At 40.8% G+C, this 144179-nt stretch overlaps 2 protein-coding genes across 3 annotated transcripts; one reads left to right on the top strand and one right to left on the bottom strand.

The window, feature by feature from the left end:
* Positions 1-54665: 54665 nt before the first annotated feature.
* On the bottom strand, positions 54666-71301 carry LOC124795242 (zinc finger HIT domain-containing protein 3). The gene is made up of 3 exons (XM_047259171.1): positions 71144-71301; positions 70407-70567; positions 54666-55738 (listed from the first exon to the last, which is right to left on the bottom strand). Exons 1-3 carry the CDS (start codon positions 71212-71214, stop codon positions 55566-55568), a joined length of 405 nt encoding a protein of 134 aa, XP_047115127.1. The 5' UTR covers positions 71215-71301; the 3' UTR covers positions 54666-55565.
* A 60-nt stretch (positions 71302-71361) lies between these two features.
* On the top strand, positions 71362-139244 carry LOC124795241 (ubiquitin-related modifier 1). 2 transcript variants are annotated; one of them, XM_047259170.1, is made up of 5 exons: positions 71362-71569; positions 107517-107587; positions 121777-121858; positions 126484-126532; positions 138066-139244. In XM_047259170.1, the coding sequence occupies exons 1-5, from the start codon at positions 71526-71528 to the stop codon at positions 138132-138134; spliced, it is 315 nt and encodes a 104-aa protein (XP_047115126.1). In that variant the 5' UTR covers positions 71362-71525; the 3' UTR covers positions 138135-139244. The 2 variants fall into 2 exon arrangements, with proteins under 2 accessions (XP_047115126.1, XP_047115125.1); XM_047259169.1 differs by lacking the exon at positions 71362-71569 and adding an exon at positions 71732-71927.
* Positions 139245-144179: the final 4935 nt, after the last annotated feature.

Here is a 144179-nt window from a genome sequence, read left to right as displayed (position 1 = left end):
TTGTCTATCAGTACGTGACCTATTTGGTTTCTTGTGTTTCCATCTGGTGATACCCAAGTACATTTCTTAATATCTTTCCTTGGGTGATAGGTGCCTTTTATTATCATGTTCTTCCCACTGGCGAAGTCTATCAGTCTGAGTCCATTATCACTGCTGTCATTGTGTAGGCTTTCCTTTCCTATTATACTTCTATATACCTCTTCTTTCCCTATTTTTGCATTTAGGTCTCCTAGTATTATTTTCACATTATGCCTTTGAATTTTACCAATTTCTTCTTCCAGTTTGGCATAAAATATATCCTTTGTATCTTCATCTGCCTCCTCCGTAGGGGCATAGACATTCATATTGTAACGTTAAAAAATTTTGCCCCTATCATTAGAGAACACATTCTGTCACTTATTGCTGTAAAACCAATTATGTTAGCCTTTGTAGACCTATGTAGAAGGAAATCAGTGCCATAAAGGCCTGTATCTCCACCGCTATACATCATTAAATGTTCCCCTGATGCTATCATTCTTTGCCCTTTCCATCTAGTTTCTTGTATTGCCGCTATTTTCACTTGATACTTACCTAGATCATTCCCAGTTTCTTGTAGCTTGCCAGGCCTCTTGAGTGTCCTCACATTCCAGGTGGCTATCCAAATATCCTTGTTCCTTTTCTTTAACCGTTTTTCCCACCAGGTCGTCAACAGGCAATCCTTTCTGTTCTGAGGCATGTGTATAGTATCTGCAACAGCACTTTTTTTCGGTGTAGGTTTGTTAGCCTCACGCCCAAACCCCGACTTGGAGGACCTGGATTTTTTTAGGGTTTACTCTCCTAGGAGGGTTGGCTTCCCTACACCTATAGAGCCCACCCTGCCCTACGTTGTGGGACACACTTTGTCTGACTCCTCCATCAAGACCAGTCTGGGTTAGGTGACCATGCCAGTAGCAGCGCTACTGCCGGCACAGCTCTCAACTTCGTAAGAGAGCGCAAACCCTCCTGCCTGGCACTGAAGGTGCTTACAATAAGGTGGTGCCCCCTGGGAGGGTTATTGTTGATGTAAGGGAATGTAATTGAGTATAAAAGTTCATAAACAAGAAACAAATTGAAAATGGAACTATGACTATCTGAGGTTACACTACGGTAACAGATGCGGTCATCTGCTTGAGCTCGTCTCAGCCTAGACAGCCTGTGAGCTGCGCATCGCATCATGTGTCCGTCACATAACAAACTGAAGCAGACGCTCACAACAGAAAAACAGTGTCAAGTGGATCACTTCTGCTAATTAAATCAGATAAATAGAGCCTCTGACAGAACACAGCATTGTGGGTTTAGAAAAATGATAGACACAAAAATATAAGAAATGGCATTTTGCACAGGGGTGGCAGAAGAACAACAGAGAAAGTTCGGCTTCTAGTGTGCTTACAATTTACTTGAAAGGGGCGTGCTATTCGTGTAAAAAGTAGTGTTTCTGTAAATGTGTTGCCACATGAATCAATATTGTTAATAATCTACTGCCATCAGGGAGCCAAAGCATAGGGCATAACCATGATTACTGAAGCAATATCAGATACCTTATTGCAATAAACAGACATGGGCTGTAGTTCATATCTCATCAGGATATCTAGGCCTACAAAATGATAACAGATGTAAGCAGAAGAGGTATAACAAGGGAATACCCTAACAACCCACACAACATCAGTAACTTCTCTGAATACAACAGCATTTCTAATGTGGTTCAAACCTCACAAATAAAATATGGGAGAAAAACTACAGGAAATAGAGTACTTCTAACTACAAATTGCACAACTAACCTGACTTGGATTGGCTGCTCAATTATATTCCAATTAGCTTTAACTACCCTCAAGTGGCCCCAAAGGAGGGAAACTGTCATGGACTTACAGACTAGCACAAAGTTGGTACACCATTAACAGATTAGTAAGACACAGCAAAATAAGTGGTCCAGCAAATGCACAATAAATCAGTATCAGAATAATACAAGAAATGAAACTTAAACATAACGTAAGGACTTCGACTGTGAAGTGACTTGAGCAAGAAATGAAACGTAAACATAATATAAGAACTTAGACAGTGAAATGAATTGAGTAGTAGACTCTCCACTGTGCAGTTACATTAATTAAATTTGCTTTTTCATATAAATTGACCTTATTCTGACACAGTTATCTCTTGCTTGTCATCTAAAGTGAGCAAATTACAGATGCCTCCCTGACTTATGTCACTTACTGTGAGTCAGCAGCTAGGGTGTTTCTTATCCCTCTATAGCCACGTTACTGATGCTTAGTGCTTGTGTCTGGTGTCATAGTCCACAGGCATAGTCACTGGAACTAGTTTCATTGACTTGCCTGTGGTTAAATACTGATTTGCATAAAGCAGATTGAAGATCATGGCATGCAGTGATGATCAACGATGAATGACTTACCTTTGTTGACATTGCATGGTTATGTAGTACCTTCTTACAGATGGAATGAAGAGTCTATCAATGCTGTAAATGTTTTTATGTGTTCTCTTTTATGTGTAATTTTATTTTCCCTTTTTTTACCCCTTAATCTCTGTGATACCTTTCATTCTACCTTGTGCTCAAAATATTTAACCAAGCGTGGTTAACAGGCTTCAAAATTGATATTAAATATTTACTAGGATGGTGTGCATGCAGCAAACATATTCACTAGTCATAGTTGTACTCAAGCATACATATGGTGAATAGTTAATTTCTCTGCATATCCTACATATGTTACAGTGCTGGATCCATGCAAAGTGGTAGCGGGCACAGTACTTCCTGCAGAGTGCATGTGAATTCTGCTGAGACAGGGACACACGGTACATGCGGCACTGCCTGGTGTCTGCGCAGCAGCAGATGGTATTTGGACTGGTCACATAAATTCAACTTCTGTATGCACTGAATGTAATTCTGGAGGTCTGTTTTATGGTATCTCTGGACAGAAACCTGAGTTTTAGTAATGCACTGAGCTTTTCAAGTACTGTAAATATAAGGGGCATTCAAAAAGAAATAAATCAGAGGCATGAGTACCGAAATCAGTACCTGACGTTAGAAGTACTGACACTGGCTGCTGAGACACTTGTCCCACTGTGACACAAGGTGGTGAATGGCTGTCTCATAAAATTCCTGGGAATGTGATGTTAACCAGTTCCGCACATACAGCTGGGTGTCATTGTCCAAGGTGAATCGTTTGCCCCTCAGAGCCTTTTTAAGGGGACCAAATATGGCAAAATCACAGGGAGAGAGGTCCGGAGTGTATGGAGGGTGGCCAAGAACCTCCCATTTGAATTTCTGCAGGAGTGCCACGACTGTGTTGGCCATATGAGGCTTTGCATTATCGTGGAGCAGAATGACCCCACAGGTGAGATTGCCTGGTCATTTTGATTTGATCACTTGGTGAAGTGTGGTCAAGGTTTGCGAGTAACGCTGGGCATTCACTGTCTCGCACTGCAGGAAATGCATCAGAAGGGGGCCATCTTGGTTAAAGAAGAACATCAGTAAACCTTTCCTGCACTCATATGAATGACCTTGCTTTGTTTGGTAGTTGTGACCCTGGATGCTTCCACTGGATACTTTGTCATTTTGATTCTGATTCAAAGTGATGACACCATGACTCATCTCCAGCCACCACTCGTGCCAGGAACACATTACCTTCCCAAGCATAGCGCTGCAGATGAGCAAGACAGTTGGCCATTTAACATGCTTCCTGGTGTGGTTGAAGACTGTGGGGCACCCATTGGGCACACACTTCGTGCATATGCAGTCGTTCCTTCATGATGGTGTGAACACTTCTGATGCTCAATCCGACCATGGCGGTTATGGCTTTTACTGTCACTTGGCGGTCCCGGGTAATGAGTGCATCCACCAGCTGGACAATGTTACTGGTAATGCAGTGTGGTGTTCCAGACTGTACAACATTGACTAACGACACCTGCCCTTCCCTGAAGTGCTTGTGCCATGCCTTGACCCTTACAAGGGACATGCAGTGTTTGCTGTACACTTGTGACACTCATCAATGAATGTCCATTCCTCCTACACATTCTGCTGTCAGAAAATGAACAACATCTCTTTGCTCTTCTTTGGATACCTCCATGTCACTGTTTGCAATGAAATTAGCAGTGTTGGATGATTGATGCGTGCTGCTGCTAGCTCTGTATAGTCACATGATGTGCATGTGTGCCCTCTAGCGACGGGCTGTGAACTTCATGCTCTGGTTGGAACCACACCTCATTACACATGCCACAATATTACCCTCCTGGCACCAGTTTGCACATTCCAGACTCCAGCTCGTTTCTTTTTTAACACCCGTTACATATTAGCAGACCATGGCACTAGTCTTGTGTTGGTTTAACTTTTACTTTATTCTCACAGAAGAGTTTCCAAGTATACAGTGGATGAGGTCAGGAATTGCAATAGATATATTCTAGAAAAGACCAGTTCTATAAGATTGAGCAGTGAGAGTTATTTCCAATTTGGGTAGGTAGCATTTACCAAATTTGAAATGGCATAATGAGGCAAAGTCAATGGTTGCTTGTAAACTCCAAGACAATGTAACACAACAAAAGTTGTCACTGGAGTAATTGCCACTGTGGGTAGTAGTATTCATAATTATTGCTTAGATTAGATTAGATAAATTATTCATTCCATAGACCCACAAAAGAGGGGATCCTCCTGGGTGTGGAACATGTCAGATAAACACACTGCTTCTCTTGAGTATTCCTTTGGTACTTTATCCAGTACAGTCAATGGGTATGGGTAGGTTGAGTATCATTGTTACATCATGGTTACTAGAGTAAAGTTGAAATTATGACTCACTGTGAATATAATGCCAAGATTGTTATTAAACACAACAGGTTGGCATCACTATCCAGCTGTCCTCTGCTTGATGTAGTGTGGTAACATATCAGGCTGCCCTGCAAGAGGCTTCCTTAATAGGAGGGCCAGTGTCTGTTTTGTGTCTTCAAAGGGCACATATGGCACCATAAATGTCATCCTAACAAAAAGTTCTGCTTCTCTAGGAAGGGGTGGCTGGTGAGGATGATATCTGACCAAGAACAAAAATGCAAACCTGATGTGAGTGCTGTGGTGTTACCAAAAGTGTGTGTTGAGATTTGCTTTTTTAATACTGTTGATCAATGAAAAAAGTATAGTACCCATTTGATAGAACACTGATCCCACATTGGAGTGTACAGTACTGGTCTTTATAATGACAGATCATTAGAACAGTGTGTTTGGCGGTCTCTTCAAGTGTATCTAGATCTAGTGTTGGTAGGTAGCTTCTTGCTCGTGTTTCCAGTTAGTTTCCAATACTGAATAATGACTGTCCACAGTTGACCATGGCTGAAAAAACTTTTCTTACATAGAAAATTCAAGTAGTACAGTGTAAAATTTCTTATTGGACACAGAATAAACTGACTAGCAAAACTATCTTTCCACTATTTTGTTGGTTCTACATTGAGGAAACTATTAGGTTATGCTTTACTACATTCATAATCTGATCAGATGTACTATAGCTCACTTATGTTTACTGGTCATGGACTGGCATGTTAACAGTTCAGTTTTACCAATTCACTTCACTGCACAATTGTTTATTTCATCTTCACCCTTTAAAAATTGCTTATGGAGGAGTCCCTTCTCTCTTCACTTTACTAGTCCTTATAGTAAACTAACTTAGGCGCAGCACGTTACAGCAACAAATCATTGAGAATTTCCTACCCTACATCTTGTTTCTTTGTGCAGAGCACAACAGAACATTTCCTCCAAACACCATCAGACAACATCTTGCTGAAAACCTGCTGCTCAATTTCTTTTGCAGCACAGAACATTAAAAAAATTACAGAAAAATCTCCTGCATGACAATCAATGGAACAGAATGCCTTTGCAACCTAGTCCTTTCATACTGATAACAGAACACTTGAATATGATAAATAGTTACCTGGAATTCATAAAACAACAGTTAGCAAAGATTTACACTGAAATAAGTCACAGTTAATCTCAGGATCTCAAAGCATTTAGATGTTTGTTTCTCAAAGCATAACATAGGAGGGCAGGAGGCCATTTCATCACTGTTTTTCTTTATTTTGTTTACTACAGCATCTTTTCCTTGGGATAGGCCTGGAGCTGCAACAGGGGGTGGCAGAACTTGTCTGTGGCGTAGTTTTAATCTATAGAAATAGACAATAACAGCACTGTCTAGTAGTTGAATCTTTGCATTGACAGGGTGTGTTAGACATAAGATTGGATAAGGTCTTTCTTATGGGGGTGAACATTTATTTGTTTTTCCTCTTTTTAATGACTGGATTTCAGAGCAAAAGCAAATCACCAGCTTTGTAAGGGGGATGGACAACTCATTTGTTACCACACTGCAGTTGTTTAGTGGTAGCTTTGTCATTGTTCTGTTGCACCTTTTCCCAGATACTTTTGAGGCGGCACACAACTCCTTTGACTTCGCCACACTCTACACCAGGTGGAAGCTTGTCAAGTTCGAAAGTGCTTCTAAACTGTCTTGGCACTGAGCTATTATATGTAATTGCAACTTTTTTGGAATTACCACTCTGCTGGAAATGGGGTTATATATAAACACACACACACACACACACACACACACACACACACACACACACACCCTCTCTCTCTCTCTCTCTCTCTCTCTCTCTCTCTCTCTCTCTCTCTCTCTCTCTCCTGGAAATTGAAATAAGAACACCGTGAATTCATTGTCCCAGGAAGGGGAAACTTTATTGACACATTCCTGGGGTCAGATACATCACATGATCACACTGACAGAACCACAGGCACATAGACACAGGCAACAGAGCATGCACAATGTCGGCACTAGTACAGTGTATATCCACCTTTTGCAGCAATGCAGGCTGCTATTCTCTCATGGAGATGATCGTAGAGATGCTGGATGTAGTCCTGTGGAACGGCTTGCCATGCCATTTCCACCTGGCACCTCAGTTGGACCAGCGTTCGTGCTGGACGTGCACACCGCGTGAGACGACGCTTCATCCAGTCCCAAACATGCTCAATGGGGGACAGATCCGGAGATCTTGCTGGCCAGGGTAGTTGACTTACACCTTCTAGAGCACGTTGGGTGGCACGGGATACATGCGGACATGCATTGTCCTGTTGGAACAGCAAGTTCCCTTGCCGGTCTAGGAATGGTAGAACGATGGGTTCGATGACGGTTTGAATGTACCGTGCACTATTCAGTGTCCCCTCGACGATCACCAGTGGTGTACGGCCAGTGTAGGAGATCGCTCCCCACACCATGATGCCGGGTGTTGGCCCTGTGTGCCTCGGTCGTATGCAGTCCTGATTGTGGCGCTCACCTGCACGGCGCCAAACACGCATACGACCATCATTGGCACCAAGGCAGAAGCGACTCTCATCGCTGAAGATGACACGTCTTCATTCGTCCCTCCATTCACGCCTGTCGCGACACCACTGGAGGCGGGCTGCACGATGTTGGGGCGTGAGCGGAAGACGGCCTAACGGTGTGCGGGACCGTAGCCCAGCTTCATGGAGACGGTTGCGAATGGTCCTCGCCGATACCCCAGGAGCAACAGTGTCCCTAATTTGCTGGGAAGTGGCGGTGCGGTCCCCTACGGCACTGCGTAGGATCCTACAGTCTTGGCGTGCATCCGTGCGTCGCTGCGGTCCTGTCCCAGGTCGACGGGCACGTGCACCTTCCGCCGACCACTGGCGACAACATCGATGTACTGTGGAGACCTCACGCCCCACGTGTTGAGCAATTCGGCGGTACGTCCACCCGGCCTCCCGCATGCCCACTATACGCCCTCGCTCAAAGTCCGTCAACTGCACATACGGTTCACGTCCATGCTGTCGCGGCATGCTACCAGTGTTAAAGACTGCGATGGAGCTCCGTATGCCACGGCAAACTGGCTGACACTGACGGCGGCGGTGCACAAATGCTGCGCAGCTAGCGCCATTCGACGGCCAACACCGCGGTTCCTGGTGTGTCCACTGTGCCGCGCGTGTGATCATTGCTTGTACAGCCCTCTCGCAGTGTCCGGAGCAAGTATGGTGGGTCTGACACACCGGTGTCAATGTGTTCTTTTTTCCATTTCCAGGAGTGTATAAAAAATAGAGGGAAACATTCCACGTGGGAAAAATATATCTAAAAACAAAGATGATGTGACTTACCAAACGAAAGCGCTGGCAGGTCGATAGACACACAAACAAACACAAACATACACACAAAATTCAAGCTTTCGCAACAAACTGTTGCCTCATCAGGAAAGAGGGAAGGAGAGGGAAAGACGAAAGGAAGTGGGTTTTAAGGGAGAGAGTAAGGAGTCATTCCAATCCCGGGAGCGGAAAGACTTACCTTAGGGGGAAAAAAGGACAGGTATACACTCGCACACACACACACACACACATATCCATCCACACATATACAGACACAAGCAGACATATTTAAAGACAAAGAGTTTGGGCAGAGATATCAGTAGAGGCGGAAATGCAGAGGCAAAGATGATGTTGAATGAGAGGTGAGGTATGAGTGGCGGCAACTTGAAATTAGTGGAGATTGAGGCCTGGTTGGTAACGGGAAGAGAGGATATATTGAAGAGCAAGTTCCCATCTCCGGAGTTCGGATAGGTTGGTGTCTGATCCAGTCCCGGAAAGTATCCTGTCACAAGAGGGGCACTTTTGTGGTTCTTCTGTGGAAGGTTCTGGGTTTGAGGGGATGAGGAAGTGGCTCTGGTTATTTGCTTCTGTACCAGGTCGGGAGGGTAGTTGCGGGATGCGAAAGCTGTTTTCAGGTTGTTGGTGTAATGGGTCAGGGATTCCGGACTGGAGCAGATTCATTTGCCATGAAGACCTAGGCTGTAGGGAAGGGACCGTTTGATGTGGAATGGGTGGCAGGTGTCATAATGGAGGTACTGTTGCTTGTTGGTGGGTTTGATGTGGACGGACGTGTGAAGCTGGCCATTGGACAGATGGAGGTCAACGTCAAGGAAAGTGGCATGGGATTTGGAGTAGGACCAGGTGAATCTGATGGAACCAAATGAGTTGAGGTTGGAGAGGAAATTCTGGAGTTCCTCTTCACTGTGAGTCCAAATCATGATGTCATCAATAAATCTGTACCAAACTTTGGGTTGGCAGGCTTGGGTAAGCAAGAAGGCTTCCTCTAAGCGACCCATGAATAGGTTGGCGTACGAGGGAGCCAGCCTGGTACCCATGGCTGTTCCCTTTAATTGTTGGTATGTCTGGCCTTCAAAAGTGAAGAAGTTGTGGGTCAGGATGAAGCTGGCTAAGGTAATGAGGAAAGAGGTTTTAGGTAGGGTGGCAGGTGATCGGCGTGAAAGGAAGTGCTCCATCGCAGTGAGGCCCTGGACGTGCGGAATATTTGTGTATAAGGAAGTGGCATCAATGGTTACAAGGATGGTGTCCGGGGGTAACAGATTTGATAAGGATTCCAGGCTTTCAAGAAAGTGGTTGGTGTCTTTGATGAAGGATGGGGGACTGCATGTAATGGGTTGAAGGTGTTGATCTACATAGGCAGAGATACATTCTGTGGGGGCTTGGTAACCAGCTACAATGGGGCAGCCAGGATGATTGGGTTTGTGAATTTTAGGAAGAAGGTAGGGGTGCGGGGTGTCGGTGGGGTCAGGAGGTTGATGGAGTCAGGTGAAAGGTTTTGTAGGGGGCCTAAGGTTCTGAGGATTCCTTGAAGTTCTGCCTGGACATCAGGAATGGGGTTACCTTGGCAAACTTTGCATGTGGCGTTGTCTGAAAGCTGACGCAGTCCCTCAGCCACATACTCCCGACGATCAAGTACCACAGTAGTGGAACACTTATCCGCCGGAAGAATGATGATGGATCGGTCAGCCTTCAGATCACGGATAGCCTGGGCTTCAGCAGTGGTGATGTTGGGAGTAGGATTAAGGTTTTTTAAGAATGATTGAGACGCAAGGCTGGAAGTCAGAAATTCCTGGAAGGTTTGGAGAGGGTGATTTTGAGGAAGAGGAGGTGGGTCCCGCTGTGACGGAGGACGGAACTGTTCCAGGCAGGGTTCAATTTGGATAGTGTCTTGGGAAGTTGGATTGTTAGGAGTAGGATTAGGATCATTTTTCTTCGTGGCAAAGTGATATTTCCAGCAGAGAGTACAAGTGTAGGACAGTAAATCTTTGACGAGGGCTGTTTGGTTGAATCTGGGAGTGGGGCTGAAGGTGAGGCGGTTGGATAGGACAGAGGTTTCAGATTGGGAGAGAGGTTTGGAGGAAAGGTTAACTACTGAATTAGGTTGTTGTGGTTCCAGATTGTGTTGATTGGAATGTTGAGGTTTTGGAGGGAGTGGAGCTGGAAGTGGGAGATTGAGTAGATGGGAGAGACTGGGTTTGTGTGCAGTGAGAGGAGGTTCCCACAGGAGAAACACAAAAGTGCCCCTCTTGTGACAGGATACTTTCCGGGACTGGATCAGACTCTGAATGTGGCTCTCCAGCAGGGATACGACTTCCTCAAATCCTGCCCTGAAATGAGATCCATCCTTCATGAAATCCTCCCCACTCCACCAAGAGTGTCTTTCCGCTGTCCACCTAACCTTCGTAACCTCTTAGTTCATCCCTATGCAATCCCCAAACCACCTTCCCTACCCTCTGGCTCCTATCCTTGTAACCGCCCCCGGTGTAAAACCTGTCCCATGCACCCTCCCACCACCACCTACTCCAGTCCTGTAACCCGGAAGGCGTACACGATCAAAGGCAGAGCCACATGTGAAAGCACCCACATGATTTACCAACTGACCTGCCTGCACTGTGATGCATTCTATGTGGGAATGACCAGCAACAAACTGTCCATTCGCATGAATGGACACAGGCAGACAGTGTTTGTTGGTAATGAGGATCACCCTGTGGCTAAACATGCTTTGGTGCACGGCCAGCACATCTTGGCACAGTGTTACACCGTCCGGGTTATCTGGATACTTCCCACTAACACCAACTTGTCAGAACTCCGGAGATGGGAACTTGCCCTTCAGTATATCCTCTCTTCTCGTTATCCGCCAGGCCTCAACCTCCGCTAATTTCAAGTTGCCGCCGCTCATACCTCACGTGTCTTTCAACAACATCTTTGCCTCTTTACTTCCGCCTCGATTGACATCTCTGCCCAAACTCTTTGCCTTTACAAATGTCTGCTTGCGTCTGTGTATGTGTGGATGGATATGTCTGTGTGTGCGAGTGTATACCTGTCTTTTTCCCCCCTAAGGTAAGTCTTTCCGCTCCCGGGATTGGGATGACTCCTTACCCTCTCCCTTAAAACCCACATCCTTTCGTCTTTCCCTCTCCTTCCCTCTTTCCTGATGAAGCAAATGTTGGTTGTGAAAGCTAGAATTTTGTGTGTGTGTTTGTGTTTGTTTGTGTGTCTATTGACGTACCAGTGCTTTTGCTTGGTAAGTCTCATCATCTTCCTCACACACAAATAAAGAAAAGATGTTATGTGGACATGTGTCCGGAAACGCTTAATTTCCATGTTAGAGCTCATTTTAGTTTCGTCAGTATGTACTGTACTTCCTCGATTCACCACCAGTTGGCCCAATTGAATGAAGGTAATGTTGACTTCGGTGCTTATGTTGACATGCGACTCATTGCTCTACAGTACTAGCATCAAGCACATCAGTACGTAGCATCAACAGGTTAGTGTTCATCACGAACGTGGTTTTGCAGTCAGTGTAATGTTTACAAATGCGGAGTTGGCAGATGCCCATTTGATGTACGGATTAGCACGGGGCAACAGCCGTGGCGCGGTATGTTTGTATCGAGACAGATTTCCAGAACTAAGGTGTCCCGGCAGGAAGACGTTCGAAGCAATTGATCGGCGTCTTAGGGAGCACGGAACATTCCAGCCTATGACTCGCGACTGGGGAAGACCTAGAACAACGAGGACACCTGTAATGGATGAGGTAATTCTTCATGCAGTTGACGATAACCCTAATGTCAGTGTCAGAGAAGTTGCTGCTGTACAAGGTAACGTTGACCACGTCACTGTATGGAGAGTGCTATGGGAGAACCAGTTGTTTCCGTACCATGTACAGCGTGTGCAGGCACTATCAGCAGCTGATTGGCCTCCACGGGTACACTTCTGCGAATGGTTCATCCAACAATGTGTCAATCCTTATTTCAGTGCAAATGTTCTCTTTACGGATGAGGCTTCATTCCAACGTGATCAAATTGTAAATTTTCACAATCAACATGTGTGGGCTGACGAGAATACGCATGCAATTGTGCAATCACGTCATCAACACAGATTTTCTGTGAACATTTGGGCAGGCATTGTTGGTGATGTCTTGATTGGGCCCCATGTTCTTCCACCTACGCTCAATGGAGCACGTTATCATGATTTCATACAGGATACTCAACCTGTGCTGCTAGAACATGTGCCTTTACAAGTACGACACAACATGTGGTTCATGCACGATGGAGCTCCTGCACATTTCAGTCGAAGTGTTCGTACGCTTCTCACAACAGATTTGGTGACCGATGGATTGGTAGAGGTGGACCGGGGGCATTTGGAAGCTCTTGTCTGCGCTACCCCGATACCAAATGTAGAGACTCTTTGTGCTCGTATTGTGGACGGCTGTGATACAATACGCCAATCTCCAGGGCTGCATCAGCGCATCAGGGATTCCATGCAATGGAGGGTGGATGCATGTATCCTCGCTAACGGAGGACATTTTGAATATTTCCTGTAACAATGGTACGTTCTGTTGCTGTGTGTTTCCATTCCATGATTAATGTGATTTGAAGAGAAGTAATAAAATGAGCTCTAACATGGAAAGTAAGCATTTCCAGACACATGTCCACATAACATATTTTCTTTCTTTGTGTGTGAGAACTGCCTCTGGCTAGAATACATACAGTATATATACAGTTACAGAACATTCCAGTACAATGATTCTTGAAATTTGTGGATACTGCTAGAATGTACTCGAACCGAATATAGTAATTAAAATTGCACAGTCGAGGTGAGTTTTCAACTCACTACCTTCCCTGCAACAGTTTAGTATCATGACCACCACACCACAGTGCTACTCGGCTTCTTCTGCGACATTGCTCCCTCCTTAAGGGAACAGCGTCTCTAGAATTTCTTTTGCCACTACGCTCTTAATCACCTTTTCGCTGTTGCCTGTCGCTGGAGCATCAAATTTACGCTGGGTTGCAGGATCCTTGTAGGGCTTCAGTCAAAGGATGTGGACTGTATCTCTGATCATTTGTTGTCTTGTGTCGGGGTCAAAATCTTCAACTTCATTAGTAACATCAAGCAACTGTCTTACAACCTTATAATGTCCAAAGTAGCACCTGAGGAGCTTCTCAGAGAGATCAATCTTCCAAACAGGAGTGAAGATCCAGATGAGGTCACCAGGCTGGTAGACAACAGGGTGGTGGCTTGCATCATACCTTCGGTGATCATTTTCTTGAGCCTGCAGCATGCGGAGTCGAGCTAACTGCCGAGCTTCCTCAGCTCTGGTTAACACCTGGCCAATGTAGTCATCGACCATGTCATCAGGATGTAACAGAAGCACAGTGTCTATCATTGTAGTCACCGCATGCCCATGTATCAGGAAAAAGGGCATAAATCCTGTGGTGTCTTGTTTGGCAGTGTTGTAGGCAAACGTCATGAAAGATAGCACCTCATCCCAGTTGCTCTGCTCAACACTGATGAACATTGATAGCATGTTGGCCAAGGTCTTATTAAGGCATTCAGTAAGCCCGTTAGTTTCTGGATGGTAAGGCAGTCATCATGTGATGAATAATGTTGCACCAACGGTTTATCTCTGTCACAAGATTCGATTGAAAAACTTTCCCCTCAATCCATAATTAATTACCTTGGGGCACCGTGTTTTAATACAATGTCTTTCATGATGAATTTGGCTACCTCAGATGCTTTGGCTGTTTTCACCGCTTTTGTAATGGCATAGCGTGTCAGATAATCAGTGCAATCTATAAACCATCTATTGCCACTAGCAGATATTGGAAATCATCTGAGGAGGTCAATCCCATCAAGCCAGAAAGGCGTTTTGGCTGGCGGAATTGGTATGAGTTGGCCAGGTGGTTTCTGAGGATCTGCCTTTCTCCTCTGGCACTCTCAACAGTGCGACACATAGTAATGGACACTTCTAAATAAACTGGTCGGAAAAATCTCTTGTGGATTCTATCATATGTCTTAATAAATCCTACATGGCTGGCCTCAGGTGTGTCATGGAATTTCTGTAGAACATCTAAGCGCATGTGTTTAGGAATCACTGGTAGCCACCTCTTTCCAAAAAGATCAAAGTTTTTCTTGCAAAGTTATCCATTAACTACTTTAAATTGTCCTTACACATCCTCTGACTGATTTAAGGCAAGCATAATTGGAGATATCTTGGCATCCTTCTTCTGCTCAGCAGAGAGATCCTGGAGTGCAGCGAGACAGTCACTATCTTCATCAAAGTCTTGATGATCTTGCACAGGGTTTCTTGAAAGACAGTCAGCATCTTGGTGTTTTCTTTCACTTTCGTACACTATGGTACTGTCGTACTCTTGAAAACATAGTGCCCACCTGGCAAGTCGTCCTGTTGGATCCTTAAGACCTGTCAGCCAACAAAGTGAATGATGGTCTGTAACAACTGTGAATGGCCTTCCGTAGAGATACTGTCAAAATTTACACAAGGCCCAGATCACAGCAAGACATTCTCTTTCTGTAGTTGAGCAGTTTCTCTTGTGTAAGTGTCCTAGAAGCATAGGCTATAACCTTCTCATTTCCATCTGAAATTTGCACCAGAACAGCACCAATCCCATATCCAGTGGCATCTGTGTGTAGTTCTTAGATTAGATTAGATTAGTTTTTCGTTCCATAGATCCGTGCTGAGGAGATCCTCGTGGATGTGGAACATGCCCCCCCCCCCCCTTTTTTTTTTTTTGTTTTTTTTTTTTTTTTTTTTTTTTTTTTTTGAGAGAGCTGAAATAACAATACTAATAGTATGACTATATATAATACATAATTTGTTTCTATTAAAAAATTTGTCAATGGAGTATAAGGAGTTGGCCACTAGTAAGTCTTTCAGGCTCCTTTTGAACTGATCTTTATTTGTAACTAAATTTTTTATGTTTGCTGGCAAATTATTGAAGATGAGTGTTCCTGAGTAGTGGACCCCTTTATGAAATAAAGTAAGTGCTTTTAAGTCCTTGTGCAGATCATTTTTGTTCCTGGTATTGTATGTATGAACTGAGCTGTTTGTTGGAAAAAGAGATATATTACTTAGGACAAATTTCATTAAGGAGTAAATATACTGAGAGGCAGTAGTTAGTATACCCAGTTCTTTGAAGAGGTTTCTTCAGGACATCCGTGAATTTACTCCACAAATAATACACATTACACGCTTTTGGACTCTGAAAACTTTTGTTTGACTTGAAGAGTTACCCCAAAATATTAAACCATATGACATTATGGAATGAAAGTAGGCAAAGTATGCAAGCTTTTTCATTTTTATGTCACCTATGTCTGCTAACACTCGAATTGCAAACACAGATTTGTTAAGGCACTTCTGCAGTTCTGTGGTGTGGTCCTCCCAACTGAATTTATTATCAAGTTGTAATCCCAGGAATTTAAGACTGTCAACCTCTTCTATCTGCTCTTCTTCATACTTTATGCACATGCTGGGTGGAAACCTCTTACAGGTTCTGAATTGCATGTAGTGAGTCTTTTTGAAGTTTAATGTCAGTGAGTTGGCTTTAAACCATTTATTAATATCCATGAAAATATCATTAGCAGATCTTTCTAGAACTACACTTGACATACTATTTATTGCAATACTTGTGTCATCTGCAAACAAAACGAACTCTGCTTCTGGCAGTGTAACTGATGAGAGATCATTAATGTACAAAAGAAAAAGCAATGGCCCTAAGATGGATCCTTGTGGGACACCACATGTAATTTCTTCCCATTTTGATGATGACTGATGACTTAATTCACTAGTCCCTCAACCAAAAATTGAGTGTTTTGGAAAACTGCTCAAAGATATGAACTGGAAAGATGTTCATAGTGCTCATGACATGAATGAAAAATATAACACATTCATGAACAATGTCAGTACCATGTTTGAAAACTGTTTTCCTCTAAAAGTTACTCAAATCAAACAGAAGTCTATAATAAAACCATGGATTACACAAGGAATAAAGATTTCCTGTAAGACAAAAAGGAAAATGTATCTGTCGACCAAGAATAGCTCCAATGCTGATGATTTAGCTAAATACAAGGAATACTGTAAAATATTAAAAAAAGTAATTCAAACATCTTGACAAATGCACTACAAGAAGAAGATAGCAATCTCAGGGAACAAAATAAAAACAATATGGGATATAGTGAAAGAGGGAGACTGGTAGAACCAGAAAAGAACAGGGGCAAATAGCACTAAGGATAGATGACACATTAGTAGCCGATGGGCATAGTGTGGCAAATCTATTTAACAAGTACTTTATATCCATTACTGATAGAATGGGACTGTCAGGATCAGTAAATAATGCCCTTGAATATCTGAAACTAGCCTTTACAAATAGCTTCAGGTACAGGAATATGTCACTCACTTCACCGAAAGAAATAACTTCCATAATAAAATCTTTAAAAACAAAGCATTCTAGTGGTTACGATGAAATATCAACAAAGTTAACTAAGGCATGTTCTTGTGAGTTTAGTACAATTCTAAGTTACTTGTGTAACCAGTCAATTATAACTGGGACATTCCCTGACTGGCTAAAATATGCAGATGTTAAGCCTCTATTCAAGAAAGCGGATAAAGAGATACCATCAAACTACTGACCGATTTCACTTTTGCCAGCATTCTCAAAAATTTTAGAAAAAGTAATGTACAGGCAGCTGTAGGTGCTCCCTCATCATACAGACCAAGTACAGGGTCAGTCATCAGAGCTTTTCGCAGCACATCAAAAGAATCTTGTTGAGCACCACCCCAAATAAATTTAGTATCAGCTTTTAACAACTCTTGGAGTGGCCTGCCTTTGATACAAAAGCCTGTGATAAAATGACAGTAATAAGAACATAATCCGAGGAAGCTCCTCACATCTCTAATACTTTTAGGAATAGGAAATTCCGTTACAGATCTCACATTTTCTGAGTCTGACCGCACACCTTTGTTTGACACAAGGTGTCCAAGTATTTTGATTTCTTTTGCTCCAAAGAGACACTTTCTTGGATTAAGTTTCAGTCCACCTTGTTGGAGACACTTAAGAATGGCCCTCAGTCTTTTTATATGTTCATCAAAGGTCTCTGAGAACACTATAATGTCATTTAAATAACAAAGACACCTCGTCCACTTCAGGTGATATAGAAGATTGTCCATCATCTGCTCAAAAGTTGTTGGTGCATTACACAAACCAAACGGCTTCACCTTGAACTCATTCAGGCCCTCAGGGGTGATGAATGCAATTTTCTCACGATTGGCCTCATCTACTTTGATTTTCCAGTATGCCGAGTACATGTCCATGGTTGCGAAAAACTTAGCCCCCTTCAGACAGTCTAGTGTATCGTCAATTCATGGAAGAGGGTAAACGTCCTTTATAGTTATCTTATTAAAAGTTCCTGTAATCAACAAAAAAAGGGCCAACTGCCATCCTTCTTCTTGACGAGGACCACTGGTGACGACCAAAGGCTCTGCGAAGGCTGAATGATGTTATTCTTCATCATTTTCTGTACCTCGTTGCGAATTATTCGAAGTTCCGATGCTGACACACGGTATGCTCTCTGGCTTATTGGTTCATGGTCTCCAGTGCTAATCCAGTACTTCACCATCGATTTGTCTAATTTGATCTTCACCTGTGGATTGAAGCATACAGAGAACTCTAGAAGAATAGCAAGTAGCTTCTTCTGTTGTTCCTTAGTGAGATCTGGTGATAGTTGAGCTAGAAGATCTTGTCTTGTAGTGGTGGTGCTAATTTCGCCGACAGACTTGGCATGGGAGGTTTCTATGACGTTCAGCTGTTCTTCAATTAATGGCTCGGCATTTGATATGCACATGCATCTTGGAAGGATCTGCGGTGTTCGGCGACAGTTAACTATCCACAATTCACCGAATCCATTCTTAAACGAGACGACAGAGGCTGGGATGACCAGTTATTCTTCAGTGGTATGCTTCTCTTACATTCCACTACATCCATGGGTTGATGCATGGCATGACACATGATAGTTACTTTTCTAGTGCTGACTGCAGGAATGATCACCTCATCCAGCACACAGTCTCCACACACTCGGATGCACATCTTCCTGTCCACAGTATTTCATTTCATCTAGCATAATCTTTGAGCTATCACAATCTATAATTGCCTAAGAAGTTTTCAAAAAGTCCCATCCGAGAATGATGTCATGGCTACACTCTTGTAAGACAATGAATTCGAAGGGCTGTGTATGGCCACTTATACTCACACGAATGGTACATCTTCCTGTAGGTTTTACATATTTCCCATTAGCCACCTTCAGAAAATATGTTTTGCTGTCAATCAATATGGTTTTCTGCAACTGGTGATGGTACTCCTCCAAAATGACTGAATATGATGCTCCAGAGTCCACAAGAACTTGGGCTGGTCAGCCATCCCTGAGGATATCGAAGTAGTTTCCTATCATTTTTGTAGTGACTGACGGCGGACGATTTTTCTCTTCAGCAGCCTCACCTCCAAGGAAGGTCACACCCTTTAGTTTTCCAGGTTGTGGAGGCTAGGTGATCGGCTGGAGCTTCTAAACGGTGATGGAGATGGTCGTCCTGCAACCACATCTTCTAGTTCATCTTCATCATCCCGGAGTTGGTGTCAGCTAAGATCAGTCTGCTTTCTGGCACAGGCATCATCAAATATCCTCCGTGTTTCTCGACAATAGCGCACCACATGTCCCGGTCGTCCGCAGTGGAAACATACTGGTTGGTTATCCCGGGTCCTCCAGATGTCAGTCTTCCTTGGTGCCCAAACAGGTTCCTCATGCGGCATTGTAGGAATGTAACTCCACCTGGGTCTTGACTTTTTCACCGTTTTAAACGGAAATGACGGACGAGAGACTCGGTTCAACGTCTGTTCCAATTCCTCCCTAATGATCTCTTGAAGTGTCTCAGTTTTTTGCTTGCCTTGCAATCCAAGTGCCTTCTGAATTTCCTCTCTCACTATCAGATGAAGAACACTTGTGAAATCAGTTGCTTCCTCCATCACAGACATTGGTATGACATTTGGAAGCCATTCAAACCTCTTGCGTGTAATCCTTTTTTGATGCATTGTCTTGATATACTGGCACCATTTTATGACATTGTCTGCTGTCGAAACTTCCTTCAGGAGTAGGGCTTGATACATGTCCTCAGCAACACCCTTCATGAGATGTGCAACCTTGTCTTCCTCCTTCATTCTAGGATCCACTATTTTACACAGCTCCAAGATGTCTTGAATGTAGGATGCTGTAGTTTCTCCTGGACGCTGTGCCCTGCACTTTAATTTATCTTCAGCCTTGCACTTCTGTCATTGTGTGTCGCCAAAACACTTGCGCAGTTCTGCCTGGAATACTTCCCAGCTTGTGAATTTCTCCTCGTTGTTCTCATACCATTGCTTGACAGTGCCCTCCAAGTAGAAAAATATGTTAGCCAAACACATGGTGTCATCCCATTTGTTAAATTTGGCTACACGCTCATATACCTTCAGCCTCTTGTTTGGATCTTGGCGATCATCACCAGAGAACCTGGAAGGAGGTCTCATGTGGTGGCACACCTTTGCTGTCATCATAACATCTTCTTCTTCTTCTGTCTCTGGTAGATTGCGATCTGTTGGATATGGCTCGAACTCGGGTTTCTCCCCACGTAAACAGTGGCTCTGTCATGGCCTGATGGGAGCCACTGCGTCATCAATAATGTGCGCTATCACAAGTTTCAATACCTGGTGTCTCCAGCAGAATAATGTCATGTAGAAGAAGGTGTAATTAGATGAATAACAAACGCTAACTTCACTTAACGAAGGTCTATTCAGCACTTGCACATATAAGAGCACGGAGCGAACTGCCTCCGGCCCGAACACATATGCCGGCTGGGATGGCCGAGCGGTTCTAGGCACTACAGTCTTGAACCGCGCGATCGCTACGGTCGCAGGTTCGAATCCTGCCTCGGGCATGGATGTGTGTGATGTCCTTAGGTTGGTTAGGTTTAATTAGTTCTAAGTTCTAGGGGACTGATGACCTTAGAAGTTAAATCCCATAGTGCTCAGAGCCATTTGAACTGAACACATACAGTATATATACAGATACAGAACATTACAGTACAATGATTCTTGACATTTGTGGATACTGCTAGAATGCACTCAAACTGCATATAGATATTAAAATTGTACAGTCCAGGTTAGTTTTGAACTCATGACCCTCCATGCAACAGTTTAGTATTATAACCGCTGCACCACAGTGCTATTCAGCTTCTTCTGCGACTATATTATACCATTCTCTGCAACAAAATCCAGATGGGAGGCATATTGATGACATTTCACATCTCTTTCTTATGATTCTTGTATTTCTTCTATTAAAACATTGTCTGCCTGCACCACCATGACTATTCGGCTTAAAATATCTGCATTCTGCTGCAAACGACCCAGTTCGCGAAGCCCATCATAGACATATTCTGATAATCTTAATGCCCAGTGAGTTAAATGACTACTGCGATCATTTAAAATTAACATCTACAAAAGGGCAGCATTGTCAGTGACCACAGTGAATTTTCTTCCATGTGTTGTTGTTGTGGTCTTCAGTCCTGAGACTGGTTTGATGCAGCTTTCCATGCTACTCTATCCTGTGCAAGCTTCTTCATCTCCCAGTACCTACTGCAACCTACATCCTCCTGAATCTGTTTAGTGTACTCATCCCTTGGTCTCCCTCTACGATTTTTACCCTTCACGCTGCCCTCCAATACTAAATTGGTGATCCCTTGATGCCTCAGAACATGTCCTACCAACCGATCCCTTCTTCTAGTCAAGTTGTGCCACAAACTCCTCTTCTCCTTTCTTCCATATAAGAAATATTTAAAATAGCTTACCCCAAATACAAGGGCTAGTAATTCTTCTTCAGTTGTATTGTAGTTAGCTTCTACCGATTGAGCTGGCATGAACCATCTGTGTCTGTGTCTGTGTCTGCATCTGCATCTACATCCACATCTACAAGGCTACTCTGCATATCACACTTACATGCCTCGCACAGGGTTTGTCAAGCCACCTTCACACTAATTCTCTCTTATTCCACTCTCAAACAGCATGTGGATAAAAGAACACCTATATCTTTCCATGTTACTCTGATTTTCCTTATTTTATTATGATGAACATTTCACTGTATGTAGGTCAGCGTCAACAAATTATTTTTTGCATTTGGAGCAGAAATTGGTGACTGAAATTTCTTGAGAAGATACTGCCACAACAAAAAATGCCTTTGTTTTAATGATTTTCATATAAAATTCTGTATCACGCCAATGACAATCTCTGTTTCTTGATGATACCAAATTTGCTGCCCTTACTTTCTAGATGTAATCCATTAATCCTGTCTGGTAAGGATCCCACACCACGCATCAGTACTCCAAAAGAGGATGGACAAGCAATGTGTTTGGCACAAATGTCTGATGATGATATAAACATGTATTTTTGCCAAAGACAGGTATCTAGCTTCACTCCAGACAAACTTACAATAAGCCCCAGCTACTGGCTCTATGGCTTGCATAAGAACACTTCTCTATTCCAAACTTAAGTGCACACTTTGCAAACTAGACAATACAATCCTCAATCTATCCACATGTTCCCGTAACTGGTTACTGAGAAGTGGTGTCATGACAAGCACTTTCTTCATGTGTAACTGTTTCTTTTTCATACTTTTTAACTGCTTATGACACTGTAATTCTCCCTCATCTACCTCTTGTCCACATGCAAGTATGGTTCCACAGGGTGTCTCTACCTCTCGCTACCAAAAATTGTCAATACGCACAGGAACATAAAACTTCTTTTTCACAGCTTCTACTTTACTCACTCTTCTTTTCACAAGGACCTGTAACCAGCCAAGAATGTTGTTCTGGCTGACTGGATCAGCCAGCAGGACAGATGCCAGCTGCTGTCAAATTTGATGCTGATCCAGAGAATTCTTTCCTTACTACCATTAATTGCAATGAGAATGGTAGTCCACAGTTCTAGAGAAGCCTGGGAAATTGTGCTTTTTCATGGGCTCCTTGTGGCTGTGGAGTATGGGCATCACTGCTGAAACAGTGAAGTTTCCCAATGAATTGAACAGTTTGCATCCTATAATCTCTCATGCCTCTATACTGATGTAGAAAATCATTCTCCAAAATGACATCAAAATCTCTCCTCCTCTTCCTCACAACTTCCATATCCCAATGGTAATTACTGCTACTATCAATTTTAACTTTAAAGAGCATGTATGTACTGGATTAGTCCACTGATGTGACAATGTGGCTGTTTTAGTGCTCACTTATCACTGTTAGACACAAATAAGTAACTGATATGCACGCCGGTATCAATCAAAGTTTTGACAGTTTCCCCTTGGAGTTTACCTTCCAATATTACATTAGCCACCTCACTGATGTCCTTGTAATGGACTGCATTCATGGTTTTTATTGGGAGCAGGACTGGGTGGCAGGAGCTGTCTGTCTTGTCATTTTCCCACTGTGGACCCTCTTATTGTCTATAATTATTCCTTTATCGATTGTACTGTCCTTGCCTCTGGGTACAGCTATTGCTAATGTGTTCTACCTCTCAAAAATTCAGACAATAAGATGCCCTATACCAATCAGCGGAGTCTCTGGGTTTTCTGTAACACCCACAATGTCTATCGTTAGCAAACACTTGGTGCAGCTCTGTACTGTGCGGCGGCATGGATACAATTCTTCCAGCCTCTTTGGCAGCAATGCAACCCAAATGCTTCATGTAATGATTTGAGCGATACCATCTCCATCTCACTACCAGTTTATGGGGGTATATCCCTGATTAATACAGCAACTGCTGTAGCTGACATTGAGCTTTACAATGGCAGCCCTGTAGCCAGTGTGACAGTGTAGCAAGGACACTGAGAGCAGTGACTGAGTACTGATGATTCCAGCAACAGTGCACGCTGGTGGGCATGGCAGGCAGACACATTGGCCCAGCCTCACAGTTCAGCAAAGGTAGAGCTGTAACACACTATCAAGGGGCACTTCAGTTGTGGCTCAGGGGTAAATTTCAGCAGTGGAGTGGTAATTGAATCAATTCAGCTGTACTTTTATGGGGTCACTAGAGCTTTTTGTGACTAACCTCATTTGTTGCCTAAGTGTGTGCAGTGTGAAAAGAAATTTGAGAACAATGTAAGAGCCTGGAAGACTTTGCAGTTTGTGAGCTGGGAAAATGAGAAAGAATGATTTATATTTGTAGTTTAGTATGTTTTCATATAGATTCAAAGTGGTCCACATTTTAATTTTAAAACAGAGAGATAGCACTAAAATCAGAACAGAGGGTTAGAGTCAAATTTAGTATGCAAGCAAGGCTGGGATTTAACTAGGTGATCTGTCTCTTGTCAGCATCATATCTTTTTACCACATTGCAACTTTTTAGTGTGTAGTATTTGTAAACATGCTCTACATCAACCCTTTAACCTCTTGGTACAAACAGTGTCTCAGAAAACATCACACACCACACCAATGATGTACAGAATAGCAAAACACATTACTTGCTATCAGACCATAAAATGTGCAATATGCCACCTTGTTAAAGCCCAGGCTTATGTGACACTCTTGAAGAAATAAAGCAAGACCAGAGAAGATGGAAGATAGGAACCAAAAATGTGTGGTAACAAAAGAAGAGAGATAGTTATGAGTTTTTCAGAGAATTGTTAGCAAGACAGTATGCATGTACACTTAGCCTCTGAACTGACTTTTTCCACATTATTTTGATAGACATTGTTCAAATTATTTAGGGAACAAGGACTTCACTAACAATCTGAATCTTGTCAGACCAAAACTATCTGCACCTTTTTTACTAGGTGTGCCACTGGTACTGCAGTACAAATTTTCTAGTTTTGTCTGGAGAGTTTAGGGCACTGAGTTGTGCACTTGCTTGCAACAAGACTAAAATAATACAAGACAGATATGACTGAAAATTTCAGAATTTTCATATTAAAAATAAATAAAGCAAAACTACATCCTATTGTCACACACACTTAGTCTGAAAAGTTGACTTTCATGATAGTACAATATATATCCTACATCAGGAAAAATTATATTATGGGGGCTGATAGATTGCTTACAAAAGACTAGGAGTAGCCAGCTATTAAAACAGTAAGAGAAATGCCTCTGTAATATTCCAAGGCTGAGTTCAGTTGTTACTATAAACTTAACTTTACAACACACACACACACACACACACACACACACACACACAACGCAGTTAGAGATAGATCCTTAGGTAATCAAAAGGCTGGCTTTTTGTCCACAAACAAAATATTGCATGGGTTTTTCTCATTTATGGACGCTTAATGACTCAGTTATCAGCAGCCATACAAATACTAGTACAAACAAATGTGGTTAAAAGGGCACAAAAGGAGAAAGAGGAAGTCTTACACAAAAACACACATTCTGTCCCAACCTCATTCAAGGCAATCTGCACTATCACATAGCTCATACCTTCAAAACAATGTAAAAATGTTCAAACAAATTTCAGGCTTGCAGCCGGTCGTCATTCAATACTTCGCATGATATTTCAACTGCGCACCTGCCAGTCATCTTCAGGTGAGCCGTCACAGACTGGCGAAAACGTCCTCCGTTCCACAATATATAGCGTATTCTAACTATTCTGCGCATGCGTCGAAAACTTGATAGTTGAACCACACTGCCCGCCGGCAGCGCCCTCGTTGGTGGAATAGCGGAACTCAGTCGCCCTCTGCATTGCTGTTTGCCACGGCCGTCGATGCACTCTGTCGTGTTTGATTTGTGCAAATCATGGAGATGATGGGATTCGTGGCACTGTCCGGCTGGCAGTCGCTGTCACAGTTTAACAGATTTTCCGCCAGTCGTATTTCTACGGATTCGTTAATAATGGAGTCCCAGAAAGACGTTGCTATGGACAAAATCGTTATTTTTTAATACTCCATTGAATGTCCAGTAGAAATACAATGTTCAGCAATAGCGGACTTGCTTGGCTGCAAAAGGCGGGTGTAACGTTGATGTTCAGTGCAGCGTTCTTTCACGGTGTGTGTGGTTTGACCTATGTAAGCCATACCACATTGACACGGTATCTTGTAAATTCCGGCCTTTCGTAGTAACAGATTGTCCTTAACTGATCCCACAAGGTCCACAATCTTCGATGGTGGGCGGAAAACCACTTTTACCTGAAATTTTCGGAGGATTATTGCTATTTTAAACGAAGTGTTGCCAACGAAAGGAAGAAAAGCTAAAGATTGTTCCGGCATGTTCTCCTCTTTATTCACTTCCTGCTTCTTAGTTTTAACTGTTAGTGCCCTGTTAATGGAGTATGGAGTAGGAGAAAACAATGATTTTGTCCACAGCAATGTCTTTCTGGGACTCCATTATTAAAGAATCCGTAGAAATACGACTGGCGGAAAATCTGTTAAACCGTGACAGCGGCTACCAGCTGGACAGTGCATGGAATCCCATCATCTCCACGATTTGCTCAAATCGAACACGACAGAGTGCGTTGACGGCTGTGGCAAACAGCAGCGCAGAGGGCGACTGAGTTCCACTATTCCACCAGTGAGGGCGCTGCCGGTGGGCAGTGTGGTTCAACTATCAAGTTTTCGACGCATGCGCAGAATAGTTACAGTACACTATATATTGCGGAACGGAGGACGTTTTCGTCAGTCTGCGACGGCTCACCTGAAGGTGACTGGCAGGTGCCCAGTTGAAATATCGTGCGAAGTATTGAACGACAACCGGCTGCAAGCCTGAAATTTGTTTGAACAGTCAATTCGCCGGGAAAATTTTAAAATTCACAATGTAAAAATGGTCAAATCTTCTGAAACCAGCAATTAAAACACAAATAAATATGAGCAGAGCTAAAATAATTATATGAAGAAATGTGACTGACTGATCACTTACAAGAAATGTGGATGAATTAGCTATCCTGATTATAAACTTCTCCCTAAAAATTTAGAGAACAAGTTGGACATTCCACAAAACCTTAGAAGTCTTACCACATTCATCTGACTGTCAATCGAAACAGAGGGCAAATCTGTCAGCAAATGAGCTGCTGCCCTCTTGTTTGAGTATTAAATATAGTCTACTAAAATGTGGAGCACCATGATCTGTACACCACAAGCACCACACATTGAATGGTTCTCTCATTGGAGCAAGAAGTCATGCATCTGAGGACTGTATCCTATGGGAAGGCTAGTGAGAAGAACCTCTTCACATTTCTGTGGCTGGAAGGAAGTATGCCATGGCTGAGTGCATCATAAAGTTGTGTCCTTTGTGAAGGACCTCATTCCATCTGCATGGCTGGAAAGAGGTATGCCATGGCAGAAGTAGACTTCACCAGGTACAGCTTGTTGGCTGCCGATTCCATCCACTCTTCTTCCCATTGACGCATGACACTCTGCCTCAACAGTGAGGTTATAGAATGTGTGGGGATGGCAAATTGAAATATCTGAGTATTGTGACACACCTCTTTGACTATTACATGAGCCATGTCAGCTCCTTTTCCTTTCACAAATTGTCCACCTGATCCACATGCGTTCACAGCCACAGTATAGAGTGAACTGTTTATCTACAGGGTGTGGTGGTGGTGGTGTCATGATTGAGAAAGCGAGGCATTGCCTTGCAGTGGTGAGCTGGGACCAGTGGTGCTTGGGCAGCGACATCCTCCTCTGTTGGTGTCAAGGGGGTTTACATGGCTGAATATGGGGTGAGGTGCACTGACTTTGGGCATTGAAAAGCTTGTTTGTGTATAGTGACTTTCTTAGTATAAAGCTCACTCAAGTCTTCTGGAACTGATTAATATGCCATGTGGTAATCTAGTTGCACATGGTAACTGATTTGTGGCCATGAATTAAGTACCCTTGTTTGCCTAATGGGAATTCTGGCTCTGAGAAACACACTTATTGTTTGAAAGGGTACATCAAATTATACAAGTGAGCATGACTGTTCTGTCTGCGTAAGAGTCCCATTGTCCCACGTGTCTCGTTCCCGATGCCTTTGTAAATCAGAGCTGAGCTGCTAATTTCTGGGTGTTTAGGTTTCTTAGTCCATGCTCAGAAATACTTGTGGAATTATCTTCCTATTCTACCATCTTTTGCGATACCCACAGTGCTACAGTGCAATGTGTACTATAATGCTGACTCAACTTTAGCCTTCTCACTGAGGACTGTAACTGTAGCTGTGTTGAGTGTGCAATGGTTGCCTGGACTTAGACACACCTTTAGTCTGTTCTAGCATCATGGACAGTGTGCTGTGCTGCCTTATAGGACTCTTGAACCATAGTGCCTTTGCAGCTGTGCTTCTACATGCCTGTAATCTGTTAATTGTTCCAGGTAACTGCTGTTTTCCTCATTCTAAAGGCCTAAGCAGTCAGTGGAGGTTGCCACTTGCTAACTTACATAATTGTAATCTAGTAATTCTTTTATGTAACTACTGTTTTTCTCATTATAAGGGCCTGTGCAGCCAGTTATTCTATGCCAGTTTGATACCCCTCATTTTATCAGTGTAATATTTTAAAATATGGCCAATTTTTTTAATTACTATGGGAAGCCACTCCTGTTGTACATTGGTCATTCTTTTGGTTTAGGAGTGTATTTAATGTGGTACCCCCCCCCCCCCCTCCCGCCCTTCTTTTAATGTCAGGGGCTGTAACAGCACTGGCTTTGCAGACCTCACACTTGTTTTTAGTTATTCCTTATTTGATCAGGTCATTGCCCTGTTGGCTTCTGTTTGTGTTTGGTGTTAACTGTCAAATCTTGTGAGAATAAAAGCATTGCATTGCTTAAACCTAGCATTTAAGGGATTTTTCTAAGGTTAGTCACAGCACCAGAACTTGTTTCTCACTGGAGATATAGAGGCAGCAGCCTAGCCCTGACATTTCACATTTGTTGTTGTCGTTTTTTTTTAATTCTAGTATTTAGGCTGTTGTCCCTTAGTTTCATGGTTCTTTAATGTTGAGTCAGCCCCGTGGGGCAGTCTGTAGTGTTTTTGTCAAAAATAGTGAAAGTTATATTTAACTTATTTGTGCCAGTTACTGTTCGCCCAAGCTGTGCCCTTTGTTAAAATATGTACAGTCTGTGGTTTAGGTGATAACATTTGGTAATAGTTTGATATCAATATTATAAAGAGTTATAATTTGATAGAAGGCTCTATTTCATTTTAAAACTGTTGTTGGTGTCCGAGCTGTTGTTCCCTTTTCAACTGCTGTTTCATGTGATTGTTGCTGATCTCAGAAATAGTTTCTCATAGTACATATAGTGTCCTTTTAATGGTAATAAAGTTTGTCAGATGGTGAATGATGTGTACTTAGAATCCTGGCTCAGTTCTTTCATGGGTCTGATTTTGCTTAAGCCACACTCTGAAAGATGACATTTCACTACATCCGTCATTTTGTTTCACCATGTGCCCTGGCACCCATCAGAAAGACAACTCCTTCCTGACACTTTGTAGGTGGAAAAGGACATACTGGATGTCTAGGACTATTTTATCTGCTAGATACAAATGTTGTAGAGAGTGACAGCAGTCAGGGAGTCAGAACAGGTGAGGAAGTTAGTGGTCACAATTCACCTCATCTGCTCCAGTACCCTCAAGATTACATGTATTTCCACATTAAACACGGTGAATCCTTGAAGTAGCTGGATCTTGAGGACATGATCAGGTGAAACACAAGAGAAACCAATGGAGTCTCCCTGTTTAGGCCCCTTTGGCAACACAGCTATACAGTTGTGATGCCCTTTTAAAATGTCATAAAATATTATAGGAAAAATGTATGCAAGAGGGCAGCCTCTCCTGTACCGCACTAAACCTAAAATTACTCTGGGCCTCTGCAATAACCAGGATGGCAGTTAACGAAGTCCCTGGATTTGCTTTTATACATCACACCAGCTGACTCCGGTACATGCGTCACTCAGAGGAGAGGTATCGAAGTTGCCTCCCTCAACAAGTTGGGAAATTATCCTGTCTGTCATATCATATTAAAACAATCTTGGAGGACTTTCTTTGTCACCATTTACAAGTTTCACAGCATGCTGTAGTGGATTTGATCAAGATTGGGTGCAGTAGCATAAGTCTTAGACAGTTCATCTCCCATACGGAGAAGGGGCAATGTTGTGATTCACAAAAGTTGGATCCAAAGTCCAACTCCCCCCTTTCCATGGTTGTATGGTAGTGGCAGAATACTGGATCCTGGCTGGCAGTTGTCATTACAAAATGATCTGCCATTGTCTGCGCGATGTCTCTGGATGTTTGGGGACACCCCTGCTCCATCACTGCTGCTATAGGCAGTTGACTGCTTTACTTGATAGTCTCTTGATGGCTCCCCCATACATTTGTAGAACAAGTAGAGTAACTGATAGACTCCTGGAATACTTGCCTTTACCTTTTTTTGCTGCACTTGAAGATGTGTCAAGATTTGGCTCTTGATACTCGGAAGACTGTGAGTTTTTCTGCTGTTGGGTGGCATTGAAACTGTTGCAGAACTGCACACCTGACACAGATCACTGTGTGGCGTGCATCAGGTCACTGAGGTACAGTCTGCCTTCGAAGATGACCCAAGAACTTTGGGATGGATAAGTTGAGGGCATGGTGGATCACTAATGTGATGTGATCCACCCATTTCTGGGTGCTGCCTGTTTTCAAATACTGCCAGCTGGATAAACAGTGTCCAGTCAGCTTTGCCATCTAGTTAGCTCTCTTTCAGTTATTGCTCCATTTGGTAGGCAGATCCATAGTGAGAAGTAGTCACTGGAATAAAGATCAACAGCAACTTTCCACTCAGAACTATATGTGAGAGCGGAGTTGTGCATGTCAACAATGCATAGCTCCTGAGGCATTATGAAGTTCTCTAAAACTCAGTTACTGGGGCAAGTAGATGGGAGCCTCATAACATATTAAGGACACTGTAGTCTCTCAGTAGGAGAAAATATATGGAAATTGATCATTAAAATTTGTGGAAGCCTCTTTCTTGTGGAGGCAAATAAAGTAAGCATAAAGTGAACCTGTGATCCACATGAACTTAAACTGCAGTTGCTTGCAGTTCAGTAACCAAGAATAGAGCAGAGGAGTGATGTGTGTGTGTGTGTGTGTGTGTGTGGGGGGGCTTTCTCTACTCATGTCATCCTAGTGGTGGATGGTATGGTATAGCCACTTAGTACCGGGATGCCAGTCTGTTAAAATGTATCTCCTCTAAACAAAAGCACAGGAGTCATTTCCTTCACGTGTGTCCTGAAACTATTGACATCCTACTGTAGTATGGGACGAATTTTATTAGTGAAGTTTTTCTTTCACCCTGTCTCTCTGCTTAAGTGGGGATCCAGAATTATTTGGGGTCTTAATCACGGGCTAACGGTTGCTTCAGGCAGACTTCATATTCAATCACCTCCGAAGCAGAACAATTAGAACTGTCAGAATAAGGTCTACATAGTCTGATGTTTAGCATCAGTCTTTTACTGATGTTGACACTTATGTGACAGTTCATTTCTGTCACATCACTAAGCCATTTAAACACCTGCCAAACATCATACATCCTGTGCGTGCCACCAGAAAAATATACAAGTTGACTGCAACTGGTGAGGTGCTCTGGGCTTTGCTCTGTGGGGCACAGCTTTCCAAGCTTGGTCTTCCCCTTGAACCATCATCAAGGGAATATCATCTGACATCATACTGGCAGTGCATGAGTTTAGTGCCACATGCATCGATCTGGCGAGAAATTGGCATCATCTACAATATTCACTGCCAGCATATTACCTTGGGTTTGTATTAGCTCAGTTAGCTTGTACAAAATTACAATCAATTGTATCAAATGAACTGTTATATTCTTGCCTCACTAGAAACCTGTTGTGTGACTGCAGAGTTGGGTTTTGGAGATCCTGTGAACTTTGTTAAAAGGCAGTTGTAGTAAGCTGTGCTGGATGATGCATGCTGGTGTAGCTGCTGTTGTCAAGCTCAATTTTTTTTTAAATTCTACAAAAGTTTTTTTCTGTTCACTATTGACTAAAAATCATAGGCCTCATGCTAGATTACTGAATGAATGGCAGTTGTAGTTTTCATCATTGGTGTCCAATAATTGGAAGTCATCTTTATGTTTTGGGTATTGCATGTTTTGGATGGTCCCATTTAAACTAAACTGTGTTTCCTCAAACTCTGGTGATTAGTGTTTGAGGTTGAGTTTTTGGAAGGACCAGTCTTGAGTTTTAAAACTGTAATGGTATGTGTGCTGTGTACTATCAACAGTGAGTAGGTGGCTAATGTACTCACATGAATTTGTGCTATGTGATCTTTTTAAGGGAAATGTAAATGGCATCATAAACCTGACATCTCTAGGGTAGTTCTTCTCTTTGCAGCATTGGCAGCCATTTACTGTGGGGGTTAAATTTTGTAAATTGCAGTAGAAGTGATGTGGTATTGTCTTTTATTTTTTTAACGGCCATGTATTGCGGTTATTATATGTTGTGTTACTGAACTGTAAATGTGAACTGGAGCTTGATTTTGATCTGCTATTTGAGATTTTTAAGTTGTTAATAAAGATGTTACCTAAATGTTGTTGCACACCTCTCAATCTAGCACCACCAATCTTAGCTGCCCTCACACATTGGTAGAAGAGTGTTGTTACAGGAGTGGTGATTGGTGTGCAAAACGGAAAATTAGCACAGGTGACAGATGTCAATTTTCAAAATTTTAAATTCTCATAGTTTTAATAAGGACATTTTCTTTTGTCTTTGCCTAGCCTATCTGTGGATAATTGTGTTTCAGAATGTCTGAGAGGGTGTTGCCCTGTGTCCAGAGCTGTGGAAGGATGAGCTTGTGTGTGGATTATCCATTAGAGGTTGTGACATTTCCTGGAGGATGGCCAATCTGGCCTCTGGCTGAGCAAGGCAACTGACTGCATTTTGGCCCCACCAAACTTGTACCTGACTGATGTGAGTGATGCTGTCACCAGCTTTCAGTGGCTGCCAGGAGAGCTTATTTCGTAAGGGTCTTCTTTCATACTACTCAGCCATCACACTTGGAAATTAGTAGAATTATGACGTGAGTGGTGCATTATGCTAACAGTTACAGGAGCAAGCTGAGATATTGCCCAGGAGAACATACAGATTAATCAGTTGTTCCACTGAATCAGTGATGGAGGAGGCAGCTTGTATCTATGTAACCAGAGCATAGTGAGAGAACTAGCCAAGAATCGTATGTGGGTTATTCAGACATTTTACAAAATTGCCTAACCCTCGAGCAGGACTGCTGTAGGAAGGGGGACTGTAGTCTATGATGTGCAGTGAGGAGGTCAAATGGTCACTTTATATTCTCTTGGATTTACAGGATAAAGTGTTAAACCTGAGTGACAAGTAGTTTTACCAACTTTTGTGTCTGATGGCCACTTGGTGTTTTGATCAAACTATTTTTGAAGGAGGATTTTTGGAATTTAGGCGGTCAATATCTAGGGACTTTGACCACACAGATGTGCCATCAGTGCATAGAAAAGCGTTACTTTGGTGTACCGCTGCATGATGAGCCATTACAAAAATACATATGCTTACAGTTTCAGGAGCATGAGATATTTTGTAATATTTTGAAGGGGATGCTCCCCAGAAACTGATGAAGTGTCATTTTTAGTGAGCAACGTAAGAGCTTCAAGAAGATGGAAAGACTGATTTTGAAGGTGCAGGCCATATGCCATACTGAAGATACACATGTGGGGATTGAGTTAAGGAGTCAACAGCCACATGAGAGTATGGCAGCCATATGAGAGCAAGGTGTCAGATAATAGATCACACTCATCAGGTATCGGATGTTATAGGTGCCAAGTTAAGAGCCAACTGGTGAGGAATTTCAAGTAGCCAAAGAACAAGTCTGGTATAAGCCAAGAGGTGAAGGGTATTTCACCTTAAATTCCATTCTGTAAGTGGATCTTGGATATTTGTGTGTGGGAGCATCATTGAAGAACCAATGTGTGCATTTTGGTTTCTGGAAGTTCTATGAGCCTGGTCAATCATGTTTGATATCTGGCATAGAGCTGGATATGCAAATTTCCTGTGTCACTGGTGGGAGAGTGTCCTTAGGGTAGCAAATTCCAGGGAAATGTAGTTGTTGGGGGAAATTCCCATTAAAGTTCAGATCCACTTACCAAGATGATTAAAGCCAAGGTGGCTTGGAATTTGTCGGTTCCCACTACTTTGGGGGCGAATTATGTCCAATATATGGACCTAATCCCAGATCGGAGGAAAGGCAAGTTTTCCTTTGGTGTCCATAGGGTGCATGCTTAAAACTTTCGTAAACATTTGTCAGGAAGAGTTGCACAGGAATCAAATAAGAGTAGTCATGACAGATGCTGCTGAGAGAGACAATTATGATTTTAGTCATTTATCTCCTGAACAGGTTCATTGGCTCTGCCAGCTATGTGGTCATGCAGACACTAAACATGTCTGGATGAAATGAAATGGGAATAATATAGAACAAAGTTTACAGACAATATCCCCATAAGGTATCCACCATATCAAATGTTTACATTTTGGATTAAGCATCTTAAGACTGCTATAGATGAGATGCTGGAAGAGGGGATTATGAGACTGTCTAAACCACCCTATTCTTCCCCCATCTTTGTTGTACCTAAGGGGCAGGATGGATATAGACTGGAATCTTGGCCACCGTCCTTTCTGGAATTTTGGACGAAGCTTTTTCGTATCAGCAGTTTTGGTGTACTTACCCTGGCATCTTGTAACTTTTAGTGAATGTTTTGAGTAACATCTTGAGCATATTACAATGCTGGATTCACTGTTAAGTCATCAAAGATGAGCTTTGTGCAATGTGATACTTTCTTTCTGGGTCACGTAGTTTCCAGTCAGGGTGTTGGAGACACACTAAGTCCATTCAGCCATGCTCACACCTGAAAAATTCATAGGGAATAGTGCACTTTATTGGTTTGGTATCTGTGTCTGTCTATAATGCCATGACAATAAAGAACTTGGAACTAATGATGCTGGCAGCCAGCAAATTTGTTATGGTGGACAACAAAAGGGGCATCTGTGTCATGGTATTGGAAAGAGCTTCTGGTGTCAGAGACAACAAGGTACTGTGGCTGCCAACTCAATGCACTTCTATGTTTGCTAGTTTAGAAGTCAGATATGATGATATTCTGCCACACATAGACTGCTACCTGTTGTAACATCCACGAGATAAATTTTAGCTACAGTGCGACGAGAGGAAATTATGCCTCTAACAGTTATAAACATTATCTATTCAACATATGAAAAAACGGTGAAAACGATGATAAATATTAATTATTTATATAATATTCTACGATGTAATTGGACATATTGATGTGTATCATACAAAGACAATGATAATTGTAAATTCCTTTTATGATCTGCGTTTGTCTTCCTTTGTTTTTACCTTTTGTTGGTTGGCTTTCGTAGGTTGCGGACGCATATCAAACTGAGGTCAGTTAAGAAATTGTAATTATTTGTTAATTATTACCTGAGAATAGAGTTCATTATTATTATTATAAATACGAGTGAATAATTATTTGTAACTTTAATTCCTCTCTCAGTAAGCATTATCTGTGTTATTTCTTTCCGCTGCAAGGAGCACAGCCATTGATGATAGCGATTTGTATCGCGTTTTTGTCTGTGTATTCCTTAGAAACAAATCAAATGTTTGCTTGATGAAGTCTAAATAGTGCACAATACAAAAGTAGAGTTTATAGAGTTTAATAAACATTTCAAATACTTACTTATTTGGTCTAACAATAGAAAGTCTCTATCAATTGTCTGCCCCAATCTTAACAATTATCTCAGTGGCAAATTCAAATTACGCAACTCTGCAGACATAAATGCCGAACGTAATACAAATGTGTAAAAATAAATGTGCACCGGTGGTTCCAAACTCACTTTAATGAAAATAATTCGAATCAGATCGGTTCTTTAAAAACAGTGCTCGTAGCACGATCATTATAACAAACTTTTCTAGCTGATGTATGGAGCCGAAATTAATTACGCATGAGTTGCGAAGAATATTGCTTCAGGTAACATACGTCAGTGTTGTGCGCAGCTGATATTTGGTGGTTTTAATGATCATTTTGCTGAAGATAACTGTTTCCATCATAATCCATAGTTGTATAGAATCTGTTGTATGAACTGTGATTTAGTGACACTTACACAACTTACAGACAACACTTTAATACGATGTTAACTTGGAGTTCTTTAGCAACTTGACCAATTCTTTAGCCAGGAGAAAAATTATTTAGTAATTACTCAATGTAATAAAATAAGATTATCATTTTCATTTACAAATTAGTTAAATACCAAACCACAGAATAACACAGCGAACACCACACTGTTTAGAGATCTCTCTCCCAATTTGCTCTCTTGACCTACTTGCCATTTTGTACTTTTACAGTTGACGTTCCTGGCTTGTGTATGGTTTAGATTGGTTCAGTTCTTTGTATGTTATTAATATCAATGTTGACTGCTTCGTATGGCCCAGAGACTGTGTGGTGTTTTCCACCTTGTTTGCAAGTTTATACTTTTAAATCTGTACCCCAGGAATAAGTTGTAAGAACTGGCATGATCAATGTTTTTCAGAAATTTATTTCCAACTTTGCTCAGCTTGTGCACCTCTTGATGACCACAGGGAAAAAAGGAGGAAATTTGAATGTGGCTTTTCCCAGCAAACAGCATGCAAAGCCTTGAAGGTAGCTTGTGCCCCTGTGATGGCAATGCTCAATTTTAATAGGGAATTTACTGTCCAGACTGAAGCATCAATAGTAGGTGTTGTGGCTATCCTTCTACAGGAGGAAGCTAATGGGAGACTGCCTACTGCATATGCTTTGTATACCCTCTCCTCACTTGAACCAAAATATTCTGTGTATGAACTAGAGGCCCTGGCCTTTTTGTTTTGAGTTGAGAAGATGAAAAGCTATCTTGAACACTGTCCATTCTTGTTAGAAACAGATAACAGGGCCCTCAGTTAGGTGTTGGCAATGCCAAGATGTATTGCAAGATGGGCAGTGAGGATTTCTGCTTTCTAATTCTGGGTTAAGCACATCTGCAGTACCGAGGATATTATCGCTGATGGCCAAAGCAAGATGTTTGGGGAAGAATGAGATAAACTTCTGGATGAAAAGACATGTGAATCCTGTAAATTGGATGCCTCATATCATTGAATTTGCTCAGTATTAACTACATGTTCTCTTCTTTTTTAAAGATGTCAGGAAACACCAGGAATCTGTCCCACAGTTAAGCAGATTGAAGGAGAGAATTAAGAAAGGGGAAATTGTTAGGCTGTATTTCATGAAGGGGAATATTCTGTGTTGTTCTGCTCGGGTAAGCCATGGTCATAAAATAGTGTCACCCATGGATTTAGTCTTTCGTTTCTAAATACTACAATGAAACTCCTGCAGGAGGTCATTTGGGGGTTTAAGATGAAAGCTATGGAGTATTTCATACGGAAGGCTATCAATAAGCAAATTTGGCGTTTTCTATCAGATTATAAGATGCATGGCATTAGCAATCTAGCATTAAATACCTAACAATGATTCCTATCATTGAAAGTCATTAATCAGCCCATGGAAAGGATGTATGTTGATTATGTGGTGGTGTTCCCATGCTCTTGAGACTGCAATTAGTATATGTTTTGTGTATGTGAATGTATTTACACACTTTTACAAGTTGCTTCTTATTCAGGGCGCTACATCCCAGATTACGATAAACTGCCTCCAATCAATATGTGGGACCTTTGGGGCGGGCCTGGTTTTAGTAACAGATAAAGCCAGTATCTTCGTCTGGGCATCCATCCACTATTTCTGCTTTGGTATTGCTCATGCCACGACAACACCATATTACCCTAATCAGCCATTTGTGGGGGTAGGTAAACCACAGATTGTGCACTGCCATACTGACTTCCCATCACACAGACTATATCTGCTGCGATAGTTCCCTACCCTGCTTTGGGTATGCCTTCAATATGGTCATATATGAGGCTTGTAACCAAACACATTTCTCTTACGTTTGCCTTTAGTCTGAACTCCCCCTTGTCCAACCTATGCTCATTGAACGATCTGCTTTTGGAGATTTGATGCTATGCGGATTTATGCTACCTGGAAAAGTATGAAAATGACATGAAGTTTGTCCACGTGAAATTGGAATACTGCTGGAATGCTGGAAGGTGGCCAATCATATTAAAGCTGGATGACAGGATTTGGGTATCGAACTTTGGGGCAGTAAGCTGGGAGAAGGGCAGACAAGGTAATGGGAAAACATTTGCCCAGGTTTATAGATCCAGTGCAGGTTCTCCACTTGCGACGTCTGTCACCTTGCTTGTCAGAAACCCTAGGACAAGGTGAATTTTAGGGGCTATGTTTCTCCAACCAAACCATTTCAAGATGGTGAGCATAAAGTTTATTAAATTATGCACTAAATGCTACCCTTTCATTTTTTGTGGCACTTTTAAATGATAATAAAGTTAATCAAATTATGCACTACATGGTACCCTTTCCTTTCTTGTGTGTGGTAGGTCCTCCACAGGTTGCCCACTAATGATGGTTTCACTTCAATAGCCATGCATCCCATTGGCATGCAGCATACCTTGAGATTCAGTTTTTTTTTTTTTTGGGGGGGGGGGGGGGGTTTGTACCATCCTCGTAGCCCAGGCCATTAAACCAAGAACCTCATTCCCTGTGACACACCAAGTTCCACTGCTGTGATGTATGTACTGACTACTGATACAAAAACTCGTTGTCATGACTGTTTTTCATCTCAGCAAGTGGGTTAAAATAGACCCTTTACAGCAATTCAGTTTCTGCAAATGCTGGCCCCATACACAAGGTTGTTTTTACACGAAAACGGAAGAAAATATGTTAAGAAATGTTTGACTGTTACCTCAACAACAGTGTCACCATTTACGACATTGTTTTCATGAAGAATCTCCCTTTTCATTAATTAAATTATGCTTGTCATCAGGTGTAAAAAATAAAATTATGTTTTGGGAAAGGCATGCACAGCTGCTCTGTGGTGTACTGAACCCCAGCACCATATATTAGTTGGTTACATGTTCCATTAATCAATCTCATAGTAACTGTTATGATGTGCAACGTGTCAAGTGCAAAGAAATGTACACATGAATCAAGGTTTCCTTCCCCTCCCCCCCCCCCCCCCCCCCCCCCAAAAGCTTACAATTTTTATTACCTACCCCATTTCCTTAAATGGTACAAAACACACATATTATACCTATAGATTTATTTATTCCTATTAAAGAACTCATCTATTGTATAGAGGAAGCTGTCAAGGAGATATGATTTCAATTTATTCTTGAAACTATTACTGCTGTCTGTCAGTCATTTTATTTCATCTGGTAATTTATCGGAAGTTTTACAGCAGCATATTTTACCACTTTCTGTGCTAAAGATAGGTTAAGTAGAGGACAGTGTAAGTCTGTCTGTCTTCTGGTATTACAATCATGAATGTCACAGTTGTTTTTAAACTGGTCCATGTTGTTGAGAACAAATTTTATTATTGAGTAAACAAACTGTGAGGCTGTAGTAAGAATTCCTAACCTTTTAAACAGGTGCCTACAATATATGCAACTATGGACCTCACACATTATTCTCACCACTTTCTTTTGACCAGTGAATATCTTTTGCCTAAGTGTTGAGTTACTCCAAAATATTATTTTGTATGACATCTGAGACTGAAAGTATGCAAAGTATGTTTGCTTGCTAACTCCTATATCCTCAAAATTAGCAATTATTCTGACTGCTGCACCTAGTCACTTTAGGAGATCAAAAATTAGAAAATTGGATGTACTGTGTTTTTTCAAAGTTCAGAGCAAGCCCATTCATAGAAAACCAATCAGTAACTTTTCCAGAGATATTATTTGTATCATCAGCAAACAGTGTCAGTTTAGCTTCTTGTTTCAGATAAGAAGGGGACCCACGATTGTACCCTGTACAACACCTAATGTAATTTCACCCCAGTCAGGTGAAGTGGGGAAACTTCCTTAAATCACTTAAACCATATGAAGAAACCTTTTGCTTTCTGTTCTGTAGATATGACTTAAACCAATCATATGCTGTTCCATTAATACCATAGAATTGCAATTTCTGTAATATAATGTCATGGTTCAGACAATCAAATCCTTTGGATAGGTCACAGAAAATTCTTATTGGTGACATTTTACTTTTTAAGGACTGTTATGTAGACAGTGGAATTGTATATTGCTGTTTCAGTAGAACAGCATTTTTGAAATCCAAACTGTGATTTACTAAGTACTCCATTACTGTTGAGATTGCTAACCACTCGAGTACATTACTTTCTCGACAACTGTTGAAAATGCTGTAAGCAAGGATACCGGTTGGTAGTTATTGACATCTGTGGTGTCCTCCCCTGCCCCTTCTTTGAGAGGCTTGACAATCATATTTTAACCTGTCTGGGAAAAATACCTTGAGTTGGTGATGCAATACAGATGTGACTGAGAACATCAGATGTAACTGCTCAACATTGTTTTAATATCTTGTTAGAGATGTCATCTACTCAAAAAGAACACTCATTTTTTGAAGATTTAATGATCTTCCTTATTTCACAAGGGGTTGTTAGATGAAAATTAATCTGACAGGGATTTCTCAAAACTGACTCTTCCATGTACTGCTTTTTCTTTACTAATTCTTGCTGTCTCTCACAATTTTATTTTTCTTTCTGAAGATGCTTTAATACCTGTAGTAATCCACGGTTACTTTGAAAACTGGTGGTACATTTACTAATTTTGTTGGGGGCAACAATGTTCAAAAGGGGATATAAATTTATCCAGAAATATGTTGCATTTGTCATTAGCATTTGGCTCATTATATACATCTCCCCAATTAACATTTCTTAAAGTTGCTCTGGAGTGCTCTATAGATACTGAGTTGACCAGCCTTACACTTTTACTTAATGTTTTCTGAACTGTACACCCTGCTAGGTTCCGTAAGTCAATCAATTGTGCATCATGGTCTGATAATTCGTTTACCATAGGGAAAGCATGTGTTAGTTTTAAAGCCTCTTGCTGTACAAATACATTATTTGTTAGACTGCTACTGTCTTGAGCTATACGTGTAGGGAAGTTGATCACTGATTCTAAGTTGTATGTCATTAATAATACTTCTAGTTCACTTTTCCTATCAGAATTGCTTAGAAAGTTTACATTGAAATCACTACAGATTAATAACTTCTTCTTTTCTGACAGACAGCATAATAGGGAGTTACACTTCTTTATGAATATGCGAATATCAACACTACATTATCTAGCTGTAGTTCACATGCACAAACTTCAAAATGCTAATTGGCACAAAATTTGCTTACATATACAGTTTTGTACTTATGCCCTTGATTTGTGTAAATGAGGACTCCTCCTCTATCCATGCTAGATCTGCAAGTGTAAGATGCTAAATTATACCCATTTATACTGACACTTCCCATCCCCACAGTTATATAGTGTTCAGACAGACAAAGTATATCAATCTCACTATTATTTTTGATATCAATTAAACACACTAACAGCTCATCTACTTTACTCTTTATTCCCCTAATATTTTGCTGAAGTAAATTGGTACTACCCTTAGCTTTATCCCTATGTAATATCTCTTTATATTCGATGAATTATTCAGATACAATTCTACCCTTGAATGACGTTTACTAATTTTCTATCTTCATACTCGCAGAATCCATGCGAAAAGTAGGTCATACAATAGCTATGCCATGAGCGCATAAGTATTCTTTGTAGTACTCTCTCTGGTGGTTGTTAGAAAAAAGAAAGGGAGCTTCCGAGATTTTCTTCGTGCCGATTAGCCTGAGCTTGGTTTGGAAGAACTGTAATCTGATTATTGAGATTTATGACAGAAGATAACTGAGACGAAACTGTACGATTAAAAAGGAAATATATATAGATTGCTCCTTCAAATAAAAGGTGTGTATTGGAAATTTGAGAATTAATGATATTTATCGATATATTGCGTAGTTGTTAATCAGAAGGTTAAACTTCATCAAAGCCAAATATCCGCTTGATATGAGGTTTCCCGACTGATTATACAACGCTCCAAAAATTACGAGGCATTTTATTTGTACAGATTAGCAGACTGCTGCAAAGCACAAGCCTGCAGAGAAGAAGAATCATCGCCTGATTTCATTCTAACAAGTAAAATTTCAGAATCATTTTGAGTGACTGAGCTATGACTGTGTTTCCTATCATGAATGATTGATTGCTCGAACGAATTGAGAGCTACAGAATTACGTAGAAAAGAAGGAAAAAATTACAGTGGCGACCGTGACAGGACTCTCTTGGATTGTTATATAATATATGTATTTTTTTGTTTCATGAAAACCAACGAGAACGAGAGGTAACTAATCTGAAGAGAGATTTGGTGCCCATAATAAAAGATTGCTGATACCAAGAAACGATTTCAACTATTGGACAACACCGAGACTACAGAACAAGGCCAGAGAAATCTAATTTTTTTATCCTGTAGTTAAAATAGTTTGAAATCATTTTAGAATGAACTTTTTTCCAGATAGTAGTTAGATTGTAGAACTGTATATTGTGTGATTTTCGTATCTGGACATGGAACTTTATACCATCTGTGAAGTAATTTGAAAGTAAAGTGTGTCTACGACAGTAAATTTGAAACTGTATTTAGTGATTAGAACCTGATATTGACAGTTATTTAATGGTATTGACTAGAGCGGCATTTAAAATGTCATTGAATCAGCAACGAGAAGTGCAACAGCCTTCAGCTGTTTGCACAGAAGCAGAGGCCACGGATAGCAATTCTGAGACTGTTGTGGCTAGCGGTAGCAATATAAATAATCCCGCTGGCTCAGAAAACATTCATACAACAGCTGATCAGAGGGTTGTTGACACATTAGTTGTTATTATGCAACAGTTGTCTCTATTAGCCGAAGGCCAAGCGGAGGTAAAACGAGACTTATCCGTTATACAAAATGAACTCCAAAATCAATTAGCCGAAAATCAAAGAGAATTACAAAATCAGTTAAGAGCAACCTTTACCGAATTAGATCAGAGATTAAATACCCAGACACAGGAAATAAAAGAACAGGCAGAAAGGACCGAACAGAATCTTATTGTTCAAATTGAGCAGGTCTGCCAACAATGCCAAGAAAACAATAGTAAATTAAAAGCGGAACTAACCGAATATGTAGCCGTCAAAATTGACACGATACAAAAACAAGTAGAACTGTTTCCTCAAGTAATATAAGCTCAAGAGGACATACAGTGTTCCGTAGCTATGATACCAGAAATTATAGAATCCCAAGACAATCTAAAGAAGCAATTTGACAAAGTGAAGGAAAAACAGGAGACAGTGGAACATAGAATGAATGTACTTGCGGGGAAGTTTTCAGAAATGACATTAGAGCGGCAAAATTTTCCTTCGGAAACGATAGAAGAAACTGTGAAAGTAGCTTTACAGTCAATTTCGGAGAGTTCTGAGGAGAATTTTTTCATCAAAGGGTTAAAGGAAGTTCGAGAACAACTTGGCGAAGAATTCTCGCGTTGGAAAGAAAATATCGAAAGATCACTAAATCTCTGGCAGGAGGATTTTGAAACAGCGAAAACTAGGAAACAACATTCTCAATTTGCGCGTGTAATTCCGTCCATGTCAAGATCCGATGTACACAGAACTGGAACGTCACAAGTTAGATTCGATATAACGGATAGCCACAGGGAAAAGTACGAACAGGAGGATTTTTGGAATCTTAGTGCTGTTGAGGAGAAGATGATTAAACAGAGACAATTTCAAATCTTTAACCCTGACAAAAGGAATGTTCATCCTGTAGTCTTTACTCGAAGTTTCAGAGGTCTATTTCCACGATCTTGGACAGAATGGCAAAAGATTAGTTTTGTATCTGGATACATACAAGGATCAGGAGCACTGTGGGCATCCGAACAAACATCTTCTTGTAAATGTGACAAAGAATTTGAGCAGGCTTTTCTAGCAAAATATTGGTCTGCTGGAATACAAGAAAGACTTAGGCAGGAAGTATTATATCCTGAGCCTTTCTCGTTTTCTAGAGGATCTCTAAAGAGATATTTTGAGAAATACATTAATAAATCTTTGTATTGGGATGTACCGATTTCTTTGCCGGATGTACTTAGAATACTCAAGTCCAGACTACCCACCAGTATAAGGAATCAGCTGTTATATATAAATGATAAGGATATAGACTCATTTATGACTACACTTGATCATATTGATATAATTGAGGAGGACAATAAAAGGGCAAGAGAAATGTCATATCAAAGAGGAGTAACAGAAGCGAATCCGAGCTGCAACTCGAATGGGAATGGCAGTAATGGTAGCAGTAACAATAATCATAACCAACTACACTCTCCGAGGAGACTTAGAAATGGACAAAATGCAAACAATAATTATTACCATAATGGAAACTTTAGTAATGGTGCAGCGAGGGGCTATTTTAGGAACAGTAGGAATTTTAATCGATATGATCCAATGTATGGCAACACAGGACAGTTCTACCAACACCAGCAGAACAACAACAATAATTACACAAATCAAGCAAGACAATATAGACCGAATTACCACAACAACCGATAATCACTGAAGTAGCTGAAGAGATAAATACCAATTGGACCAATAATCAGTCAAACTAAACATGACCGCATCGTGCCCCAGAGGAGCGGTCAGGGGATCTGTTAGGGGTGAAACAGTAAAATTACAATTGTTAAGATATAATGATGGTGAGCTGTTGACTGAAGAGTTAACAAAGGATTTAATAACGTGTCATAATGACAGATCGAGTGTTCCGGTATCGGAAGTATTTGTTGAAATAGAGGAAGTTCCAACGAATGTGATATTGGACACCGCCGCTTCCGCCAATGTCATCTCAGGCGCTCTTTTTCGGAGAATTATTAGGAAGAAGAAGGTACCAGTTTTGCCAGTACAGAACTGCAAAATCATCGGAGCTGTTGGAGCACGCTCTCCCAATGTCAAAATACAAACACAATAAGAGATGAAAATGGGAAATGTAGCAATAAAATGCACGTTCCTTGTAGTGGAGAAGTTATTAGTGGACTGTATTCTTGGTATTGGGAGTATCCAGGAGTACGATTGTCAGATAGATTTTTTGGAAGGAATAGTTAAATTTAGATTAAATGGAGAAGAGATAGCACTGGATTTAAATAGAAAGGAAATGGTGCATGAGAAATATTGTCGCGGTGCCATAATTCAATTAATTGACACTACAAACGGTCGTTGGAAGGAGCTTTCAAAGGATTTGATACAACAGGAGGACTTTAACCAAACAACAATGATAAAAGCTAGTGAATCAAATCAGCTTACCGGAGAACAAAGGCAGCAGCTTCATTATTTGTTAGAGGCATATGAAGAGATTTTTGATGAGAAACCAGGAATTATTAAAGGGTATATTTGTCACCTACAAGTGAAGCCACATCAGACTTACTGTTACACGCACTACCCGATCCCTTGGCGTTTAAAACAATCTGTTCAAAGGGAGATAAATAGAATGTTAGAATGGAACTTGATTGAGCCATCAACTAGTCCATATTGTTCTCCGCTCTTAGTCGTTCCAAAACCTGGAGGCAACGTAAGATTAGTTCTGGATGCGAGAGAGATTAATAAAATAATAGTACCTGTAAGAACTCATCCGGAAAATATAGATGAATTAATTCAAAGTTTCCAGGATGTTTCGTACTTAACTAGTGTTGATTTGAGAAGTTCGTACTGGCAGGTCCAAATGGATGAAGAATCTAGGAAATATACCGCATTTATCTATGCTGGGAGAAGTTACCAATTTAGAGTTGTCCCGTTCGGACTTAATATTAGTGCCGGAATATTTATTTCAGTGTTGGATTATGTTCTTGGACCAGAATTGCGTAGTCGTATAACTGTGTTTGTTGACGACTTATTAATAGCCACGAAAACATGGGAAGAGCATTTGCATATTTTGGAAAGGATTTTTGCTGTTTTCAAGAAAACCGGAATTACAGTAAACTTACAAAAGCCTCAATTTGCTTTACCACAAATCAAGTTCTTAGGACATATGATAGATGCGAAAGGTATCCTGCCTACCGAAAAGAAGATAAGTGCAATTCGCAATTTTCCATCACAACGGAATAAAAGACAGCTGAAGGGATTTATAGGTATGGCATCGTTCTTCCGTCGTTTCATAAAGACTCAAGCCATGAATTCTGAGGCATTAAACCGGCTTCTACGGAAGGATGTGCCATGGCAATGGACTGAAGAATGTGAACTACCTTTTCGAGACATTAAAGACCAACTCGTTAACGCATCCTTATTATATCACCCTGATATGAATTGTGAGTTCTGTCTGTCCACGGATTCATCGGATGTTGGATTAGGTGCTTGTCTCTTCCAAATACGGAAAATAAAAGGGGTACCAACATTCTGTCCGATAGCATTTGCTAGTCGAGTGTTATCGCCCTGTGAAAGAGCTTATACGACCACAGAACTTGAAGCACTTGCGGTTATCTGGGCATTCAAGAAGTTTAACTATTATTAATATGGTTCGAAAACGATTGTGTATTGTGACCATCAATCACTAACCTTTTTGCAAACATGTAAATTATTACATCCTAGACTGTCACGTTGGACAATGACACTACAACAGTACCAATTTAAAATTATTCATGTGTCTGGCAAAGAAAATATTATTGCGGATGCGCTGTCAAGATCCCCAGAAGGTTTAACGCCGGAAATAGAATCAGTAAATACTTCGGATTTTCCAGTATTACTGTTGCAGGACAATATCTACAAGACTTATTATGTACATCTTTGTAGAGATATGGGAAATTTACAACGAAAAGACCCTCGATGGAAGAAGATAATTCAGCTAAAGGAACAACAAAATTCAAGGGCTAGTTTAGATCATTATAAATTAGTAAATGGAGTATTATTCTTCAGACGTGGGAAGGACAACAATCCACGGTGGTGTGTATGTATCCCGAAGGAATATGAGGAAAAATTAATTTGGTTTACCCACTTATCATGGGGACATTTTGGTGTAATTAAATGTGCCAATAAAATAGGAGCATACTGTTATTTTCCGAATATTCAGAGAAAAGTGCACCAAACAATACAAAACTGTTTACTCTGTCAAAAGGCAAAACCGGATAATAGAGGTAGTAAGCATGTTCTGCATTCAATTATTCCGCGAGAGCCAAGGGCATTAATTTCGTGTGATATCTGCGGCCCTCTCCCACGATCAAGAGGAGGAGTAAAATTCATTGTTGGATTCTTTGACGTGTTTACAAAATATGTAAAACTATATCCATTAAAGTGTGCTACTGCCAGAGCTGTTGTAGTGAGATTGGTGCGTGACTATCTTCCGCATGTAGGTTTACCGAAATCCATAATTACAGATAATGCCAGAATTTTTACTGGATTTAAATGGAAGCAAACACTAACACAACTTGGTATTCAACAAATTTTGACATCATGTTACCATCCACAAGGTAGTCCAATAGAACGAGTTTTTCGAAAATTAAACCGATTTATGCGTACATACTGTCACAGTAAACAAACATCATGGGCTGATTATTTGTCAGAATTTGAACAAATATTTAATAATCTGACACATACCTCAACTAACTTTACTCCAACAGAGCTTATGTTTAGTCAGACTGAAAAGAACTTCTGGATAAACCATCTGCCAAAGTATGAAGACCAGAATTTAAAATGGGAGGAAAAGATTCAGCTCGCACTTGTCAATTTAACTAAAAAGGCAATACAACGGAAATTGACATATGATAAACGGATTCACCGGATTCAGACGTTTCATCTTGGAGAAAAGGTTTTATTGAGGCGACACATCCATTCCTCGAAACTGATGAAGAACATAAAGAAATGGAATCTTATTTATACCGGACAATATGTTATTGTAAATATACCAAATCCTGGATCATACTTGTTGGCATATCCCGAATCGAAAAGGATAAAGGGATTATTCCCGCATAATGATATTAAGAAATTTAGTGAAGGATCGTAGATCTGTGATACCAAATATGGAGAAGAATTTAGTGTGGAATTTGACTATGAGTCGAATGTGTATATAAATATCAAGAAGTTTATGTTGTCTAGAGGTTAAGAGACAGTGAGACTACTCCTGTGCTAGGTTAAGAGACAGTGAGATTACTCCTGTGATAGGTTAAGAGACAGTGAGATTACTCCTGTGATAGTTTAGCACAAAATTTTTAAGATAGGTAGAAGAATTTGTTAATTACTAGTGTTTGTAAGTGTGGACTATGAGCAGAAGCCACAGTGATATGCAATGCAAGTGCATCCACATTTCCTCAAGACACGGCACTTACGTGAGAATTGCGTGTGAAACTTGAAAAGTGTGGGATATGTAGGTAAATACGCTGTGTGTATGATGTGCGCTGTTCGCGCAAGAAAACAAATGAACTGTGAAATGAAGCAACAGTCGATAATGTCACTGTTGCAAACAATTGAAGAAACTCTCTGGTTGCACGAGAGAAAATTATTATAATTTTTAGATTTTTCATTATGCCTTCATTACCAGGAGAATTAATTTAAGAATTTTAACTAACATTTTAAGAATAGCAGTTTGTGTGTTTCATATTATGGACATATGAACATACGTCATCATTAATGATATTTATTTGCAAGTGGATCTATAAATCAATTAATTATAATAATGAAAATTTTTCAAATTATTCCTTTTGTGGAGTCAGTGTCATATGCCTATGTTTAAAATTTTTCATCAGGTGTAAACTTAAATTTCATCCATAATTTCGTAATTGAAAGCAAACCTCGGACAGATTCAATGCTCTACTTCCACCTGCACTATAACAAAACGAAGATTAGATTAAAAATTTTTTTGAGAGGAATACATTCGATATGAGCTACAACAAAATTTAAATGCCCACAGTCTATTTGGCAATGTTTTGGACAATCAGCAGTTTTAATGCAAAACAACTTTGGTATTGAGGACTACAAAAAAAAAAAAAAATTCGCGATTGTCAGGAATGATGGATGTTCCAGGCTAGTACAGATGGAAGAATATAAGAATCTACTCCGATTTTGAGTTCAACGATGAAATATGGACTTCGTTGCCTTAATACACTCTCTTCCAGGGATTTATTCAGTCAGAACCTTTTCTTATTCCACTTTAAACGTGTTTCATGTTCACGTCCTTGACCATCTGTTCCTGAGATCATCTTCCTGTTTCTACGGCACGTTACCAGCTTCTATCCTGTACCATAAGCCATCGCCTGTCCTCCGTGCCGCCTCCACCAAACGCTGTACGTCGCCTACCCGGTGTCCGTACCCAGTGTTCCTGTTCCATCGACTTCACAACGAGATCGGCGGCTACATCGTCGAAAGAAGAATTTTGAAAATTTTTTGAGCAATATTGTAAAATTTTTTTGGCTATGAGGTACTTTTCCTTCGATTTAATCTATAGAGCTTCTATATATTTCAAAATTACTTGATTTAGGCTTTCCTATCTTCTTTAATACCTGAGCTGGGGTCTATTCTTCCGGGTTTTCCAGGGTTTCCCTGTGAAGGCCAGTTCCCAAATGGGTAGACCTTTTTCATAATTACACCAATCTACATCTTCCCTGGTTATGTACTCGGGATGCGGGTATACCCCGATACATGTAAAAGCTACAGCTTAGGTATTCCCGTAACTTATTGTCTTAACATGTTACCCATACTCTCTACAGTAAAATTCTACTAAATCAAAATATTCCTCTTTTGAATAAACAACCCAACAAATTTTTTATGTTAGCTCGCAAAGTGTATTATCATTAACTTTGCTCGCTGCAAGGGGCAATTGTAATATCTCTTTATATTCGATGAATTATTCAGATACAATTCTACCCTTGAATGACGTTTACTAATTTTCTATCTTCATACTCGCAGAATCCATGCGAAAAGTAGCTCATACAATAGCTATGCCATGAGCGCATAAGTATTCTTTGTAGTACTCTCTCTGGTGGTTGTTAGAAAAAAAGAAAGGGAGCTTCCGAGATTGTCTTCGTGCCGATTAGCCTGAGCTTGGTTTGGAAGAACTGTAATCTGATTATTGAGATTTACGACAGAAGATAACTGAGGCGAAACTGTACGATTAAAAAGGAAATATGTATAGATTGCTCCTTCAAATAAAAGGTGTGTATTGGAAATTTGAGAATTAATGATATTTATCGATATATTGCGTAGTTGTTAATCAGAAGGTTAAACTTCATCAAAGCCAAATATTCGCTTGATATGAGGTTTCCCGACTGATTACACAACGCTCCAAAAATTACGAGGCATTTTATTTGTACGGATTAGCAGACTGCCGCAAAGCACGAGCCTGCAGAGAAGAAGAATCATCGCCTGATTTCATTCTAACAAGTAAAATTTCAGAATCATTTTGAGTGACTGAGCTATGACTGTGTTTCCTATCATGAATGATTGATTGCTCGAACGAATTGAGAGCTACAGAATTACGTAGAAAAGAAGGAAAAAATTACACCTATTTAGTGTACATGAAGCTTCTTTTATTCTATTTTTCTTGAATGTTGTTTGTCTGAACTTTGGCTTTAACCTAAAAAACCTGTCTGCCTGGTCCCATTAACCACAGGGATCATCCTGTGTGTGACTGTGGTCCCCCTTACAGTATCAGCTAGTAGAGAAGCTAACATATTTCCCCTTCTTATTTAGGTGCAGGGCATGTGTAGTGTATCCCCACCTACCAATAGCATCAACTGGAACTCCACTTACGTGAGATTTTGCTGGTGTCTGGAGCATCCTGTTCAGCTCAGTGTAGACATGTCTTACAGCAGTATTTACCCAGGGTCGTCAGGGCACTGAAAGACCTTCACAAACCCCACATTTGTGTGCTCGGTTTCTGCTCTTATTTTGTCCAGGTTGCTCTTAATATTATATCTTGGATTCATAGCCAGGCTGTTTCCTGCTCCCCAACTATAATTACCTGATCTTCCTTCTCAAAGTCCCTGCATAGCTGACATAAGCTTCCTGTCACCTGGCTAAGGCTAGCACTTGGTTTCACAAAACTTGTGACCTGGTACCATGCACCTATTTTCTCCTGAAAATACCCCTCCCATGACTGCTACCTAGAAGTAGAATTCTTCTTTTACTGTTCTGTTTTGATCCCCACCTCTCTTTTTTCTTTAATCAAATATTCTGCTTCAATCTACATTCAACTACATCTGGACAAGGCCCTTCCTCCACTACTTCAGATAGCAAGCAAAACTGATTTACTAACTGAATTTCCGAAGTTTTATCAACAGTTTCCCTTTTTCGCCCTTTGCTTGCTACCTTTTCCCAGCACCGTCTCTTTTTCCTCCCGTTGCCTACATAATTCCAAATCTGTGTTTTCCAATTCAGCGTTAAGTGCACAAATTTTTGTCTCCTGTTAAGTGATTTTTCTGTCCTTTCTACATAACCTACATTGCCATGGAAGAGCCTCATTACCAATCTCCATTTACTCGCCGCTACATTCGCCCCAATTAAACCATAACCTACCGTTTTCACAGAAAACTTCCCCCTTTAGATTTCTAAGGCAACCACCACATTTTTCACACATAGTTTGATAGAAAAATTTACATAAAAGCACAAGAGCACTGAAGTTTCGTAGCCTGTACCAATATGTAACTAAACGCTAATGTAAACAAACTTTTAAACCTACTTTTGAAAGTTTTAATTAAATACCTAAACTGTATACGACATGAATTAATTTAACTTTGAACCGCTAAGTCTAATAATAATAATAATAATAATAATAAAAAGAGGATCTACACTCGCATGAGATTCATGACTAAAATGTAAACAAAACTAACGACTATCAGTCTTTATGAAATACTTTCTTTTTGATCCAAATACATTCAGAAAAGCAAACCCTTCAATAGATAGCCTAGATAAAAAGTAAATGCACTAGAGTGGCCGGCACAATAGTAAGAGTCCTCAAGGTCACGGCCACTGCCTGCCGCCAGGAAGGGCTGCGGATTGCGATTCGCCCGCCTCTCAGCTTAGTCTCCATGTAGGTCCCATTAAAGTGCGGTAGGTCAGAGGAGCTGAAAGCTCAGTGTTACCATGCTATATCGAGTGTTCACATCTGATCTCGGACTTTAGAAAGGTGCTTTGATGTGTGTTCGGTGGTGAATAAGAATGCAGGAGCAACGGCCTACTTGTAGTACTCCTCCGGTCGGTGTGCATAAAGGGCGGAAAGACAATCAAAAATTGCCGTATCGAATGTACTCAAGTTTTTTACTGATCTGGCCGACAATGAAGAAGCGAGGAATAACTTAAATTTTGCGCAAATTCATAAACTTACTGCTAAAGCGTGTGGTGTCTCCAAGTCAACTGTAGGTCGTATTAGCAAATCTGTGTCAGTGGCAGAATCTCCAAGTGAATGAGTGTTTCGATTCTCCAAGAAAGGGATACGAATGTGAATGGAAATCAACAGACTTTGACAATTTTACCAAAGAGCTCGTGCGTAGAACTGTACTTGGATATTATGACAGCGGAGAGTATCCAATGCCTGGGCTCAGGGACCTCTGTTCTTCATCTTCCCCACTCCCTTGGTTTCCGATTCAAGAAATGTAATGACGGACGGAAATTATTAATAGAACGCAGAGACAGTGCAGCAGCAAAAGCAAAGTTTTTGTGTATGATGCACTTCTTGTGTGCTGAAGACACCAGGCCTGTAGTGTACTTGGATGAAACTTGGATATCACAGAACCATACCAATAAGTATATATAGCACGACTCCAAAGGAAACGGTGGTTTGAAAGTGGCCATTTAATCATCACCCACGCTGGTTCATTAACCACAGGCTTCATACCGGAGGCCAAACTTGTTTTTCGTGTTGGGAAAAGTTCTTGCCAATCTGATTACCATTCAGAAATGAATGGAGAAGTTTTTAAGAATTGGTTTATTCAACTGTTGTCTGTGCTGGAAGAAGGGTCAATTACCTTGATGGATAACGCCAGCTACCACTCCAGTCAGATATAAAAGTTGCCACATTCAAATTGGTGCAAGGAGTGGTTATAGAGAAACAATGTTTCACTTTGATTCAATGAAACGGAGGCTGAAATCCTGTCTAAGGAAGAAATCATAGGTGCCAAAAAAACTGGCAAATTAGATCAACTGGCAAACGAAATGGGACGCCAACTGGTCGTCTACCACTGCATCACTGCCAGTATAATCCCATTGATTGATATACGCCCAAGTAAAGTGAGAAGTGGCGAAAAGAAATACTACTTTCAAACTTGCTGGTGTCCAGAAGCTAACACACGAAGCTCTTGACAATGTTACTCAGCAGGACTGGGAGAGGTGCTTAAAACACACAGAAGCATTGCAAGAAACTTATTTCTTGAACCAAGGTTTAAGAGACCCCATAGTGGAATCTGTGAAGATACACCTGGATGAAACAAGCAACACTAAATCTGAAGACACGGAGCCAGAAAAGAGGACATACTGCGAATGTTTTTCCCTTACAGTATACGTCTGATAAATTTATCACAAGTGGTGGTGATTGGTTTACTCGACAGTAAGTGTCAATTAAAATAAGATAGTCAATTCTGCATTAATTAACAACAGTTTTCCCTAAAAACCTGTATCGAATGTCTTTACATTTGGATATAATCTTACTGCATTCAGTTTAGTTGTGCATTCGAAATTTAACTCCTTGTTTTTGTAGAAGGATTTACTGGCTGTTTCGTAGTAAGGTGGTAATGCAGTTCATAAAATCACAAAACGTTGTGGTGCTTCTGTATCGACTCTATATATAAACAGTGCAGTAACACCAGAACAGTCTCGGCACCTATTCTGATTCTTCGAGAAGAGCATAGAAATCTATGATATTTGACAACTTTTACAAAAAGCTAGAACGTAGAATTGTATTACTTTAGTTTGACAAGAGGGTAGTATCCCACGTCTAGAGAAATACAGGGTCTAATAAAATTGATTATTCTGGCCAGTCACTTCAATGCGCTGTCTTCTCCACCAACTTTTTTTTTTAAATTCAGAACTGTAATGATGGATGAAATTTGTAACACAAGACAGGGACATTGTAGTAGTAAGAACGAGATTTTTGTGTACCAAGCAAGTATTGTGCGCGGAGAATAATAGGCTTACAGCAACTTTAGATACAACCTGGGTTTCACAAAACCTTACAAACAAATATTTTGCTAGACTTCAGTGAAAATATTGGCTTCAAATTAAATACAATTAACTTTTGCATAGCGTATGGTGGCATTTTGAGTGATGGATGCAATGACAAAGGATATGTATTAGCAGCTAGTAAAATATTTTTGGGACGTAGAACATATTCTGTCATATTAAAGCGAGCCGTTCGAACAAAACTCTTGGCGACGGCCTACAATGACTCGTGTACTGCTGCGCACGGAATATCATGGAAGTAATTTGTCTCTCTATGTGATACAATACAATAATGATCTCTAAAATGTTACCAAAAATAATTTAGTAGTTTTCTTAACAACTTTCTTATGGCAAGTTTCTTCGCAGTCCTACAGAATGAAAATACACCAGCGACTACATTTTTTGCTATGCAGTCAGCATGGTTTCACACCTCTTATAATATTTTATTTTTTATCTCGGAATACTTTTATGTTTTTGAAATAAAAGATGGAGCATATGCATCTGTAAACTTTGAGGATGTTCATATATTTTTTCAGTTAAAATACATTAGTGATTCTGTTGCTACCACAGGTTGAAGTAAAAAATTATTTTCCTCCAAAATTTCTTGTAACGGTAGTTTCATTTTTTCCTCTAGCAGCTAGTGAGAATTTGCTTTTGGAAAGTACTTCATCATATTTTAGACTAAAAACAGAATTGCCCAATACGTGACTGTAGGCTTTCCCGGCGTAAACTGTTGAAGGTTTCTCGGGTTTCCAGCCAGGTGGTAGCGTTGATATCTCACGACATTTCGGGTAGTATGAAACTTCTCAAAACAATGTGAGATATCAACGCTACCACCCGCCTGGAGACCCGAGAAACCTTCATCAAGAGTTGTTCACTATTTTTCTTAAATTTTTATGAACATTTGAAATTATCAGTGGGAAAAAAAAGCTGGCAATGCTGTAAGACGGAGAGATGACTTTGAAGTCCTTTTTTTTTCATGCCGGCCACTATAGTCCAAAATGTAATTTTAACTAAACTAGCTTCGATTTCAATATTAATCACTTAACATAGCAAGAGCTTCGTGGATGCGTGTCTGCCAGAGATCTGAGGCACATTAGGAATTAACTTTTAATGGCAACTTTGCCCTGAATAAGTTCCACACCATTTTCATGCAGCTGTTCCATTTCCAGATGACCCAGACCACTCACTTGTTAACTGGTTCAATAGTGTCTATAAATTTGTACTGCTTGCTTTTCAGCATACTGATTAAACATAATTCTTTCTTACTTTGCAGATAGTTCACACATGAATTACATTGCAATGGCATATTATTTTGGGAGAATGCACACATCTTTATTTCAACTTAAAGTGCACCAAAAATTCCATTAATTCTGAAAACATTCTTCATACATTTATCAAACAGGAACACTGAATATGACAAACAAATAGATTTTACTGTAGCGGTTCACTTATTTGCCTTAAAATACAGAGTAAAGCAAAAAAGTATTTGGGGTTGAAAGGAGCTGTTATTTTACATGAACAGTTCCAGGTGATCAAAATAATCTGCTTTGAAAGAACAGTATTGGTACTTTTGGCATATATGAATGTCTAATATTAATGGCACTGTCATTGCAGATATTTAATTGATAGTAATCATGTCTGACATAACAGATCTAAAGTATTGCAACTGAAAACAGTTAAGCACCATTTGAAACTAGCTTGCTATGCACAATGACAATCAATGAGAACTTTTTCTAATTTTACATTTTTTAGTTACAGAAATGAAACTATGCCTACCTACATTTATATATTTTTCCACATACATATATGGATAACAAAAATTATTTGGAGTGGGACAGTGGTCACATGTATGGTGCCCTATGACTAAAGACTGGCTTATTTGCACCAGAAACAACAAGTAAGTTCTTGTCATCTTATTTTGCATTCTTGATACTATTAGCTAGAAAATGTGTTTATTCATTAGAAATTTAAGCAACAGCAACATAAATATTATGCCACAGTCAATACATTTGTTCTGCTACTAAAACGAAGCATTTTTAATGTATAACAAATTTATAAAATGATGTTTGCGGGAAGATAATTACATCACAACAATCTTAAATAAATAATTTTTCACATACACAACAATATTTTCACATAAAGAACTTAATGCAGCACACACAAATGTTACATGGAAAAAAAGCATTCCGAGTATACAAATAGGTTTTTCATTCTGCTGGTGGCTCAACAATTTTCAGGCATATGTCAGCAAATTCCACAAACATAGGTTCCATCATTGCTGCCTGTATTGCTTGTGAAGGAAATTTAGACTTATCAATTGCTATTAACATCTCTCTTAATTCATGGTTTTTCAGAACATCTTTGAGTTCATCCGATTCCGCTGAAAGATAATTACAATAAGAGTATTTAATTTAGTTATATGTAATCTGTTGTTCAAACAATCATCACTGCAGTATATAAATGTAGAGAAGTATTCAGTATCATAGCAACCACAATATAAAAACCATTTAAAATTAAACTTTTTTTCCAAATATATTTGTGACTGATATAACAAAGTGACTTTTTTTGTAGTTTTCTTTCATAGAAATAAATTTTCAGGCAACTTCTTGACCCTTCATCAAAGAAAGGTGAGGGACATTCCAACAGCCAACTGCACATTTTCTGTTTAACTGTTCCACTGTCACTGAATTTTTGTCCACTAGACACTTCCTATTCCTGTAAGAGCCCCAACATACGGTATGCAAGTCAGACAGGGATAAATTACGTTCCTATGAAACACATTCAGTGGATACCCAGAGAGTTTCATAGTTAAGGCTGCTGATGCAACTGCACCTCTTCTGGAGAAGCAGAACATCAATAATTTGTTCCTAGTATTATTTCCTCAGAGGTAGCATTTACTCCACCAATAATGTACAGTAGTATGCTATATAATAAAGAAATTTAAATAGCTACACTTTCTGAATGAGGGGGGGAAAAATGCATTTCTTAACAAAGTGTCCAGGTGCCAGGGTGAGAAAAAGAAGATTTAACAGCTAAAAATAAAAAAAAATATATATATCTGATACAGAAGACACACGATGGGGTGGCATATTTGTCACCAGTCATTCAAAGGGACAACACAAGTCAATGATTAAACACAGTCCGAGAAGTTATCAGGAAGACATAGTGGGAAAGTCATGCCATAACAGGCTGAGAATCAAGTTCAGAGAGAGATAGAATGTGCCTCCCAACAGTGCGTTGGTCAAGTCTCAACAGAGAACATGTAGTTCTCTTCCCATGAATGTTATTGGTTGGCAACAGATGCCACTTGGGGAAGCTCTGCCTATCAGCAATCTTAACTAGAAGTAACTGCTTCTAGGATTACATCCTGATTGGGTTGGATTTTTTTGTTTTAGGGTGCAAAAACAACTGGGGTCATATGTGCCCAAGTCAAAACTATGGAACACGAAGAGAGGCGTTAAAAAGTGATTGCACATCAATCCCAATCGACACGAGAATACAGCTAAAAACAGGGATGTGGAGAAAGGTCTGATACAGGGTGCACAGAATTGGAGGTCCAGAACTAAAAATTAAATGGCCTGTGCCATATTGCTACGACAGATAAGAAGTAAAATGCAGTCTGCAGCCCAAGCGCCGCTCGCTAAAACGGCCAATAACTAAGATGGCAAACCCAAGCGGGAACGTAAGCAGTTAAAGAATGGGCATTCCATCGGGAAATGGCAAACAGTTAAAACTTGGGCACAATGTGCACAAAGTGGTGGGGGGAGCGCTACTTTACAAATGGTGATGGCTAGAAAGGCAGCGCCCAATGCATAGTGTAATTAAAATGACCTCCTTGTGGCGGGAGGGCCGAGAAGAGGTCGTCCAAGCCACTGATAGAGCCTTAATGATCTGGAGCTTATTCCCATGAAGGGAGGATCAATGCCGATGCCAAAGTGACACCACCACATGTCAGACAGCACAACAGAGATCGTCAGAGGGAACATAGGAACTAATGGGCTGAGGTACGAGGACTGCAGCCTTGGCAGCAGTGTCAGCAGCCTTGTTTCCTGGCAGACAGACACGACCAGGAACCCACATAAACACCATAGTGGCTCCATCAAGAGCAAGCAAGTGACAGTTTTCCTGGACCCATTGAACTAAGGGATGGGCAGTTTACAGCGCACAGAGACTTTGAACGGCGCTGAGAGTGTCTGAGCAGAGTACACAATCGGAAAGCCTGTGTCGCCGGATGTGCTCTGTGGCCTGATTCAGGGTGCTTCCATCCTGATGTCGGCCAAACAAAAGAATGGCGAGTACTGGCTTTAAATCAAATGTGAGAAATTTTTTTAAATTGTCAATAAAGTATTTCCTGCAACTCCCTAAATGGATGCTGACTTGGACAAAAGGAATGTACGTATTGGTGTTTCATCATTACAAATCGTGAAGAAATAAGTGCTACAGGGTAGAGCACACACTCCAACCTTCCGTGGTGCCCACTTAATAGCCTCAACTGCCCCACTGGTAGATTGTGATTGTTGTTGGTGTTATGACCACATTTCAAAAGCTTCTATCCTCCTTTTGTCTGTGCTTTTTATCAATCCTGTTTCACTTCTGTGTATGGTAAATACTGTCACAACAGATTTAATAACAATTACTTATATTAGATTGTAACAAGTTTCTCTTTTTCACAGATGGTTTTCTTGGTGTAGCCTGCCCGCATTTGATACCTTTTCTACTTCAGTCATCAGTTATTTTGCTTCCCAAATATAGCAAAACCTATCTACTACTTTTAGTGTCTGACTTTCTAATATTTATTTCCTCAGCATTGCCTGCTTTAATCTCATTACACTCCATTAACCCTTGTTTTTACTTTTGTTGATTCATTCTACAACCCATTTTCAGAAACTAGCCATTTCATTCATTCAAAGTATCTTCCAAATACTTTGCCACTTCTGACACAATTACAATGACATCAGCAACCCTCAAAGTTATTATTTCTTCTCCCTTTTTGAAATTTCTTGTTTCCTGTACTGCTTGCTACTTACAGTTTAATTAACATAGGCGATGTAATACATCCCTGTCTCACTTCCTTCTCAATTACTGCCTCCCTTTCGTGTTGTCCTAATCTAACTGCAATCTGTAACATGTTGTAGAGTTTATGCCATCTAACATTGTCAAACAAAACCTTTTATCTAAGCCCACAAATGCTATAAATACCGGTTTGACTTCCTTCAGTCTATTTTCTAAAATAGGTGATTCTATATTGCTCTGGAAACCAAACTTAGATATCCCCTGAGGTAAATTTCTCCCATTTGTTCCATCCTTCTCTACATAATTCATGTTACTATTTTGCAGGTATGAATTGTTACACTGATAATTTGTTGACACACACATCTCCAACTGCCTGCCTTCTTTGGTATTTGTGTTATTGCATTCTCCTGAGTGTCTGTGGGAACCCGTATATCTTACATACCACTTGGAACAGTTTTGTCATGGTGGATTCTATCAAGGATCATAATAATTCTGAGAGAAAATTAAGTACTTGAGGTACTTTGGTTCAGGTTAGGTCTTTCAGTGTTCTGTAAACTCTTTTTGCAATATCACGGCCCCATCTTACTTTCATTCACATCCTTTTTTCATAATACTGTCTTCAAGTTTTTTCCCCCTTTTTGTAATATTTCTACACACCCCTTCCCAATTTCTCTTATGATCAACTTAAAATTTTGGCTTTTTATGCTCATACGGATGCTTCTCCTACTTTCTAAGTCTTTAGTTAATTTTTGTATAGTCATGCATGCTTCTACAACACTGCACTTCTTCTCTAGCCAGCCCTGCTTTAAGTGTGCCACACTCATTTTTAGATATCGGTATTCTCTACTGTCTGCTTCATTTGCTGCACTTTGCTATTTTCTTCCTTCCTCAATTAAATTCAATATCTACCGCGTTATACAAAAATTTCTGCCTTATTCTTCTTTCCATGTACTCCTTTCATTTAATTTTTTCTTAATGTTCCCTTTGGAACACTCGACATCCTCTAGTCCTTTCAATTTATCCAGGTCTAATTTATTAACCTTTTAGTGGGTGCAATGGGGGATCGAGTACCCCATTGCAGAATTTCTTAGTGCTGTGGCGTAACACTTAGCCCTGTGACATGGCAGCTCTAGATATTTGTTCAGCTGCTGCCCCCTCCCCCCTCCTCCTTCCCTCTACTACCCTCCCTCCACGACTCAAAGAGCCCACAGTATTGTGTTGTTTCACAGGGAAAGCGGTAGTGGGCACTCCAGACCCTGCGCGCCTGCTTGTGTTAATACTTGATTTTTTTCCTGAGAATTTTGAAGGTTTGTACCATTTTCACTTTCACTTTATCTACTAACACAGAACAGGATGACGAAAGCGAGAGTGAGGAAGAAATAAGTTCAGAAATTGAGGTGCTCTTAGGAAAACACAAACTTTCAAAATGGAATAAAAAACTGGCCTCTAAAACAAAACTAACTAATCATAACACAGAAGTTTCACCCAGTCTCACAAGATATCCAAACTTTATTTATAATGAAGTTTATACATTTTTCAAGCTTTTCCAAACTGATATGACTGATAATTTAGTATCCCATAATAACAAACAAACGGACAAACTTAGAATACACTATAAACATACAAGAGATTGTTAAGTTACATAGAGATGTGAAATTATGGCACTATTTGCTACTTATTTTTGGTAGATTTAAAAAAAGGCCAACATGTAAATTTAAAACAATCATGGGAGTCAGTCAGTACTGGCATGGATATCCTGAGGGCCACAATGAGCTATAAGAGATTTTTAGATATAACTTATCATAGACACAGACAAGTGATATGGGCCACCGTCTCCTGTGCACAATCCTTTTATTCAAAACTAGCCTGTCGATTGTACTGCAACCAATTTGCCCTTTGTATCGTCCATCTTCGTGGTCTCCTGTCAGCCACCGCCCTAGTCGGCAGATGTATCCACACTGGAAAGTGGTCACTAGACTGTAAATCTGTAGCCACTTCCCACCGAATGGCGTCTGCAATAGCTGGGGAACAAAAACAAAGGCCTATGGCTGAAGAAGGCCCTATGGCTGTGGAAAAGTGTATCATCTGACCCATGTTCAGAAGGCAGATATTCTCAGAATGGATGAGTCGCTCGATCATCTGAACCTTGTAACAAGGGGTAGCTGAGCCCAACAGCACACTGTGTGCATTGAAGTCTCCCACAAGGAAGAATGTTTGGTTGGTTGATTGGTTGGTTTAAAAGAGGACAGAAGGGACCAAACTATAAGGTTATTGGTACCTTGTTGCTAACAAAACAATGCCACAAGTGTGAGAAGAAAATGGATGAAACACATAACACAAAACAGAAAGAAAGGAAAAGCCAAATGAACGAAGGGAAGGCAACCAACACTAAAAGGAACAAAAGAAGACAAGAAAACAACAGAGAGACGCTAGAAACAGAAGAGAGTAAAACATGAAAGCAGATTACAGTGGCTGGCCAATCAAGAGAATAAAAAGGGAAAGCCAGCCACTCTGCAACACATTAAAACCACCACCCTAAAAGCACTAGGGTGCAGGACACAGAGGGACAAAGACATATGCTAAAACCTACATAGAAGTATAAAACCCACTCTCACGGATAAAATGTAAAACTAAAGCTGCTATGGAGGCATTGTCACCCAACACCGAAGGTAGTGTGCTGGGACAGTTAAAAGCCTGCCGCAGAGTGGCAGAAAGTGGGCAGTCCAGCAAGAGGTGAACGACTGTCATTGAAGAGCTACAGCGACACTGAGGTGGGTCCTCGCGATGGAGTAGGTAACCATGCGTTAGCCATGTATGGCCAATGCAGAACCGGCAGAGGACAACTGATTCCCTGCGAGAGGCCTGCATCGAAGACTTCCACACATTCATAGTCTCCTTAATGACACACAGTTTGTTGTGCGTACTGTTATGCCATTCCGTCTCCCTGAGCCGGAAAACCCTGCAGTGTAAGACAGAATGCAGGTCAGCTTCGGAGATGCCTATCTCCAGAAGCAGTTTCCATGTCACCTGTTTGGCCAGCCTGTCGGCAAGTTCATTGCCGGGGATTCAGACGTGTCCTGGGGTCCACACAAACACCATGGACTGGGACTACTCCTGAATGGACACTACCAGAGGGTGGCAAGTGTAGCACTGGTCGATAGCTTGTAGGCTGTTCAATGAGTCAGTACACAGGAGAAATGACTCACCAGGGCATGAGCGGATGTACTCAAGAGCATGAGATGTGGCCGCCAGCTCAGCAGTGAAAACACTGCAGACAACTGGCAAGGAGTGCTGCTCAATATGTCCTCCATGAACATATGCAAAGCCTACGTTACCATCAGCCATTGAGCCGTCGGTGTAAACCACTTCAGAACCCTGGAACACGTCAAGAATCGAGAGGAAGTGACAGCGGAGAGTGGCAGGGTTAACAGAGTACTTAGGGCCATGCAAAAGGTCCGGACGAAGCTGCGGGCTGAGGCGTATACCATGGAGGCGTACATGAATGGACCGCAAGTAGAGGTGGTACAGGGAAGGACTCTAGTTCGGAGAGAAGAGACTGCACGCGAACCGCAATCGTTAACCCCGATGTGGGCTGCTGATGCAGGAGATGGACTGCGGCGGGTGCGAAAAGGAGAAGATAATTCGGATACTCAGGGGAACTATGAATGTGTGCTGCATAACTGGCCAGCAGTTGTGCAGTGGAGGGACGCCAGCCTCCACCAGTACACTGGTCACCAGACTTGTCCTAAAAGCTCCTGTCACTAATTGAACCCCTCAGTGGTGCACAGGGTCGAGTGAATGCAATGCTGAAGGCACTTCCGAACCATAAACCACACTCCCATAGTCAGTTTGGGATTGGACAAGGGCTCTGTAGAGCTGCAGCAGCGTACAGCGATATGCAACCCAATTGGTGTTGCTTAGGCAACGGAAGGCACTGAGGTGCTGCCAGCACTTCTGCTTAAGCTGACGAAGATGAGGGAACCAAACCAATCAAGCATCAAAAACCAGTCCTAGGAATTGCTATGTCTCCACTACAGTGAGTGGATCATCATTAAGGTGAAGTGCAGGTTCCAGATGAATGGTATGAAGCCGACAGAAGTGCATGACACATGACTTTGCGGCTGAAAACTGGAAGCCGTGAGCTAGAGCCCATGACTGTGCCTTTTGGATGGCTCCCTGGAGGAGCCGCTCAGCAACAACAGTATTGGAGCAGCAGTACGAAATACAGAAGTCGTCTGCATACAGAGAAGATGAGATGGAGGGCCCAGCAGCTGCCGCTAGACCGTTATTGGCCACTAAAAATAGACACACTCAATACAGCGCCCTGCGGGACTCCATTCTCCTGGATATGGATGGAATTATGGGAGTCACCAACTTGGGCACGGAAAGTATGGAGCGACAGGAAGTTGTGGATAGAAATCGGGAGTTGTCCTCGGAGACCCCACTCATACAATGTGGCAAGGATATGATGTCACAAAGTCATGTAGTATGCTTCATGTAAGTAAAAAAAGACGGCAATCTAGTGTTGCCGTCTGGAAAAGGCTGTTTTGATGGCAGACTTGATGGACACAAGATTATCAGTGGTAGAGCGATCCTGGCGGAAGCCGCCCTGACATGGAGCCAGCAAGCCACGTGATTCCAGGACCCAACCCAACCGCCGACATACTATACGTTCCAGCAGCTTACAAAGAACATTGGTCAGGCTGATGGGCTGATAGCTATCCACATCAAGCGGACGAGAAGATGTCACTTGCAGTCAGATGAGAGGTGTTTAATCATCTGGCTGTGGATCCCCTCTGGCTCAAGAGCTGTGTTGGGGCAATGTGCAAGGGCACTGAGGAGCTCCCACTCTGTAAATGGGGTGTTATAGGATTCACTGCAGCATGTAGTGAATGAGAGGACATTCCCTTCCAGCCGTCGTTTGAGTGTGCGAAAGACTGGGGGGTAATTTTCCAATGCAGAGGCTCGAGCAAAGTGTTCGGCAATTGCATTTGCGTCGGTACATAGCTCGCCATTTATGGTAACACTGGGGACAGCTGTTGGGGCCTGGTAGCCAAAAAGACGTTTGATCTTTGCCCAGACTTGGGAAGGTGACGTGTGGCACCCAATGGTGGAGACGTATCTCTCCCAACACTCCTTCTTCCGTTGTTTGATAAGGTAGCGAACAAGGGCATGGAGCTGTTTAAAGGCTATGAGGTGCTCCATGGAAGGGTGCCACTTATGCCGCTGTAGAGCACGCCGATGCTCCTTAACTGTTTCAGCGACTTCCAGTGACCACCAAGGGACTGCCTTAAGCCTCTGGCACCCTAAAGACCAAGGGATCACGTTTTCTGTCGCAGAAACAATTGTGCTAGTCACCTGCTCAACCTTCACCTCGATGTTACCATGTGGGGGAGATTCAGCGGTGACAGCAGAGGTGAAAGTTCCCCAGTCCGCCTTGTTCAAAGCCCATCTGGGCAGGTGTCCATGTGCCTGATGCTGGGGCAGTGACAGGAAGATGGGGAAGTGGTCACTACCACACAGGTCATCATGTGCTCTCCAGTGGATAGATAGGAGAAGTCCTGGGCTGCAAATTGATAAAGCAATGGCCGAATAACTACCATGAGCCACACTGAAATATTTGGTGGACCCAGTATTTAAGAGGCAGAGGTCGAATTGCGACAGTAAAGTTTCAACATCTCTGCCTTGGCCAGTAAGCATGGTACCACCCCAAAAGGGGTTATAGGCATTAAAATCTCCCAGAAGTAGGAAAGGTTTAGGGAGTTGATCAATCAGTGCAGCTAATACATTCAAGGGTACTGCACCATCTGAAGGAAGATATACATTGCAGACAGTTATTCCCTGCGTCATCGTCATTCTGAAAGCCACAGATTCAGGAGGGGTTTGAAGGGGTACATGTTCACTACAGGCCGAGTTTAGGACATAAATGCAAACTCCACCTGACACTCAAGATTATAATTGCTACGGTTCCTGTAATATCCCTTATAGCCGCAGAGGGCAGGGGTCCGCATTGCTGGGAACCAGGTTTTCTGGAGTGCAATGCAGATGGCAGGTGTAAAGCTTAACAGTTGCCGTAGCTCAGCCAGGCGATGGAAAAAAACTGCCTCAATTCCACTGGAGGATGACATCGTGAGACTGGGTAGGCATGGAACATTCAATGAGGTAGTTTACACCTGGTGCCACCGATTTATTGCCTGAGCAGTCTATATCCATTGTGTCTGAGCGGACACCAAAATCTCCACCCCATCCTCAGCTGCAGAGTTTGTAGGTATCGGTGGTGTAGGTGCCACAGCAATTTCCTTGGTCTTAGGGGGGTTTTCTGTTTGATTTCTCTTGCTGCTCCTTGGGTTTCCCTGGCTGGGAGGACTTCACTGGCTCAGCCTCCGGGACTGAGGATGAGCTTGAAGCCCTACAACCAGCTGCTTTTGGGCTCTTCAGCTGCTGGCAGGTGCTATCTTTACCACTAGAAGAAACCTGGGAAGGGAGTGACCCAAGGGACCCCTTCCTAGCGAGAGAAGCCGGAGAAAACTTATGCTTCTCCGGCTTAGAAGTGGGGATGGATGTTGCTGATGGTTGGGGGCAGTGTTGCTTCCGAGGTAGGTGGTGCAGGAGCAACACGGAAGGATATGCCCCCCACCATCAAGGGGGCTGGTGTTATCTTCCGGCTCTGAGAGATCACGTGGGTTGGTGGAGCTGATGATGCCAGAACTGTTGTAGCGGATGTCATATGCACAGGATGCAGGCGTTCGATTTTTCTCTTAGCCTCAGTGTAGGTTTGTCGGTCCAGGGTCTTGTACTCTACAATTTTCTTTCTTTCGAGAGAATCCTGCAGTCAGGCGAGCGAGGCAAATGGTGCTCTCCACAGTCGACACAGACGGGAGGCGGGGCACATGGAGTATTGGGATGTGATGGATATCTGCAATCTTGGCGTGTGACGCTGGAAGTACAGTGGGAAGACACAGGGCCGAACTTCCAGCACTTAAAGCACCGCATCGGGGGAGGGAGATAGGGCTTTACATCACACCAGTAGACCTTCACCTTGAGCTTCTCAGGCACTGTATCTCGCTTAAAGGCCAAGATGAAGGCACCGGTGGCAACCTGATTATCCTTCGGACCACGGTGGACATGCCAGACGAAATGTACACCTCGCCGCTCTAAAACTGGCATGCAGCTTATCGTCGGACTGCAAAAGAAGGTCTCTGTGAAATACGATACCCTGGACCATATTTAAGCTCTCATGGGGAGCGATGATTACTAAAACATCCCCAGCTTATCACAAGCGAGTAACTCCCATGACTGGGCAGAGGATGCTGTTTTGATCAAGACTGATCCAGATCTCATTTTGGACAAGCCCTCCACCTCCCTGAACTTGTCCTCTAAATGCTCAACAAAAAACTGAGGCTTCATCATCATGAAAGATTCCCCATCAGCTCTCGAATACACAAGGTACCGGGGCGAATAAGATCCGCTGCCATCCTTAACCTGACGTTCCTCATATGGTGTGGCCAGGGAGGGGAACGATTTGGGGTTGTACTTCTGTGCGTTGAATTGAGCTCGTGATCGCTTTAAGAGACTGCTAGTGTTTCACCACCAGCAAGAGATGATGGACTATGCTTCATTGGGTGTCATCCACCCCGATGCCATCCACTCCAATCAGGTGCCCTACCCACGCCACCTAGCCGCACTAAACGCCACCTGGCAGGATGGCCATTGCCAGGAGTCCCAATGCCCCAGGGGGATGGGCATCTACCCCGTGGCATATGTGGGGAGTTAATGGTGCAGGCATCAGCAGAGAGATCCCTGTGTGTTCAGGGGGCTACAACCAACAGGGTACATGGCGGTCCCACCACAATGTGCTGGACATCAGGTGCAAAGAAGTCCATGGTCATCGTTGACGCAGAAATCGACAGTGCATGGTGGAAAACGCACCCAGGAAGGTGTTCTCGACCAAGAGATGGAGAATGGGCAGGACTGCAATGCGACTACGAGAAAATGGGCTAAAGATCTCAATGCACGATGGACAACATGCACCTTGTAAGGCGCCCTTCCCCAATTGGCTCGCTCTTTAGGAAAATTTTGAAGAATGGATGTGAAACCCTACAGGGGTCCATCACATAATGGCTGAAACTTGTGAAATTCCTTTTAGTCACCTCGTATGACAGGCAGGAATACCTCGGGCCTATTCTAACCCCTGGACAAGCAGGGGGGGAGGGGGGGTGAAGGGGGGGGGGGGGGAAGAGGAATGGGTGTGGCAGTGCCAGGAAGAGTTCTGTCAACGTGTCTGCATCCAAAGCATCATTAGGTGGAAGATACAACGAACACACTGTTACATTAAAGGGCGCTAGGACTTTCATGGCAATTGCTTGTATGGTCGTGGTAAAAGGAGTGGCATCTGTCATCAACGAAATCAGCCACTTCACCTTTAGCCCTGTCTCCTGTAATATCATTCTTCCCGTAGGCGTGGTAACCCTACAATGCTGGAGTGTCGGTGACTTCAAGATGTGTTTCTTTTAAGCAGATGCAGAATGGTTTCTCCTGGACCAGGAGCTGTAATTCTTCCAAATGTGAGCGACATCCATTTAAATTCCACTACAATACGAGAAGTCCCTGCGGAAGACATTGTTTAGCAATTGTAGTTCTTCTCTTTCTCACTCGGAGGTGACAATTTACCGGGTAGGTCAGGGGGAACGTTAGCCGGTTTCTGGCTCTCCGGTTCCTCCGATTAGAAGTCCATACTCTCAAGAGCATAGTCCCCATCAGACAGGGAGAGAGCTTGCCAATCCAAAGGTTAAACTACCACTTTCTTTGACTTGGAACTACTTTCCGAATAAAGGTTTTCTTTCTTATGGGAGGAGGTGGTTGCTTGGGTCGAGGGGACAGTTTAGTAGGCTTCTGATGGTGGGCAGTGGTATGTGGCTTAGGTGGTGCCCATTGCTGACTGCTTCTGAGTAACTTTTGTTACCAAGTGTCCCCCCCCCCCCCCCCCCACAGGTACACTGGCAAGTGCAAGTGCTCATACTTGAATCTGTCATCTTAGTTCGTGTATGGGCATAACACTTGGCAATTGACGTCTTAAGGGCTGATGCAAAAGAAGTAGCAAAAACGGAGGTCACATAGCTTTGAAAGCTTTCTTAGCTTCACCATAGTGTGTGTGTCTCCGATTTTCAACTCCTGAATTTTCCTTCCCGCACTGTAAACATTACATTCTGCTCCACACTGGGTGATCCCTGAAGCAGTTTACACATTTTGGAGGAAGTATATAAGAATTGCCTGATTTGTGAGCTGAGCCTCTAAAATTGCCACATGTATCCCTCCCTTTAAGTCCCATACTAGTATGGCCAAATCTTTGACATTCGAAGCATCGCATTGGGTTAGGAACAAACAGGTGAATCTTAAGACAGATGTACCATATCGTACACAAGAGCATCGTCAGCAAACAATCACAGATCGCTGCCCGCACTGTCTGCCAAATCATTTACGTGTATAAAGAACAGCACTGATCCTATCACACTTCCCTGTGGCACTCTTGATGATACCCTTGTCTCTGATGAACACTCACTGTCCAGGAGGCAATATACTGTGTTCTATTGCTTAGAAGTCTTCGATCCACTCACTCACCTGTGAACTTATTCCATATGTTCATACCTTTGTTAACAGCCTGCAGTGGGGCACTGTGTCAAACACCTTCCGGATATCTAGAAATATAACATCTGCCTGTTGCCTTTCATCCATAGTTTGCAGCATATTATGTGAGAAAAGGGCAAGCTGAGTTTTGCACGAGTTATGCTTTCTAAACGTATGCTGATTTGTGGACATAAAGCTTCTCAGTCTCAAGAAAGTTTATTATATTCAAACAGAGTATGTTCAAGGATTCTGGAGCCAACCAAAGTAGCGATATTGGTCTGTAATTTTCTGGGTCCATTCTTCTAACCACCTTATATACTGGAGTCACCTGCACTTGTTTCCAGTTACTTGGGACTTTGTGCTGTGCAAGAGATTCACAATAAATGCAAGCTAGGTAAGGGGCTAATGCCGCAGAGGACTCTTTGTAAAACCATATTGGGACTCCATTCAGACCTGGTGATTTATCTGTTTTCAACTCTTTCTGTTGTTTGTCTATGCCAGTGATGCTTATTACTATGCCCTTCATCTACATCTACATATATACTCCGTTAGCCACCAAGCGGTGTGTGGCGGAGGGCACAATTCGCACCAAAGTCATATTTCCCCCCCTCTGTTCCACTCGCAGACCGCGCAAGGGAAATACGACTGTCTGAATGCATCGGTACGAGCTCTTATTTCCCTTATCTTTGAATGATGATCATTACGCGATCTGAAAGTTGGTGGTATTAATATATGCTCTACATCCTCGGTGAAGATTTGATTTCAGAATTTAGTGAGCAGCCCCTTCTGTTTAGTGCGTTGTCTATCTGCAAGTGTGTCCCACTTTAAACTTTCTGTGAGATTTGTAACGCTCTCACGATGGCTAAATGTACCTGTCACGAATCGTGCTGCTCTTCTTTGGACCTTCTCAATCCCTTCTCATATGAGAGACTGCGCGACGGTCAAACAATGCTACCTTTGTACAATTCTCCTGCATGAACAATTTCTTAACTGCAAAATTTAAAACTTCATGAGACTGCGCGACGGTCAAACAATGCTACCTTTGTACAATTCTCCTGCATGAACAATTTCTTAACTGCAAAATTTAAAACTTCATCTTTACTTTTCCTATCTCCTACTGCTACACTAAACTAGTAAATGGGTGAGTGGATAGAAGCCTTAGACCCACTTAGTGATTTTACGTGGGACCAGATTTTTGTTGAGTTCAGCAGATCTATTGCCAATGTACGATGGTGGTAGTTGTTTAAAGGTTCGCACATCAATCTTTTTAAAGACTGATGAATTTCTGTTAACTTTTGCCTGTCGTCAGTTGCGCTTTCTCTTTTGAACCGAGAGTGTAACAGCCTTCAATTCCCAGCATTATTTGAATTTTGTTGTTGAACTACAGTGGGTCTTTCTTGCCCTTACTCCACATACTAGGCACATACTTCTGCAGAATATGATTTACAATCCGTTTAAGATTTACCCTCTAAGTCCATCATACTGTAACTAAATGATGTCAATTCATTTCCAAGTTGGATGCTAATAACTGTCTATCTGCTCTTTCTAGCAGAAATACTCTCCTAGGCTACTTTATCGATTCCATTAACTTCAGTTACCAAAGTCGCTACAATGACATCATGATCACTAATACCTGTCTCCATACTGATACCACCAATCAGGCCTGTTTGTAGCTATAAGGTCTAAAATATTTCCACTGTGTGTGGGCTGTAGAACTAGCTGCTCAAGACAGTTTTTGGGAAACTGTGTTCAAGAGAACTTCGAAAGACTGTGTGCCTGTACCCCCTAAAATGAATAATTTATACTCTGTAGTTTACAGTCTCCTCCAATTAATATTGCACAATGTGGGTACTTCCATACTACTGACCGTAGACTGACTGTCAATGACTGTACAACTGTCACAGCAGAATCAAGTGGCAAGTAAAAACATCCAACAATTAACTACTTTTTCCACCTAGATCTGTTGTATGTGACCAGGTAACTTCCCTGGACAGATCAAATTCAGTCTCAGTAGAGAGAATATTGTTTCCAATGTGGAATTTTTTTGGGTCCAAGTGAAAGCTACATTTTCATAATTCATTTAACAGACCTCTAATTCCTAACCTGTAATTAGATTTTTGTTGGATATAGCAGTACATACATGTATTACAATGTGGAATAATTGAAGTTTCGCTGCAATTTCCTTACATTTGCTAGACGTATCACATTAATTCTTGGATACAAAAGAAAAAGAAAGTAAAGCTAATAAAAGTGAACATTAATTTTAATGGGAAGTAAACTGGTACCCATTACATAAGTAACACTGCTCTCTCTCTCTAGCTTTGCCATTTACACATTCTTACAAGTAGACGAACTATATACGGGACTACTGTATCACTAAATACTACTATGTAAAAAACAGCAATGTATACCTAATGCTTGTAGCTTCTCCTTGGCAACAGCATCTTCTGACGTGGATTCAGCATTTTCTTCTGCTGCACTTACCAAATTAAGACGACGCTGTACCTGTCTGTATACTACAGGCTTACATGTTGTTGAAGATTTGTGAGTCTTCCAGCAGTCAAGAGAACAACTGAAATATGTATTACAATACAATGATACCATCTATGGTATTAATGGAAAATGTATTCTACTTTCAATACTCTTTCCCTTATGCACAAATTTTCTAAAAGTCCAAGCCTTCACCATGGTGTGATGGGTAAAATCACAATGGCGTAGCTGGCTTTACAGTGGACTTTAATCCAGGATTTGAGTTCTGTTGTTGCTACAGAAACTGGAAACAATATATAGGCCTATAATTGTATAATGTGACTGCTGTTGAGATGGTAAAAAATCCGGACTTTGAAAATGTATCTGCACAATCTCCTTCAATTTCAGCAAAATATAACTGAAAACAGTTTTTGTTATGGCTAGGGGTGATAATTATTTAAGATTCCGGTCTCGAGACGAATCAAGCACTATGCAGTTCGCCATTAGCTCTGAGCTCATAGGAGTATTTCAGAAGTGCATAAAAGAAAAACAAGTAGGGGGTAAATCCTACAGAATATATTCATGGTGCAAAATGCAAAAAATGGGCTGTTGTAACAGTTACCATCACGGTTTCCACATTACAATAATATCCTACGTATCAGACAGAGTAAATACTTACTAAGAAATCAGACATTCCGGACATTTATACTTCGACTTTCCAAGCTCGCATACATTGCAAACAATTGTCATCTTCCAGTCCTTGCACTTCACACACGGTTCTGGCGACAGCTATATACAAACACTTACTTCAGTAATTGTAATGTTGGTGTGCTTGTTTATTCTAATAGTAGTAGTAGTTTGTTTTTACAGTAGTGCCATGAGGTTTTTTTTAATTTGAAGGATTATATTGAAGAAACTTCTTTGTAACTTGTGCATTTCTTGACATTTGATATGAAACATTAATGTGTCAATAAAAATATTTTTTCAAACGAAGGTTTTGGAAAATCCTACAGGAACAACGTACAACTGTGTTATCGTTGTGTTGTCATCATTGTGAAAATATGGCAGATACAAATTTGCCGCTTCGTCTAACTTTAGAGTTTGGGTATGTAATTTTTCTGACTTAATTTTATTGGCATGGATAATTTTTTCGCATTTCTCCTGCGTTTGAAGTACCGTTGTGTTCACTTATTAACATTTCCCAAAAGTCACTTTACCAAAAAAGAAAAATGTAATACAATATATTTATTAATCTTGCTCTGCCCTCCCGCTGTGCACAGTCGTTATTTTATGCTTCTGTGTGTGATAAAATACCATTTTACTAGCGGTAGTGTATCTTTCTGTAGTTTCAACGTAATACAGACTTCCTGGACGAATGTCATCAACGAAACTTTTATGATTGTCTACAGAAATAGACTCGCTCTTCATGAACGGCGAAGCACTTCTAGAAAATTTGTGCATAGGTAGGGATTACGTATCATCAGTGTGTAGTGTGTGGTAGCGTAATCTGCGATGTCAATAGCATGTGTTGAATCTCGACAGTCGAAGAAAATTCCGGCAAGATTATATTTTACGAGCATTATTTATTTATTATTTTCGTAATTAATTTTTCTCTTTGCATGTACCTGTGAGATAATAGAAAAACGACTGCCTGCTGCTAACGTTTTACTATACATTCACTCCTGTATCACTGTTAACAGTGGGCTTCTTGAGATTTCAGTATTTCTAGAATAGTAAAGAATGTGCTCGTTAATTTTTGCATGGAGGCGTAAAACAGAGGGGGAAAAAATATTTTTCAGAGGAATGTAAAATGTTGCATTTGAATACTGTATGTGAATTAAAGGTTGGTTATTACCCTAATAAAAGTTTTGGGCTTCCCCATAATGGTTGCTGAATGCTTCAGATATAAATTTCGTTCAAAAAAACTGTATTCACCCAGATGCTAAATTTATCATGTACAGTAAGTACTCTGATCTGTTTAAATACGTGTTTTGGCTTAGTACATTACATTTGCTTACTGGATCTAAACACTTCACTAGACCACATGGTCTACTATCAGCTATGCAATGTGCAAATCATTGTTCGTTCCATGGTAAAAGTTAATTGCTACTAAATACTATTGCTTATGTCCTCGTATACCTACCATGCTCAGTTGAATCATACCTTCACTACAGAAGCTACATTTGATAGTCTTTAGGGTGTTCCAAAATCACTGACAGAAAACATATTCCTGGAGTGTGGTATGAAACTACTAAGTGTGTCATTGTGATTCTTGAGGCTAAGTCAGGTTGGTAAATACATTCCCCAAGTCCTACTTGAGATTAACAAACCATTTGATCATGGTAAAAAGTTGTCCTGTCTATTACACATCCATAATTTGTCTGTTAACCATTGTAGTTACGAGAAAAGTAGTGTTAGTAGTGTATTTAAAGTAATTATAGTAGATGAACTCCTCTCCATAAAGACTAACACTTTGCAAAATTTGTCCTGTTGTAGTTTAAACAGATTAATGTAGCTAAATGACAGGTAACAACTATTTAAGGGACAAAACAAACTTATGCTTTATTCGCACAACACACATTAATACATTTGACTACCAAATTACATTATGTTGCCCCATCAACAAACATGGGACATATATATTCCACAGAGTCTAATGCACTCTGCACATCATATCTTGTGCGCCACTATGCACACTGGAAAATGTTTCTTCACATATACCCAACACTCCCCCTTGAACGAATGTTTTTCAGATACTCAACACCATAATGTTTCACCAGCTTCCGTTTCTTCCGTGCATAGATAACTGAGGATTATATTCCCCTGTTCCACATGATGTCTTATAAAGTGATGCCTTATGTCAATATGTTTGGATCTTACACTGGTGACATTATTTTTTGCAAGTTTAATAGCTCCCATATTGTCACAAAATATCACAGTTGGCTTTAATGTTGGAGGAGATTCTGTTTCACTCATCAGTGTATGGATCCAAAGAGCTTCTTGGATAGTGGAGGACAAGGCCATATATTTAGCTTCTACAGTACTCAAAGCAACAGTTCTTTGTCTCTTACAAGACCATGATATCAATCTTCCCATTAGTCTAAAACAACTTGCAGTGATGGAGTATCTTCTTTCCAACTCATTTCCCCAGTCTGCATCACTGTAACCTTCTAAATTTGCATTTCCAGTTTCAGAATATTTTAACTTATAATCAGCAGTTCCATTTAAATATCTGAATATTCTCTTGACTGCCATCCGGTGCTTTTCTTTCAGATCACTGCAAAACTTGCTTTCTGCTACTTCCTACAGCTTCCAAGTAGGGTACACTTTCCTTACATTTCTTGTCATCATCAGTTATTAGCAGTTTTGCATTGTTTTTCATAGGAGTAGGAACAGGTTTACAATTTTTCATATTGAACTTTTCTAAGATCTTCCTTGTTCACAGAGATTGATCAATCGATAATTCTCCTCTGTTGGCACTTCTTAGAATCTTCATGCCTAAGTATTGATTAATTTCCCTTAAATCATGCATATTAAATTCTGACCGTAACTGTTCTTTAAAAACTCCATTTGGCTTTCACTATTGGTTAAAATAAAAGAATCATCTACCCATATGGCCATGATTGCAATTTCTTCATTACTTCTTTTATGATATATATTGGAATCTGCCTTTGACTGTAACATACCTAGTTTTATCAAACTTTTATGCAAACATTTATTCCAGCAATGGCCACTTTGCTTTAAACCATATATGCCTTTCTTCAAACGCCAAATTCTCCTTTTCCCTTTATAAGGTCGCTTAATTTCATCAGGTGGAATCACATATGTTTCCTCTTCCAGTCTTCCATTCAGGTAGGCTGTTTTCACATCCATTTGATGAATTAATAAGTCTTCCTTTACTGCCAGAGCTAAAAGGTATCTTAATGATGAATAATTCACCACTAGCAAGAAAGTTTCATTGTAATCTATTCCTTCTTTCTGGGAATATCCTTTAACTACCAATCTGGTTTTGAATTTTGGTATTGCACTTTCAGGATTTTTAATACTTAACACCCATCTTGTTCTCAGTGGCTTTTTATTTTCAAGCACGCCAACCCATTCATATGTATCATTATCCACAAAAGATTGCAGCTGCTTTTCAACAGCCTTTTTTCAATCTTGAGCATTTGAACTTGCTGAAACTTCATCAGCTGTGATTGGTTCATTGTTGATGGTTTGGGCAGCATATATTTCATAATCTGGATATTCTTTTGGTTTTACTATACATGAAGATGGCCTTAAACCGACTTCCTCTGTTGAATCTTCTTCCTCAATTTGATTCTCGGGTAGCACATCAGCTTCCTCTTTATTCTGTCTTCTTCTGTTTCAGTTTCCATCTCTGTTTCAGCACTATCACACATTATGCTTGATTGCATTACTGTGTCATTTTGACTACTATTCTTTATTTTAGGTCTATAATCCTCCAAAAATACATCTCTACTACGTATTGTCTTCTTATTCACAGGATTATAAAATCTGTAGCCTTTTGAATCCTCACAGTAGCGAACAAAAATATATTTTTGAGATTTTGCATCCAACTTTCCTCTTAATGGTTTTGGAATCTGAACCAGGGCTTCACATCCAAAGACTTTTAAGTGCTTTAGATCCAGTTTCTTCCCAGTCCATACTTCATAAGGTGTCTTTTGTCTCACAGCTTTGGTAGGTGATCTGTTAATTAAATACACTGATGTTGACACAGCCTCTGCCCAAAAACACTTAGGTAGCTCAGCATTGCTTAACATACTTCTTGCCTTTTCTACAGTGGTTCTGTTGGCACATTCTGCAACTCCATTCTGAGAAGGACTGTAGCGAATGGTAGTCTGATGCCTAATACCCATTCCATTCAACTGTTCCTTTAACCGTCTGTTTACGTATTCTGATTCATTGTCTGATCTAATAATTTTAATTTTCTTCCCAGTCTGTCTTGTTTGGGCAGCATATATTTCATTATTTTGCAATAAACAACAAATACATCACTCACTTTATCCTTGCTACTTATAAAATAAACATGCACATATGTAGAAAAATCGTCCATGAATGTCAGGAAATAGAAGCTACCTCCTAAGGATTCATTCTCCATAGGTCCACAAAGATCTGAATGTATGAGTTGCAAGACTTCGGTAGATCTGCTCCGACTCGATTTAAATGGCAATCTAGCCTGCTTCCCTTGCAAACTCACATTGAACATTATTCATTCCATAATTTTCCATCCCAGTTGCCATATTGTTCAGTAAAGTCATACTTTTCCTATTCAAATGTCCAAGTCTCCTTTGCCACAAGAAACCTTTTGCAGCATAAACAGAGTGATTTCCTGTTTCAGCATTATTTTGAACTGTGTTCACATTGTAAATACCTGTTACATTACTTGCAGTAGCTACAATATCACCACAAGAGTCTATCACTTTGGCTCCCTCTATATCAAAGATAACTTTGTTACCCTCCTGTACTATTTCGCTTACTGACAACAAATTAGTTGCAATATTCTTTACATAATGTACATCATGAGCAGTAACAATTTCCTTTTCCCCATTCACATGCAAATTAAAATCCACTTTTCCTGCGAGTTCACACCATAACTTAGATCTCTCAACTGTAGAAATTCCAATGTCAGTCCTTGACTGAACATCATACAAACCTGATGGAGCTTTGGTAATGTGCACAGATGCCCCTGAATCTAGGAACCATTCTGCGTAACTCGCTTCATTAAAGAGTAAAAACAGAAAATGCCTTACCTTTATCGATAGTCTTTCTCTCAGGACTACTAGAATTAACATGCTTCTTTTCTTTTATACTTAACTTTTCATTACACTTTAAAGCATTATGTCCAATTTTCTGGCATCTGAAACATCTTATTGGCTTCTTCTTCTTGTACTTAGAGTGTAAAGCTGACACTGTTTCTTTTCTTGAAGCATTAGAATCTGGTTCATTCTTCACCTCCTGTAGAATCTTTACTTTAACACTGTCCGCTGTAATGGATATTCCCGAACTTTCCAAACCCATAATCATTGGCGAAGATTTCTCTGGTAGTCCAGCTAACAATAAAGTTCCAATCCATTCATCCACAATTTCAAAACCAATATTCGTCAGATGATTGAAGATTGAAATTATTTTATTCACATATTCATCCACACTTTTACACGTACTCAATCTTGTGGTTATCAGCTCACGAAGTAATCCCACTTTTCTGGTTAAACCACCATCTTCAAATGCGTTTTTCAGTTTGTCCCATACCTCCTTTGCTGACATAGCCTTTTCTATGTGAACATAATTAACTTCCGATCCTTAGTAGCAGAACTTGATTCTGTAGGTGCCAATTTACCATTTATGACATCCCATAAGTCATCCATGTGCAAATACGTCTCAATGGCAAATTTCCAGGTCACGTAATTTTTGCGCCCTACAAGCTGCTCTATTTGCGGTTTTTGTGTTGTACTCAATGTACAGTTATTTTCTTCTTCGTATAGTGTACACAATCCAAGTTTATACGAACTTCCGCGCACCTTTTGCACAAATACATGTCACCTTAAAGCTTATTATTGCACTTTAATCCAGTACCTGGACCCATAACATGTTGCAGTTTATGTAGATTAACACAGCTAAATGACAGGTAACAACTATGTAACGGACAAAATAAACTTAAGTTTTATTTGTACAACACATATTATTACATTTGACTACCAAATTATAGGGTCGACAGAAGCGTCCGTTCCCACGCGTCGGCTTTGACCCGTGACGTGAGGGTGTTGTCGTGTGTGACGTCATGACGGCGTGGAGTTTGGTTTGAGTGTGACTGTCTCCAGTTCTGTTGTATCTTATTTTATTTACTTTCCTGATCTGTTCGTTCTATCTCGTGAGATTTTTTTAAAATTTAAAAACATTTATTACTTATTTTAATTATCTGTTTTCTCCAATTTCTGTTTTAGTTTATTATATTTATCTTTCTGATCTGTTCATTCTATCCCATGAGATTTTTTTTAAAAAAAGACAAAAAACACTAATCAGCTACTGAAGCATCTTTATCTTCTATGGGTTGCAGGGGTTACGACCCCTGGGGAGGTGGGTGGGTATTCATGCATGGCTGTCTTCACTTACACGTTGTAGCTACACAAGGCGTCTAAATTTGTTTATATTTAGTTTGCCCCCCACCCAAAACACCCCATTTCCCGCGCTTGTCCCGTTAGTGTCATTAGGCTTCTTGTGGAAAGTGCGTGTGTTTGTCTTTGTTTCCGCCATATTTGTGACGTCATGGGTCAAAGCAGACGGGTGGGATCGGGCGCTTCCGTATTTCCAAATTATATTACGTTGCCCCATCAACAAACACAGAACATGTATATTCCATAGCGTCTAATGCATTCTGCACATCATATCTTGTGCGCCACTATGCACGCTGGAAAATGTTTATTCACAAATTCCCATCACCAACACCACCAGCAATAACCTTCCAGCCATCAGCAAATGTTGTGATGTTTATAATTATTCAAAAATTCATAGTGAAGAGAAGTGAGTTCAGACAGGTTAAGGAGGGAGAAGGGCAAAGAGAGGTGGGAAGTGGCAACAGGTAACAGAAGGAACAGGCCTAGAACTAAGTCTGACAGTTTTGTGGTGAATGTCAATAATAAGTTTGACCTGTTGCTTCAGTTAGAAACTGATGAGCCTCAAGCAGAGGTAGGTGTAGACAGGACACAACAAACTTTCAATAGGAAATTGAAAAAGAATGTAGGAAAGTCATCAAAAAAGAAGAAAGTTTTGTTGTTAGGCAGTTCTCATGCCAGAGGTGTAGGCCAACTTCTGCAGGAGGAATTAGGACCAGAATACCAGGTCACAAATTTTTTCAAACCAAGTGCTAGTCTGGATCAGGTGACAGAGGATTTAGGTTCACTCTGTAAAGGATTTACCAGGGAAGACACCGTGGTTATTGTGGGAGGGCCAGGGAACAGCATCGACAGAGATCCTGGGTACAGTATAGAGTGTGACCTGGTAAAGATTGCGTCGGCATCGAGACACACCAATGTTGAATTTGTATCTGTCCTGAGACGCCATGACTGGCCTCATTTGAACTCTTCTGTTGGGAGAGTTAATTTGGAGTTGGAATGGCTGCTTGGGTCGGGTGCGGGGGCTCATATTGGTGTGGTTCCTGTTGATTCTCTCAGTAGGTGGGACTATACCTGGCATGGCCTACATCTCAACAGGAAAGGGAAGGGGAAACTGACTGGGGTAATAGCAGGAAATTTAAGGGGGGGGGGGGGGGAGGCACTGCCATGAATGGTAAAATACCAGTGGTTACAGGTGTTGGAGCAGCACCATTTTTAGATTTTTAGGATAGGTAAGACAGAAAGATGTCAAGTTCTACGAGAGGTCAGGATTGAAACAAATCTTCACTTTAGGAAAGAAATTAAACAGCACAATTCTAGCACATTGGATCACCAATCACAGCTGTCAATTATAAATTTTCACCAATCACCAGAAATTTTATTTCGACCAAGTTGTATCTCAGTCCTAGGTAATTGCATTGATGAATTAAAGTCACCCAACCCAGTTGACATAATCTGCCTCTCTGAACACCATGTGACCACTGGTATAGTGGACTAAGCACAATGAGAAACTCAAGACAGGAGAGTACTGCAAATGTTAGAATAAGGAAAAATTCTCATGAAAGTATAATTAAAAATAATGAAGTATATTTCATCAAAATATTGGGAGTTTAAAGAATAAAATAGATGAGCTTCTGGTTTGTTTAGAAGATTTAGAAGCTGAGGATGAAATAGATATACTATGCCTGTCTGAGCATCACATTGTTACTGATATGGATAAGGTAAATGTAAGTGGATATAAGCTCTCTGCACATGTAATGAGAGAAAATATGGAGAAAGGAGGAGTTGCCATATATGTCAAAAGTTATCATTGTGCAAAAAGTATAGAAACAAAAAAGTTTTGTGTAGAGAAACATATAGAAGCATGTGCCTGTGAGCTTAAATTAAATAAAGGCACATTTATAATTGTAACTGTATATAGGTCCCCATCAGGAAATGTTCATCTATTTCTGAAAATTTGGACTCCTTGTTGTGCTATCTGTCAGACAGGGGGAAGCAAATTATTATTTGTGGGGACTTCAATGTAGATTCTCTCAAAGAGGGTAATAGGAAAAATGACCTTGAAGTATTACTCGGTTCTTTCAATTTGACACCCGTTATTGATTTTCCTACTGGGGTGGTAAAGGATAGCAGCTCACTGATAGATAACTTCTTTGTAGACCAAGATAAGTTAACCAGATAAATGCTCAGCCTGTTGAGAATGGTCTTTCTGATCATGGTGCACAGCTAGTTACAATATATGACATAGCTCCATTCAGCAATACTAAACAGTCCTCCAACGATTTAACAATTGCAAATTTCGGGGAAAGCCTACAGCAGTTAGACTGGGATGAGGTGTACTGTGAACCTGATGCCAATTTAAAATATAATTTATTTCATGACATTTTTGTAAATGCATTTGAAAACTGCTTCCCCAATAAAATAGTTAAATATACTCGTAAGAAACCTTGTAACAAACCATGGCTTACTATGGGTATAAAAATATCTTGTAACCGGAAAAGGGAAATGTATCTGACAGCAAGAAAGAGTAGTGACCCAGAAACTATCAAACATTATAAAAACTACTGTGTTATATTAAGAAAAGTTATTAAAGAATCCAGAAGTATGTGTATCATGCCTGAAATCAGCAACTCTGATAATAAAATTAAAACAATTTGGAATATTATTAAAAGATAAACAGGTCAACCAAGAGCACAGGAAGACAGTATTACCATCAAATTGAATGAAAACTTTACGAACAAAAAGTCAGAATTGAAAATATTTTTAATAATCATTTTCTAAATGTTGTGGATATAGTAGGATCCAGGTGTTCATTAGAAGATGCTAGGCTGTTAATGGAAGAGGTCATACCTATGCAATTTGATACAACTGAAATCTCACCCACTTCTCCCTCTGGAATTAGGAAAATAATAAACTTGCTTAAAAACAAAAACTCACATGGAATTGATGGCATTTCCAGCAAAATACTAAAAGCTTGTTCTCAACAGATAAGTAAGATTCTCAGCCACCTGTGTAATAGCTCTCTGGAACAGGGCATTTTCCCTGATAGACTGAAATGTGCTATTGTTATACCTTTGCATAAAAAGGGGGATAGATCTGATGTCAACAATTACCGTCCAATCTCCCTTCTAACAGCTTTATCCAAAATTTTTGAGAAAGTAATGTATTAAAGAGTAGCTTCACATATCTGTAAAAATGAAGTACTAACAAAATGTCAGTTTGCTTTCCAGAAAGGTTTTTCAACAGAAAATGCCATATATGCTTTCACCAATCAAATTTTGAATGATCTGAATAACCGAACACCACCCTTTGGTATTTTTTGTGGTCTCTCAAAGGCTTTTGATTGTGTAAATCATGAAATTCTGCTAGACAAGCTCAAATATTGTGGCATGAGTGGGACAGTGCACAAATGGTTCAATTCGTACCTAACTGGACGAGTGCAGAAAGTTGAAATAAGCAATTCTCATAATATGCAAAGATCAGCACATTCCTCAAACTGGGGAACTATCAAGAATGGGGTTCCACAAGGGTCAGTCTTGGGTCCTTTGTTGTTCTTAATATATATTAATGACTTGCCATTCTATATTCATGAAGAGGCAAAGTTAGTTCTCTTTGCTGATGATACAAGTATAGTAATCACACCTGACAAACAAGAATTAACTGATGAAATTATCAATACTTTATTTCAGAAAATTACTAAGTGATTCCTTGTAAACGGACTCTCACTGAATTTTGATAAGACACAGTACATACAGTTCCGTACAGTGAATGTTATGACGCCATTAATAAATACAGACCTTAATCAGAAGCATATAGCTAAGGTAGAATATTCCAAATTTTTAGGTGTGTCCATTGCTGAGAGATTAAATTGGAAGGAACACATCGATGATCCGCTGAAACGTTTGAGTTCAGCTACTTATGCAATAAGGGTCATTGCAAATTTTGGTGATAAAAATCTTAGTAAATTAGCTTACTACGCCTGTTTTCACTCATTGCTTTCATATGGTATCATATTTTGGGGTAATTCATCACTGAGGAATAAAGTATTTATTGCACAAAAGCGTGTAATCAGAATAATAGCTGGAGTCCACCCAAGATCATCCTGCAGACATTTATTTAAGGATCTGGGGATATTCACAGTAGCTTCTCAGTATATATACTCTCTTATGAAATTTGTTATTTACAACCAAACCCAATTCAAAAGTAATAGCAGTGTGCATAACTACAATACTAGGATGAAGGATGATCTTCACTATTCAAGATTAAATCTAACTTTGGCACAGAAAGGGATGAATTATACTGCCACTAAAGTCTTTGGTCACTTACCAAATAGTATAAAAAGTCTGGCAGATAACCAACAAGTATTTAAGAAGAAATTAAAAGAATTTCTGAATGACAGCTCCTTCTACTCCATAGAGGAATTTTTAGATATAAATTAAGAAAAAAAAGAAAAAAAATTATTAAAAAAAATAAAAAAATAAAAAAAAACACAAAAAATAAAAAAGTTGTTATATTATCTTAAGTATGTTGTTAAATTAACTTAATTATGTCATGTATTGGAAAATTTGACTCGTTCCACATCATTACGAAACATCGTATTCATGATCCATGGAACTAGTACTAATCTAATCTAATCTAATCTAGATACCTTTGTAAGGTTTCTGCCAATTTATCTAAATCCCTTCACAAGTTTCCTACCCTGGCTGGTCTAAAATAACATATTCTCTTTATGTAATGACCTCAATGTCAATATATTGAATTCTGAGCTTGCATTCTTTTCTTTCTAACCTCGAAAATACACTGGTGTCCAAAATTCAAGCAACAGACAGAAATTTTGTAAAGTTACATTTATTTTGCCACAAAACATTGTAAACACACAGTAGTAAAGTAGAAACAATGTAAAGAACACAGAATTTAAACAACTGCAACATGCTTATCAGTAGAGAAAAATGTTCTTAGTTTTTTTTTCCAACTTAATGGATTTGAGCACACATTCCGACAACTGGTTAATGTGCTCAGCATGGGGTGTTGCCATGTCTAGTTGCAGTACAGGCATGACAGCGATGGGACATGCTATGAGTGATGTCATCAGTCTCATGTTGAGGCAATAATGTCCATTCTTCCTGCAGAGCTGCTTTCAAGTCTTGGAGAGTGAGCGGTGGATGCTGACATTATGCAACCTGTCTCCCTAGTGCATCCCAGACATTCTCTATGGGATTCAAATTGGGAGAGCGAACAGCCCATGCCATATGTGCAGTATCCAAGAAAACATCAACCATCTATGAGGTCGAGTATTACATTAAGCCTTCGGGCCACATCAGTTTGCGACTGTCCTGCAACCATTCTTCTTATGGCCCTCTTGCACAGACTGTGTGGTAGGTGTCTTCTTTGTGCCATATTGCACCATCTGTGACTGTGTACACAGGATGTGGGACTATCCGGCAAACACTACCTCATTTGATGGGTGTCCTGACGTTATCGTTGACGTGGTTGTCCATTTACCAGAATGCCATCTTCTGTACAGAACACGATTGTATGGACATTGTTGACATTTTGCGTGATTATACCGTAAATTAGATACGACATCGGGAAAAAGCGGGTTGTCGCTTTAATTTTGGACACTAGCAAATTCTTTAAGGGGGGGACACTGCAACTCGTGGAAGTAGTTCTTTTTTAGGTTAAGCTCATTATCTGCACATTCAATATTGAAACAAGATGCAACTGAAAATGTTAAGCGTAATATTTGTGAAGACAAAAAAAGTAACAGTAAATTTACTACATCAAAATATCAGAGGTTTAAAACTCAAAATTAATGAATTTCGTATCAGTTTAGATGAGCTACAGTCTACAAATCCTGTTGATATTATTTGTATTTCTGAAAGTCATTTAGGTAGTGAAATTGAAATGCTTAATATGGAAGTGTACACGTTAGCTTCTAAGTATTGTAGAAAAGAGATGGAGAAAGGAGGAGTTGCCACTTACATTAGAAAGTGTTGCAATTATAAAAACATTGACATTCTTAAATACTGTAGTGATCAGCATTTTGAAGCATGTGCCACACAAGTAGAAACACACAAAAGAAAAATAATTATAGTAACAATATACAGCGCTCCAATTGGTAATTTCCAGCTAATCACTAAACAGATTGATGCAGTGTTAAATTTCGTAACTTCTAAAAATAATGAACTCATACTAAGTGGAGATTTTAATTTAAATTTTCTGGAGGATAGATACTCAAGATCCATACTGGAGCCTCTTACCACTTCTTATAATCTTATTTCCTTAGTACAGTTCCCAACCAGGGTTATGGGTGCCAGCAGCACTGATATTGATAACATTTTCATAGATACTACCACACTAGCAAATCATAGTATAAATCCAATATTTAATGACCTTTCAGATCAAGGTGGCCAGTTGCTTACATTTAATACGAGGGCTATCCACAAAGTACATTACGTTTTGGAATTGAAAATAAATAAAGTATTGGAATTTTTTTTAATTATATACAGATGAAAGCCACACTTAAATACTACTTTTCTACATAGTTGCCATTTAAATTAAGGCACTTATCGTACCGATGGACGAGCTTGGAAATTCCTTCGTTGTAAAATTCGGCCGCCTGCGCCTTCAACCACGTGGTTACCTCTTCTTGAAGCTGTGCGTCGTCATCAAAACGCTGCATAGCCAACCACTTCTTCATTGCTGGGAATAAGTGGAAGTCTCTTGGTGCCAGGTCGAGACTGTACGGCGGATGAGGACACAACTCCCACTTAAAAGATTCGAGAACTTCACGAGTGGCATTTGCCGTGTGGGCCCGGGCGTTGTCGTGAATCAGCAAGATCTTTGGGCCCTACTTTCCCCTGCGCTTGTTTTGTATTGCTCTTCTGAGGTTGTGCAGAGTTTGGCAATACCTTCGAGAGTTTATTGTAGTGCCTCTTTCCAGGAAATCCACAAAAATCACACCTTTTCTGTCCCAAAAGAGGTAACCACATGGTTGAAGGCGCAGGCGGCCGAATTTTACGACGAAGGAATTTCCAAGCTTGTCCATCGCTACAATAAGTGCCTTAATTTAAATGGCAACTATGTAGAAAAGTAGTATTTAAGTGTGGCTTTCATCTGTATATAATAAAAAAAAATTCCAATTCTTTATTTATTTTTAATTCCAAAACGTAATGTACTTTGTGGATAGCCCTCATATAGTGAGGTCTGATTCAACTAATAAAATGAAGTGGGAAACTATACATATGATAAATGAAACAGGAATTGAAGTTGTTTGAGGAATACATACAGGAAAGATGTATACAACTCACTCGAGATAAATGAAAAAGATAACCATTTCTCTAAAACGGTCATAGGTCACATTGAAAACCGCTGCCCTAAGAAAGTAATCAAAGCAAATAGATTAAATGTTTCAAAACCTTGGATTACAAATGAAATAAAAGTATCTTGCAAGACAAAAAGAAGACTGTACTTAATATCAAGAGAAAACAATGACTACAGAGCTAAATCACATTATAAATTATATTGTAAAATTCTAAACAAAGTAATCAGAACTTCAAAATGTATTTATTTTCAACAAAAAATAAATGACTCTAATAACAAGATAAAAACTATATGGAACATAGTAAAAAATGAAACAGGAAAAACTAATCAGGCGAATGAGGAAATTATGTTAAATGTAAATAATGAGTTTACTAGAGATACCACCAAAATTCCAGACACTTTCAACAATTTTTTCCCTTCAGTAGCAGACAACTTAGTTTTGCATAGTTCCTCAGAAGACAGCTTAAAATATTTAAAAAATGCATTTCCGCAGAAGTTTGACAAAACTCAACTATATCCTACCTCACCGAAAGAGATTTCTAATATTATTAGCTCTCTTAAAAACAAACTTTCCAGTGGTTATTATGAAATAAGCACTACCATAATTAAACATTGCTCCTTTGAACTTTGTGACATGCTGAGTTACTTATTTAATGAATCCCTCCACAGTGGTACTTTTCCAGATAGGCTTAAATACGCTATTGTCAAACCATCACACAAAAAAAGAAGACAAATCATCAGTGGAAAGTTCCGTCCCATTTCATTATTGGCAATATTTTCAAAAGTGTTTGAAAGGGTTATGTACAATAGACTTTATAAACACTTAGTACAGAAAAATATTCTCATTCACAATCGGTTTGGCTTTTGGAAAGGATTGTCAACTGATCAAGCTATATTCACTTTACAGATGATATATTAGAGTCAATAAATTAAAAGTTATTACCACTTGGAATATTCTGTGACCTGGCTAAAGCTTTTGATTGTGTTAAGCGTGATGTCCTTATACAAAAGTTAAAATATTATGGGATAACAGGAGTAGCAGGCTCATGGTTCTCATCTTATCTTTGTAATAAAAAACAGTATGTGTCTGTATCAGGCTTACCACATAACAATAGTCATTCAAAATATGAAACCATCAGAGAAGGGGTGCCCCAGGGCTCTATTTTAGGTCCCATGTTGTTCTTATTATATATTAATGACCTTCCATATGCAATACCACAAAATGCAAATTTTGTCCTATTTGCAGATGATACAAGTATTGGTATAAAAACACAGTACCTGTGATCTCACTGAGCAATCGGGTAATGAAATATGTGTATCAATGGGTAGTTCACAGCAAATGGGTTGTCACTGAATTTTGACAAGACCCAGTACATACAGTTTAGTACCTAACAAAGAATACCTGACCCTATAAGTATATTGTATTCAAACAATGAAATTAAAGCTGTAGACAGTGTCAAATTTTTAGTGCTACAAATTGACCACAACCTAAATTGGAAAACTCACTCTCTAGACTTAATGAAACATCTTAGTTCAGCTACATTTGCAGTATGCATGATAGTAGAAATAGGTGATTTAAAAATGAAGAAGTTAGTTTATTCGGCCTACTTCCATTCACTAATGAGTCATGGAATCATCTTTTGGTGAAACTCACAAAGAGAACATTTTCAAAATTCAGAAACAAGTCATTAGAATTATATCTGATATCAGTCCTAGATCATCATGCAGAGACCTCTTTAAGAAACTTGGTATTCTAACTACTACTTCTCAGTACATATACTCGTTGATGTCCTTTGTCATTTCCAACATGTCTCTTTTTACACAAAATAGTGCAAAACATGATTATAATACCAGAAATAAAAACAATCTGTATAAGGACTATAAAAGCTTAACATTAGTACAAAAAGGAGTCAAATACATGGGTACTCATACATTCAGTAACTTACTAGAGCATATCAAAGGTCTTGTAAGTGATAAAGATCGGTTTCAGAGTGAATAAAAGAACTTCCTGATGGCCAACTCCTCCATCGAAGAATATCTTCACAAGGATTATAGCTCATAACTCTGTCTGCATTAGAATTGTACATTATCCATGTATCTGAGAGGGGGGGGGGGGGGGGGAAATCCACATCCCAGAGACTCCTCTCCAATAGATCAATGGAAAACGATAAATGTAATGTTAATGCTATGAAATCCTAAGCACGTCATGTTATTGGCTCTTGCCCTTGTTTTGTTATTAAGAAGTAATAAAAAAAGTTTTAGATTTAGCACAGACCTCCATTATCTGTAGGCCTCTATCTTTTGAGAACAAATGATTAATAAATGAGCTACCAAGTCCTAAAATATCCTCCACTATTCTCAACTACATTTCATAAATAACTTAGAACTAAAGGAAAGAAGTCACTGAATAGAAGCATTGAGACATTGACAGGCAAATAAAGACGAGTGAAAACTTCCAAGAGAGTATTCTTCCAAAAGCTAGTGAGGTTTTCATTCCTTTGTGTGTGCCTGTCAAAGACTCAACACTTCTACTGTTCAGTAAGTTGTTTACGTAACTCCTAAATTTTTTGTATTCTGCCAGAACTTTCCATACCGTCTGTACATTACTTCAATTAAAATAACTTTGTGATTGACATTTCAGTGATTGAGTGGTAGGGGCAGGACATCAGCCAGTTGTGGCTGTTTCCAGGGGTGCTCATACTCACTGTGCTGCCCATTCTGCAGGCATAAGCAGAAGTGCTTTGCTAGATGATGCAGGATATACAGGATGGGAGAAAACACACCTAATTCACACAAATACTGGTACTAACACCATGTTTGGAGTTTTGGGACACTAAAACAATATCTAAAAATTGAAAGGCCATGTTGATGAAAGCTGTCATGTTTCAGGTTGGGTGGCAATGCTAAATACCAATATGTTTCGAAGTGTGTCATACTCGTCGTGTTCTGTTCTGGCAAAATGTCAAGATATTGTGGATGTAGCTCCCCCCCCTCAACTTACAGCACTGGGTACTGCGTACTGTGTGGGTGGCGAGGCGGAGGGGGAGGTTGCGGTGCTGAGGGTAGCCAGTGTGCTATCATGTCTGACTGAGTACTGAGTATTCCTGCCATATCTTATGATGGGGGAGGGGGATGGTGCTGGGTGATCTCTTGTCGTATTGCTGCTAGTGCAAGGTTCTGTGCCACACTCAGGTAGTATCCTTCATCCCTTTTGACCAGTTTCTCATGAATCTGTATTTCAGTGTATTCCTTCATAATGCTGCCCCAATAGCCAGTTGCTTGGTGTAGCACCTTGGTGTTCTCAATCACAAATATCTGATGTGCTTCTCACAGCATTTTGTAATACAGCACTGTGTTTGACCAGTGTGGTGTTGGCCACATTCACAGACGATGCTGTAGATTCCAGGTAGGTTCAGTTTAATGGGTCTTTCGCAGAGCCACACTCTCGTCTTCAGCAGTAGTCAGAAGACGGCTTTTACATTGTTTTTTCAAGTAGCCTCACAGTTCTTGCTGAAAGTGTTCCCAAACATGGGAGAAAGTGAGTCTCGTGTCTTCTTCCTCTTTCCAGTTTGCTGCTTCTTTTCTCTTTTTGAAAGCCCTGCTGTCTGTGCTTCACTACCAATTTTTACAAAACACTTTCCTGTATTGTTGTAGTTCGGCTGGGAGGCTTTCTTTATTGCAAATGTCTCATGTCCTTTGTACCTGTATGGTAAGCACTGTCTGCCGTTGCCCTGTGTGGTGGCAGCTTGTTGCATATAGGTATAGGTCTGTGCAGGTCTTGTTCCTATGTACTGAATGGTCTAGTGTACCAACTGCCTCCTTCTTCATTAGTATGTCTAAGAAAGGGAGGTAAAACAGTCTCCTTTATTTCCATACAGAAAGCAACATTTTGATGGTTTCTTTTGAAGTTATCCAGAAACTGATCCACTACCTGTCTTCTATGCTCCCATACTACAAAAGCTTCATCAGCATAGCGGAAGAAGTGCTTGAGTTTCTGGCTAGCACTTTGAAGAGCCACATCCTCAATGTGTTCCAGGTTGAGATCTGTTATCCCTGGACCCAATGGGGATCCCATGGCTACGCATAAAATTCTCCATTGCACTTGGAGTTGGTGTTCATCATTGCATGTTTAAAACTAACTATGTCTCAAAATGTTGAGACTGATTGCCAAGGAATCTTACAGAGGTAATTTTATGAATGGTGATATAATGTTGAAACTCACTAGCATGTCATCTCTTTGTAGGTATGTGTCGTTAACTACTTTCACCACATTGGCTGAGTTCTTAATATGTCCCATAAGGGATTTTAGAAGTGTTGCAAGATATTTAGCTAGTCCATAATTGTGTGAATTAATGGTGTTGAGTATTGGCTTCGTGGGCACCCCTTCCTTGTGAACTAGCCAAATATCTTGCAACACTTCTAAAATCCCATATGGGACACGTTAAGAACTCGGCTGATGTGGTGAAAGTAGTTAAGGACACATGGCTACAAAGAGATGACCTTGTGGATTTTGGTCAGTCCATACAGGTGTGGCATCACTGGTACCCTGGGAAATGACCACTTCTTCACGTCCTTTGGTAGACCTGAGCTCTTCAGTAGTCACTGGTCGCCATAGTGGTTGCATCCTTCTTGAGCTTTCTATAGGTCGGACCCTGTAGCAGTGAGCCAATTTTATTATAACAGTTGTCGCTGTACATCACCAGCATTGCATTCCCTCCATCTGATGGAAAGGCCATAGTGTCAACATAAAAAAAAAATGGCTCTGAGCACTATGGGACTTAACTTCTGAGGTCATCAGTCCCCTAGAGCTTAGAACTACTTAAACCTAACTAACCTAAGGACATCACACACACCCATGCCAGAGGCAGGATTCGAACCTGCAACCGTAGCGGTCGCGCGGTTCCAGACTGTAGTGCCTAGAACCGCTCGGCCACCCCGGCCGGCGTGTCAACATCATCTCTCAGTGATTGGATAATCTCTCGTTCCATTGCAATCATGTACGCTTTCAGAAACACAGACTTGTTGATGACCCTGCGTGTTTCCCACCTGATCTCCATTTCTTCCTTTGCTTCCTCAATGCCATTAATAATTTTCCATTTCAGTATAGTCCTTGCGATGGGTATGATGCTCATACTTTCATGAGGTCTGAAGTTGTAGCTGAATCCAGTACTTTCTTTATCATATTCGCAGTAGCTCTGGTGTTACTTGCCTCCTTGTTGGCCTTTGGAGCTCCTGACAGTGGCAAATTTGCTGAGCTGTTTTGTGGTATCACGTCGTTTCTGTACCTCATTATCAGTGTAAGAGTTGCACTCCACCCATTTCCATGTGTATGCTGGTAGTGCCTGTGCCATATGCAGGTGGCATGGGAGCAAAGTTTGCGCATTCTTGTCCAGCTCTTTCTGCGTAAAGTGAATGCACTCCCTCACTATGGCCATGCCTGCCCAACTGGATTTTACATACAAGTAAGCACATCTCATACACACGAATGCCATCTTTGGCAGCTTGGTCTGATTCTCACTAATGGAGACAGCAGTAATATGGGTGTGAGGTGTACTTGCTTGTGTAATGAATGTGTGCATGTGCGTGCACACACATTTCCTTTTCTGAAGAAGGCTTTGGCCAAAAGTTAATTGTGTAACAGTTTTTTTGCTATGCCTCTCTACAATTCAGCATGTCGTACATGTCATCTTTACAGTGACTAGCAGTCTATCTTTTCCCTTATATTGTTGATTTTTAACCTGGAGTTTCCATTGTTTAACTTTTGAATTTTATTTTCATGTTAATACTTCATTTTCACTTGTACAAATGTTGTACAAATATATATGTTGCTTAATATTTGATCTACATTTGAACAGTTATTTCAATAAGTCCATATGTAACAATTGTATTGATTTGGAAATGTGTGTCATATTTGACCATATTTGGCATGGAAATTATTTACACACTTTTAATACTACCTCTACAACACTTTGATTAAAATAACATTGTGGTTGACATTTTAGGGAGTTGGGTAGTAGGGGCTGGGCATCAGTCAATCACAGCTGTAGCTGAGGCTCTACGTGCTTACTTCATATCCTATTCTGCAAGCAGAAGCAGAAGTGCATTGTTAGACGATATGGGGTATACGGGGTGGGATTCAGCATGCGACTGGTACTAACATTATGTTTGTACTTTCAAAACACTAAAGCAATATTTAAAACTTTAAAAACCATGTTCAGATAAGAAACACCATTAAATTGCAGTGTTGTATCAAGATGTACCAAAAACAACCACCCAGATGAAATTATGTAGTCTGTTGGAAATAGGAATACTAAATTGTATTTGTATAGAATGTGATCATTATACAGGTGCTGACACCAAGTAAGTATTTCAAGTAAGTATTTAAGGAGAACAAACAGCCAAGGTCATGAGTCTGCTATTTACCCCCCTCCCCCCTTTCACCCTCCCATCCAGGATAGAAGCAGTGTACCCAATCTCTCTGCATGTAGAGTACATCCTGTATGCTAGTGTGAGAAAGTGTATGCGTAGCATGTACCTGAGGCGAAACTTGGGAACCAGCCCAGTATATTCACCTTGTGGGATGTGGGAAACTGCCTAAAAACCACGTCCAAGGCTGGCCAGCACACCAGCCCCTTGTTAATCTGCTGGACGGTTTTGATGTGGGGCCAGCATACCTCCCTGCCCCGGAAGTGGTTGCATTAACATGTGGCTACCTGGCCAGGTATTACACAGAAGTGGAGATATTATATTAAAATTGATTTAGGAAAGATGCATCACATTTGGCACAGAAATACTACGGGGAGAGTTGCTGGTAAGGTGTGCTATCAGAAAGATGTGCATGTAATTCCCATTTATGTCAAAGTGTTGTGCAGTGTTAGCACCAGTCTTTAAACCTTAATGAGTATGATTCATAAATGGAACCAGAAACAGCAATAAATCTGAAAAAAATTACTTGAAAAATTTAACATTTGGAGAAGAGTTAAAGGAGGAGATCTGATCTCAACCAAGTTATTTACAGTTTGAAGAAACTTTAGAACATGCCTGTAGAAGACAAAATTAGGAGAACCCAGGAATCACAACTACAGGAAAGAAATTGTACCATCTGACATTTGGAGATGAAGTAGTGCTCTTCGCAGGTAGTCCAAATGATCTATAGGGATAAGTCCTATAATTCAGCACAGCCAGCAATTGGAAATTGATACTCAGGCTACTAACAAAAAGAGAAAGTATTGGAGCTTTATATATTTCAAGAAGGCTAACTTAGTAGTATGTCTACAAAAGAAGGTTTTCAATTTGTGTATCGATCCTACCATCACATATGGCTCTCAGACCTGGTATTTGTCATACAGGCTTAAAATAAGAAAACAAAATTAGAATGCATTGAAATCTAGCACATAAATATATGGAGAAGATTGTTGTTGTTATTGTTGTTGTTGTGGTCTTCAGTATGAATACTGGTTCAATGCAGCTCCCCATGCTACTTTATCCTGTGTAAGCTTCATCATCTCCGAATAACTATTGCAACTTGCATCTTTCTGAACTGCTTACTGTATTCATCTTTTGGTCTCCATCCTACATTTTTTAGCCCCTACACTCTGATACTAAGTTTGTGATCCCTTGATGTTTCAAGATGTGTCCTATCAACCGATCCCTCCTGCTTGTCAGGTTGTGCCACAAATTTCTTTTCTCCCCAATTCTGTTCAGTACCTCCTCATTAACTATGTAATCTTCTATAGTACCACATTTCAAAAGCTTCAAGTTCAATGTTAACAAATTTCTCTTCTTCAGAAATGCTTTTTTTGCCATTGCCAGTCAGCATTTTATATCCTCTCTGCTTAGACCGTCATCTGCTATTTTGCTGCCCAAATAGCAAAACTCATCTACCACTTTAAGTTACCGCTTTAAGTGTCTCAGCATCACCTGATGTAATTCAGTTACATTCCATTACATGTGTTTTGCTTTTGTAGCTGTTCATCATATATCCTTTTTTCAAGACACTGTCCACTCCTTTTGACTGCTCTTCCGGGTCCTTTGCTGTCTCTGCCAGAATCACATCATTCCATCCTTATTCCAGTACAAAGTGAGGGAGTGAATCATCTTACTAAAAGTATCCTTTAATTCATCAGTGATATTGACGTTGATGCATAGTTGGCAAGGTTCTGCTAGTTGTCAGTGTGTTCACAGCCTCAAAGTTATGAAAGAGTTTTATTGAGTCAGTTATACTCTGCAGCAAAAAAGCTGTGTTATTCTATTATACATTACAAATTAAATACCTGTTTCATCTGTGGATACTCTCCAGGGGCTCGTGATTCTTTCTTGAATTTGTGCGTGTACACTCGGAGCCCCAAGCTATTGCAGCCCCGCTACCTGGTTTGCAGTAGGATGGACGGGGACACATTCATCGCCACAAAGCCATTGTTTTTGTGGAGGACAAGTTTGACGAAATGGAGTCTCTCTGTAAGCTGAGGTTGGGCTCCTGGTTGATCATATCTTTTTCTACATGCTTTTTATCATCTAGTCCCAGTGTCTATTAACCCTCACCAGTCTCTGAATATGGTCCAGCTAGTGATTTTTCATAGGGACCTCATCCTTTGAACTGATGAGGAATTCCGGGCTAATCTGCAGCTATGAGGCATTCATTTTATTCGATGTGTACAGCAATGTTGTAAAGACAACCACACTAATACCGGCACTTTTATTCTGGCTTTCGAGGGAGATATCATTCCACAGAAGCTCCAGGTTACGTGTTACCAATGTGGCATGAAGCCATACGTACCGCCACCCATGAGGTGCTTTTCTTTTGGGAACATATCTTCCTGCTGTACAGCGGACTCTCTGTGTGGTGACTGGACATCTACTCCATGAGGGAAGCCCCATTGTTTCACTATGTGTGTATAAATAGTCATGACTGACACTCTCCACGCTTGCCTGATTGTCCACCTTACAACAAAGAAAAGGAGATCCAAGAGTATAAGTCCGTAGAGTGTCTTATACTGAGGCTCGTCAAAACTATAACTGGCTTCACCCAGTGTTGATGTCTTCTACTTTTGGCTCTGTTACATCCTTTTCTCCTCCTTCCTCTTCCTTACTCTGGTCCCATGCCCCCTCCTCTCTCCCACCCCTGCTGTTCCCCCTTCCCTCCAGCAGCTCTTGTCCCTCTCCTCAAGGAACTGCTCCTCCTCCTCCTCCTTCTCCTTCTCCTACTCGACCAGAGAAGAAATTGTCTTCCCTGGCTCCAGATAGGGATGGAGCCCCCATCTCCAAATACCTCCGCCCGGTGTTCTCAATATGGGAAGCATGCAACCTCGGGTCAGATGAGGGCCTCAAAGCTGCTCACACACTGTCCAATTTGGACATCACTGCCACATATTCCCTTACTGATAACACCTCTTCCCTCCCTTCAAGGAAGCAGGAGTACAAGTCCAAGGTCGAGACTTCGCTGACATCTTGGGTGGCTTTGCCCCTTCCTTCTCACTCTGAATCAGACCTAGTTTTTATGGATGTCACCCCATCCTCATTGGTGATGACCACTGACCCGATAACATAACCTCCCCTCGGCTTCTTTATTAACCTGGACTCTCGCGACACTATAATCGAGTGGAATTGCAATAGATGTTGTCATCATCTACCACAAATACAGCTTGTTTCTCTTATTCTGTGTTCTGCCTTTTTCTTTAAGAAACACACTTCCATTATGACCACTCTCCAATATTTCATGGTTATTGAGCATTCTGTCAGAACTGTGCTCGCCCCGAGATAGCATCTGAAGGGGTCTGCATTTTGGTTCGCAGTGATGTCATTAGTGACTGGATCTCCCTTTGTACCAACCTGAAAGCAATAGTGATACGAGTGCATACGACCCCAGAAATCACCATTTGCAATTCCTACCTGCCTTCAGACAAGCCACTTCCTTATATTGAACTACCTACCTTAATACAGCAACTCCGACCCTCGTATCTCCTCCTCAGGAACTTCAGTGCATAACACCCCTTGTGGTGGTCACTCAACAATTTATACACCTTTCACAGGCTAACCTTGTCACTTTTAAGTGTCACTGTGCTAAGGCTCACTACGTTATTAAGCAGAGTAAAACGGAATGCTGGGAGCACTGTGTTTCCTCCCTGGGGATGTATGGCTCTTGATCCCAGCTTTGGTCCAAGCTCTGCAGCCTTCTGGACCACCAATGACAATCAACTGTCCAGGGTCTTATCCTGCAGGGTTCTCTGTATACTGATCCATCAGTCCTTGCAGAATACCTCACGACACACTTCACGACAGCATAGGCATCCTCTTCCTATTCTGCTACCTTTCTCTGGCAGAAATGATGAGTTGAAGAATCCCCTCTCTGTTTCAACACCCACCAAGCTGAAGGCTACAATGAACCATTCCCTGAATGGTAATTCTTGCACCCTCTTACCTCTTCACTTGACTCAGCCCCAGGCCCAGATTCCATCCACAACCCAATGGTGTAACACTTGGATGTTACCCAAAGGCAACATCTACTCAGAATCTTCATCTGCATTTGGCTCACGGGTGTCACCATTGCAAGGCGAGATGGCTTAGTTAGCCCCGTATTTAAGCCCAGCAAGAACCCAGTCTCTCTCGACACCTGTTGATTAGCCTTACCAACTTACTTTGTAAACTGCTCAAGAGGATGGTTAGCTTGCGATTATGTTGGGCACTCGAATCTCAGGGCGTTTTGTCCATGTGTCAGTGTGGTGATCAGGTGATAATAGGTGTAAATGTGTATAAGCTATCTTTAAACAATCAAAAGATAATTCTCTCTGAACTGGAGTAGGAAAAAAATGTGGTACACTATTTGCTGCGAATAATTTTCATATTTCTCAGGTGAAGACCCAGAAGAAAATTTATTAAGTTTCCATTCCAATTGTTCCCAATTAAAAATATGATGGCCTATAGGATTCTTTTCTCATTTGAAGAAGCATCATCAGTTATGAGTAATGACTACATTTCTCATGTTGACAGATTCAGTTTTTTTTCTTTTGCCAAAACACTGTATAATTAGCACAGACTCACCTTGCAGTAGCTATTGCAGTAGGATCTTCAAACAGCATCTTATTAAACAAGCAGTAGGTAGCCAGAGAGGTCAATACATTACATAAAACATTGTGCTTTTTTGCAGTAACACAAAAGTAGAAATTTCATGTTTATTTTCATACTAGCACTTTCTCTTTTCACTACCTATCAATGATTTTATAAAAATTACTGTATTGGATTGTAAAAATTAAATAAAAGCTACAGCTATGGCTATATTGATGTAGAAGTTCCATGTGTCAAGCACACGGCAAAATACTCTCCACTTTTCCTGCTATGATTTGCCAAAACCTTGCTTCAGTATTTCAAACGGGTTAGGAGGTATGGGGCATGTCACGAATATTTCATTCTCATGCACATTTGATCGGAAGTGAATGTTCATTTTCTCGAGTTTGGAGACCTCCTCCCAAATGTAAAGAAAAATTCAGTATCATAGCTAAATTTCATAGAAAGAAACATACATCTGCATCCACATCTTCATTTACATTTAACTCTACCGTGTGTGGTGTGTGTAGTACGCTGTACCACTACTAGTCATTTCCTTTCCTCTTCCATTTGCAAATAGAGTGAGGGAAAAGCAACTGTCCATAATTTCTTGTATCTTACCTTTGTGGTCCTTACGCGCATTGTATGTTGGCGGCCATAGAATCATTCAACAGTCAGCTTCAAATGCTGGTTCTCCAAATTTTCTCAATAGCATTTCTTGAAAAGAACATTGTCATCCCTCCAGGGATTCCCATTTGAGTTTCTGAAACATAATTCTTACATATTGTTCGAACCTACCAGCAACAAATTTAGCAGCCCACCTCAGAATTGCTTATGTCTTCCTTCAATCTGACCTTGTACGGATCCCAAACACTTGAGCTGCACTCAAGACTGGATCGCACCAGCATCCTATATGCGTTCTCCTTTACAGGTGTACCAGTTTTTTCTGAAGTTCTCCCAACAAACCAAAGTCGACCATTTGCCTTCTCTACCATAGTCCTCACATGCTTGTTCCATTTCATATCACTTTGCAACATTACACCCAGATACTTAAATGACTTGATTGTGTCAAGCAGGACACTAGTTGTACTGTATCCGAATGTTACAGGTTTTTCTTCCTGCTCATCCTCATTAACTTAGATTTTTTTCACATTTAGAGCTAGCTACCATTCATCACACCAACTAGAAATTTTGTCTAAGTCATCATGTCTCTTCCTACAGTCACTCAACTTTGACACCTTACTGTTGTAACATAATGTTTTTGAGTTGTTAAGTTTGGGATGTGTGTCGATGCTTAAAAATCATGTTATGGATATCCTCCACCAAATAAATAATAAGTATGTTGTGTAATCCGGGATGCTGCTTCTTAATGCTGCCATAGGTTCATCTTGATGTTGCTGCATCGCCACCCAGGTATCATGCAATGGTTAAAAAAGCTTCCAGTATTTCTTGTTCGCAAAGAGTTTTATTTTGCACGCTAGATGTTTGGCGGTGAACTACATACGTAAAATTGAGTTAACACTGTCTCATGACTGACGTAAGACTGACCTCAGACTGAAATTCTGGCTGCGTACAAATCGCCTCTATTTGTGGTAGTTTTAAACAGTTACTGTCATTTCTTTTTTTTTTCTTTCTTTGGGCCTTGTCCCATGTCAGCGTGGGGTCAGCCTTGTTATTATGGATTTGGCAGTATTAGTTGCAGAGGGTGGCCAGATACCCTTCCTAACCCCACCTCGAACCTCCTGGGACATAAGTAGCGTACCTCAACTGTCTGCGTCGAGTGTAAGTCATGAAAGAGTGCGAACGTGTACAGATGTCTGTGAGTCGTGTAACTGAGGCGGAACACGGGGACCAGCCCAGTATTCACTTAGCGGGATGTGGAAAACCGCATAAAAACCACATCCAGGCTGGCCGGCATACCGGCCCTCGTCATTAATCCACCGAGGAGATTCAATCTGGGGTCGGCACGTCTACCTGAGTCCAGGAAGCAGCGCATTAGCGCTCTCGCCTTCTCTGGCTGGTAAACAATTACTGTCATTGTTACATATTTAATTTTTAGATTTATACAATTAAAAATTTTACATACATCTTCCCAAATTACACAGAAATGTACATCAAATAATAGTGAATAATTTTGTACAAAGACAGGAAAGAGTCTGTTTCTATTAAGACTATAAATTACATGTTTTATCATTGCAACAATACATTTTATTAATTTGCATGTATCATTTTACTTGCTGAAAGGATAATCACTCTATCATTTTCAGGATAACAGAGGGGTTAGTTTTATTAAATGAAAGGCCTAGATTCAATTAATTAAATTTTGTACGAGTAAAATTTTATATTTCTATATAGTCATAATTAAAGTTTTATTAACTAACACCAATTAGAACATGAGCACATTTAGTTCTGATTGAAAAAATCATCATGTCATATTTCTGTTAGGGATACAAACAATTTTGTAACTTGAAAATATAAAATTAGCTGTCTTTTGATGACTACAAATATTGGAACTTTAATCGTTAATTACTCCATAATTACAGTAGCAAAACTATTCCTACCATGTGACTGAAGTTTGTATAAAGTACAAATTGTCATGGCACATCAGCTTTTAATCCAGCATGCTTCCTTCATTCTGCATACTGGTGAGGCCCAAGGTAAACAATGTCAAAAGAATAGCTTAAAAAAAAATCTTTCATGTTTTCGAATCCAGATAACCAGAAAAGACAAAATCAAAGCAGCAGTTTAAATTGGTGTAAATAACTGATATGACTGTGTTCTGGAGGGTAGGGATGAGACTGGAAGAGGATAACAGGATCCCAGAGAGGGTTGTGGTATTACACTGTTAATGATAGCATTGTCAGCAAACAATCATAGATTGCTGTCCACCAGTTTATTTATGTATATAGAGAAGAACAGCGGTCCTATCACACTTCCCTGGGGCACTTCTGACGATACCCTTGTCTCTGATGAACACTTGCTGTCAAGGACAATATAATGGATTCTATTACTTAAGAAGTCTTCGAGCCACTTACATATCTGTGAATTTATTTCGTATACCTGTACCTTTATTAATAGCTTGCAGTGGGGGACTGTGTCAAATGCCTTCTGGAAGTCTAGAAGTACGAGATCTGCCTGTTGCCCTTCACCCATAGTTTGCAGTATATCATATGAGAAAAGGGCAAGCTGAGTTTCGCATGAGCTATGCTTTCTAAATGTATGCTGATTCGTGGACGTAAAGCTTCTCAGTCACAAGAAATGTTATTATATTCAAACTGAGAATATGTTTCAGGATTCTGCAGCTAACCAATGTTAGGGATATTAGCCTGTAATTTTGTAGATCTGTTCTTCTAACCTTTTTATTTACTGGCGTTACCTGCACTTCTTTCCAGTCACTTGGGACTTTGTTTTGGGTGAGAGATTCATGATAAATGCAGGCTAGGTAAGGAGCTAATGCCATAGACTACTCTTTGTAAAACTGATTTGGGATTTCAAATCTGTCAGTTGCATCTCTACACCAGGGATGCTTATTGCTACGTTGTCGATTTGGGAGTCTGCCTGAAGCGTCAAATCAACTGCTACACCAGACTGTTAAATCAGGAACAAATGGAAGCCTTAGACCTGCTTAGAGATTTTACATAGGACCAGAATTTTCTTGGGTTCTCTGTCAGATCTTTTGCTAACAAGGGAACCTCCCCATCGCACCCCCCTCAGATTTAGTTATAAGTTGGCACAGTGGATAGGCCTTGATAAACTGAACACAGATCAATTGAGAAAACAGGAAGAAGTTGTGTGGAACTGTGAAAAAATAAGCAAAATATACAAACTGAGTAGTTCATGGGCGACATAGGCAACATCATGCAGACTGTTATCTCAGGAGCGCCGTGGTCTCGTGGTAGCGTGAGCAGCTGCAGAAGGAGAGGTCCTTGGTTCAAGTCTTCCCTGGAGTGAAAATTTTACTTTCTTTATTTTTGCATAGTTATTATCTGTCCGTTTGTTCATTGACGTCTCTGTTCACTGTAATAAGTTTAGTGTCTGTGTTTTGCGACCGCATCGCAAAACCGTGCGATTAGTAGACGAAAGGACGTGCCTCTCCAATGGGAACCGACAAGATTTGATTGCAAGGTCATAGGTCAAACGATTCCTCCACAGGAAAACACATCTGATATATTCTATACGACACTGGTGACGGCATGTGCGTCACATGACAGGAATATGTTGTCGACCCACCTAACTTGTACACTTGGCGAATGGGTAAAAAGATTCTTCTACCTTGCCCGATTTAGGTTTTCTTGTGAATGTGATAATCACTCCCAAAAAGTGATGAAAACATAAGAGTTTGTCACATAAACTGAAAATAAAAAATTAAACTTTTCACTCGATGGAAGATTTGAACCAAGGCCCTTTCGTTCCACAGCTGCTCACGTTACCACGAGACCACGGTGCTCCTGCGTTTCCAGTGCCCTTGATATTGCCTATCTTCCCATGAACTACTTAGTTTGTATATTTTGCTTATTTTTTCACAGTTTCACACAACTTCTTCCTGTTTTCTCAATTGATCTGTGTTCAGTTTTTCAAGGCCTAACCACTGTGCCAACTTATAACTAAATCTGAGGGGGGTGCGATGGGGAGGTTCCCTTGTAAGGTGTGTGATGGTGGTGGTTGGTGCATGCTTTATGCCAAGATCTTTTCACAGATGCACGAGTCTCTAGTAACCTTTGCTTGCCGTCATTTGTGCATTTTCTTTTGAACCGAGACTGCAACAGCCTCTGCTTCCTCAGCTTTTTCCGATTTCATTATTAAACCATGGCGGATCTTTCCCATTCTTTGTCCACTTACTAGGCACATAACTCTCCAGCCCAATATTTACAGTCCGCTTAAACTTTGCCCATAATTCCACTATATCCATCTTACTGGAACTAAGTGATGTCAATTCAGTGTCTAAGTGAGATGCTAACAACTACTTATCTGCTCACCTAGTAGAAATGCTCTCCTAGAATCCTTGACTGATTTATTACCTTTTGTAGCCATAATTGCTATAATGACATCATGATCGCTAATTCCTGTTTGCATATTAACCTTTCTGATAAGATCTGGCCTATTTGTAGCTAAAAGGTCTGTGGGCTGCCGAGCTTGTTGCTCAAGACATTTTTCAGAAAACCTATTCAAAAGTATTTTGCATGACTATTTGTCTGTACTTCGCACTGTGAATCCTTAGACATCCCAGTCTATACTTGGTAGGTTAAGGTCACCTCCAACTAGTATTACGTGATCTGGGTTATTTATGCATTACTGACAGTAGACTTTCTTTGAATGATTATGGAACTGTGACAGCAGAACCGGATGACTGGTAAAAATATCCAACAATTTTCTTGTTTTACCGACACCTATTATAATTCACTGTCACACTCAACTTTGACCTCAGTAGAGACAATATTTTTGTGAACTTCAACGAACACTCCCTGTCCTGTGGCCTATAATCTGCCTTTCCAATATATGTTCCATGACTTGCTAAATATCTCAGAGTTTTCTGCTTTGGGTTTCAGCCAACTCTTGATCCTACATATAACGTGAGTACGAGAACTTTCCTGGAGGACAGTAAATTCGTGAACTTTATTACAAATACTTTAACAGTTTACTGATAAAATTTGTGGACTTAAAGTGTCTGTACTCTGAACGCAATCTGACTTCCCTTGCTGCATATTGCCTGACGAGTGTTCATCAGAGCATCTCAAAATACTGCCTAGCCGAAAAAACCTTCATTGGCACTTCACAAGTACTCTGCTACCTGAATAGTTACTTCTTTGTGTATTACATCCCTGACCTATTCAGGAGGGTTCTGCAAATCCCCACATTACACAGGTTAGAAATCTGCAGCCAAGACTGTCACAGAATCAACAAAGCCTTTGTTGGAGACCTTCCACTCGGCCTCAAACCAAAGAGCCCCAATCAACTCTGGGAACAGTGCTGCAAATTGTGAGCTCTGTTTGCACCCAACTCATGAGGCCAGCAGTCTTCATCACCTCCACCAGCCGTTTGTGCAAACCCATGTGACAGGAGTCATTGCTGCCAGTGTGAGCCACAAAATGCAGACGACTGCACCCTGCACACTCAATAGCCACAGGCGAGGCCACTTCACATCTTGGATAAGCCCCCCCTCCCCCCTCCCTCCCTCCGGCAGACATAATGAGTGCACATTGCTTCCTTTTCAGCCCTCAACATTCTCTGCATAAGGAGCTCCATAATGTACATAATGTTAGAGCTCTCGATAACTAGTAAACCCCTCCCCGTGTGCCTGCTTGGACTTTGCTGAGGGAGTGACCACCTGTCCATTCACATTGGCCATCCATATTGAGAGATGCAAACACGTTAGCACACTCCACTCACCCTGTGGTGAGGGCAGATAAACCATGATGGGCAACACTGTGAGGTGCCTCGGAAGCAGAGCCCTTGCGCAAAACAAGCGGCACCTGAGGTGTCCCACATGACGCGCCAGATTCTCCGCCACTGCTACACCCTGAGGCAGCAGCCTGAAGGTGACGGACTGTAGCCAAAAGCGCATTCAGCTGTCTGCGAACTGCGACCAGCTCCTCCTGCATCCACGCACAGCATGCACACGTCCTAACCATCCTCGCAAGACTAACTGAAGAAGTAAACTATAAAAGGAGACAACTTCCTATGCTCCAGATGTGTCACCAATGGATGCTGACATGTTAATAAGCTATGAAGCTGGCTCCTCAGTGAACAGCTATTGAGCTACAGGCTAAATGAATTCACCCTTGCAAAAAGCGAGGTTGAACTCTTATACAGAGAAGTACACGAAATTTAATAAATGTACTGTGACAAAAACACAGAAAAAGATAAACACTTAACTTGCTGCTCTGTAGATGTATATCAGCTGAGAGCTGGAGCCTGACTGACTAGCTTACCAAATTTATTGTCTATTACCTTTCGTAATAGTCAATTTTTCGTTTTTGTAATAAATGGTTTCTGTAAAATTGCGTGAGGAAGACTGCAGAGCTCAAAACAAATGAACAACTCCTGCACTACAGACTGAATGAATTTACACTTACAAAACTGTGAGATTAATTCTAATCCTCTTTAAAAAAAATACACACATAATTTACTAAATAGGTTGCGAGGAAAACAGAGAAAAGGATAAACATTTAACTTGATGATTTGTAGATATATATCAGCCAAGAGCTGTGGCCTGATGTCTGGTGTAATAATGCACCAAGACCATTAGAGGGATGATGGGCACATCACCATGAAGCTGACATACGAAGCTAAACCTTTCGTTATAGTAAATTTTTTTGTAATAAGTGGTTTTTGTAAAATTGCGTGAAGTGCGCATGATGTTTTACTCATAATGGGGCTGCTGCACATTGACTAGCAAGCTAACCAGCATTCTCTGTGTGCACCTGTAGGAGCATATAGTTCACTGGACAGTGTGATGAGTTAGCACACAGACTACCAGCTTTCTTTCCAGACCCTGGCTTAGAGACAGGATGAAAGAAAAACCTCACTGATAAAATGGCTCCCATACTGCAGCAGAACATCAGTGGGTTCAGGACACATGTGAAGGAACTGCAACTACTAGTGCAGGAATTTCCCCTGTTCACATGTTTACAAGAAACCCATTTTAAGCTTACTGCCATCCATTGGGCACGATGCTGTACCTTCCACCACAAGGGTGACATGACAGGGGCAAGCTGAGGGAGGATAGCTGTGTTTCTTCACGATACATACCGCTCTTCTGCACTATCCTTGGTCATTGAGCTGCAAACATTTGCAGTTGAAGGTCATATCGGTCAGAGGATCGCCATGTGGTCACTGTATTTGCCTCCACAAGAAGCAATAGATTCTTACGCTCTCACAGATCTTACTAACTCCCAGTACTTTTTGTCCTTTTGTGAGACTTAAATGCCCATAATGTGTTATGAGGCTTCCAGTCTTTTTGCCCCAGGGGTCAAGCATTAGAGAGCCTTATGATATCTTGAAACGGGCAATCCAACTCATTTTGACTGTGCTACTGGGCTATCCCCAGCCTTAGATCTCTCTTTCTGCTCCTCAGCAGTTGCAGATTCTGCTGAGTGGAGGTTACTGTTGATCTTCATTCCAGTGATGACTTCTTACTCTGGATCCACCTACCAGATGGAGCAGTACTGAAAAGTAAACCACCTAGATGGATGATCAGCAGACATAACTAGACTCTGTTTAGCCAACTGACTGTGTTTGAACACTGAGGCAGCTGAATGAACTACATCACCTGAGTGATCCACCATGCTGCCGACTTATCCATCCCAAAGTCCTTATGTAATCTTAGAAGGCAGCCTGTACCTTAGTGAATTGAGGAATGGCACTCTGCAGTTGGGGTCAGGTGTTAAGCTCTGTGACGGTTTAAGTTCCGCACAACTGTAGAAAGCCTTAGAGCTTTACAAATAGCTAGAACCAGGGCCTGACACATAATCAATAAGAGCAAGAGAAGCTCATGGCAAGAGTTCCTGGGCTCGATCAATCACACCACTTGTTTTGCGGAAGTATGGAGGTCATCAGTTGGATTTCTGGTAAATGCATTTGTGTATGTATTGCAGCGGTGCTGAACCAGGAATGTCTCCAAATAACACCATAAGACATCTTCCAGACAGTGGCAGTGCGTTTTGCAATGAATACTGACACTGCCAGGCATGATCCAGCATTTTGCTGCTACTGTGCAACGTGGAACTTCAAATTCACCAATTCTTTGTCCTATAATTGCTCTTTCTCCATGTGGGAGTTGTAGTGAGCACTGTCTGTGGCTTGTGATACTGTGCACAGTTACAATCAAATCCGATGCAGCAGGCTGCAAAACTTGCAATCAGCCACAATGAAAATACTTATAGTGTGCTTTAATTTGACGGTGGACAAGTTCTCAGTTGGTGAGGTGAGGCACTTTTGATACCTCTCCTCAAACCAGAAAAGCAGAAAATGCGTCCCAGTAGTTTCCTGGGTGTCACTTTAACACACTGTGTAGGAAAGTCCTTGGAGCGAATTCAGCATTGGTTCAGGAGACAGCAGTCAACTGTTGACTACCTGACCCTGGTGGAGGTGGCTATCCAGCAGTATTATGTTGGCATATTTTAAGTGTCACCCTCTTTGCCATTGCCATTAACAGTACGACATCTATGGTGAGGAGTCTTGTGGCCAATTCTGCAGTTCTATCCCTCCTCCAAAACTACAACAGTGACTCCATTACTTACAACTTACAGTGAAGTGGCTGGAGGAGTGAGTTGCAAAGACGAGTATTACAGTTTCTGCAGATAAATAAATGTGTGTGTGTGTGTGTGTGTGTGTGTGTGTGTGTGTGTGTGTGTGTGTGTGTGTTTTATTTTTATCGTTCTCATTGTATTTTTAATGTACTTTACTTGCATACAAGGCATACCATTCTACACTTTAAAGACATGGCGAAGTTTCTGGGCCACATTTTTGATTCCAAACTGTTGTGGTTACCGTAACTAAATGACAAAGGGGAAGAACACAGAAGGTACTGGGTATCGTAAAGTGCCTTAGCCTCAGGACAGGATGAGTATGCTGCAGTATTTTTAGGGCTTTTATGAGACTGCAGCTAGACCATGGATGCACAGTGTATGAATCAACAAGCTGTTCATGCCTGAAGATTATTGACACTAATCACCTTGAGGAGATCAGGCTGGCCACAGATGATAACGGGACAAGTCCCATACACAGTCACTATGATGAGCCTGGGGAACCACCACTCACCATCTGGCCACAGCTCCTCATTGTGTCAAGCATGTAAGGTCCTCACTGCTCTTATTTCACCAGCATACCATACTGTTGCTCATGAGACTTTGTAACACCTTTTCTCCAATTGTCCATGAGCAACTAGGCTGTTTGGGATCTGCGTGAAACATATGCTGGAGTAATTTGGTATGGGGCAAGTACAAACTCAGATCCAGGTTTTTAACTGACTGTCCCCCTGGTTACAGTAGAGGCTCAAATTAATTTTAGATTTAAAATGGTGCTGGAGAGGTTGCACTCCTCCATCTCATACAATATTTTATGATGTTTTTAATGAGCACCACAAGTGCATAGCTGTATTATCAGATGGATGTAAACAGATGACTCCGTTGGTTTTCCTGATTGTGTCCTCAAGATCCAGTTGCTCAAGACTTCACTGTTTTCAATGTGGAATTATACACGACTTAGCAGGTAGGGAGCAGATGATATGTGATGCAACAGTAAATTTCTTGAGTATTCCGACACCCTATGTTCATTACCTCTCTACAACACTTGTACCCAGCAGATAAAGTAGTCCTGAATATCCAGTAGGCCGCGCTCCACCTTTCTGCTGGATGCCTGGGCACATGTGTAGGCAGATGTAGTAACCAAGGATGCATTTTGCGATCCTTGGGTAGTTCAGTGTGCCGTCCCTGTCCACACTATTGCTTTGCTGTTAAGGTACAGTGTCATCAGTCAGTGGGAAGAAGAGTGCCTGGAAGTGACAGACAATAAGCTGCATCTGATAAAGTCAACAATGCAGCTGTGGCATACCTCTTTCCAACAACATTGACAGGATGGAATCTCTCTCTCTCATCTTTGTGTAAGGACACAGCCATATGATGGAGTGGTGCTTGTGGCGTGCAGGTCACAAGAGCACAGTGGCTCATTTGCCAACAGATTTTCACAATATTTTTACTGACAATGAGTCAAACATAGTATGTGTTTTACGATTTTTTGAACTGTCCGAATTGTTCCCTCAAATTTTAATGAGAAGTTTCTAAAATGTTATCACTGTGGCTGGCTCATTCATGTTTTTTGTAAGTGATCACCCAGCCACATATTCTGTGTCCTTATTTTCATTTGCCTCTTGTTTTAGATGTATTTTAGTTGATAATTTATTTTAGTGTGATTGTGAAATTCACCATGGGTGAGATTTGGAGAGGGTGAGTGGAATTTTACATCAGATTGCTTCAAACTAATTTTATCACATTTTTGGCATTTCACCCATATTCGTTTCTTCTAATTGTCTTAATGGTTCAGGTAACCTTGCCATTGGGTACCTCCCAACCACACACACACACACACACACACACACACACACACACACACACACACACACACACGGGAACTATCTAATTCGTTTTACCAAAACTTTTTGCATTATTTGCTGTGATTTGTTACCATGCAGTAACCTCGTTACCCAAAATCATATTATCAATATACTTATTCTTAAACACCAACTCTGTTGTATTCAATTTTTGAGATTCAAAAGACTTTCTACTGATGTGTTTATTCCAGCAACTGTCAACCTCTGTGCCCAACTGCAGTGCATTTACAAGCCTTAAATCTCCATCTGACCATCCTGATTTAGATTTTATTAGGTTTTATTAAATTGTTTAACGTGCATTAATCAAAATAATTAAATGTTACTGTGTTAGCTATACCAGTTTACATTGCTTATGTTAATCTGTACATTCTTAAATAATGTGGGCAGTGCTTGCATCAGAATTATGCTTGTCACCGTTCCTTATCTAATTTCATTGTTACTTCTTTTTGTAGTGGAGGAGCAGAGCTGCTGTTTGACAAAGTGAGGAAACATACACTGGAGTTGCCCCATACTGACAAGACATGTAAGTGAAATTTCATGAAAGAGTTCACAAATTGAGTTTTCACTTTTGCCATTTGATATGTATGGGTAAGGCTGTTCACTGAGTGGTTGAGTTTACACAGCAGATATCATGGTGGTACAGTGATAGCATAAATATGTGAAAATTACAAATGTAAAATAATTGCAATGTCTTAATTTGTGAGAACTGTAGCACCTTGAGGGTAGGATGCAGTCGTGGTTGGTGCCAAAGTCAGGTCAATGCCAGGAGTTCAATGGAGCACCATTCAGGAGTATGGGCATGCCATCTCAGAGGTAGATGCCTGTCTGATCCCTGAAGGTGGTATTAAAATAGGGTCGCAACATTAAAACACTTATTGTCAATAAAATATGACAGTTGAGATATATAATAATAATATGAAAAGGAAAGAGGCTACTCACCATGTAGCAGAGACGCTGAGTCACAGATAGGCACAACAAAAAGACTGTCACAAATAAGCTTTCGGCCTCATCAAAAATAGACGACAGACACACACACGCACAAATGCAACACACACATATAACTGCACTCTCTGGCAGCTGAAGCCACACTGCGAACAGCAGCTCCAGCAGCCAGCAGTGGCAGTGCATGATGGGAGTGGCAACTGAGTGGGGGTAAGGAGGAGGCTGGGGCAGGGAGGGGAAGGGATAGTAGGGTAGGGCTGAGGGACAGTGAAGTGCTGCTGGTGACCGTGCAGGGATGCAGTGGAGAGAGGGTTGGGCAGCTAGGTGCTAGCCCTCACTAACATAGTCCTGCAAAGCCATATCAGTCAGGCCCAAACCTCCATGCAGTACCTTCTCTCCATCTGCAAAATTCTCCTGCTATGCAATCTCAAATTCCTGGAACCCATAACACACATTGAAACTCTTGCCCTCCAGGAACTAGAGCAACATGCTCAATGCCACCTCAAAAAACTCTCCACCCTGCTCACTTTGTACTCCCACTTTGTAGTACCACTGTCCAGTGCCTCTACAATAACCTCAAAACCTCCTCCACATCCCCTCTTTGCTGACAAACCCTGTCTTGCAGGGCTGCTACATTTACCCCACCCTCCAAAACTCCCTCCCATCACCACACAAAATGCAGAAGCTAAACAGACCTCAAACACAGTCATGAACCTTTCCTATAAAGCCATAGCCCCCCAGAAATATCAGTCCTTTAAAAGGCCTCACCTTTTGCCCCACTCGGCAAATTCAGTCATGCAGGACTTGTTAAAGACCTCTCCTTCTCCTGGTCCCTACAGTGGAAACACTTTTTTGCCACCAACCCTACCAATCAGACTCAACCAAAGACCAATGTTGAACACTGCCTGACTCAGTACACTCTCCATCCATCTGTGATCCAGCCCCACTGCCCCCATATCACCTCATTAACTTTTCAGAATTTCTTAACCTCGAACCTTGCCTCACCATCATTCCCTAAATCCCTCAACATGCAAACTAACCTTACATCCTCAGAAAGAACCACAGCCATCTAAAAACTGATCCTGACCATCTAATACTACCTGTGGACAAAGGCTCCACCACTGTTGTTTTGAACTGCAAAGATTACCTGGCGGAAGGACTCTGCCAATTGTCAGATATGTCCACCTACAAACCTTGCCACTGTGACCCAATATCAGAAACCCAGCAGGATCTCCAGCCACTCCTCAAGTCCTTAGGCCCATCCCAGAACCTCTCCCTGGAGTCCATCTCTCTGCTCACCTCTCTACCAGCCCCCCCCCCCCCCCCCCCCCACTGCCCCCTTCTACTTGCTCCAAGGAACCTAATCTCTGCTCTCGTAGACCAACCCCTTCAACCTATTACCCTCCTATAGAAAAGATACCAGCCATTTCCTCCATCGACTCTACGCAGTTCATGTCCCTTTACCACACTGCGCCCTGCTCGTCACTGTTGGTGCCACCTCTGTTTACACTAACACCTCTAATGCCCATGGCCTTACCTCTATTGAACACTACCTTTCCCAATGTCCGACGGATTCCAAACCAGCAACCTCCTTCCTTGTTGCCATATCCAACTATATCCGCACCCACAATTACTTCTATGAAGGCATTACCTACAAACAATCCCAGGGTATGGCTGTGGGCACCTGCATGGCACTATCCTATGCCCTATTCATCAGTCATCTAGAGGAATCCTTCCTACACACCCAGAATTCTAAACCCCTCACCTGGTTCAGATTAATTGATGTCATCTTAATGATCTGGATTGAGGGTGTGGACATCCTCACCACATTCCTCCAGAACCTGTGGAGGTGTGCTCCCTGCCGCCGTTGGATAAGCAGCTGCCAGCAGAAAGTCATAGACTCCTAGCTCACTTATTTGTTACATAGTTTAATTCTTAATTTCTTTGCGTGTTTTTGGTACTTGCATTGTCTAATTCATAAATTTCGGGCGTATTATAGTATTTGAGAGTTGTAGCATCGCGTTTTAGTACCTGAATAGTGTAAAATCACGTAGTCTCCTTCCGCTGCTGAGCAATGTGTCACCAGTGCGCAAGTAGCAGCATTACTGCATTTACTAGGCAATCTTGTATTTTAATAACCGTTTAAATTTTGTGTCGATTTGTTTGTGCTCTCTGTAGATTAGTTCAGACGTTCTTTGCACAACAGTTTTTAGCATGGATAGAGACTGCAACTGCTGTGTTTGGATGCAGGCTGAGTTGGCATCCCTTCGCTCCCAGCTTCAGGCAGTGTTGGCTTCGGTCACACAGCTTGAGGCTGTTGCCAATGGGCATCACTGTGGGGGTCCGGATAGGGGTTTGTCGGGGACGGCCAGCTCGTCCCACGCATCCCCCGATCGGACTACGTCTGTGGCTGCCCGGGATACTGCCCACATTGAGGCTGATCCCTCACCTGTGGTAGAGTGGGAGGTCGTCTCGAGGTGTGGCAGGGGGCGAAAGACATTCCGGAGGGCTGAACGGAAGGCCTCTCCAGTTTGTCTGATGAACCGGTTTCAGGCTCTGTCTCAGGCTGATACTGATCTTCGGCCGGACATGGCTGCTTGTCCTGTTCCAGAGGTTGCCTCTCAGTCTGCAAGATCCGGGCGGTCGCAGAGGGTGGGCTTACTGAGTTGGGAGCTCCAACGGCAGGCACGTAATGGGGCCCCTTAGGGATATGGCAGCAAGAGAGGGGAAGAAAACCAATGTGCACTCCGTGTGCATACCGGGGGGAGTCATTCCAGATGTGGAAAGGGTCCTTCCGGATGCCATGAAGGGTACAGGGTGCACCCATCTGCAGGTGGTCGCTCATGTCGGCACCAATGATGTGTGTCGCTATGGATCGGAGGAAATCCTCTCTGGCTTCCGGCGGCTAGCTGATTTGGTGAAGACTGCCAGTCTCGCTAGCGGGATGAAAGCAGAGCTCACCATCTGCAGCATCGTCGACAGGACTGACTGCGGACCTTTGGTACAGAGCCGAGTGGAGGGTCTGAATCAGAGGCTGAGATGAGATGGTTCTGCGACCGTGTGGGCTGCAGATTCCTCGACTTGCACCATAGGGTGGTGGGGTTTCAGGTTCCGCTGGATAGGCCAGGAGTCCACTACACACAGCAAGCAGCTACACGGGTAGCAGGGGTTGTGTGGCGTGGACTGGGCGGTTTTTTAGGTTAGATGGCCTCGGGAAAGTACAGAAAGGGCAACAGCCTCAAAGGGTGCGGGGCAAAGTCAGGGCATGCGGGGACCAAGCAGCAATCGGTATTGTAATTGTAAACTGTCAAAGCTGCATTGGTAAAGTACTGGAACTTCAAGCGCTGATAGAAAGCACTGAAACTGAAATCAGTATAGGTAAAGAAAGCTGGCTGAAGCCAGAGATAAATTCTACCGAAATTTTTCAAAGGCACAGACAGTGTTAAGAAAGGATAGATTGCATGCAACCGGTGGTGGCGTGTTTGTTGCTGTTAGTAGTAGTTTATCCTGTAGTGAAGTAGAAGTGGATAGTTCCTGTGAATTATTATGGGTGGAGGTTACACTCAACAACCGAGCTAGGTTAATAATTGGCTCCTTTCACCGACCTCCCGACTGAGCAGCATTAGTGGCAGAACAACTGAGAGAAAATTTGGAATACATTTCATATAAATTTTCTCAGCATGTTATAGTCTTAGGTGGAGATTTCAATTTACCAGATGTAGACTGGGACATTCAGATGTTTAGGACAGGTGGTAGGGACAGAGCATCGAGTGACATTATACTGAGTGCACTATCCAAAAATTATCTCGAGCAATTCAACAGAGAACCGACTCGTGGAGATAACATCTTGGACCTACTGATAACAAACAGACCCGAACTTTTCATCTCTGTAAGTGCAGAACAGGGAATCAGTGATCATAAGGCCGTTGCAGCATCCCTGAATATGGAAGTTAATAGGAATATAAAAAAAGGAAGGAAGGTTTATCTGTTTAGCAAGAGTAATAGAAGGCAGATTTCAGACTACCTAACAGATCAAAACGAAAATTTCTGTTCCAACACTGACAATGTTGAGTGTTTATGGAAAAAGTTCAAGGCAATCGTAAAATGCGTTTTAGACAGGTATGTGCCGAGTAAAACTGTGAGGGACAGGAAAAACCCACCGTGGTTCAACAACAAAGTTAGGAAACTACTGCGAAAGCAAAGAGAGCTTCACTCCAAGTTTAAACGCAGTCAAAACCTCTCAGACAAACAGAAGCTAAACGATGTCAAAGTTAGTGTAAGGAGGGCTATGCGTGAAGCGTTCAGTGAATTCGAAAGTAAAATTCTATGTAGCGACTTGGCAGAAAATCCTAGGAAGTTCTGGTCTTACGTTAAATCAGTAAGTGGTTCGAAACAGCATATCCAAACACTCTGGGATGATGATGGCTTTGAAACAGAGGATGACACGCGTAAAGCTGAAATACTAAACACCTTTTTCCAAAGCTGTTTCACAGAGGAAGACCGCACTGCAGTTCCTTCTCTAAATCATCGCACAAACGAAAAAATGGCTGACATCGAAATAAGTGTCCAAGGAATAGAAAAGCAACTGGAATCACTCAACAGAGGAAGGTCCACTGGACCTGATGGGATACCAATTTGATTCTACACAGAGTACGCGAAAGAACTTGCCCCCCTTCTAACAGCCGTTTACCGCAAGTCTCTAGAGGAACGGAAGGTTCCAAATGATTGGAAAAGAGCACAGATAGTCCCAGTCTTCAAGAAGGGTCGTTGAGCAGATGCGCAAAACTATAGACCTATATCTCTGACGTCGATGTGTTGTAGAATTTTAGAACATGTTTTTTGCTCGAGTATCATGTCGTTTTTGGAAACACAGTATCTACTCTGTAGGAATCAGCATGGATTCCGGAAACAGCGATTGTGTGAGACCCAACTCACTTTATTTGTTCATGAGACCCAGAAAATATTAGATACAGGCTCCCAGGTAGATGCTACTTTGCTTGACCTCCGGAAGGCATTTGATACAGTTCCGCACTGTCGCCTGATAAACAAAGTAAGAGCCTACGGAATATCAGACCAGCTGTGGGGCTGGATTGAAGAGTTTTTAGCAAACAGAACACAGCATCTTGTTATCAATGGAGAGACGTCTACAGATGTTAAAGTAACCTCTGGCGTGCCACAGGGGAGTGTTATGGACCATTGCTTTTCACAATATATATAAATGACCTAGTAGATAGTGTCGAAAATTCCATGCGGCTTTTCGCGGATGATGCTGTAGTATACAGAGAAGTTGAAGCATTAGAAAATTGTAGTGAAATGCAGGAAGATCTGCAGCGGATAGGCATTTGGTGCAGGGAGTGGCAACTGACCCTTAACATAGACAAATGTAATATATTGCGAATACATAGAAAGAAGGATCCTTTATTGTATGATTATATGATAGCGGAACAAACACTGGTAGCAGTTACTTCTGTAAAATATCTGGTAGTATCCGTGCGGAATGATTTGAAGTGGAATGATCATATAAAATTAATTGTTGGTAAGGCGGGTACCAGATTGAGATTCATTGGGAGAGTCCTTAGAAAATGTAGTCCATCAACAAAGGAGGTGGCTTACAAAACACTCGCGCTCTGCATCGCGGTGTAACTTGCTCGCCAGGTTTCGAGATGGTGCGTTTCTGGATGAGGTATCGAATATATTGCTTGCCCCTACTTATACCTCCCGAGGAGATCACGAATGTAAAATTAGAGAGATTCGAGCGCGCACGGAGGCTTTCAGACAGTTGTTCTTCCTGCGAACCATACGCGACTGGAACAGAAAAGGGAGATAATGACAGTGGCATGTAAAGTGCCCTCCGCCACACACTGTTGGGTGGCTTGCGGAGTATAAATGTAGATGTAGATGTAGAACCTCAACAATCCGCCATTTGCTACACCTGGTCCTAGTCAACACAAGAAGCTGCCTTCCTAGATGTTGACTTCCACCTCAAATATGGCTACATACCAAACCTACTAACTCCACTTTGACAGCCGTCACCCGTTCCATATCAAGAAGTCCCTTTCATACAGCCTAGCCACCTCTGTTCATTGCATCTGCAGTGAAAAACGGTCCTTCTAAACAAATACCGAGGGTCTAACTGAAGCCTTCACAGACCGTAATTATCCTCTCAAAAGCAAATGTCCCATGCCTTATCTTTCCAGTCTCTCGCCACCTTCCAAAGTTTCACCGATTGGCCACAGAGCAGCATTCCTCTCGTAACTCAGTACGACCCAGGTCAGGAGCAACTGAATTACATTTTCCTCCAGGGTTTCGACTACCTCTCGTCATTCCATGGAATGAGTAATATCCTGCCCACTATCCTTGCCACCCCTTCCACAGGGTTTCTGTTGTCCACCGAACTTACACAATATACTTGTCTATCTGTACACACCACCTGCTCTCAACTCCTTACCTCATGGCTTATATCCCTGTAATAGATGTAAACCTGTCCCATACATACCTCTCTCCAGTCTGGTCACAAACATCACCTATCCCATCAAAGGTAGGGCTATAGGGCTACCTGAGACACCAGTCATGTGATCTACAAACTAAGCTGCCTTGTATGTGGGCATGAAAACCAAAAAGCTGTCTGTCCGCATGAATATTGCTGAGCATGCTGCCCAACATGACATCTTTCATTTCAGTGATTGCTTTACAGTCTGTGCCATATGGATCCTTCCCACCAACAGCAGCTTTTCTGAATTGCACAAGTGGGAACTCTCCCTGCAATATATCCTATGTTCCTGTAACCCTCCTGGTCTCAGCCTTCATTAACATTGTCGTTACCCATCCAGCCCCTTCCCTGTTCCCATTCCAGCACTAGGCAGCCCTCATTCCACCATCGCACCCAGTCTTTTTACTTCTCTCCTTTTCCGCAACCCCCCCCCTCTCTCTTTCCTCTCCACTGCCCACCACCTAACCTCCCGAGTGCACCTAGCTTCCCTACCCTCTCTTCAACTTGTCCCTGCATGCTCCCCAGCAGCACTCCACTGTCCTCCACCTGTACCCTACTATCCCTCCCCCTCCCAGTTCCTTACTCCCACTAGTGCTACTTCGCCGGCCGGGTGGCCGAGCGGTTCTAGGTGCTACAGTCTGGAACCGCACGACTGTTATGGTCGCAGGTTCGAATCCTGCCTCAGGCATGGATGTGTGTGATGTCCTTAGGTTAGTTAGGTTTAAGTAGTTCTAAGTTCTAGGGGGCTGATGACCTCAGAAGTTAAGTCCCATATTGCTCAGAGCCATTTTTTAGTTGCTACTTCCATCATGCACTGCTGCTGCTGCTCGCAGTGCGGCTCCAGCTGCCAGAGAGTGCAGTTATATGTGTATGAGAGTTGCATTTGTGTGTGTGTGTGTGTGTGTGTGTGTGTGTGTGACAGTATTTTTGTTGTGCCTATCTGCGACTCAGCATCTCCAGTGTATGGTGAGTAGCAACTTTCCTTTTCATATTATTGTTACAGTCATCCTGGATTTTCCATTGTTTGACAGTTGAGATATGGACATTCAGCGAGTGCAGAAGTGCAGGCTGCAAGCGACCACCCGGTATGTGCTGACCAGGCTGTGGTTCACAGCCACAGTGACGGTGGCTGAGTTGATGGTGTGCACCAGTGTTGTCACAAGGACATTGCCCCATGAAATTAGTACATGGTGGCATCTGTGTTGTTCAGGACAACTAACAGCTTCCTAGAGAAGGAAGGGCACCCATGACTCCATTGTTCTCTGCACACATGCAAGAGATCTGCCAGTTCTGCTCGGAGTACGTTAATTTGTGCAGAGACACGTGTAACATCCAGTGGCATCAAAGCCTGCCACAGGAATAGAGATAGGTGGCAGCTGTGACATGTCTGCATGACGATCTGCACCCAGGCCCTGCATCCAGAAGGCCTGCTGGATGGTGATGGTCACCGTTCCACATCAGTCTTGATTCACTTGGTGTTGTGGCTCACAGCATCCAAGTCATTCCAGACAGGACCAAGTGGATCTCATGTGTTCTGGTACAGTGAGGTGGCAATGACTTCATTTGTTCTGTTTTTCTCATCTGGCCAGCCCTGTGGGTTGCTTCAGAATTTCACACTTTTACCTGTCAGACACGCTTTCTGCCATGTCAGTATGCTGAGTAGCTACTCTTGTGTCTGACTTAAGCTTTGTTGTGACACTTTGCGCAGTCAGTATTGTGATGATAGCTCTCCGTCGCCTCGATGTCATTCTGCTATGTTGATGGCTTGGATGCCCAGCTCATTCAGGGTGTAGTAATAGCTTATGTGTTCACTGCTGCACCATCAGCGGTCCTTTCTTTCTGGAATTATGCCAGACTATGTGCCCTTTCTGTTCTTTGTCTTTCGTTGCTAGGGAAGGTCTCTGAAATGTTTCTGGCTGCACCAAGTGTACCATTGTGTTATGCAACAGAATGTACATGTCATTTCCAATTAGGGACATCTGTGCATTCCTGCCCTTTATTAGGTGATGTATTTATAAAAAGCTTCTTTAAGTTGTGAAGTCTCAGCAAATCTCTTTCGGTAGAACATCGAGCTGTCTATAACTGTAGCACACATTTGTTGGTTAATGTTAATTGTCATCGCATTCATAATTATTTGTGTGGCTATTTTTAACATTCATGTACCAGTTTGTTCCATATAAGGAAGTATCACCTTCTTGTCCTCTTAACACCTTACTTTCTGTTTCTGAATAATGTTAATAATCTTTTTGTTGGTGTAGGGAATTCAGTGTGTACCAGACGAGGACTGCTGACTAGTAGATCGGAAGCCTACCAAAAAAGAAAAGTGAGCAGTTATTTGAAACTTCCTGGCAGATTAGAACTATATGCTGGACTGGGACTCAAACCCAGAACTTTTGGGTTTTGCAAAGAAATGCTCTGCTGATGTTTAGAGTAGTTGATAACGGAAAATTAGGGGAAAAATTCATGTAGTTGCAATGTTTTATACATTGGCGGGAGGGAGTGCCAGGAACAACATACTAAAAATCTCACTGGCGAGGTGTGAGGGAGAGGGTGTGGGATGTTGAAAGGTCCCTTTTTTATGTTTTTCGTGAATAACTTGAAATTCCCAGTATAAAATTAAACTACATTACATTTCCTACAAAAAGTACTGTATTCATTTTTTTTCTCTATGACTAATAGTTTCTGCATTGCGAGGTATGAAAAAAATTGCAGCTTATTAAAAAAGATGATGTAATAGTGTATAATAATGTTTATTGTTAAATGAAATGAGTCAAGAAGAAATATTAAATATATGTACCATCAGTAATTGCAGTAAAACTGTATTAAGGAAGTTACTGTGTTCCGGGTGAATAGCAAGATCTTTTTTTCGGGGAGGGGGCCGTAAGGGGGGGGGGGGGGGGGGGGGGGAATGCAAGGAAGATGCATTAGGAAAGGAAGGTTCCTGAATTGTGGTCAGGCATTTTTCTCCTTCATAGGTCTGCAAACTGAAGAGCGAGCAGGTGATTCCCCTCTCTCTATATCGCAAAAAGTTACGAGGAACAACTACAAGGTATTTCACAAAATTATACCGCCCCTTTGCCTTTTAAATATCTGGTGACATGTAAGCTGGGAGCCTACCAAAAAAGAAAAGTGTGTAATGATTTGAAACTTCCTGGAAGATTAGAACTATTTGCTGGACTGGGACTCTAACCCAGCATCTGGGTGTCATTTTCCACAAAATGTGTTAACACTACTTGGAATACAGATATGAGTTACTAGTAATACTAACACAAGAAACAGCATATGTACAGAATTTATGTAAATCTATGCACACTGTTCTACACTCCTATAGGGGAGAGCAATTCTAGGTCATCTTGTACAGTGCTTAAAGCATTCTTCCAAGAAAGGTAACATCTCCCACTATGAGTGCTGCTTGCTGGAAAGTTTACAGCCAGCATTTCCTGTTCAATGTTCTTATGTGACTAGACGAAATAACTTCACTGAGCTCAAACAATTGAAAATCCAGGATGGAATGTAACAATATTATGAAAAGGAAAGTTGCTACTCACTATATAGCAGAGATGCTAAGTCGCAGATAAGCACAACAAAAAGACATTCACAAATAAAGCTTTTGGTCATTAAGGCCTTTCTCAACAATAGTTCACTCACTTAAAAACACACACACACACACACACACACACACACACACACACACACACACACACACACACCTCACTGACCACATGTTTATATAGTTGAGTTATTTTCAGTTTATTAAGTGAATACTTATTTGCAGTTGTTAAGTAAACAGTTATGTAGAAATCTCAACAGCAGGAGCTGTTGTGTACGCCACTGAAGAGCCTATCCCAGGTTTCATTGTCTCCGTTAGCAGTGGCTGGAATACTTTTCATAATGTGAGGGGTATCAAATGCATCTGCCCAACCTCAGCTCTTTGAAATTCTGATGAGACGCAGAGGCTCCCCCCTGCAACAGCAATAGGTCATCAAGTTGTTAGCGAACGTAAGACATTTCAACAAAAGTCAGGCAATGCTTTACAGCACATACACTTATACATTATTAGTCCCATTCCATCATGCACATTCCCACCTACTTTGCATTATGTACTGGTGATGTGCCAGCAATTCCTTTATGCAAGAGATTTATATAGTCTATCACTAACTCAATGGCGAGAGAAGTGCAGTAACTTTGTGGTACACATTAATTCACCACCAAGTGCCTACAAGATGGCTACACAGCCTTACAACACACTGTCAATATAGACAGCAAAAAGTTGCGACACTTATGATTCCAATACCTTTTCCACCAACACTACATAGGTCACTGACAGTATAAACTTCCAAACTAAACACTTCTCAGGCGTTGGTTATGGGAACATATTTTACACAAAAGCTCAGTTAACAATTGCAGATAAGTAATCACTTAATAATTCCACTTTATAAATAGAGATCGATTAAGTTATCTTGTCCACTCATGTAAGAGAACTGGATGGGAATTGCTGAGGAGCTATAGTCTGTCTGTAAACTGAAAAGTTAGCAGTGCTGACAGTGTTGGAAGCCACCTTTCCTGGGAGAAGGCCATATAGAATGACAGAATCAGTTTTCACTCTAGCAGTGTTTAACAGTTTGCAGAGATTTAAGTAGAATCTGCCCATGTGTTGGTGTTATTAGTAACTCATGTCTGTATTCCATATAGTGTTAATACACTTCACAAAAAATAAACCCCCCAGGATGTGTCTGCACACTGTGTTGCCATTCATTAATAAGCTGAACTGAGGTAAAATTCAGTACAGCTTTGTGAAACACCCTGTAATTGCTCTTCAGATTGCGGTCCTACAATGTAGGGAAGTGCTTGACCACAAACTGGCAACCTGCCTTCCCTCACATGGTAACGCCTCCCCCCCTCCACATCTTTTCAGCCTGTCCCATCATCAGAACACATTTACTCCCTTAATGTGGTTCTACTGCACTTAGATGTGGTGCACACATTTAATATTTGTCCTTGGTCCACTTCATTTAACAATAATCATATTCAAATACTATTTTTAGCAATCAGTGATATTTTCATCAACTGCAATATGGAAACTATTGTCCATAGAAAAAAGTGATAAGGATCCTCTTTATAGTGAAAAAATGATTAGGATTCTCTTTATAGGAATTTAATGTCGTTTAATTCTGTACCAGGAATCATTTTTGCTAGAATCTGCGGTTTCCGAGTTATTTAAGAAAAGCATAGAAACATGTCCTTTAATCCCTGCCTTCCCACCCACCCAATGCTCACACCCCACCAAAAAGGACTTCCAGTAAGTTGTTCATGGCCCTCCCTCATACCACTGTACAAAAAGTTTTGAGTACACAAATTTTTTACCCAAATTGACCTTCTTTGGACTTTGTTGATTGGAATCTTTCCAGGGGAGAGGTACTGTGGAAGTGGAGATGTGAAGGTGGGCCAAGTGCTGTGCCTGAAGAGCTGAGTTGGAAGAACATTTTCCCACAAAAGATAAAGGTTCCAAATTTGACTCCTTGTTCAGAAGAAAGTTTTAATCTGCCAAGAAGTTTCAGATGAAAAATTTTGTAACTGTTTTTTTGAGATGATAATTAAAACCATATGAGTCCCTTCCAATGAGCCAGAAAATAACTGAATAAATAACTGAAGCTTTAGAATTTTATAGCCCCATGATACAGCCACATCAATGGAATTAAAACTGAAATTTCATAATTTGAGAACCTGTTGTTCCTTCTTCATGGTGCTATAGAAATAAAAACAGAAAAATTACAGTAATATGTTTATACAGAAGAGAGAGACCCAGAAAACACCAGTTATTAGTTATTAGATTTACTTCATTCCAATTGATCCGTAGTGAGGAGGTCCTCCAGGATGTGGAACACGTCAGACATGATTATATCCTAGATTAAAAATATGTCAGTCTTCCTGTCATTGAAATCTGAGTCAATCATAAGCCTGGCTCTCCCATCAGAATGTCAAAGTTAGAATGTTCATCAAACTTCATGGACAGTCCATGGCAGATTAGTAAACTAAGATAACAGTATGTTACACTTACAGGTTAGCTCTTGGATGTCACTCCATCCATCCAACATTTGTGTTGCAGGAGCCCAAAGATGTTAATGGAATGTTTAGAAATCCATCTTTATTCTCGCATTTAGCTCATTTGTTTCTTATGTTTTTTACACACACACACACACACACACACACACACACACACACACACACACAGAGAGAGAGAGAGAGAGAGAGAGAGAGAGAGAGAGAGTGAGTCTAAAATCTATCTTTTGTTATCTTTTCACGTTTAGTAGTGGAGCTGCAGTAACTGTAGTAGTTGTCTAGTATGAGGGCTGCTTTTGAAGTTTTACAAAACAATGTTTCTGAAACTATTGCCGTTTAAAATTTGTACTCTTTTACAGGCATTTGAACCAATTCTCAAAAAATTTCTTCCACTATGATGTAGGTACTTTAAAAACATGATTTAAAAGTATTCAGCAATTCAACAGCTTCTTGGGATGATAAAAATAAATGTCCGTGCGTTCTTGAATGGCATAAGGGAACAAAAAGAAGTTGGGGCAATAAATCAGATAAATAAGGGCAATGAGACAGGATTCCAATGTTTTTGTCTCTCAAGTAACCAATTGTTTGATGTCCTTTATGACAGCTTACATTGGCATGGTGAAGACCGTCACATTTTTGTTATTTTTCCTTGTTCCATTAATGACATGGGGCAAATAACTTTTGTATAAAATGCAGCATTCTATGTTCTTAGATCTTCTAAAGGAATGATCATTACAAATCCAATGTCATCAAAGGGACAAAGATCATTTTCTCTGTCATGAATCACAAATGAAACACTTTTGTAGGTTTTGCTTCATCTCTCAATATCCAAACAGTCAATTGCTATATAATTTCAGGATGTACAAAAGTTATCCACATTTTGTCTTCTGCTTTATGGATTGGAAGTACTCTTGTTGTATTTTATGAGCATTTCCTTACACAAATTTACATGAACCTGTTTTTTGAGCTTTGGTTGAATTGTGTGTTGTCCATGTGGAATGAATCTTGTTCACATCTATCAATGCAAAATGGAATGGCTGTAATGCAATCTTAGGCATTTCTGAGGATGTCTCTACCTCATGGTGAGTCATGTGCCAGTCCTCTCTAACCTCGTTACACCATCTACTGGCTGTTTGTAGAACTTAAAAGTGCTCCACATTTTAGTAGAGGTTATGGTGATGCTAAAGGTATCTTACCATCACATTTTTCTCTTTTAACAGGGACAGTTCGGAAGCTTCTTTTGTGGATTAAGGATAACTTACTGAAAGAAAGACCAGAGCTTTTTCTACAAGGAGAAACTGTGTAAGTCACTTACTAGAAATTATGCAATGTATCTCTGTTTTATTTAATTTTACTTAACATTACTTTTTCAAATTAGGTAAGTGATATGTGGCTTTTCAATAAATTTTTGTTTTAAAGGTAGGTAGTTTATATCTTGCTTCACTAGCAAACAATAGCAACTTGTTTCAAGAGCAAAGAATAGCATTCTGCAGAATACCTTTGCGATGGAGTAGAGTTGTGGGTATAGCAGATAGAAAATTTGCTGCAGATATGTGAAGCATAAAAATCCATTTTAATGTTTTGAGATGTAAGATGAAGAAAGCATACAAAACTTGTGTTAACGTGCTAAAGATATGTGGTCCTAATAAGCTTTTATTTTGTTTAAGAAGTGAAATTTCTTACAGTGTCAGAGAAAATTACTGCAGAAAGTTACACAAGTCGTGTGAAGCTAAAACTGTTGTGTAAGAAGAGTGAGGCTTGTCAGAAGAGAGTAAATCTTTCGAATTTCCTGCAGACACAGTTCTACTTGGGTATGGATAATAGGTGCTTCACAGTGTGGGAATGAAATGGCACAGCAGGTGGAAACATATTGCAAAGTTGAAGTGTGCAGGACAGTAGGATTCTTGTGGGCAAACATCTGAGTTACACACAGGTTCACCATGAAGTTCTGGAAGTGTACAGTCCAAATACAGTGTTGTGTCCAATAGGAATGAAATGGTGCCAACACTTTGACCAAGGCTGCATAAATGTGGGTGATGCTGATGAGGAAGGAAGGCTATCGACGTCGACTAAAGACGAGAATGTCTGAACAATTGAGGAATTGATTAACAGCAACCAGTTTTTCCAATGATGAGGACATATACATAGTGGTTCTCGAATGGCTCCATGGTGTGATTTTCTGTTGTCAATGAATGGAATGGTTAGTAGAATAGTCCAACTGTTGTTTGCGGAAACACTGGTGACTGTATTGAAAAGTAGTGTCATGTATCTGTGCTGCTTTGAAGTGTAGTGCTGCATTCCAGAAAAGTTACTTGATGTGTGTAGTAGTATGTAACTTACTTTTTAGTTTTTGAAGTTCCTTCGTTCTTCTGATTACTGAAACAAATGCTAAAAGTACAATTCTTTGCAATTTTCATGTATGTATTTGATTTTGTTCTAAAGACTGATCGAAATTAAAAGCCTACATATGGATGGTTTGTAGTCAGTGGCCAGTTGGGGGCAAACAGTTTACACATGGGCAGTCAACACTGTGCTCTAGGAGGAGATGATGACTAACAAGGAAATTTCAGACCATGTGAACCACCAAATATGAGCTTCAGGATAGTGTCGGGAGGTTACTGAAAAGAGTCACTGCTATTGCACCTTAAAAAAAAAAAAAATTAGGTCAAAGCTGATGATGCAGGATATGTTTTGGACCAGGTTGTAAGGTTGAAACATTTCAAAATAGTTGAATTTTGTTTATACATGTGAGGTGCACAACCTAAAAGTTTCTGAAACGTTAAAGAGTTAGTAAGCTTGATTCCATTGCAGGTGTAAATGTGCAAGAGTGACTACAGTGATGGCTAACTGGCTGTAGGACTGTTCTCTTATCATACACCCAGCCCGATGAGTTCAAATCAAATGTTTTTTGCTCTTTGACAAGGTAATGCTGTCGTGGAATTTGTATAGTGTTACTTTGGATAAAAGAAATTTTAAGATGAGCACGGAAAAGGCATTGGCATACATACCTATGAAGTTTGACTTTTCTTGGTGCAGACTGTTCATTTTTGTGTTTTTTTTTTTTTTTTTTTTTTTTTTTTTTTTTTTTTTTTTTTTTTTTTTTTTCCTGTTCTCCATAAATATATAAATGTATTTTTTCGGAGAATATGAAGATGAGAAAGAGATGAAACATGTTTTTCAATTTTTGCTTAAATCTCTCTCTCTCTCTCTCTCTCTCTCTCTCTCTCTCTCTCTCTCTCTCTCTCTCTCTCTCTCTCTCTCTCTCTCCCCCCCCCCCCCCCTCCCCCTCATCAGATAATAGATAAGCTGAAGGTAATAGAAATCAAACAAAAGTGTTATCTACAAGAGCTGTATCACAATAAATTTTGGTAATTTTTAAATTCAAGCAGGGATCTGAAATGGCCTGTTCAGTTGTTTGTTGATGAAACTGATGCTGAAGCAAGTGCAGCAAAATCAATATAGTTTGGCGCTCCAAACCCAATTTTGTCATTCTTTCACAGATGAAACTTTAATACATTTCTCTGCCTGGCCATTCCACAGATGCAAAGATGAAAAATGCACAAACATACATCAGCCAAATTAAAATCCAACTAAAACATCTTCATAAAGTAGAGGCATTCAGACCTGATCAAAATTTCGTATTAAGTTTTGTTTTTAGTAAACGCCTCTAGTTGTTTACTGCAGGTCGTTACACTTGAGTGAGATAGAAGTAATCCAGTTTTCAAGGATGTTCTAAGATGACTTACATAATTAATAATATTAATGAAGTAGGTTTGCAGTCACTTATTTGTAATGCTGTATATAATAGGGAACAATGTCACTTGATTTCTTAAAGTCTTTCCATACTACTGTTTGGTCAATAAACAGTGTGCTAATGGAATATCTAGCCAGATGGATGATTTGATCAAGCATGTATTCTTATATGGTTCCCACTATGTTATTCAATACAAAAAAATTTCAGGAGACCAACACAAGATCTAGCATGCTTCAGGATGTAAACTTTTAATATAATTTTAGTAATTCTCACAGGATTGTAAATAGACTATACTGAAGCGAGGTAGTCTGTTGTGATAATCGTTAAGACATTCAGGAAGATTCATAGTACATGAGCGCTTGATGTTGCCACCGGGGAATTTAAAAGGGTGCATCACAAGAGGTGTGTAAATGAACAATGAAATGAGTAAAGATAACGTCCCACCATATAGTAAAGAGACTGGGAGCTAGTGAATGGTTATTTTGGTACATTCTGTTGTTTGTTTTCCACAGAGGATATTCCATTATGGCTAGTTTTAAAATTTTGGGGGCATTTTGCAAAGGATTGTAGATGGACATTATCCTGTCTTAAATACACACATACACATAAACCACACTAACAAAATTAGAGAAATCTGGGTACTTGCAGAAATATACACTTAACATAAAATTATGTCACTTCCTTGTGAAGTAAAAATGTAAATGTGGACAAAAATATTAGGAAAGTATAGACTCGTACTCTCCGTAAGGGTGACATGTTGATTTGCAGGCGGACACAGCAAAAAGACTATTACACATTAAGCTTTTGGCCAAAGCCTTCTTCAGAAAAGAAAGCATGCGCACACACACACACACACACACACACACACACACACACACAAAAAAGCAAGCACATCTCACACACACACGACTGCCATTTTTGGTAGTAAATCAGTCTTTAAATTGTCGTGTTGAATGAAAGCAGCAATCTGGAGTGTGGCTGGGAAGGGACAGGGATAGAAGATTGTGGGGGGTGGGGGGTGACAGTTGCATTCTCGTCTGAGCTTCCGGATATGGTGATCATGTGTGCATGGGGTATGCTTGCTTTTGTGAATGTTTTCTTTTCTGAAGAAGTCTTTGGCCAGAAGCTAATTGTGTAACAGTCTTGTCATTGTGCCTGTCTGTAACTCAATATGTCATATTTACCATGAGTTGCAGTCTATACTTTTCCTAGTATTGTTGGTATTCCAACTTAGAGTTTCCATTGTAAATGTTGACAGCATGTTTTTGTCCATTGGTTCTGATTGAAAACTTGATACTTGTCATACACAAAACACATGCATGGTGTGCCAGTGGTAGAGCTGTAGATTATGGTATTTGATGGATGTATAAAGATAGTTCTGTCCAACATTTTCTACTGTGTGACTAGCAGCCAAGGCAGCTTTATCAAGGTAAATGGCCAAGTATAGACTGTCTACATTGGCCAAACTCAATATCTATGTTACCATTCATGATCTGGAACAGCAAGAGCAGGAAGAATTTTTTTCATAATTTCTGTGATTTTGGTCCCTTCCTTTTTCCCACTGAACTCTCATGATGGAAACTGCCTTGTCAGTACAAATTCACAGTCTTTTTTTATTTTAAATCACACTAATTACTGCTCCTTTTCACTTTCTTTAACCCAATCTCATCCTCATTATTTCTGCCACACTTACTCGCCCTTATTGTTTTTTCTTTGTGAGTTACTTCTCTTGTGCACATCCTGTTATGTTATGATTCATATGTACAGAAACAGTAGAAACTGAAATGAGTATAGTGTATTATATTTGAGTGTACATTAATTTCCATTTGTTGTTACCGAGCGAGGTGGCGCAGTGGTTAGACACTGGACTCGCATTCGGGAGGACGATGGTTCAATCCTGATTTAGGTTTTCCGTGATGTCCCTAAATTGCTCCAGGCAAATGCCGGGATGGTTCCTTTCAAAGGGCATGGCCGACTTCCTTCCCCGTCCCTCCCTAATCCGATGAGACCGATGACCTCGCTGTCTGGTCTCCTTCCCCAAACCAACCAACCAACCAACCATTTGTTGTCAGAGTGAATGAAAACCTAGTATTTGCATTACATTTGGTTTCTTACTTGATTTGGAAAGTTTTTATGTTTAGCTATTTATTTTATTCTGTATTTATTGTTTCAGGAGGCCTGGTATACTTGTTCTTGTTAATGATGCTGACTGGGAACTCTTGGTAATATATTCTTTTGAATTTTTAGTGTTGCTAGTAACTGCAACAGTTGTTGCCTCTTACGTGTTTCTATTGTTGCTGCAATGAGCAAATATCCTACAGCATGTATGTGCCGTATAGATTACCTTTCAGCAATCACATCTTGCTGCTTCAGGAATATCAACAGCTTGAATGAAAGAATCTTGAAAGTGTTTGCTACATCATTTTCTTTTCAGTTCACACACTATAGCTTCCATACTCAGCTTATCGGAAGTAATGTTTAAAACTTATTTGTGTGCTATGGTAAGATATGCATTGTTTAGTAAGCAAAAGAGTGTCACAAAGTGTTAATTGATACTAAAAATACCAAAACATTTGAAAAACAATTTAAATTACCAAGTGCTAGACAGCTGCTAACTTCAAATTATAGTAGAGTGTTTGTGGATGGTCTGTCATGACAATCATTTTGTTTTATCAAGTATAGCAAAACATACAGAATTTCTTTGACCCCTGACAAATTTTTCAGGGACTGTTCTTGTTTGAATAGAAGAAGAAGTAAACAGTGGGGAGGAGGGTATGAGTGTAAAATAAGTGAAGTGAGGTTCATGAGGATGGCTGGGAGAATGTGGCTGTAGAGACAGGGGCGAGCAGAGGTAGAAGCCAGGAGAATCACAGGATCAGGGGATGTGTTATAAGCACTGTTACTACCTATGTAGCCCATAGAAGCTGTTATTGAAGGGGATGTTTGAGATGGTGTGGGTTGTGAAGCAGCCATTGGAGTGTAACATGTGCTCAGCGTTGTGTTCCACAGCTTAGTGGTCAACTCTGCTCATGCTCACAGTTTGATTGTGGCCATTCATTTGAGTGAGCATACCCACATAATAGGCTGTGCAGAAGTTACTGCAGATTTGATACATATGAAATGACTGTTTTCACAGGTTCCCCTTCCATTGGCAGCATAGAGTATGCCTGTGATGAGACTGGAGCCAGGGTATGCTAGGTGGATGCATAAAAAAGGTCTAGCACATAGGTCATCCACTAAGATGTCATTCATGTGGCAAGAGGTTCGAAGACTGGGTGGGTGATGGATTACCAGTTTGGGAGGGTGCGAAGAATTATGGCTAGGATGTTTCTCATTTTTGGGCGCAATGATAAGTAATCAAAGCCTTGGCAAATGATAAGTTGTGTCAGCTTTGGGGTAATAATTGATATTAGAGAGGATACTCCTTCGTGTCCGTTTCATGATGGTCATTGGAGAAGTAGTGGCATGTGTAGATAAAGCACGAGAAATATGTTTGTGTGCTAGGTTTGAAGGATAGTGCTTCTCTGTTAAAAGTTTACAGCCATGATAAAAAAGTCATTTAGTTTTGTTATTTCGTGTTGAGGAAGGGTGCTGCATGGACTTTGACAAATTACTGTCCAGCTGTTGTGAGCATTTGTAGTACTGTGCCACGCTGTCTAACTCCAAGTGCCTACAAAAGTTTAGTAATATTTAAGTAAGGTGCTGGAATGTGGTAAATAAAAATCAAATCAGTGGTTTGTATAATAAAATATTAACCTTGGTGAGTGTTTGGCTTTCACAAGCTGTAAGCTTCTCCACGTTGAGGTGTTATGGCATTCACTAGTTGAAAGCTTCTCTGCATTGGTGTGTCCTAGCATTCACTAGTTGAGCTGTGCTCCAAGTTAATGCAAGCTATAAAAGCTCTAGAATATGAAATTGACAATTAACTGTGTTAAAGTACAAGTTAGCGGTATTCAAAGCAGTAGCATGAGACAGCAATCAACCTGTGCAACAACCGATTACTAGTCACAGTCAGCCACTAAGTTCTGATGCTTGGAAAATATAGAATTACCTTAGCAGTGCAGCACATCACCAAAGAGAATTAGTTTATGGAACAAAGTGACACAGTTATGTTGCCTATAACTGAATGCGAGTGATCGATTCTGGTTGCTTTCACTGCCAGCTTGTACAGAGACTCTTCTTAATATTGCCCATTGTTCAAATTGTATTAGAAATATGGTTACGTATTATCAATTGAGAGGACTTGAGAATACAGTGATAGTAACACATCTGATTGAAATGCATATAAACATCAGTTTTAGTAATGTTGGTCTAATTTAAACAATAAAAACCTGTCTTTAAATTATCAACAATATTATGAAAAGGATACATTGCTACTCATTGTAAAGATGACACAAATTGCGTAGAGGCACAAAGTATAATTGTCCTTAAAAATTGTGGGTTCTTGAGCAATTTCACACTAATTGACTTTTGTATGGAAAAGTCGAAGTTCTTGATGTAACATACAATCAGCCAGGCAACACATGGATTGTTTGGTGCAAAGCAGTGAAATTAGTAATTATGAATTTCAGAAATATTCAGCAGCTGCAATTTAAGCTGTGCCCTATGCTCTGAGGATCCTGCCTAAGTGCACCCCAGAAAAACAACAAAAATACTTGACAACCAATATATTGATGGTAGGCAATGAAAACCTCGTAATTCCATTTGCTAAATTTTGCGGGTGAAGTGAAAACAGTTCCATAAAAAAACAATATAAACTGGTACAGAAAGTTGCCACATGTGTAACTGTATAGTGGAAGCTTCGTTATTGACAGATAAGGGGAATACGTACACTTTCAAATCTCTCTCTGATTATGGAGTCACTGGTTACTGGAATTACGAATTTTTACAGACCAGATGGAGTTATGAGGTTTTCATTGCCTACAGTCGATATGTGAAAGCTTTGCCTTTCTTGTAGCTATGCTTTGTGTATATTAATTTGAACCATTAACTTTTCCTATTTGTGTGTTCACTCTACTTGACAGTGATATTGTTGTTTGCTGTCTACGTAATGCGTCCTGTTCTCTGAATATTCGCTGTCATTGGCTGGCAAGATCATGTGACATGAGCTATGATTGGCAGACACACATTCATCGCCCAGCGCAATCTTGATTTCATGGCTTTGAAATCGGCTGTGCTGTTTTTGGTGGAATTTGTATTTATAGTTTTTGGATATGAAAATACACAGTGTACATGTTGCCACACATCTAAGATTTTTCCAAAAAGTGTTGTTTTTTACTGTGTTTCATTTCCTAAAGTTCTACCATGTTTTACACTGCTGTGTGTAAAACCATTACCATTCAAAGGATTGCAGCTCCAAGGGAACATACATTGTCACTTAACACAGAAAAAATGTACTTTCACCTAGGATATAGTGTATTTTCACCCATGAAAAAGTACACTTTTAACTGGGAATTCTGGGAATTTTTTTTCTTGTCCACAGATACTTCCTGTGCTATGTTGTTGTTGTGGTATTCAGTCCTGAGACTGGTTTGATGCAGCTCTCCATGCTACTTTATCCTGTGCAAGCTTTTTCATCTCCCAGTACCTACTGCAACCTACATCCCTCTGAATCTGCTTAGTGTATTCATCTCTTGGTCTCCCTCTACGATTTTTACCCTCCACGCTGCCCTCCAATACTAAATTGGTGATCCCTTGATGCCTTAGAACATGTCCTACCAACCGATCCCTTCTTCTGGTCAAGTTGTGCCACAAACTTCTCTTCTCCCCAATCCTATTCAGTACTTCCTCATTAGTTATGTGATCTACCCATCTAATCTTCAGCATTCTTCTTTAGCACCACATTTCGAAAGCTTCTATTCTCTTCTTGTCCGAACTATTTATCGTCCATGTTTCACTTCCATACATGGCTACACTCCATACTAATACTTTCAGAAATGACTTCCTGACACTTAAATCAATACTGGATGTTAACAAATTTCTCTTCTTCAGAAACGCTTTCCTTGCCATTGCCAGCCTACATTTTATATCCTCTCTACTTCGACCATCATCAGTTATTTTGCTCCCCAAATAGCAAAGCTCCTTTACTACTTTAAGTGTCTCATTTCCTAATCTAATTCCCTCAGCATCACCTGACTTAATTAGACTACATTCCATTATCCTTGTTTTGCTTTCGTTGATGTTCATCTTATATCCTCCTTTCAAGACACTGTCCATTCCATTCAACTGCTCTTCCAAGTCCTTTGCTGTCTCTGACAGAATTACAATGTCATCGGAGAACCTCAAAGTTTTTATTTCTTCTCCATGAATTTTAATACCTACTCCAAATTTTTCTTTTGTTTCCTTTACTGCTTGCTCAATATACAGATTGAACAACATCGGGGAGAGGCTACAACCCTGTCTTACTCCCTTCCCAAGCACTACATCCCTTTCATGCCCCTCGACTCTTATAACTGCCATCTGGTTTCTGTACAAATTGTAAATAGCCTTTCGCTCCCTGTATTTTACCCCTGCCACCTTTAGAATTTGAAAGAGAGTATTCCAGTCAACATTGTCAAAAGCTTTCTCTAAGTCTACAAATGCTAGAAACGTAGGTTTGCCTTTCCTTAATCTTTCTTCTAAGATAAGTCGTAAGGTCAGTATTGCCTCATGTGTTCCAGTGTTTCTACGGAATCCAAACTGATCTTCCCTGAGGTTGGCTTCTACTAGTTTTTCCATTCGTCTGTAAAGAATTCGTGTTAGTATTTTGCAGCTGTGACTTATTAAACTGATAGTTCGGTAATTTTCACATCTGTCAACACCTGCTTTCTTTGGGATTGGAATTATTATATTCTTCTTGAAGTCTGAGGGTATTTCGCCTGTTTCATACATCTTGCTCACCAGATGGTAGAGTTTTGTCAGGACTGGCTCTCCCAAGGCCGTCAGTAGTTCCAGTGAAATATTGTCTACTCCGGGGGCCTTGTTTCAACTCAGGTCTTTCAGTGCTCTGTCAAACTCTTCACGCAGTATCATATCTCCCATTTCATCTTCATCTACATCCTCTTCCATTTCCATAATATTGTCCTCAAGTACATCGCCCTTGTATAGACCCTCTATATACTCCTTCCACCTTTCTGCTTTCCCTTCTTTGCTTAGAACTGGGTTTCCATCTGAGCTCTTGATATTCGTACAAGTCGTTCTCTTATCTCCAAAGGTCTCTTTAATTTTCCTGTAGGCAGTATCTATCTTACCCCTAGTGAGATAGGCCTCTACATCCTTACATTTGTCCTCTAGCCATCCCTGCTTAGCCATTTTGCACTTCCTGTCGATCTCATTTTTGAGACGTTTGTATTCCTTTTTGCCTGCTTCATTTACTGCATTTTTATATTTTCTCCTTTCATCAATTAAATTCAATATTTCTTCTGTTACCCAAGGATTTCTACTAGCCCTCGTCTTTTTACCTACTTGATCCTCTGCTGCCTTCACTACTTCATCCCTCAAAGCTACCCATTCTTCTTCTACTGTATTTCTTTCCCCCATTCCTGTCAATTGCTCCCTTATGCTCTCCCTGAATCTCTGTACAACCTCTGGTTCTTTTAGTTTATCCAGGTCCCATCTCCTTAAATGCCCACCTTTTTGCAGTTTCTTCAGTTTTAATCTACAGGTCATAACCAATAGATTGTGGTCAGAGTCCACATCTGCCCCTGGAAATGTCTTACAATTTAAAACCTGGTTCCTAAATCTCTGTCTTACCATTATATAATCTATCTGATACCTTTTAGTATCTCCAGGGTTCTTCCATGTATACAACCTTCTTTCATGATTCTTAAACCAAGTGTTAGTTATGATTATGTTGTGCTCTGTGCAAAATTCTACAAGGCGGTTTCCTCTTTCATTTCTTAGCCCCAATCCATATTCACCTACTACGTTTCCTTCTCTCCCTTTTCCTACACTCGAATTCCAGTCACCCATGACTATTAAATTTTCGTCTCCCTTCACAATCTGAATAATTTCTTTTATTTCATCATACATTTTTTCAATTTCTTCGTCATCTGCAGAGGTAGTTGGCATATAAACTTGTACTACTGTAGTAGGTGTGGGCTTCGTACCTATCTTGGCCACAATAATGCGTTCACTATGCTGTTTGTAGTAGCTTACCCGCATTCCTATTTTCCTATTCATTATTAAACCTACTCCTGCATTACCCCTATTTGATTTTGTGTTTATAACCCTGTAGTCCCCCCCCCCCCCCCCTCCCCCATGAACCATGGACCTTGCCGTTGGTGGGGAGGCTTGCGTGCCTCAGCGATACAGATAGCCGTACCGTAGGTGCAACCACAACGGAAGGGTATCTGTTGAGAGGCCAGACAAACGTGTGGTTCCTGAAGAGGGGCAGCAGCCTTTTCAGTAGTTACAAGGGCAACAGTCTGGATGATTGACTGATCTGGCCTTGTAACAATAACCAAAACGGCCTTGCTGTGCTGGTACTGCGAACGGTTGAAAGCAAGGGGAAACTACAGCCGTAATTTTTCCCGAGGGCATGCAGCTTTACTGTATGATTACATGATGATGGCGTCCTCTTGGGTAAAATATTCCGGAGGTAAAATAGTCCCCCATTCGGATCTCCGGGCGGGGACTACTCAAGAGGATGTCGTTATCAGGAGAAAGAAAACTGGCGTTCTACGGATCGGAGCGTGGAATGTCAGATCCCTTAATCGGGCAGGCAGGTTAGAAAATTTAAAAAGGGAAATGGATAGGTTGAAGTTAGATATAGTGGGAATTAGTGAAGTTCGGTGGCAGGAGGAACAAGACTTCTGGTCAGGTGACTACAGGGTATGCGGGTAAGCTACTACAAACAGCATAGTGAACGCATTATTGTGGCCAAGATAGATACGAAGCCCACACCTACTACAGTAGTACAAGTTTATATGCCAACTAGCTCTGCAGATGACGAAGAAATTGAAAAAATGTATGATGAAATAAAAGAAATGATTCAGATTGTGAAGGGAGACGAAAATTTAATAGTCATGGGTGACTGGAATTCGAGTGTAGGAAAAGGGAGAGAAGGAAACATAGTAGGTGAATATGGATTGGGGGACAGAAGTGAAAGAGGAAGCCGCCTGGTAGAATTTTGCACAGAGCACAACATAATCATAGCTAACACTTGGTTTAAGAATCATGAAAGAAGGTTGTATACATGGAAAAACCCTGGAGATACTAAAAGGTTTCAGATAGATTATATAATGGTAAGACAGAGATTTAGGAACCAGGTTTTAAATTGTAAGACATTTCCAGGGGCAGATGTGGACTCTGACCACAATCTACTGGTTATGACCTGTAGATTAAAACTGAAGAAACTGCAAAAAGGTGGGAATTTAAGGAGATGGAACCTGGATAAACTAAAAGAACCGGAGGTTGTACAGAGATTCAGGGAGAGCATAAGGGAGCAATTGACAGGAATGGGGGAAATAAATACAGTAGAAGAAGAATGGGTAGCTTTGAGGGATGAAGTAGTGAAGGCAGCAGAGGATCAAGTAGGTAAAAAGACGAGGGCTAGTAGAAATCCTTGGGTAACAGAAGAAATATTGAATTTAATTGATGAAAGGAGAAAATATAAAAATGCAGTAAGTGAAACAGGCAAAAAGGAATACAAACGTCTCAAAAATGAGATCGACAGGAAGTGCAAAATGGCTAAGCAGGGATGGCTAGAGGACAAATGTAAGGATGTAGAGGCCTATCTCACTAGGGGTAAGATAGATACTGCCTACAGGAAAATTAAAGAGACCTTTGGAGATAAGAGAATGACTTGTATGAATATCAAGAGCTCAGATGGAAACCCAGTTCTAAGCAAAGAAGGGAAAGCAGAAAAGTGGAAGGAGTATATAGAGGGTCTATACAAGGGCGATGTACTTGAGGACAATATTATGGAAATGGAAGAGGATGTAGATGATGATGAAATGGGAGATATGATACTGCGTGAAGAGTTTGACAGAGCACTGAAAGACCTGAGTCGAAACAAGGCCCCCGGAGTAGACAATATTCCATTGGAACTACTGACGGCCGTGGGAGAGCCAGTCCTGACAAAACTCTACCATCTGGTGAGCAAGATGTATGAAACAGGCGAAATACCCTCAGACTTCAAGAAGAATATAATAATTCCAATCCCAAAGAAAGCAGGTGTTGACAGATGTGAAAATTACCGAACTATCAGCTTAATAAGTTACAGCTGCAAAATACTAACACGAATTCTTTACAGACGAATGGAAAAACTGGTAGAGGCCAACTTCGGGGAAGATCAGTTTGGATTCCGTAGAAACACTGGAACAGTGAGGCAATACTGACCTTACGACTTATCTTAGAAGAAAGATTAAGGAAAGGCAAACCTACGTTTCTAGCATTTGTAGACTTAGAGAAAGCTTTTGACAATGTTGACTGGAATACTCTCTTTCAGATTCTAAAGGTGGCAGGGGTAAAATACAGGGAGCGAAAGGCTATTTACAATTTGTACAGAAACCAGATGGCAGTTATAAGAGTCGAGGGACATGAAAGGGAAGCAGTGGTTGGGAAGGGAGTAAGACAGGGTTGTAGCCTCTCCCCGATGTTGTTCAATCTGTATATTGAGCAAGCAGTAAAGGAAACAAAAGAAAAATTTATAGTAGGTATTAAAATTCATGGAGAAGAAATAAAAACTTTGAGGTTCGCTGATGACATTGTAATTCTGTCAGAGACAGCAAAGGACTTGGAAGAGCAGTTGAATGGAATGGACAGTGTCTTGAAAGGAGGATATAAGATGAACATCAACGAAAGCAAAACAAGGATAATGGAATGTAGTCTAATTAAGTCAGGTGATGCTGAGGGAATTAGATTAGGAAATGAGACACTTAAAGTAGTAAAGGAGCTTTGCTATTTGGGGAGCAAAATAACTGATGATGGTCAAAGTAGAGAGGATATAAAATGTAGGCTGGCAATGGCAAGGAAAGCGTTTCTGAAGAAGAGAAATTTGTTAACATCGAGTATTGATTTAAGTGTCAGGAAGTCATTTCTGAAAGTATTCGTATGGAGTGTAGCCATGTATGGAAGTGAAACATGGACGATAAATAGTTCGGACAAGAAGAGAATAGAAGCTTTCGAAATGTGGTGCTACAGAAGAATGCTGAAGATTAGATGGGTAGATCACATAACCAATGAGGAAGTATTGAATCGGATTGGGGAGAAGAGAAGTTTGTGGCACAACTTGACCAGAAGAAGGGATCGGTTGGTAGGACATGTTCTGAGGCATCAAGGGATCACCAATTCAGTATTGGAGGGCAGCGTGGAGGGTAAAAATTGTAGAGGGAGACCAAGAGATGAATACACTAAGCAGATTCAGAAGGATGTAGGTTGCAGTAGGTACTGGGAGATGAAAAAGCTTGCACAGGATAGAGTATCATGGAGAGCTGCATCAAACCAGTCTCAGGACTGAAGACCACAACAACAACCACAACAACCCTGTAGTCACCTGACCAGAAGTCTTGTTCCTCCTGCCACCGAACTTCACTAATTCCCACTATATCTAACTTCAACCTATCCATTTCCCTTTTTAAATTTTCTAACCTGCCTGCCCGATTAAGGGATCTGACATTCCACGCTCCGATCCGTAGAACGCCAGTTTTCTTTCTCCTGATAACGACATCCTCTTGAGTAGTCCCCGCCCGGAGATCCGAATGGGGGACTATTTTACCTTCGGAATATTTTACCCAAGAGGACGCCATCATCATTTAATCATACAGTAAAGCTGCATGCCCTCGGGAAAAATTATGGCTGTAGTTTCCCCTTGCTTTCAGCCGTTCGCAGTACCAGCACAGCAAGGCCGTTTTGGTTATTGTTACAAGGCTAGATCAGTCAATCATCCAGATTGTTGCCCTTGCAACTACTGAAAAGGCTGCTGCCCCTCTTCAGGAACCACACGTTTGTCTGGCCTCTCAACAGATACCACTCCGTTGTGGTTGCACCTACGGTATGGCTATCTGTATCGCTGAGGCACGCAAGCCTCCCCACCAATGGCAAGGTCCATGGTTCACGGGGTGGTTCCTGTGCTAGGCATTAATTAATAAGCAGCACATTAATGTGGGACCTAACATTAATCAAACCACATCACAACACAACATAAATTAATTTTTGTGTATGAATAGCTACAGGATCCTTTTTGTCCACAGTGCTACAGATCTTGTTGGTTTTGTGAGAGATTGTGTGTAGTTTATCACTACATGTTCATGTGTTTTAAATGGTGGAAACTCCAGGTTGGAATATCAACAATGCTGGGAAAAGGGTACAGTGCTACTTACTGTAAAGATGATGCATTGAGTTGCAGACAAGCACAGTGAAAAGGCTGTTATACATTTAACTTTCGGCCAGTGCCTTCTTCAGAAACGGAAAGATGGACACAGTTACAAAAGCAAGGATACCTCATGCACATGACTGCCATATCCAGCAGCAACTCGGACTGGAATGCTGCTGTCACATTGAGCGACAATCTCGAGTGGGGCAGGGAAGGAAGAGGGATACCAGGGTACAGGGCACGGGGGGAGGGAGAAGGGCGCTGTCTGGCGGAGCGTGCAGAGACGAGGTGGAGGCATGACATGACTGCCAGGTGCAGCATCAGGGACTGTGGGGCTGGGAAGTGACAGAGCAGTGAAAGGGGGAGGGGGGGCATGAGGGGGAGGGGAACAGGGAGCATAAAAGGAGAGGAGCAGGGAAGGGTAAATATGAACATGTGCATTAGCAGAGGGTGTCACACCAGGAAGGTTAGGGAATCTGAATAAGGAGGAGATAATACAGTAGAGGGGGGCAGAAACTGTTGAGCGGAGGGTGTGGGCCAGTAAATTACCATAGGTTGAGGCTAGGGTAGTTTTGAGAGTGGAGAATGTATTGTAATGTGGTAATCTACTGTTCCCACAACCTCCACCCAACAGTTTCTGCTCCATCTGTTCTATAACCTCCTCCGTATTCACATTTCTTCATCCTCATTGTGTGCCACCCTCTGCTAATGCAGCTGCCCACATTTCCCCTGCTCTGATCCCCTTGTTTTCCATTCCTCCCCCCCCTCCCTCCCACCTCTGGCATCCCCCCCCCCCCTTCCACCTCCCTGCCTCTACAGCCTCCTGATGCTGCACCTGGCAATCTTGCTGTGCCTCCATCTAGTCCCCTCCACAGACAGCACTTTACTCTCTCCCCACACGTACCCTGCTATCCTTGCACCTTTCCTGCCCTACTCCAGACTGTCGCTCAACGTGACAGTTGCAATCCAGTTAGAGTTGCCAGAGATGGCTGTCATGTGTGGGTGGAGTGTGCATTCAAGTGTAAATGTGTGTGCCCATGTTTCCTTTTCTGAAGAAGGCTTTGGCCAAAAGCTAAATGTGTAACAGCTCTTTCAGTTGCAATGTTATGAAATGGATAGTTCCTACTCACCATGTAGCGGAAGTGCTGAATCGCAGATGCTGAATCGCTATATAGTGAGTAGCAACTATCCTTTTGATAATATTGTTACATTCAAGCCTTTTCAGTTGCCTGTTTGCAACTCAATGTGTTATCTTCATAGTGAGTAGCAATCTATATTTTTCTCACTATTATTGATACAGGTGTTTTAAGTTGTTATAATCAGCTGAGATGTACTGCCCACATTAGCTTGACATACACAAGAACAGTGAAGTGTACTATTTTGCTGTGACAGTTTCCTAGTAATAAAAAAGTGTCTGGAACTATTTATTAATTTTTTAATTTTATTTATTTACTTTCTAGGGGGAGCTTGACTATGAGCTGCAGCAAGGTGATAATGTGATGTTCATATCGACTCTTCATGGAGGCTGAAGAGTCCTGAGCACTGTGCAGCAGTGGAATTTTGGCTTTAACCCTGCTGTTGATGCAGCATTAATATACTAATTTATGTACAATACTTTTCTAAAAATATATGTATATAGATGTATAAACATTCGCTTTCCTGCCATTTAAAACTTTCTAGTTGTTACAGTATGCAGAGTTAGTTGTCACAAAAAGTTCAGTCATTTGTGAATCAGGACGACAACTTTGAATCATCACACAATTCAGGTATTAAGCAAAGCAATGACTGGTAGTGTCTCAGTTAGTTTTCTCTTCTGTCAAAAAGTTCACAACATAATGTCACAAAAACACGTTTGCATTGAAAATGTAGGACATTGAATGAGCTACAAAGTGTCACTTCAAATCCTTAGCCCTGAAACAGTGACACATAAAATGTTTGCCATTGGAAAGTACTAGTTAGACCTAGAGTGACAACTTCACAATGAGATTGATGTCTGGAACATCGTGGCCAATTAAATCTCAGTTTTGAAATGGGATTCGAACCCTGTAAACTTCACTTTTTGCTGGCAAGTGTTCTGTTGGCTTAGCTATCAAAGCACTACTTAGCAGAAGAGATACTGGTGGAATTTAAGCTGTGAGGTTGGTTTGGGAGTCATGCTTACATAGTTCAGTTGGTAGAGCATTTCACTCGTGGAAGGCAAAGGTCTGAGTTTGAGTCCTGGTCTGACACTGTTTTAATCTGCCTGGAAATTTCAAATCAGCTCACACCCTGTGCTGTAGAGGGAAAATTAATTCAGGGTTGATATCTGACTATAACTACTTGACAAAATCTGTTTGTAAGGCAAAGATAATACATAATATGATGAGACCAGACCAGTTTGTTGATGATGGGGCTCTGATAAAGAGGTGTAAAGGAGATTGTGCAATTTTCGGAGCTTTACATTTTGATTGGTGAACTAGAGACCTCATGTGTTGACAAATGATGGTGCAATCTCTCTGTCTTATTTCTCTGCATTGTACAAACTGTATTAAGTGTATGTTCCTTCAGAAGTCTGGAGGCAAGGCTGCAACTTGTGAACCAGTTGTTTGCATAACATTGCTACCAGAACGCAAAATAGATTGTCTAATTTGTTCCACTAAGTCTCTTGCTTTATTACTACAGCCATCTGGCTGTAGACCTATATAGACTCCTAAATTCACAGCCTGGCATCAACTAAGGCAGAGATTTTCAAATCATACTTTCTGCTTGTGTCTGTGTATGTGGGGATGGATATGTGTGTGTGTGCGCGAGTGTATACCCGTCCTTTTTTCCCCCTAAGGTAAGTCTTTCTGCTCCCGGGATTGGAATGACTCCTTACCCTCTCCCTTAAAACCCACATCCTTTCGTCTTTCCCTCTCCTTCCCTCTTTCCTGACGAAGCAACCGTTGGATGCGAAAGCTAGAATTTTGTGTGTATGTTTGTGTTTGTTTGTGTGTCTATTGACCTGCCAGCGCTTTTGTTTGGTAAGTCTCATCATCTTTGTTTTTAGATATATTTTTCCCACGTGGAATGTTTCCCTCTATTATATTGATGTTAATATACAAAAAGATACATGTGGAGGAGCTACTGGAACCACTTGTGTTCCTTTTTAGTGATATGGTTCATCCAAACTTTCTCTTTGCAGACAGTGTCCATCCACACAGAACTGCTCATTCCGATTAACTTTTTTTAAACTTTTAAGATCCTTGTAGGATGAACTGGTTTGTGGATCTTACTCTTATGTTAGGTGAATCTTAATGTCAGCAATAAAATATCAGAAGTTACTCAGGGATATTTTATTAGTGTTTTGGTCCCTGGAACCTATGGTCTGTGGTTGCTCGTTAGAGACTAATTATGATTTAGGAGCATCTCTCCCATAGGACTCAGTGAATCCATACTCAGATGCATTTGTCCAGATCTTTATCAGTAGAATTTTTCTTACTGTGGTATGATACTATTAACGTATAACAGAAGCTGCAGGTAAAACAAACCATGGACAGAATCGAGCAGTATTGAATGCAAACTTAAGGGTGAAGAGTAAATTTGTCATCAGTGTTGGCAGGGGGTGAGTGAAGGAAACACAGTTGTTTCCAAACAAAACATGCAGCGCATGCCACCAAGATGTGGACTGTCATACAGATGTTTTCAGTGCAATACATATACAAAGGTGAACAGGGGTAAGAAATAAAATAAAATGCAAGTACTCTGTACTGAACCACTGGAGACCACCGGTCATTATTTCAAAACACTTGGAAAATATCCCTGAACAACTTCCGGAATGTTGTTGGTGGAGTTTGGGTATATGTCTGGACATGTAGGAAACAAATAAGAGCCTGTTGCTGCCAGCAAAGGGTGTCTTCCAAATCTCTGCTTATGTCTTTCAAGAATGGAACTAATTGCTGATAAAGCTGTTGCACTGCCATACAGACCATTGCAGTTAACGAAATCTTGTCTTAATTGTTTTGTTTTGAAAAAGTGTGTGTGTGTGGGGAGGGGGGGGGGGGGGGGATAGGTGGGGTGAGCACAGGCAAGTTTTATTTATGTATTGTGGACATTTTGTTTTTATGATTTACTTTTGCATACTTCTGTAAGCCTGTCAGCATCCTATCCAGGAAACATTCTCTCATTAACTGAACATGCTTAACCCAGCACTGGTGTGACCTGAAATTCTTACATCAGTGGTCTGTGCAGTGTAGTAGACCCCACGTACTCTCTTGTGTATTTTAAATATTTTAGCATTTGAATTAGTGGCTTAATAAACTGCAAGTTATTGGTATAGGTTAGTAGTATTGTGTATTATTAATATAGATGACAGTGATTGAATGGATTTTTATTTACTAGTTATTAGTCGCATACTGGTTACAAAAATCGAGTCATACAATATTGAAATTAATGTTTTGTGTCCAAAGCTATTGTACTGAAATACTGAACACATTAAATTAACAAAGCTCAATATAATGTAGAAAAAAACTCTAAATTAGGTTATATACATTTACTTGCTCTGCATTACAAAGTCATGTACCATAACAAACACATTGCCAAAAAACCTTTCCATTATTCATAATCTAATTTCTCCTCACCGAGAAAGTCATAACATTATTATGAAATGGTCCATACACAAACATCTGTCACATCTCTTGCAAGTATATTTTGTTTTGTGGTCTTTTGTCCTTGGACATTTTACATGAACACCTTTTTTTTCTAGCTTTGTTTGGAGATTCTTGGGATAATAATTATGTTGCATGTCATCAGCCACATGCAGCCAGTTCTCTAAGGAGATTCACATTTTGTTTCTGATTTACTCAGCTCCTAATAAGTTCTAGAGACAAATTCTTGAAGAACTTCTGATGTATATACTTGGTTCTGGTATTAGAATCATAAGTTATTTGGGAATTAATACCTGCCACATTCTTTAGAGCAAGGGTTCCCAACAAAATTTTCTCGAGGACACCCTCATCGAGCGTGATTGGTATCTTGTCATACCATAGTATCAAGTACCTAAAGAACCCAAATTAGGAGTCTTTTTATACGTTTTCTATTTTTGGTACTTAGAAAAAACATTGACATATTCATTATTGGAAAAATATTCAGCTTAAAACTTTTTCAATTTAGCCATCATTGTTGTTGTTAAATTTTTGATTATTGCTCAAAATCTTTGTCTTCAAATCTGGGTGTTTAGTATAACAAACTCCTTAAAAAAATAAAAATTGAGTATGAACTGAAAATGACACAAAAATATTAAAACTGAGTATATTGGTCTTTCAAGTGTACTACACTTGAGATTGCATTGAGTAGACATGTGAAAAATAAGAAAACACTAATTTAATACAAGGTATTATTTATTTGAAAAAATTCAGTTACAACAGAGTACTCCATCAGTATACAGTTAGTTTTAATTTTCAGTTCTTAATGAGATGAGTTCAATCTGACCTTTGAGTCCATTATTTCTGAAATATTAGGTTCCAAACTGGAAACTTTCACTCCGAAATCCGACCGCATGTCGAGCCGATTCCTATATTTGTTTTTCATGAAAAACAAGGAAGAAAATGCTTGCTCACACCGATATGTGGTTGCAAATGGGAGGATCTTTTTCATTGCCTTATCTCCAAGTTTCTTGTAGTCCTTGTGTGCTGATGCCCAGAAGTCTGTAATTTTATCACAAATGAAAATGTTTATCATCGTACCACAGCTGGACAGATCCACAAGTTGATCTTGCTCTTCTCCAGTGAGGCCTTGGATTTTGTCTATTTCTTCACAGCTGAAGGGATTTCGAATCCATCTGTCGTCAGGGCCAGGTTCAGGGAAATACTCTCTAAAAGTGATGGCTAGGCTGCATAGATACTCGGCTACATTGATCTTGTTCTGGTCAGACAAATTCTCCTCTGATGACTCCAAGAATTGTTTTAAAGTAGAAAAGTTAGTTAGTGACTCGTTTTCTATCCTTGACGCCCAGATCTGACGCTTTTTGGCCATAACACTAATCTTATCCTCAACTTTGAACATGTGTCCTTTTTTTCCTTGTAAACTCAAGTTTAACACATTCAAGTGTTCAAACACATCAGCCAAGTATGCAGCTGAGCAAAGCCAAGAGAAGTTAGTGAGAAAATCCGCATACTTTGTGTCAAGAAGGAAGAGACGAACCTCGTCTCTAAGTTCAAAAAATCTTGACTAGATCCTACCTCGAGAAAGCCATCTTACTTCCGTATGAATAAGAAGTTGCTCATGCTCTCTGCCAATCTCTTTACACAACAAAGAAAATAATCTGGATTGCAGATGTCGAGTTTTAATGTAGTTGATGATTTGAACTACTTTGTTAAGTATCTTTTGCAAAGGTTCAACCAATCTTTTGACTACTAAGGCTTCACGATGGGTACAACAGTACAGTGAGTCCATTTCACCTCAGGGGCTACTGCTTTGATGTGAGCTAGAAGTCTTGTTTTTTTTGCCAGCCATTGACTTTGCTCCACCCATTGACAAGCCTACACATTTTGTCCAGGTGACATTGTGTTCATTGAGATAATTATTTAATGCAGTAAAAATATCGTCTGCTGTTGTATGCAGTAGTTCGCATGAAAAAAGAAAATCTTTGAACACTTGGTCCTCCCATAAGGATCATGCGAAAACCAACATTATAGCTTTTTTTGATATGTCTGTGCTTTCATCCAATTGTGGGGTGTACATGTCACTCACGCAAAGTCTAGCCAGCAATGTTTCTTTGATGTTAACTCCATATCAGTAATTCATCTTTGAACAGTATTATTTGAGAGTGGGACAGTTCTTATTACCTTAGCAGTTGCATCACCTAACATTCTCTTGCAAAGTATTATTGCTAATTGATGGCAGTATAAGGTCCTCAGCAATTGTGTCGTTTTTCCCACATTTAGCAACAAGCTGAGCCACCTCGTAAGACGCAAGGGTTGCATTTTCATTTACATTTGCACCACAGTGTTTGGTAATTGTTTTACGAGATGTTTTCAATTCTCCTAATTTATTTTTGAAAAAATCTAATGACTTACTTTTGTACTCCGGGTGCTTTATTTAAAGATGGCGGCGGAGTTTTGCTGGTTTCATTACATTCATTCGAAAGGCTTTCATAGCAAATTACACATTGAGGTTTATGCTGTTGCTCAGGTCCAGTGAATGTATAACCGATTTCCAAGTAATCAGAGTTATATTTTCTAATTTTTCCATTAAGCTTAACACTGATCTTGGAAGGGTTAGGTTCAAGGGATGCCGACAGTTTAGGTTCAATGGACACTGACAACTTCGGTTCGAGAGTCACTGACTTATTTGCTTGAACATCAAATGCATTTTCTTCCTCTTCATCTGTAGGCCTTTCTCGTTTTAACGAACCACTTTTTGACCAACGGTCCATTTTTAACTACGCGAACTGTAGCTTCCGCGAAAACACTACTGTTTTAATACAGAATATTGAATATGTAAACAACACGGTCTTTGAAAGCACTGGCAGTAAATTAACAATGGCTGATTGTCGTTTGAAATGTGAGTTTCTCTGTAAAGTGACTGTCAGTTGTCAGCTGCAAAGAGGCAGCACG

This window comes from Schistocerca piceifrons, chromosome 4, assembly GCF_021461385.2.
Source record: "Schistocerca piceifrons isolate TAMUIC-IGC-003096 chromosome 4, iqSchPice1.1, whole genome shotgun sequence".
Taxonomy (NCBI): Eukaryota; Metazoa; Arthropoda; class Insecta; order Orthoptera; family Acrididae; genus Schistocerca; species Schistocerca piceifrons.
This window is presented reverse-complemented; position numbering and strand designations above follow the sequence as displayed.

Coding starts and splice junctions, on each gene's coding strand:
- LOC124795242 (XM_047259171.1), bottom strand. CDS start 71,214: ATGACAATTGTTTGCAATGTATGCGAGCTTGGAAAGTCGAAGTATAAA. Junction 70,568..71,143: donor CCGGAATGTCTGATTTCTTA/GTAAGTATTTAC, acceptor TACATATTTCAG/TTGTTCTCTTGACTGCTGGA. Junction 55,739..70,406: donor GGAGAAGCTACAAGCATTAG/GTATACATTGCT, acceptor ATTATCTTTCAG/CGGAATCGGATGAACTCAAA.
- LOC124795241 (XM_047259169.1), top strand. CDS start 71,755: ATGCTTCTGTGTGTGATAAAATACCATTTTACTAGCGGTAGTGTATCT. Junction 71,928..107,516: donor TCTAGAAAATTTGTGCATAG/GTAGGGATTACG, acceptor TTCTTTTTGTAG/TGGAGGAGCAGAGCTGCTGT. Junction 107,588..121,776: donor GCCCCATACTGACAAGACAT/GTAAGTGAAATT, acceptor CTCTTTTAACAG/GGACAGTTCGGAAGCTTCTT.